This window comes from Salmo salar, chromosome 25 (assembly GCF_965601325.2).
Source record: "Salmo salar chromosome 25, fSalSal1, whole genome shotgun sequence".
In the NCBI taxonomy this organism is placed as follows: Eukaryota; Metazoa; Chordata; class Actinopteri; order Salmoniformes; family Salmonidae; genus Salmo; species Salmo salar.
This window is the reverse complement of record NC_138315.1, coordinates 53,555,598-53,699,776: the sequence shown is the minus strand read 5'-3', so window position 1 is coordinate 53,699,776 and position 144,179 is coordinate 53,555,598. Positions and strand designations below refer to the sequence as shown.

General features: G+C 47.5%; 2 protein-coding genes and 1 pseudogene across 2 annotated transcripts in view; 1 reads left to right on the top strand and 2 right to left on the bottom strand.

The window, feature by feature from the left end:
- The window catches only part of LOC106592342 (uncharacterized), a 126,717-nt gene extending 106,190 nt beyond the window's left edge, over nucleotides 1–20,527 (top strand). The window contains exons 11-13 of the mRNA XM_082969250.1: nucleotides 5,500–8,291; nucleotides 8,469–9,801; nucleotides 15,595–20,527. Coding sequence (XP_082825376.1) covers nucleotides 5,500–8,291; nucleotides 8,469–9,801; nucleotides 15,595–15,800 — 4,331 coding nt within the window. The 3' untranslated portion in view covers nucleotides 15,801–20,527. The remainder of the gene's footprint in view (nucleotides 1–5,499; nucleotides 8,292–8,468; nucleotides 9,802–15,594) is intronic.
- A 19,062-nt stretch (nucleotides 20,528–39,589) lies between these two features.
- On the bottom strand, nucleotides 39,590–88,252 carry kiaa2012 (KIAA2012 ortholog). Its single transcript, XM_082969220.1, has 13 exons — nucleotides 88,076–88,252; nucleotides 87,511–87,651; nucleotides 80,481–80,626; nucleotides 79,515–79,596; nucleotides 79,133–79,430; nucleotides 77,960–78,131; nucleotides 58,811–58,898; nucleotides 50,426–50,597; nucleotides 49,714–49,894; nucleotides 49,150–49,355; nucleotides 43,902–44,074; nucleotides 42,906–43,125; nucleotides 39,590–40,354 (listed from the first exon to the last, which is right to left on the bottom strand). Exons 1-13 carry the CDS (start codon nucleotides 88,212–88,214, stop codon nucleotides 40,171–40,173), a joined length of 2,202 nt encoding a protein of 733 aa, XP_082825346.1. The 5' UTR covers nucleotides 88,215–88,252; the 3' UTR covers nucleotides 39,590–40,170.
- An 18,244-nt stretch (nucleotides 88,253–106,496) lies between these two features.
- LOC123730507 (frizzled-7-A-like) lies at nucleotides 106,497–126,115 on the bottom strand (annotated as a pseudogene).
- Between the last annotated feature and the right edge of the window lie 18,064 nt (nucleotides 126,116–144,179).

Here is a 144,179-nt window from a genome sequence, read left to right as displayed (position 1 = left end):
CAAGACGGAATCCATTGCACAGTTGATTTTTTATAGGTATTTTATATTTACTCTACTTTTCACAGCATTTGTTGATAACGACAACTGAAGATACTCTGGATACAGATTCAGTAACATTTGAAGAATATTCATGACGAGGGATTTGAGTGAGAGGACTAACTGATGTCGCAGTTCCTTAGTTATTTCAATGCACTTTTATGACTCAAGGAGTCAAGTCATCTTCTACTACAAGTTGTCTTGTTGATCTCTCCTCGCTGGGCCGTTTTATGAACTAGAGCGAACACACCGGTAGTTGTTTACACGCGATCCAAAATACATCCCGTTATAAATCACAGTCCGGGTCAGGCGGGCATCATTTGAAAGTCTGTTATATCGCCAACGTGACTAGCTAGTTTTCTTCACAGTAGACAAACACAGGCTCATTCTGTTCAGAACAATCCAGGGTATGACTCCATGTCATTTGGTAACTGTACAAACACAGGCTCATTCTGTTCAGAACAACCCAGGGTATGACTCCATGACATCTGGTGAAGTTTTAGGATATGGAAATGTGAAGTGCACATTTATACACGCGGATGATTGGCTTGCTTGTATTTACCGTAATTTCCGGACTATTGAGCGCACCTGAATATAAGCCGCACCCGCTGAATTTAAAAAATATATATATTATTTTGAACATAAATAAGCCGCACATGTCTATAAGCCGCAGGTGCCTACCGGTACATTGAAACAAATTAACTTCACACAGGCTTTAACGAAACACGGCTTGTAACAAAAAATACAAAATTAGCAGTAAACAGTAGCCTACCAAGAAAGTCATTGGTATCTTCCTTCTCCTGTGCACTGAAACCATCTCCTTTGGTGTCGGAGTGGAATAGCCTCAGAATTGCTTCATCCGATATTGGATCGTTTTCATTGTCGCTCTCGTCACTTTCATTTCAAAATCCATATATTAGCCGCGTCATTGTTTAAGCCGCGAGGTTCAAAGCGTGGGAAAAAAGTTGCGGCTTATTGCGGTATTTATTATTATTTTTATTTTATTTTATTTCACCTTTATTTAACCAGGTAGGCCAGTTGAGAACAAGTTCTCATTTACAACTGCGACCTGGCCAAGATAAAGCAAAGCAGTTGGACAACATACAACAACACAGAGTTACACATGGAGTAAAACAAACATACAGTCAATAATACAGTAGAAAAATAAGTCTATATACAATGTGAGCAAATTAGTTGAGATAAGGGAGGTAAAGGCAAAAAAGGCCATGGTGGCAAAGTAAATACAATATAGCAAGTAAAACACTGGAATGGTAGATTTGTAGTAGAAGAAAGTGCAAAGTAGAAATAGAAATAATGGGGTGCAAAGGAGCAAAATAAATAAATAAATACAGTAGGGGAAGAGGTAGTTGTTTTGGCTAAATTATAGATGGGCTATGTACAGGTGCAGTGATCTGTGAGCTGCTCTGACAGCTGGTGCTTAAAGCTAGTGAGGGAGATAAGTGTTTCCAGTTTCAGAGATTTTTGTAGTTCGTTCCAGTCATTGGCAGCAGAGAACTGGAAGGAAAGACGACCAAAGGAGGTGTTGGCTTTGGGGGTGACCAGAGAGATATACCTGCTGGAGCGCGTGCTACAGGTGGGTGCTGCTATGGTGACCAGCGAGCTGAGATAAGGGGGGGCTTTACCTAGTAGATGACCTGGAGCCAATGGGTTTGGCGACGAATATGTAACGAGGGCCAGCCAACGAGAGCGTACAGGTCGCAGTGGTGGGTAGTATATGGGGCTTTGGTGACAAAACGGATGGCACTGTGATAGACTGCATCCAGCTTGTTGAGTAGAGTGTTGGAGGCTATTTTGTAGATGACATCGCCGAAGTCGAGGATCGGTAGTCAGTTTCACGAGGGTATGTTTGGCAGCATGAGTGAAGGATGCTTTGTTGCGAAATAGGAAGCCAATTCTAGATTTTATTTTGGATTGGAGATGCTTAATGTGAGTCTGGAAGGAGAGTTTACAGTCTAGCCAGACACCTAGGTATTTGTAGTTGTCCACATATTCTAAGTCAGAACCGTCCAGCGTAGTGATGCTGGACAGGCGGGCAGGTGCGGGAAGCGATTGGTTGAAGAGCATGCATTTAGTTTTACTAGCGTTTAAGAGCAGTTGGAGGCCACGGAAGGAGAGTTGTATTGCAATGAAGCTCGTCTGGAGCTTTATTCTAATCCAATACGTCTCTTCTTTCGAAATATGTTATATATACAAAAGTATGTGGACACCTCTTCAAAGTGGATCCGGCTATTTCAGCCACACCCTTTGCTGATAGGTGTATAAAATCGAGCACACAGCATTGCAATCTCCACAGACAAACATTGGCAGAAGAATGGCCCGTACTGAAGAGCTCAGTGACTTTCAACGTGGCACCGTCAGAGGATGTCACCTTTCCAACAAGTCAGTTCGTCAAATTTCTACCCTGCTAGATTTTCCCCGGTCAACTGTAAGTGCTGTTATTGTGAAGTGGAAACGTCTAGGAGCAACAACGGCTCAGCAGGTAAGTGGTAGGCCACACAAGCTCACAGAACAGGACCCGCCGAGTGCTGAATTGCATAGCGCATAAAAATCGTCTGTCCTCGGTTGCATCACTCACTACAGAGTTACAAACTGCCTCTGGAAGCAACGTCAGCACAAGAACTGTTAGTCTGGAGGTTCATGAAATGGGTTTCCATGGCCGAGCAGCCGCTCACAAGCCTAAGATCACCATGCGCAATGCCAAGCGTCGGCTGGAGTGGTGTAAAGCTCATTGGACTCTGGAGCAGTGGAAACGCGTTGAAGTGATGAATGATGTGATGAATCACACTTCACCATCTGGCAGTCTGACGGACAAATCTGGGTTTGGCGGATGCCAGGAGAACGTTACCTGCCCCAATGCATAGTGTCAACTGTAAAGTTTGGTGGAGGAGGAATAATGGCCTGGGGCTGTTTTTCATGGTTCAGGTCCCTTAGTTCCAGTGAAGGGAAATCTTAACGCTACAGCATACAATGACATTCTAGATGATTCTGTGATTCCAACAGTTTGGGGAAAGCCTTTCCATGATTTAGAATGAAATGTTGGACCAGCTTTTGGTGATGTAGTGTTTATGGAGTCCTGTTTATTTACTGCAGTCCCCTCAGTCCCCTCAGTCAGAACGAAACACATGTGCAGAAGTTGCCCCATTAGGGAGGGATGGGGGGGGGGAAATTCTTGTCACGCCTGGTGCTCAAATTCAAAACGGCAGTCCGTCAAAAACCCCATACAGAGCTGTGAAAAACAGAGCCAGACCTCTGGTAATGTTCAACCCGTATACAGGTAATGTTCATCCCGTATACAGGTAATGTTCAACCCGTATACAGGTAATGTTCAACCCGTATACAGGTAATGTTCAACCCGTATACAGGTAATGTTCAACCCGTATACAGGTAATGTTCAACCCGTATACAGGTAATGTTCAACCCGTATACAGGTAATGTTCAACCCGTATACAGGTAATGTTCAACCCGTATAGAGGTAATGTTCAACCCGTATACAGGTAATGTTCAACCCGTATACAGGTAATGTTCAACCCGTAGAGAGGTAATGTTCAACCCATATACAGGTAATGTTCAACCTACAGGTAATGTTCAACCCGTATACAGGTAATGTTCAACCCGTATACAGGTAATGTTCAACCCGTATACAGGTAATGTTCAACCTACAGGTAATGTTCAACCCGTATACAGGTAATGTTCAACCCGTATACAGGTAATGTTCAACCCGTAGAGAGGTAATGTTCAACCCATATACAGGTAATGTTCAACCTACAGGTAATGTTCAACCCGTATACAGGTAATGTTCAACCCGTATACAGGTAATGTTCAACCCGTATAGAGGTAATGTTCAACCCGTATACAGGTAATGTTCAACCCGTATACAGGTAATGTTCAACCCGTAGAGAGGTAATGTTCAACCCATATACAGGTAATGTTCAACCTACAGGTAATGTTCAACCCGTATACAGGTAATGTTCAACCCGTATACAGGTAATGTTCAACCCGTATACAGGTAATGTTCAACCTACAGGTAATGTTCAACCCGTATACAGGTAACGTTCAACCCGTATACAGGTAACGTTCATCCCGTATACAGGTAATGTTCAACCCGTATACAGGTAATGTTCAACCCGTATACAGGTAATGTTCAACCCGTATACAGGTAATGTTCAACCCGTATACAGGTAATGTTCAACCCGTATACAGGTAATGTTCCACCCGTATACAGGTAATGTTCAACCCGTATACAGGTAATGTTCAACCCGTATAGAGGTAATGTTCAACCTACAGGTAATGTTCAACCCGTATACAGGTAATGTTCAACCCGTATACAGGTAATGTTCAACCCGTATACAGGTAATGTTCAACCCATATACAGGTAATGTTCAACCCGTATACAGGTAATGTTCATCCCGTATACAGGTAATGTTCAACCCGTATACAGGTAATGTTCATCCCGTATACAGGTAATGTTCAACCCGTATACAGGTAATGTTCAACCTGTATAGAGGTAATGTTCAACCCGTATACAGGTAATGTTCAACCCGTATACAGGTAATGTTCAACCCGTATAGAGGTAATGTTCAACCCGTATACAGGTTATGTTCAACCTACAGGTAATGTTCAACCCGTATACAGGTAATGTTCAACCTACAGGTAATGTTCATCCCGTATACAGGTAATGTTCAACCCGTATACAGGTAATGTTCAACCCGTATACAGGTAATGTTCAACCTACAGGTAATGTTCCACCCGTATACAGGTAATGTTCAACCCGTATAGAGGTAATGTTCAACCCGTATACAGGTAATGTTCCACCCGTATACAGGTAATGTTCAACCCGTATACAGGTAATGTTCAACCCGTATAGAGGTAATGTTCAACCCGTATACAGGTAATGTTCCACCCGTATACAGGTAATGTTCAACCCGTATACAGGTAATGTTCAACCCGTATACAGGTAATGTTCAACCTACAGGTAATGTTCAACCCGTATACAGATAATGTTCAACCTGTATACAGGTAATGTTCAACCTACAGGTAATGTTCAACCCGTATACAGGTAATGTTCAACCCGTATACAGGTAATGTTCAACCTACAGGTAATGTTCCACCCGTATACAGGTAATGTTCAACCCGTATAGAGGTAATGTTCAACCCGTATACAGGTAATGTTCCACCCGTATACAGGTAATGTTCAACCCGTATACAGGTAATGTTCAACCCGTATAGAGGTAATGTTCAACCCGTATACAGGTAATGTTCCACCCGTATACAGGTAATGTTCAACCCATATACAGGTAATGTTCAACCCGTATACAGGTAATGTTCAACCCGTATACAGGTAATGTTCAACCCATAAACAGGTACTTGTAGGGCTACTAAAGTATTTATTTGTCTTATATTTTGAGTTAATACATTATTTATTTGTTATGTTGTTACAACTAGGTGGCGCTGTGTTGGTGCCGGTGTGTCTGCAGCTGACCCAGGAGGACTTAGAGAGCACCAAACTGGACCCAAAAGAAGTTGACAAGAACCTGAAGGAGTCTTCTGATGAGAACCTTATGGAGCACAGCCAGAAACAGTTCTCTGCTCCAGACCCCCTCAGCTGTAGGTCTTCCTCCCTGCTCTACCCTCTCATCAAGCTGGCTGAGGAGGTGACTGGGACCGGGCCTGGGGCCCAGGGAGGGTCTGGGAACGGGACCAGTGGGATGGGGGACCCTCCAGCTACTATGTTCCCCCTGCCCAAACAGCAGAACCTCCCCAAGCGGCCTAGCAGCCTACCACTCAGCACCAAGACCAAGCAGGGGTCTGGTTCCTCCTGGTTAAAGTCTGGGAAACATAAATCTAACCTGAAGCAGGTAGAAACGGGCGTGGCCAAAATGAACACGGTCTCCCCGGTAGCAGAGCCACACCTGGTTACCGTTACCAACAACGGAACAACCGGGATTGGCTATCTGAACGGAGGTGTGGCCTCTTCGTCTGGAGGCGGGGCTCCGTACGGGATGACCAATCTGGCGAGCTTCCAGAGTGAGGTGGGCGGAGTAGCACCCCTGTTGCAGACCCAGCTCAGCGGAGACGACAGTAGACTCAACATCAACTGTAGTCCTGATGAACATGAACCCTTGCTAAGTAGAGAGTTGCCCGCAGCATGTGACCAGAGATCAACCAATCATCTGGCGGGCTGCACCAACAACAACAACAACAATAACAGTCTGGTGATGGGCGTGGCTAGCAGAGGGATCACATGTCCACCTGTAGAGGCACGGCCTGAGCCCCTTGCTTTTGTCTCTGTCCCTACCCCTAAACCTGTCTCTGTCCCTACCCCCACCCCTAAACCTGTCTCTGTCCCTACCGCTAAACCTGTCTCTGTCCCTACCCCCACCCCTAAACCTGTCTCTGTCCCTACCCCCACCCCTAAACCTGTCTCTGTCCCTACCCCCACCCCTAAACCTGTCTCTGTCCCTCCCCCCACCCCTAAACCTGTCTCTGTCCCTACCCCCACCCCTAAACCTGTCTCTGTCCCTACCCCCACCCCTAAACCTGTCTCTGTCCCTACCCCTAATCCTGTCTCTGTCCCTACCCCCACCCCTAAACCTGTCTCTGTCCCTACCCCCACCCCTAAACCTGTCTCTGTCCCTACCCCCACCCCTAAACCTGTCTCTGTCCCTACCCCTAATCCTGTCTCTGTCCCTACCCCCACCCCTAAACCTGTCTCTGTCCCTACCCCCACCCCTAAACCTGTCTCTGTCCCTACCCCCACCCCTAATCCTGTCTCTGTCCCTACCCCCACCCCTAAACCTGTCTCTGTCCCTACCCCCACCCCTAAACCTGTCTCTGTCCCTACCCCCACCCCTAAACCTGTCTCTGTCCCTACCCTCACCCCTAAACCTGTCTCTGTCCCTACCCTCACCCCTAAACCTGTCTCTGTCCCTACCCCCACCCCTAAACCTGTCTCTGTCCCTACCCCTAAACCTGTCTCTGTCCCTACCCCCACCCCTAAACCTGTCTCTGTCCCTACCCCCACCCCTAAACCTGTCTCTGTCCCTACCCCCACCCCTAAACCTGTCTCTGTCCCTACCCCTAAACCTGTCTCTGTCCCTACCCCTAAACCTGTCTCTGTCCCTACCCCCACCCCTAAACCTGTCTCTGTCCCTACCCCCACCCCTAAACCTGTCTCTGTCCCTACCCTCACCCCTAATCCTGTCTCTGTCCCTACCCCCACCCCTAATCCTGTCTCTGTCCCTACCCTCACCCCTAAACCTGTCTCTGTCCCTACCCCCACCCCTAAACCTGTCTCTGTCCCTACCCCCACCCCTAAACCTGTCTCTGTCCCTACCCCCACCCCTAAACCTGTCTCTGTCCCTACCCCCACCCCTAAACCTGTCTCTGTCCCTACCCCCACCCCTAAACCTGTCTCTGTCCCTACCCCTAAACCTGTCTCTGTCCCTACCCCCACCCCTAAACCTGTCTCTGTCCCTACCCCTAAACCTGTCTCTGTCCCTACCCCCACCCCTAAACCTGTCTCTGTCCCTACCCCCACCCCTAAACCTGTCTCTGTCCCTACCCCCACCCCTAAACCTGTCTCTGTCCCTACCCCTAAACCTGTCTCTGTCCCTACCCTCACCCCTAATCCTGTCTCTGTCCCTACCCCCACCTCTAATCCTGTCTCTGTCCCTACCCCCACCCCTAAACCTGTCTCTGTCCCTACCCCCACCCCTAAACCTGTCTCTGTCCCTACCCCTAAACCTGTCTCTGTCCCTACCCCTACCCTCACCCCTAATCCTGTCTCTGTCCCTACCCCCACCCCTAAACCTGTCTCTGTCCCTACCCCCACCCCTAAACCTGTCTCTGTCCCTACCCCCACCCCTAAACCTGTCTCTGTCCCTACCCCCACCCCTAAACCTGTCTCTGTCCCTACCCCTAAACCTGTCTCTGTCCCTACCCCCACCCCTAAACCTGTCTCTGTCCCTACCCCTAAACCTGTCTCTGTCCCTACCCCCACCCCTAAACCTGTCTCTGTCCCTACCCCCACCCCTAAACCTGTCTCTGTCCCTACCCCTAAACCTGTCTCTGTCCCTACCCCCACCCCTAAACCTGTCTCTGTCCCTACCCCCACCCCTAAACCTGTCTCTGTCCCTACCCCTAAACCTGTCTCTGTCCCTACCCCTAAACCTGTCTCTGTCCCTACCCCCACCCCTAAACCTGTCTCTGTCCCTACCCCCACCCCTAAACCTGTCTCTGTCCCTACCCCCACCCCTAAACCTGTCTCTGTCCCTACCCCCACCCCTAAACCTGTCTCTGTCCCTACCCCCACCCCTAAACCTGTCTCTGTCCCTACCCCCACCCCTAAACCTGTCTCTGTCCCTACCCCCACCCCTAAACCTGTCTCTGTCCCTACCCCCACCCCTAAACCTGTCTCTGTCCCTACCCCCACCCCTAAACCTGTCTCTGTCCCTACCCCTAATCCTGTCTCTGTCCCTACCCCCACCCCTAAACCTGTCTCTGTCCCTACCCCCACCCCTAAACCTGTCTCTGTCCCTACCCTCACCCCTAAACCTGTCTCTGTCCCTACCCCCACCCCTAAACCTGTCTCTGTCCCTACCCCTAATCCTGTCTCTGTCCCTACCCCCACCCCTAAACCTGTCTCTGTCCCTACCCCCACCCCTAAACCTGTCTCTGTCCCTACCCCCACCCCTAATCCTGTCTCTGTCCCTACCCCCACCCCTAAACCTGTCTCTGTCCCTACCCCCACCCCTAAACCTGTCTCTGTCCCTACCCTCACCCCTAAACCTGTCTCTGTCCCTACCCCCACCCCTAAACCTGTCTCTGTCCCTACCCCCACCCCCACCCCTAAACCTCTCTCTGTCCCTACCCTCACCCCTAAACCTGTCTCTGTCCCCACCCCTAAACCTGTCTCTGTCCCTACCCTCACCCCTAAACCTGTCTCTGTCCCTACCCCCACCCCTAAACCTGTCTCTGTCCCTCCCCCTACCCCTAAACCTGTCTCTGTCCCTACCCTCACCCCTAAACCTGTCTCTGTCCCTACCCCCACCCCTAAACCTGTCTCTGTCCCTACCCCCACCCCTAAACCTGTCTCTGTCCCTACCCCTAAACCTGTCTCTGTCCCTACCCTCACCCCTAAACCTGTCTCTGTCCCTACCCTCACCCCTAAACCTGTCTCTGTCCCTACCCCTAAACCTGTCTCTGTCCCTACCCTCACCCCTAAACCTGTCTCTGTCCCTACCCTCACCCCTAAACCTGTCTCTGTCCCTACCCCTAAACCTGTCTCTGTCCCTACCCCCACCCCTAAACCTGTCTCTGTCCCTACCCTCACCCCTAAACCTGTCTCTGTCCCTACCCCCACCCCTAAACCTGTCTCCGTCCCTACCCCTAAACCTGTCTCTGTCTCTACCCCCACCCCTAAACCTGTCTCTGTCCCTACCCCCACCCCTAAACCTGTCTCTGTCCCTACCCCTAAACCTGTCTCTGTCCCCACCCCTAAACCTGTCTCTGTCACTCCCCCTGTCACTGCCTCTGTTACTCCTGTCCCTGCCCCTGTCACTCCCCCTATCTCTGTCAGTCTCGCTGTCTTTGCCCCTATATCAGCAACAACAGTCCCAGAGCCCCAGCAGGAGGCCCCTGTACACCAGGAGGCTGCCCAGCTCCGACAGCCCAAACCCAGACGACCTGAGAGACCCTGCTCCCTGGACCTCTCTGCCTCCTTCTCTTCACACAACAGCTGCTCAGGTGATAAGAGAACACATCTATCTATCTATCTATCTATCTATCTATCTATCTATCTATCTATCTATCTATCTATCTATCTATCTATCTATCTATCTATAGTATCTATCTATCTATCTATAGTATCTATCTATCTATCTATAGTATCTATAGTATCTATCTATCTATCTATCTATCTATCTATCTATCTATCTATCTATCTATCTATCTATCTATCTATCTATCTATCTATCTATCATCTATCTATCTATCTATCTATCTATCTATCTATCTATCTATCTATCTATCTATCTATCTATCTATCTATCTATCTATCTATCTATCTATCTATCTATCTATCTATCTATCTATCTATCTATAGTATCTATCTATCTATAGTATCTATCTATCTATCTATAGTATCTATCTATCTATCTATAGTATCTATCTATCTATCTATCTATCTATCTATCTATCTATCTATCTATCTATCTATCTATCTATCTATCTATCTATCTATCTATCTATCTATCTATCTATCTATCTATCTATCTATCTATAGTATCTATCTATCTATCTATCTATCTATCTATCTATCTATCTATAGTATCTATCTATCTATCTATCTATCTATCTATCTATCTATCTATCTATCTATCTATCTATCTATCTATCTATAGTATCTATCTATCTATCTATCTATCTATCTATCTATCTATCTATCTATCTATCTATCTATCTATCTATCTATCTATCTATCTATCTATCTATCTATCTATCTATCTATCTATCTATCTATCTATCTATCTATCTATCTATCTATCTATCTATCTATCTATCTATCTATCTATCTATAAAACCACTGTGATTATTATTTGACCCTGCTGGTCATCTATGAACGTTTGTACATCTTGAAGAGCGATCTGTTATAATTTACACCCGCCACAGCCAGAAAAGGCCTGGTTCCTCTCCACCCGCCACAGCCAGAAAAGGCCTGGTTCCTCTCCACCCGCCACAGCCAGAAAAGGCCTGGTTCCTCTCCACCCGCCACAGCCAGAAAAGGCCTGGTTCCTCTCCACCCGCCACAGCCAGAAAAGGCCTGGTTCCTCTCCACCCGCCACAGCCAGAAAAGGCCTGGTTCCTCTCCACCCGCCACAGCCAGAAAAGGCCTGGTTCCTCTCCACCCGCCACAGCCAGAAAAGGCCTGGTTCCTCTCCACCCGCCACAGCCAGAAAAGGCCTGGTTCCTCTCCACCCGCCACAGCCAGAAAAGGCCTGGTTCCTCTCCACCCGCCACAGCCAGAAAAGGCCTGGTTCCTCTCCACCCGCCACAGCCAGAAAAGGCCTGGTTCCTCTCCACCCGCCACAGCCAGAAAAGGCCTGGTTCCTCTCCACCCGCCACAGCCAGAAAAGGCCTGGTTCCTCTCTAGGTTTCTTCTCCCGTTGATGTAAAAAGAGGTTTATAAATAAATGTGATTGATTGTTTGCACTACATAGGGAATAGGGTGCCATAGGGCCCTGGTCTAAAGTAGTGCACTATATAGGGAATAAGGTGCCATAGGGCCCTGGTCTAAAGTAATGCACTGTATAGGGAATAGGGTGCCATAGGGCCCTGGTCTAAAGTAGTGCACTATATAGGGAATAGGGTGCCATAGGGCCCTGGTCTAAAGTAGTGCACTGTATAGGGAATAGGATGCCATTTACGACTCAACCGAAGTGTTTGGATTGGATGTGGGAAGGGAAGGGAAGGAAATTCCATAGAGTTGATAAAGATACAGTAGAATATAGAGATGAGCTGTGAGGAGATCTCAGCCAGGTGACTCTATAGCTGTGAGGAGATCTCAGCCAGGTGACTCTATAGCTGTGAGGAGATCTCAGCCAGGTGACTCTATAGCTGTGAGGAGATCTCAGCCAGGTGACTCTATAACTGTGAGGAGATCTCAGCCAGGTGACTCTATAACTGTGAGGAGATCTCAGCCAGGTGACTCTATAGCTGTGAGGAGATCTCAGCCAGGTGACTCTATAGCTGTGAGGAGATCTCAGCCAGGTGACTCTATAGCTGTGAGGAGATCTCAGCCAGGTGACTCTATAGCTGTGAGGAGATCTCAGCCAGGTGACTCTATAGCTGTGAGGAGATCTCAGCCAGGTGACTCTATAGCTGTGAGGAGATCTCAGCCAGGTGACTCTATAGCTGTGAGGAGATCTCAGCCAGGTGACTCTATAACTGTGAGGAGATCTCAGCCAGGTGACTCTATAGCTGTGAGGAGATCTCAGCCAGGTGACTCTATAGCTGTGAGGAGATCTCAGCCAGGTGACTCTATAGCTGTGAGGAGATCTCAGCCAGGTGACTCTATAGCTGTGAGGAGATCTCAGCCAGGTGACTCTATAGCTGTGAGGAGATCTCAGCCAGGTGACTCTATAGCTGTGAGGAGATCTCAGCCAGGTGACTCTATAGCTGTGAGGAGATCTCAGCCAGGTGACTCTATAGCTGTGAGGAGATCTCAGCCAGGTGACTCTATAACTGTGAGGAGATCTCAGCCAGGTGACTCTATAGCTGTGAGGAGATCTCAGCCAGGTGACTCTATAGCTGTGAGGAGATCTCAGCCAGGTGACTCTATAGCTGTGAGGAGATCTCAGCCAGGTGACTCTATAGCTGTGAGGAGATCTCAGCCAGGTGACTCTATAGCTGTGAGGAGATCTCAGCCAGGTGACTCTATAGCTGTGAGGAGATCTCAGCCAGGTGACTCTATAGCTGTGAGGAGATCTCAGCCAGGTGACTCTATAACTGTGAGGAGATCTCAGCCAGGTGACTCTATAACTGTGAGGAGATCTCAGCCAGGTGACTCTATAACTGTGAGGAGATCTCAGCCAGGTGACTCTATAGCTGTGAGGAGATCTCAGCCAGGTGACTCTATAGCTGTGAGGAGATCTCAGCCAGGTGACTCTATAGCTGTGAGGAGATCTCAGCCAGGTGACTCTATAGCTGTGAGGAGATCTCAGCCAGGTGACTCTATAGCTGTGAGGAGATCTCAGCCAGGTGACTCTATAACTGTGAGGAGATCTCAGCCAGGTGACTCTATAGCTGTGAGGAGATCTCAGCCAGGTGACTCTATAGCTGTGAGGAGATCTCAGCCAGGTGACTCTATAGCTGTGAGGAGATCTCAGCCAGGTGACTCTATAGCTGTGAGGAGATCTCAGCCAGGTGACTCTATAGCTGTGAGGAGATCTCAGCCAGGTGACTCTATAGCTGTGAGGAGATCTCAGCCAGGTGACTCTATAGCTGTGAGGAGATCTCAGCCAGGTGACTCTATAGCTGTGAGGAGATCTCAGCCAGGTGACTCTATAGCTGTGAGGAGATCTCAGCCAGGTGACTCTATAGCTGTGAGGAGATCTCAGCCAGGTGAGTCTATAACTGTGAGATCTCAGCCAGGTGACTCTATAGCTGTGAGGAGATCTCAGCCAGGTGACTCTATAGCTGTGAGGAGATCTCAGCCAGGTGACTCTGGGGAGCCAGGCCCACCCACTGGGGAGCCAGGTCCAGCCACTGGGGAGCCAGGTCCAGCCACTGGGGAGCCAGGTCCAGCCACTGGGGAGCCAGGCCCAGCCACCGGGGAGCCAGGTCCAGCCACTGAGGAGCCAGGTCCAGCCTGTCAGAATGAGTTTTTCCCCACATAAGGGCTTTAATACTCAGCACTCCCCTCCTCAGACAATCCCCCAGTCGAAGAAGCTGGATGTGAAGATCCTGGGCTGGCATGGTAACTCGTAGTCTGCAGTTTCAAGGGTAGTTGGATGTACTGCCAAATTCTTGAAATCGACTTTGGTGGCGGCTTATGGTAGAGAAATTAACATTAAATTCTCTGGCAACAGCTCAGTTGGGCAGTCAGCATTCCAACTACACGCCCCCTCAATTTGAGACATCTGTGGCATTGTGTTGTATGACAAAGCTGCACATTTTAGAGTGGCCTTCTATTGTCCCCAGCACAAGGTGCACCTGTGTAATGATCCTGCTGTTTAATCATCTTCTTGATATGCCACACCTGTCAGGTGGATGGATTATCTTGGCAAAGGAGAAATGCTCACTAACTGGGATGTAAACTAATTTGTGCACAAAATTTGAGACTATTAAGCTTTTTTTGCGTATGGAATTTTTCTGGGATCTGTTGTTTCAGCTCATGAAATATCGGACCAACACTTTACATTTTTTTTTCAGTACAGGATGTTACTTATGACCAGGGTCCACAGATCTGAGACCAGGCTACGTCTGACCTAGTACAGATCTGAGACCAGGCTACGTCTGACCTAGTACAGATCTGAGACCAGGCTAAGTCTGACCTAGTACAGATCTGAGACCAGGCTACGTCTGACCTAGTACAGATCTGAGACCAGGCTACGTCTGACCGAGTACAGATCTGAGACCAGGCTACGTCTGACCTAGTACAGATCTGAGACCAGGCTACGTCTGACCTAGTACAGATCTGAGACCAGGCTACGTCTGACCTAGTACAGATCTGAGACCAGGCTACGTCTGACCTAGTACAGATCTGAGACCAGGCTACGTCTGACCTAGTACAGTAACACAGGTCAATCACAACAAGACTAGTAGCCAGATGGTCCCGTGTGGCTCAGTTGGTAGAGCATGGTGTTTGCAACACCAGGGTTGTGGGTTCGATTCCCATGGGGGACCAGTATGTAAAAAAATGTATGAAATGTATGCATTCACTACTGTAAGTCGCTCTGGATAAGAGCGTCTGCTAAATGACTAAAATGTAAATGTAATGACTATTTGGTGTTTCCACGTTCTAGAGGTGTGTTGCTGAGAGTGGGATATCTGACCTAGTACAGATCTGAGACCAGGCTATGTTCTAGAGGTGTGTTGCTGAGAGTGGGATATCTGACCTAGTACAGATCTGAGACCAGGCTATGTTCTAGAGGTGTGTTGCTGAGAGTGGGATATCTGACCTAGTACAGATCTGAGACCAGGCTATGTTCTAGAGGTGTGTTGCTGAGAGTGGGATATCTGACCTAGTACAGATCTGAGACCAGGCTATGTTCTAGAGGTGTGTTGCTGAGAGCGGGATATCTGACCTAGTACAGATCTGAGACCAGGCTATGTTCTAGAGGTGTGTTGCTGAGAGTGGGATATCTGACCTAGTACAGATCTGAGACCAGGCTATGTTCTAGAGGTGTGTTGCTGAGAGCGGGACAATAAGACATTGTGTTGTTATTCAAACAGCCAGCAGTGTTTTAGTTTAATGCTTGTTTGGTCTGGAAAGGGCACACTGCAATGTGTTTCCTGTGATTACTGGTCTTTTGTCGCCAAGGAGTGTGTGGGTGTGTGTGCGCGTGCATGCATGTGTGTGTGTGGTGTGTGTGCGTAAGCGGGAGTGTGTGCGTGTGTGACAAATACTTTCAGCAGTGGTACATTTAACACTATCACTAGAGAGCAGCATTCTGGGACTGGATGAATGGACGTGTCATTCTCCACTCTGCTGCTTTGCATAGACGTGTCATTCTCCACTCTGCTGCTTTGTATGGACGTGTCATTCTCCACTCTGCTGCTTTGTATGGACGTGTCATTCTCCACTCTGCTGCTTTGAATGGATGTGTCATTCTCCACTCTGCTGCTTTGTATGGACGTGTCATTCTCCACTCTGCTGCTTTGCATAGACGTGTCATTCTCCACTCTGCTGCTTTGTATGGACGTGTCATTCTCCACTCTGCTGCTTTGTATTGATGCCATTTGAGACTCGTCGTAAAAGACCTCGGTGTACTAGATGCCTGTATCCCTAGTAACACCTGTCTGTCTGTCTCCTCCCAGGTGATGGCTCGTCACCGGGTGACCACGGAGGGTCAGGTGACAAGATCAAACGCCGCGTCAAGACACCTTACTCCCTGAAGAGGTGGCGTCCCACCACCTGGGTGGTCTCCACGGATACCCTGGTGGGCGAGGTGAACAACAAGAACAACAAGGATGCTGCTGCCATGACTTCTGACCCCTGTGACCCTGGCATGACCTGCCTGTGAACCCTGACCCCTGGGTGTGTGGGTAGAGGGACTGGCTAGATGAAAGGGAAGGGGTGTTCATAAGCACCAGCTCATAGCCAAATAGCTGACTACTAACTAACTCTTATGTGACCAGCTACTTCGGGGACTTGAACAAATTAGGGTGCATCAAATCAAAATCAAATCAAATGTATTTATATAGCCCTTCGTACATCAGCTGATATCTCAAAGTGCTGTACAGAAACCCAGCCTAAAACCCCCCAAACAGCAAGCAATGCAGGTGTAGAAGCACGGTGGCTAGGAAAAACTCCCTAGAAAGGCCAGAACCTAGGAAGAAACCTAGAGAGGAACCAGGCTATGAGGGGTGGCTAGGAAAAACTCCCTAGAAAGGCCAGAACCTAGGAAGAAACGTAGAGAGGAACCAGGCTATGAGGGGTGGCCAGTCCTCTTCTGGCTGTGCCGGGTGGAGATTATAACAGAACATGGCCAAGATGTTCAAATGTTCATAAATTACCAGCAGGGTCAAATAATAATAATCATAGTAGTTGTCGAGGGTGCAACAAGTCAGTAACACAAGAGTAAGTGTCAGTTGGCTTTTTCATAGCCGATCTTTGAGAGTATCTCTACCGCTCCTGCTGTCTCTAGAGAGTTGAAAACAGCAGGTCTGGGACAGGTAGCAGATGCCTTACACCCGCATATTAATTACGCTGGCTATTTCCGATTTTAAGAAACCCGCAGAGGATGTTGTGGCCAGAGAAGGACTGCGTCTACAGAAGGCTACACAGCTGTGTCTCAAATTGACCCTATTTCTCTATATATAATACACTACCTTTTCCCCAGAGCCCCAATGGCAGCATGCTTTAATTTCCTGGTTACCATTCAGGAGAAGAAGAAACTATATGAAAATGCAAGAAAGAAGCATTATTACGTTTACGTCATTTATCAGACGCTCTTATCCAGAGCGACTTACAGTAGTGAATGCATACATTTCATACATTTATTTATTTATTTTTGTTCTGGCCCCCCCCCGTGGGAATCGAACCCACAACCCTGGCGTTGCACACACCATGCTCTACCAACTGAGCCACACGGGAATGGCCATTATCTAAAAGTTATGATGTAGATGTTCTCTTCTCAACTTTTCTTTACTTTTGAAAGAACTTGCTTTAAACCAAACCTAGCTAGGCTAGAGCAATGCTGTTCCATTATATACAGGGCCTTGCACAAGTATTTCATCCCCCTTGGCGTTTTTCCCTATTTTGTTGCATTACAACCTGTAATTTAAATTGATTTTTTTATTAGGATTTCATGTAATGGACATAAACACAAACTAGTCGAAATTGGTGAAGTGAAATGATTTTTTTTATTTTTTACTTGTTTCAAAAAATACAAAATGGTGTGTTCATATGTATTCACCCCCTTTGCTATGAAGCCGCTAAGTAAGATCTGGTGCAACCAATTACCTTCAGAAGTCACATTATTAGTTACTTTGCACACAGGTGGACTTTAGGTGTCACATGATCTCAGTATATATATATATACACCTGTTCTGAAAGGTCCCAGAGTCTGCAACACCACTAAGCAAGGGGCAACATGAAGACCAAGGAGCTCTCCAAACAGGTCAGGGACAAAGTTGTGGAGAAGTACAGATCAGGGTTGGGTTATAAACAAATATCAGAAACTTTGAGCATCCCACAGAGCACGATTAAATCCATTATTAAAAAATGGAAATAATATTGCACCACAACAAACCTGCCAAGAGAGGGCCGCCCACCAAAACTCACGGACCAGGCAAGGAGGGCATTAATCAGAGAGGCAACGAAGAGACCAAAGATAACCCTGAAGCCATTGCTTAAAGAAAAAAAACAAGCAAACACATTTGGTTTTCGCCAAAAGGCATGTGGGAAACTCCCCAAACATATGGAAGAAGGTACTCTGGTCAGATGAGACAAAAATGTTGCTTTTTGGACATCAAGGAAAACACTATGTCTGGTGCAAACCCAACACCTCTCATCACCCCGAGAAAACCATCCCCACAGTGAAGGATGGTGTTGGAAGCATCATGCTGTGGGGATGTTTTTCCATCGGCAAGGACCGGGAAACTGGTCAGAATTGAAGGAATGACGGATGGCGCTAAATACAGGGAAATTATTGAGGGAAACCTGTTTCAGTCTTCCAGAGATTTGAGACTGGGACGGAGGTTCGCCTTCCAGCAGGACAATGACCCTAAGCATACTGCTAAAGCAACACACAAGTGGTTTAAGGGGAAACATTTAAATGTCTTGGAATGGCCTAGTCAAAGCCCAGACCTCAATCCAATTGAGAATCTGTGTTATGACTTAAAGATTGCTGTACACCAGCAGGAACCCATCCAACTTGAAGGAGCTGGAGCAGTTTTGCCTTGAAGAATGGGTGGCTAGATGTGCCAAGCTTATAGAGACATACCCCAAGAGACTTGCAGCTGTAGTTGCTGAAAAAGGTGGCTCTACAAAGTATTGACTTTGGGGGGGTGAATAGTTATGCACGCTCAAGTTTTCTGTCTTTTTGTCTTATTTTTTTGTGTGTTTCACAAGAAAAATTATTTTGCATCTTCATGTTGGTAGGCATGTTGTGTAAATCAAATGATACAAACCCCCCCAAAAAATAAAATGTAATTCCAGGTTGTAAGGCAACAAAATAGGAAAAATGCCAAGGGGGATGAATACTTTTGTAAGCCACTGTATGCTGTTCCGTTATAGAGCGCATTCGGAAAGTATTCAGACCCCTTCACTTCTTCCACATTTTGTTACGTTACAGCCTTATTCTAAAATGGAGTAAATAAAACATTTTCCTCATCAATATACACACAATAACCCATAATGATGAATCGAAAACAGGTTTTTAAAAGTTTTTGCAAATTTATTTAAAACATACTTACCTTATTTACGTAAGTATTCAGACCCTTTGCATTGAGACTTGAAATTGAGCTCAGGTGCATCCTGTTTCCATTGATCATCCTTGAGATGTTTCTACAACTTGATTGGAGTCCACCTGTGGTAAATTATATTGATTGGACATGATTTGGAAAAGGCACACACCTGTCTATATAAGGTCCCACAGTTGACAGTGCATGTCAGAGCAAAAACCAAGCCATGAGGTTGAAGGAATTGTCCGTAGAGCTCCGAGACAGGATTGTGTCGAGGCACAGATCTGGGGAAGGGTACTAAATAATTCTGCAGCATTGAATGTTTCCAAGAACACAGTGGCCTCCATCATTCTTAAATGGAAGAAGTTTGGAACCACCAAGACTCTTCCCAGAGCTGGACTTCCGGCCAAACTGAGCAATTTGGGGAGAAGGGCCTTGGTCAGGGATGTAATCAAGAACCCAATGGTCACTCTGACAGAGCTATAGAGTTCCTCTGTGGAGATGGGAGGAACTTTCCAGAAGGACAACCATCTCTGCAGCACTCCACCAATCAGGCCTTTATGGTAGAGAGGCCAGACGGAAGCCACTCCTCAGTAAAAGGCACATGACAGCCCGCTTGGAGTTTGCCAAAAGGCACCTAAAGGACTCTCAGACCTTAAGATAAAATATTCTCTGGTCTGATGAAACCAAGATTGAACTCTTTGGCCTGAATGCCAAGCGTCACGTCTGGAGGAAACCTGGCACCATCCTTACGGTGAAGCATGGTGGTGGCAGCATCATGCTGTGGGGATGTTTTTCAGCGGCAGGGACTGGGAGACTGGTCAGGATCGAGGGAAAGATGAACGGAGGAAATTACAGAGAGATCCTTGATGAAAACCTGCTCCAGAGCACTCAGGACCTCAGACTGGGGCGAAGGTTCACCTTCCAACAGGACAACGACCCTAAGCACACAGCCAAGACAACGCAGGAGTGGCTTCGGACAAGTCTCTGAATGTCCTTGAGTGGCCCAGCCAGAGCCCGGACTTGAACCTGATTGAACATCTCTGGAGAGACCTGAAAATAGCTGTGCAGCAACGCTCCCCATCCAACCTGACAGAGCTTGAGAGGATCTGCAGAGAAGAAAGGGAGAAACTCCCCAAATACAGGTGTGCCAAGCTTGTAGCGTCATATCCAAGAAGACTGGAGGCTGTAAAGGATCTGAGTACTTATGTAAATAAGATATTTCAGTTTTATAAATTTTTTGCAAACATTTCTAAGAACCATTTTTTTGCTTGGTCATTATGGGATATTGTGTGTAGATTGATGAGGGGGGGGCAAATTTTTTTAAAATTAATTTTAGCGTAAGACTGTAACGTAACAAAATGTAGAAAATGTCAAGTGGTCTGGATACTTTCTGAATTCTGTCCCATTATATTTGTTCAGGCACTTTTAGGTTATAAAATAATCTCCTAGTGAAGTCTATGTGTGACCTGTGATCAGGTTAAAGTTAAAGGTCTTAAAACATTAAGAGAAGAAGAGAATGGATTGATCTAACGATCGTTAATAACATGCATCCCAAATGGCACTCTATTCTCTATATAGCGCCATAGGGCTCTGGTCAAAAGTAGTGCACTATATAGGGAATCGGGTGCCATTGGGGATGCATATATATATATATATATAGACTTTTCCCGTGGACTTCTATGGATACTGTATAAAACAGCAGATTGACAATAGAGAATGTCTTTGAGACTGAGTTGGCTGCACGTTGTTTTTCAGTAGTACATTCATAATGTTTATGTATTTGTTTCAACTAATCTGTATATCCTACATTTTTGTATGAAATAAAAACATGTGCAATAGGCTTTAGCTTTGAGGTGCTTTTTCAACTTTCTTTTCATTGTGTTTGTTTAATTTTTTTTGTTACGATATTGTAAACAGTGCACTATTACTATCAGTAGTGGTCCTGCTTCCTGTCACATGTCCTTGAATGAGACGTTTCATTGAACGACAATCCTTTACTTTCTCACCAATCCCATCAAACCTGAGAAGGAAAAGCAAACAATCAAATCAAGAAGAAGGGGGTGGAAGGAAAGGACAGTGCTGTGTTTGTATATGTCCAATCAGAGTAAAGCAGGAAGTGTTTTAGCAGGAAGTGGTGCCAACTGGACGATATATATGTTATTAGTCACATGCTTCATAAACAACAGCTGTATTCAAACAGTGAAATGCTTACTTACAAGTCCTTTTCCAACAATGCAGAGTTAAAAATAAAAAATACAATTGAAATAGTGACACAAGTAATAAATACACAGTGAATAACGAATGAAAATAACATGGCTATATACATGGAGTACCAGTATCAAGATGATGTGCAGGGGTACGAGGTAATTCAGGTAGATATCTACATATTGGTAGGGGTAATGTAACTAAGGATAGATAATAGACAGTAACAGCAGTATACTGTAGGTAGGGGTAAAGGATAGATAATAGACAGTAACAGCAGTACACTGTAGGTAGGGGTAAAGGATAGATAATAGACAGTAACAGCAGTATACTGTAGGTAGGGGTAAAGGATAGATAATAGACGGTAACAGCAGTATACTGTAGGTAGGTGTAAAGGATAGATAATAGACAGTAACAGCAGTTTACTGTAGGTAGGGGTAAAGTGTCTAGACAACAGGATAGATAGACAGTAATGTGTGTGTGTGTGTGTGTGTGGGGGGGTGTGTGTGAGAATGTGGGTAGAGTCCAGTGTGTGTGTGTGTGTGTGTGTGTGTGTGTGTGTGTGTGTGAGGGTGTGTGTGAGAATGTGGGTAGAGTCCAGTGTGTGTGTGTGTGTGTGTGTGTGTGTGTGTGTGAGAGAATGTGGGTAGAGTCCTGTGTGTGTGTGTGTGTGTGTGTGTGTGTGTGTGTGTGTGTGAGGGTGTGTGTGAGAATGTGGGTAGAGTCCAGTGTGTGTGTGTGTGTGTGTGTGTGTGTGTGTGAGAGAATGTGGGTAGAGTCCAGTGTGTGTGTGTGTGTGTGTGTGTGTGTGTGTGTGTGTGTGTGTGTGTGTGTGTGTGTGTGTGAGGATTGTTGACTACTTTTAACTTCACTACATTCCTAAGGAAAATGATGTACTTTCCACTCCTTATATTTTGAATGCTTAACAGGACAGAAAATGGTCTAATTCACCAACTTGTCAAGAGAACATCCCTGGTCATCCCTACTGCCTCTGATCTGGAGGACTCACTAAACAGAGAACATCCCTGGTCATCCCTACCGCCTCTGATCTGGAGGACTCACTAAACAGAGAACATCCCTGGTCATCCCTACTGCCTCTGATCTGGAGGACTCACTAAACAGAGAACATCCCTGGTCGTCCCTACTGCCTCTGATCTGGAGGACTCACTAAACAGAGAACATCCCTGGTCATCCCTACTGCCTCTGATCTGGAGGACTCACTAAACAGAGACACATCCCTGGTCATCCCTACTGCCTCTGATCTGGAGGACTCACTAAACAGAGAACATCCCTGGTCATCCCTACTGCCTCTGATCTGGAGGACTCACTAAACAGAGAACATCCCTGGTCATCCCTACTGCCTCTGATCTGGAGGACTCACTAAACAGAGAACATCCCTGGTCATCCCTACTGCCTCTGATCTGGAGGACTCACTAAACAGAGAACATCCCTGGTCATCCCTACTGCCTCTGATCTGGAGGATTCACTAAACAGAGAACATCCCTGGTCCTCCCTACTGCCTCTGATCTGGAGGACTCACTAAACAGAGAACATCCCTGGTCCTCCCTACTGCCTCTGATCTGGAGGACTCACTAAACAGAGAACATCCCTGGTTCTCCCTACTGCCTCTGATCTGGAGGATCTGTAAAGATGTCTAAGTGTTGGAGTGTACCCCTGGCTATCCATAAATAAAATAAAAACAAGAAAATGGTGCTTTTCTGCTTAATAGAAGGAATTTGAAAAAAACATATATTTTTTTTAAACTTTTGATACTTAAGGATATTTTTTTAAATGTACTTTTGATACTTCAGTATATTTAAAACCAAAATACCTTTAGACTTTTACTCAAGTAGTATTTTACTAGGTGACTCACTTTTACTTGAGTCATTTTCTATTCAGGTATCTTTTGTATCTTTAGTACTTTTTCCACCATTGAGTTTGTTTTTATTATATTTGAGTACGCGAGTTAGTTTAAAAAAAAGGGTCTATGCAGGTAGTTTGGGTATTTAGCAGTCTTATGCCTTGGATGTCACATCCTGACCAGTAATAGGGGTTATTTGTTATTGTAGTTTGGTCAGGACGTGGCAGAGGGGTATTTGTTATTGTAGTTTGGTCAGGACGTGGCAGAGGGGTATTTGTTATTGTAGTTTGGTCAGGACGTGGCAGAGGGGTATTAGTTATTGTAGTTTGGTCAGGACGTGGCAGAGGGTATTTGTTATTGTAGTTTGGTCAGGACGTGGCAGAGGGTATTTGTTATTGTAGTTTGGTCAGGACGTGGCAGAGGGGTATTTGTTATTGTAGTTTGGTCAGGACGTGGCAGAGGGGTATTTGTTATTGTAGTTTGGTCAGGACGTGGCAGAGGGGTATTTGTTATTGTAGTTTGGTCAGGACGTGGCAGAGGGGGTTATTTGTTATTGTAGTTTGGTCAGGACGTGGCAGAGGGGTATTTGTTATTGTAGTTTGGTCAGGACGTGGCAGAGGGGTATTTGTTATTGTAGTTTGGTCAGGACGTGGCAGAGGGGTATTTGTTATTGTAGTTTGGTCAGGACGTGGCAGAGGGGGTATTTGTTATTGTAGTTTGGTCAGGACGTGGCAGAGGGGTATTTGTTATTGTAGTTTGGTCAGGACGTGGCAGAGGGGTATTTGTTATTGTAGTTTGGTCAGGACGTGGCAGAGGGGTATTTGTTATTGTAGTTTGGTCAGGATGTGGCAGAGGGGGTATTTGTTATTGTAGTTTGGTCAGGACGTGGCAGAGGGGTATTTGTTATTGTAGTTTGGTCAGGACGTGGCAGAGGGGTATTTGTTATTGTAGTTTGGTCAGGACGTGGCAGAGGGGTATTTGTTATTGTAGTTTGGTCAGGACGTGGCAGAGGGGTATTTGTTATTGTAGTTTGGTCAGGACGTGGCAGAGGGGTATTTGTTATTGTAGTTTGGTCAGGACGTGGCAGAGGGGTATTTGTTATTGTAGTTTGGTCAGGACGTGGCAGAGGGGTATTTGTTATTGTAGTTTGGTCAGGACGTGGCAGAGGGGTATTTGTTATTGTAGTTTGGTCAGGACGTGGCAGAGGGTATTTGTTATTGTAGTTTGGTCAGGACGTGGCAGAGGGGTATTTGTTATTGTAGTTTGGTCAGGACGTGGCAGAGGGGTATTTGTTTTATGTGGTTCAGGGTGGTTGGTTTGTTTAGAAGGGTGTTTGATATATTATTTCCGGGTTTTGGGTTATGTTCTATGTTTTTTTGTATTTCTATGTTCTCTCTAGTTTAGTATTTCTATGTCTAGGTAATTGGGTGTTGGACTCTCAATTGGAGGCAGGTGTTTTTAGTTGTCTCTGATTGAGAGTCCTATATATAGGTATGTGTTGGTATTAGTGTTTTGGTGGGAGATTGTTTCTGTGTGTAGCTCCAAGCCTTACAGGACTGTTATTCGTCGTTGTTTCTTTGTTGTTGTGTACGTGTTTATTTTTGGTTTCACCTTCTTCTTCGCCAACTAATTAAAAAAAGAAGATGAGTGCACATTTCCCCGCTGCGTCTTGGTCCGCTTTATCCGACGACAACCGTTACATTACATACGGTCCTGTTGGTTCCGGACTCGGTGTAATGGTTCCTCCTGCCGTTCAGTAGCAGAGAGAACAATCTATGACTTGGGGTGGCTGGAGTCTTTGACAATTTTTTTGGGGGGGGCTTCCTCTGACACCGCCTGGTATCGAGGTCCTGGATGGCAGGGAGTTCGGCCCCATGTGATGTCCTGGGCCGTACTCACCAACTGCCTTGCGGTGAAGCAGCCAGTGAAGATGCCCTCAATGCTGTATAACTTTTTGAGGATCTGAGGGCCAAGTCTTTTCGGCCTCCGCTTGTCGTGCCCTCTTCACAATTGTGTGGACCATTTGAATGACTTAGTGATGACACCGAGGAAAGCCCGTTCCACTACAGCCCCTTTGATGTGGATGAAGGTGTGCTCGCACCTCTGTTTCCTATAGTCCACGATCATCTCCTTTGTCTTGCTGACGTTGAGGGAGAGGTTGTTGTCCTGACACAACACTGCCAGGTCTCTGACCTCCTCCGTGTTCACTGCCGCTCTCTATAAGGACATGGGATTTTGTTCTGTTATAAATATAAATCCCAAACAGTTTAACTTCAGTTTACTCTGACAGTTGAACTTTCCTATTCTGAAGAGACTTAACATTCCCAAATCTTTCACTGTTGTTTCTTTAACCAGTCAGTCCTCTACCCTATATTCCCTAGGTTTATTACGGGTGCTAGCTACAAAACTCACCACTGTGTTTTATATCAAAAGGTGAGTTGGACCTCGCTGTCCGTGAGACGAGAACAACACGCTCTCGTGTTTGTCTATAAAGCACTTCTGAATAAACTACCTTCTTATTTATCATCACTCATCAATATTAGAATTATAATTCATGAAACCAGGTCTCAAGCATGGAAAAGGAGACAGCATGAATATCATATGAGCAGATTTACTGTATTACCTCAATTAGCCAGGAAATCCCTAGTTTGAAAGCAACTGTTTTTCTGTATGCTGTGCTGCTCCATTTTGAGTTCAACCAATGAGCTTCAGCCCCTCGACATATGAGTGATAGCTAGCAAGATGCACATGATGCACCCACAGCAGAGAGAGAGAGAGCAATGACGTGGTGCACATGCGTTGGGCCAGTAACCGAAAGGTTGCTGGACTGAATCCCCAAGCTGACAAGGTAAAAATGTATCGTTCTGCCCCTGAGCAAGGCAGTTAACCCACTGTTCCCCGGGCCCTGAGCAAGGCAGTTTAACCCACTGTTCCCCGGGCCCTGAGCAAGGCAGTTAACCCACTGTTCCCCGGGCCCTGAGCAAGGCAGTTAACCCACTGTTCCCCGGGCCCTGAGCAAGGCATTTCCCGGAGCATGGCACTGTTCCCCGGGCCCTGAGCAAGGCAGTTAACCCACTGTTCCCCGGGCCCTGAAGATGTGGATGTCGTTTAAGGCAGCCCCCCCCGCACGCAATTTTCAGGGACCGCTCATTTTTGGCTTGTGAGCTCTACTTTCAGAACTACTGGCTAAAAAAATTATACAAAAGTAACAGAGGATCCCTTTAACTGTTAATGTAACAATATTAGAAATCAATCACCAACTTGAACTGCTAATGTAATTATGATATTTGATAACTTCGGCTCTGAGTGATGTAAAAAAACATCTGCCTCAAATACAAGTAACGGAAAAACGCAACAGATATTTGTTGCACAAAGTTGATAACGAAAGTGTCTTTTTAGGAATTTGAAAATGAAGCCTCTGTCATGTCTTTGGCCATCGTTAAACCTGAAGACAGGTTTATCAAATAACTCTCTGTAATTATTATTACGCGATTAAACTGATTAATCATGTAACTGTAATTAACTAGGAAGTCGGGGCACCAAGGAAAATATTCAGATTACAAAGTTATAATTTTCCTAATATAACTTTCAGATATTTTAATATCTGATCAATTAGTCTTCTAATTAATTACTTATTAGTTACCTCGTTAGTCTCATTCCAAACGTCGTAAATTGTTGTTATCTGCACGAACCCAGTCTTCACTAAGTCATCCATACATCAATTGTCTTAAAATCATTTATTTACTAAACTAAGTAATTCACAGAAAGCATACAAAACAGTAGGTATCGTTACAAAGAAATGGTAGAGGAATGTGCCCTAGTGGGCTAAACCGGCATGGCGGCTTGTTAAACAAAGGGTGATAAAGGGCAGCTGTGGAGGCACTACAGAGTTGATAAATATTAACAAATGATATGCTAATCCTTTGCACATGAACGCTCACTCATTCGGGAACAATTGCAATCAATATATATATTTACGCTCAGTGTGTTGTCAGGATCTTTGTTGGAAAGGTCGTTCTGTTGGAGCGTTTTCCGCGCTCTCTCTCTCTCTCGTGGTTAGGATGGATAGTTCAGAGTGACATTCATTCATGTCATTATAGAATGGATGTTTCGTCGGTCTTCGTGTTCAATGATACCGAATTTCTAGCTGCAGACTAGTAATTAATATCAAAGACTTATTATTATTCGGTATCGATAGTCTAATGGTTTAACCACGTGGTATGGTTAAAGTTCAGTAGAGGGATGCAGGGTCAAACCTATTAGCCAACTCGTAATGGAGTGGAGGCCTGGTCATAAGAAAGAAACCCTGGGTGGGGGTTCATATACTGAACGTAGAAAAGATTGTCACATGACGCCTTGTCCTGTCTGTGTCCCTGGGGGCGTGCCAGTGACTTGGTAAAACTTTAAACAGAAAATACAATTTTCTCACATTAACCTCTATGGGCTAGGTGGGACGCTAGCGTGCCACCCGTGGTGCACTCCATCAACAGCAGGTGCATTTCAAGAGCGGCAAATTTGAATCCAAATAAATGTCAAAATTCAAATTTTTCAAACATACAACTATTTTACACCCTTTGAAAGATAAACATCTCCTTAATCTAACCACGTTTTACGATTTCAAAAAGGTTTTACGGCGAAAGCATAAATTTAGAGTATGTTAGGACAGTACATTTACAAGAGTTGTGTGTAATGTTTTGTCAATTCAAAGACAGGGTCACCAAAACCATAAAACCAGCTAAAATGATGCACTAACCTTTTACAATCTCCATCAGATGACACTCCTAGGACATTATGTTAGACAATGCATGCATTTTTAGTTCTATCAAGTTCATATTTATATCCAAAAACAGCGTTTTACTATGGCATTGATGTTGAGGAAATCGTTTCCCTCCAATAACCGGCAGTCAAGTCAGCGTCACAAATTAAATAATTAAAATTAGAAAACATTGGTAAAATATTATATTGTCATTTAAAGAATTATAGATTTACATCTCTTGAACGCAATCAACTTGCCAGATTTAAAAATAACCTTACTGGGAAATCACACTTTGCAATAATCTGAGCACTGCGCCCAGAAAAATACGCGTTGCGATACAGACTAGACGTCATGTTGGGGAGATCTAAAATCGGAAATACTATGTAAATAATCCATTACCTTTGATTCTCTTCATCAGATGTCACTTCCAGGTATCACAGGTCCATAACGAATGTAGTTTTGTTCAAAAAAGCTCATCATTTATGTCCAAAAATCTCCGTCTTGTTAGCACATGATCTAAGCCAGCCGGACTTCTCGTCATGAACGAGGGGAAAAAATATATTTACGTTCGTTCAAACATGTCAAACGTTGTATAGCATAAATCATTAGGGCCTTTTTTAACCAGAACATGAATAATATTCAAGGTGGACGAATGCATACTCTTTTATAACGTATTGGAACGAGGGTACCCAACATGAACTCGCGCGCCAGGTGTCTAATGGGCCATCATCGTTCCATGGCTCTTGTTCGGTCAGATCTCCCTCCAGAAGACTCAAAACACTTTGTAAAGGCTGGTGACATCTAGTGGAAGCAATCGGAAGTGCCAAAATATTCCTCAGCCCCTGTGTTTTTCAATGGGATAGGTTTAAAGGTAATACAACACATCAGGTATCCACTTCCTGTCAGAAAATGTCTCAGGGTTTTGCCTGCCAAATGAGTTCTGTTATACTCACAGACACCATTCAAACAGTTTTAGAAAATTTAGGGTGTTTTCTATCCATATGTAATAAGTATATGCATATTCTAGTTACTGGGTAGGAGTGGTAACCAGATTAAATTGGGTATGTTTTTTATCCAGCCGTGTCAATACTGCCCCCTAGCCCTAACAGGTTAACATCTTACATAGCATCTCAACATATTCCAAATAGTTTTATCCTTATTCATTCAGTTGATACAACCATTTAGATGTAAGTCCCATAGCTGAGGCTATTATATAAACATTATTATGGTAATATGGCCGTATTGTCTCTCATGAGTTTCACACAATTGTACCAAACGGACCAGTTCGTAGCTGGATTCTTCACCGATCTTTTATACCTTCTCCAGAACATAAATGTCGTTCGGTTCCCCAATTCTGCGAGGTGGAAGAATTTCCTTTGTCACCAACTGCCTTGCGGTGAAGCAGCCAGTGAAGATGCCCTCAATGCTGTATAACTTTTTGAGGATATATATGTATAATTTCCTTTGTCTCTCTGTGAAAACCACCCTGTCTCAAACCTGTGGCCTGTGAGGCAGGACATTCCCTTTTGGAATTTACGACCGCCTTCTGACCACAGCAGCCTGGGTGTAGGAGACAGAGGGAGATGGTGCAGAAGTAGTAGGGGGATGGTAGAGGGGGGAGGGGGTCAACTGTGCTCGCTGTACTCAAAGAGGGCAACGTCATGACACTTCTCTATTGGAATTATCTTTCTGGGCTCAGCTTCAGTTAACCTGTCCACCTCGCAGAATCGGGTACGTTTTTTTTTATCCGGCCGTGAAAATACTGCCCCCTATCCCAAACAGGTTAAACTGCAGTACTGCCAGTCTCCTCTGGTTACATGATAAGGCGTACTTCCCAACCGGAAACCTGGCCCCTTGGGTGGAAAGGGGGAACGATTTATAAGGGGTCTTCTGGGTGTGGGGGAGCGGCCAATGGGTTTGTTTCCCTGTGGGTCCCGCTCAGGTGGAACACTTTTAAACTTTCACCTTTTTTTCAATGTTGATTTGAGAAAACAGAAGGGTGTCAAATAATTTTTCTGCAAAAAATAAAAATTAAAAACGTTAAAAATGGAAAGGTAATCATCTAATCGGATTACAACACTGATGCTGGTAATTTAACAGATTACAATTATTTATTTTTTTGTAATCCGCTAATGCCAAACCCTGGTTATGCATATGATGTTCATATTTCTTCACTTAGAAAAATGTATATTTAGCCCTGTCCATATAGGCCAATTCCCAGGAGTTTAAAAGGGTTAAAAAAAAAAAAAACTTCTTCAGGATCGGTGTCCCTTCCACGGGACAGTTGAGCTAACGTCGGCTAATGCGATTAGCATGAGGTTGTAAGTAACAAGAACATTTCCCAGGACATAGACATATCTGATATTGGCAGAAAGCTTAAATTCTTGTTAATCTAACTACACTGTCCAATTTACAGTAGCTATTACAGTGAAAGAATACCATGCTATTGTTTGAGGCGAGTGCACAATTTTGAACATGAAATGTTATTAATAAAGAAATTAGGCACATTTGGGCAGTCTTGATACAACATTTTGAACAGAAATACAATGATTCATTAGATCAGTCTAAAACTTTGCACATACACTGCTGCCATCTAGTGGCCACAATCTAAATTGCACCTGGGCTGGAATAATACATTATGGCCTTTCTCTTGCATTTCAAAGATGATGGTACAAAATAAATACAAAAGAACGGTTGGTTTTGTCTTTGTATTATCTATTGTGTTATATTCTACTACATTCCTTACATTTCCTTAAACTTCAAAGTGTTTCCTTTCAAATGGTACCAAGAATATGCATATCCTTGCTTCAGGGCCTGAGCTACAGGCAGTTAGATTTGGGTATGTCATTTCAGGGCCTGAGCTACAGGCAGTTAGATTTGGGTATGTCATTTCAGGGCCTGAGCTACAGGCAGTTAGATTTGGGTATGTCATTTCAGGGCCTGAGCTACAGGCAGTTAGATTTGGGTATGTCATTTTAGGGCCTGAGCTACAGGCAGTTAGATTTGGGTATGTCATTTTAGGCGAAAATTGAAAAAAGGGGCAGATCCTTCAGTAGGTTGGTGATTGATTTCTGATATCATTACATTAACAGTTAAAGTGAATAAAATTCAATAACATTTCAGAATGAATGCAACTCATTTATTAGACTTGCAACCGGTGAATCTTCTGTGAATCAAAGCAACATTTGCCGTTGTACGCTCAGAGTTTTGGCTTTAATTAAGTGACTAACCTGTGCCAAAAGCTTTGCAGTTGTAAAAAATATAAATCTTCAAGCAGGCAGCACATAAATATACAGCTCTGTGGACAGGACTTTTTATTCTGACCAATCAAATAAAATTGTATTTGTCACATGCGCCGAATACAACAGTAGACCTCACAGTGAAATGCTGAATACAACAGGTGTAGTAGACCTCACAGTGAAATGCTGAATACAACAGGTGTAGTAGACCTTACAGTGAAATGCTGAATACAACAGGTGTAGTAGACCTCACAGTGAAATGCTGAATACAACAGGTGTAGTAGACCTCACAGTGAAATGCTGAATACAACAGGTGTAGTAGACCTCACAGTGAAATGCTGAATACAACAGGTGTAGTAGACCTCACAGTGAAATGCTGAATACAACAGGTGTAGTAGACCTCACAGTGAAATGCTGAATACAACAGGTGTAGACCTCACAGTGAAATGCTGAATACAACAGGTGTAGTAGACCTCACAGTGAAATGCTGAATACAACAGGTGTAGTAGACCTTACAGTGAAATGCTGAATACAACAGGTGTAGTAGACCTTACAGTGAAATGCTGAATACAACAGGTGTAGTAGACCTCACAGTGAAATGCTGAATACAACAGGTGTAGTAGACCTCACAGTGAAATGCTGAATACAACAGGTGTAGTAGACCTCACAGTGAAATGCTGAATACAACAGGTGTAGTAGACCTCACAGTGAAATGCTGAATACAACAGGTGTAGTAGACCTTACAGTGAAATGCTGACTACAACAGGTGTAGTAGACCTCACAGTGAAATGCTGAATACAACAGGTGTAGACCTCACAGTGAAATGCTGAATACAACAGGTGTAGTAGACCTCACAGTGAAATGCTGAATACAACAGGTGTAGTAGACCTTACAGTGAAATGCTGAATACAACAGGTGTAGTAGACCTCACAGTGAAATGCTGAATACAACAGGTGTAGTAGACCTCACAGTGAAATGCTGAATACAACAGGTGTAGTAGACCTCACAGTGAAATGCTGAATACAACAGGTGTAGTAGACCTTACAGTGAAATGCTGAATACAACAGGTGTAGTAGACCTCACAGTGAAATGCTGAATACAACAGGTGTAGTAGACCTCACAGTGAAATGCTGAATACAACAGGTGTAGTAGACCTCACAGTGAAATGGTTAATACAACAGGTGTAGTAGACCTTACAGTGAAATGCTGAATACAACAGGTGTAGTAGACCTCACAGTGAAATGCTGAATACAACAGGTGTAGTAGACCTCACAGTGAAATGCTGAATACAACAGGTGTAGTAGACCTCACAGTGAAATGCTGAATACAACAGGTGTAGTAGACCTCACAGTGAAATGCTGAATACAACAGGTGTAGTAGACCTCACAGTGAAATGCTGAATACAACAGGTGTAGTAGACCTCACAGTGAAATGCTGAATACAACAGGTGTAGTAGACCTCACAGTGAAATGCTGAATACAACAGGTGTAGTAGACCTCACAGTGAAATGCTGAATACAACAGGTGTAGTAGACCTTACAGTGAAATGCTGAATACAACAGGTGTAGTAGACCTCACAGTGAAATGCTGAATACAACAGGTGTAGTAGACCTCACAGTGAAATGCTGAATACAACAGGTGTAGTAGACCTCACAGTGAAATGCTGAATACAACAGGTGTAGTAGACCTCACAGTGAAATGCTGAATACAACAGGTGTAGTAGACCTCACAGTGAAATGCTGAATACAACAGGTGTAGGTAGACCTCACAGTGAAATGCTGAATACAACAGGTGTAGTAGACCTCACAGTGAAATGCTGAATACAACAGGTGTAGTAGACCTCACAGTGAAATGCTGAATACAACAGGTGTAGTAGACCTCACAGTGAAATGCTGAATACAACAGGTGTAGTAGACCTCACAGTGAAATGCTGAATACAACAGGTGTAGTAGACCTCACAGTGAAATGCTGAATACAACAGGTGTAGTAGACCTCACAGTGAAATGCTGAATACAACAGGTGTAGGTAGACCTCACAGTGAAATGCTGAATACAACAGGTGTAGTAGACCTCACAGTGAAATGCTGAATACAACAGGTGTAGTAGACCTCACAGTGAAATGCTGAATACAACAGGTGTAGTAGACCTCACAGTGAAATGCTGAATACAACAGGTGTAGTAGACCTCACAGTGAAATGCTGAATACAACAGGTGTAGTAGACCTCACAGTGAAATGCTGAATACAACAGGTGTAGTAGACCTCACAGTGAAATGCTGAATACAACAGGTGTAGTAGACCTCACAGTGAAATGCTGAATACAACAGGTGTAGTAGACCTCACAGTGAAATGCTGAATACAACAGGTGTAGGTAGACCTCACAGTGAAATGCTGAATACAACAGGTGTAGTAGACCTCACAGTGAAATGCTGAATACAACAGGTGTAGTAGACCTCACAGTGAAATGCTGAATACAACAGGTGTAGTAGACCTCACAGTGAAATGCTGAATACAACAGGTGTAGTAGACCTCACAGTGAAATGCTGAATACAACAGGTGTAGTAGACCTCACAGTGAAATGCTGAATACAACAGGTGTAGTAGACCTCACAGTGAAATGCTGAATACAACAGGTGTAGTAGACCTCACAGTGAAATGCATACTTTACAAGCCCCTTAACCAACAACGATTTAAGAAGTTTTAAACATGGTAATCATAAACACTACCTACATGTATAGTTGGACCATATGGACATGTGAAAAGGCACGTTTGGATTAACAAGCGCTTGGCTTTGCTTGTATGATGACATCAGAGAGGGATTTATTATCGTCCTCAATGTCTCGTCTTTGAGAACACCATTGAGTCCTCATTTATTTACAGTATTACCCAGTATTACCCTCACGCTGAACACAACACATGTGCAGAAGTTGCCCCATTAGGGAAGGATGGGGGGGGAAAATTCTTGCGTGGTGATCAAATTCAGAACGGCTGTCCGTCAAAAAAACCCATACAGAGCTGTGAAGAACAGAACCAGACCTCTCATACTGGACAGCCTGACCTGATGTATAGCGTGTTAGTGGACAGCCTGACCTGATGTATAGTGTGTTAGTGGACAGCCTGACCTGATGTATAGCGTGTTAGTGGACAGCCTGACCTGATGTATAGCGTGTTACTGGGACAGCCTGACCTGATGTATAGCGTGTTAGTGGACAGCCTGATGTATAGCGTGTTAGTGGACAGCCTGACCTGATGTATAGCGTGTTACTGGACAGCCTGACCTGATGTATAGCGTGTTAGTGGACAGCCTGACCTGATGTATAGCGTGTTAGAGGACATTCTGACCTGATGTATAGCGTGTTAGAGGACAGCCTGACCTGATGTATAGCGTGTTAGTGGACAGCCTGACCTGATGTATAGCGTGTTAGTGGACAGCCTGACCTGATGTATAGCGTGTTAGTGGACAGCCTGACCTGATGTATAGCGTGTTAGAGGACAGCCTGACCTGATGTATAGCGTGTTAGTGGACAGCCTGACCTGATGTATAGCGTGTTAGTGGACAGCCTGACCTGATGTATAGCGTGTTACTGGACAGCCTGACCTGATGTATAGCGTGTTAGTGGACAGCCTGATGTATAGCGTGTTAGTGGACAGCCTGACCTGATGTATAGCGTGTTAGTGGACAGCCTGACCTGATGTATAGCGTGTTACTGGACAGTCTGACCTGATGTATAGCGTGTTAGTGGACAGCCTGACCTGATGTATAGCGTGTTAGAGGACAGCCTGACCTGATGTATAGCGTGTTAGTGGACAGCCTGACCTGATGTATAGCGTGTTAGTGGACAGCCTGACCTGATGTATAGCGTGTTAGTGGACAGCCTGACCTGATGTATAGCGTGTTAGTGGACAGCCTGACCTGATGTATAGCGTGTTAGTGGACAGCCTGACCTGATGTATAGCGTGTTAGTGGACAGCCTGACCTGATGTATAGCGTGTTACTGTACAGCCTGACCTGATGTATAGCGTGTTAGAGGACAGCCTGACCTGATGTATAGCGTGTTAGTGGACAGCCTGACCTGATGTATAGCTTGTTAGTGGACATCCTGATGTATAGCGTGTTAATGGGACAGCCTGACCTGATGTATAGCGTGTTAGTGGACAGCCTGATGTATAGCGTGTTACTGGACAGCCTGACCTGATGTATAGCGTGTTACTGGGACAGCCTGACCTGATGTATAGCGTGTTACTGGACAGCCTGACCTGATGTATAGCGTGTTACTGGACAGCCTGACCTGATGTATAGCGTGTTACTGGGACAGCCTGACCTGATGTATAGCGTGTTAGTGGACAGCCTGATGTATAGCGTGTTACTGGACAGCCTGACCTGATGTATAGCGTGTTACTGGGACAGCCTGACCTGATGTATAGCGTGTTAGTGGACATTCTGACCTGATGTATAGCGTGTTAGTGGACAGCCTGACCTGATGTATAGCGTGTTAGTGGACAGCCTGACCTGATGTATAGCGTGTTACTGGGACAGCCTGACCTGATGTATAGCGTGTTAGTGGACAGCCTGACCTGATGTATAGCGTGTTAGTGGACAGCCTGACCTGATGTATAGCGTGTTAGAGGACAGCCTGACCTGATGTATAGCTTGTTACTGGACAGCCTGACCTGATGTATAGCGTGTTAGTGGACAGCCTGACCTGATGTATAGCGTGTTACTGGACAGCCTGACCTGATGTATAGCGTGTTAGTGGACAGCCTGATGTATAGCGTGTTAGTGGACAGCCTGACCTGATGTATAGCGTGTTAGTGGACAGCCTGACCTGATGTATAGCGTGTTACTGGACAGCCTGACCTGATGTATAGCGTGTTAGTGGACAGCCTGACCTTATGTATAGCGTGTTAGAGGACAGCCTGACCTTATGTATAGCGTGTTAGTGGACAGCCTGACCTGATGTATAGCGTGTTAGTGGACAGCCTGACCTGATGTATAGCGTGTTAGTGGACAGCCTGACCTGATGTATAGCGTGTTAGTGGACAGCCTGACCTGATGTATAGCGTGTTAGTGGACAGCCTGACCTGATGTATAGCGTGTTAGTGGACAGCCTGACCTGATGTATAGCGTGTTAGTGGACAGCCTGACCTGATGTATAGCGTGTTAGTGGACAGCCTGACCTGATGTATAGCGTGTTACTGGACAGCCTGACCTGATGTATAGCGTGTTAGTGGACAGCCTGATGTATAGCGTGTTACTGGACAGCCTGACCTGATGTATAACGTGTTAGTGGACAGCCTGACCTGATGTATAGCGTGTTAGTGGACAGCCTGATGTATAGCGAGTTACTGGACAGCCTGACCTGATGTATAGCGTGTTACTGGACAGCCTGACCTGATGTATAGCGTGTTAGTGGACAGCCTGACCTGATGTATAGCGTGTTACTGGACAGACTGACCTGATGTATAGCGTGTTAGTGGACAGCCTGACCTGATGTACAGCGTGTTACTGGACAGCCTGACCTGATGTATAGCGTGTTAGTGGACAGCCTGACCTGATGTATAGCGTGTTAGTGGACAGCCTGACCTGATGTATAGCGTGTTAGTGGACAGCCTGACCTGATGTATAGCGTGTTAGTGGACAGCCTGACCTGATGTATAGCGTGTTAGTGGACTGCCTGACCTGATGTATAGCGTGTTACTGGACAGCCTGACCTGATGTATAGCGTGTTAGTGGACAGCCTGACCTGATGTATAGCGTGTTAGAGGACAGCCTGACCTGATGTATAGCGTGTTAGTGGACAGCCTGACCTGATGTATAGCGTGTTAGTGGACAGCCTGACCTGATGTATAGCGTGTTAGAGGACAGCCTGACCCGATGTATAGCGTGTTAGTGGACAGCCTGATGTATAGCGTGTTACTGGGACAGCCTGACCTGATGTATAGCGTGTTAGTGCACAGCCTGATGTATAGCGTGTTACTGGACAGCCTGACCTGATGTATAGCGTGTTAGTGGACAGCCTGACCTGATGTATAGCGTGTTAGTGGACAGCCTGACCTGATGTATAGCGTGTTACTGGACAGCCTGACCTGATGTATAGCGTGTTAGTGGACAGCCTGACCTGATGTATAGCGTGTTACTGGACAGCCTGACCTGATGTCTAGCGTGTTACTGGACAGCCTGACCTGATGTATAGCGTGTTACTGGACAGCCTGACCTGATGTATAGCGTGTTAGAGGACAGCCTGACCTGATATATAGCGTGTTACTGGACAGCCTGACCTGATGTATAGCGTGTTAGAGGACAGCCTGACCTGATGTATAGCGTGTTAGTGGACAGCCTGACCTGATGTATAGCATGTTACTGGGACAGCCTGACCTGATGTATAGCGTGTTAGTGGACAGCCTGACCTGATGTATAGCATGTTACTGGGACAGCCTGACCTGATGTATAGCGTGTTAGTGGACAGCCTGACCTGATGTATAGCATGTTACTGGGACAGCCTGACCTGATGTATAGCGTGTTACTGGGACAGCCTGACCTGATGTATAGCGTGTTACTGGGACAGCCTGACCTGATGTATAGCGTGTTAGTGGACAGCCTGACCTGATGTATAGCGTGTTACTGTACAGCCACGACGTTCAAATTTTCAAAAACATTGTTGTAAACATTTATTTTATACAGATAAGTCCCTTTACGTGCTTATTACTGTAAAGAGTTATTACTGTCCAAATCTGCCATTTGTGTGAATGTAAAGAGTTGTTACTGTCCAAATCTGCCATTTGTGTGAATGTAAAGAGTTATTACTGTCCAAATCTGCCATTTGTGTGAATGTAAAGAGTTATTACTGTCCAAATCTGCCATTTGTGTGAATGTAAAGAGTTATTACTGTCCAAATCTGCCATTTGTAACCTGTGTATGAGTGTAAAGAGTTATTACTGTGATATTATAACATGTATTAATAGAACATAGAGGAATAGTGCTGTTCAGAAGGACGTGACTGAAAGGACGTGACTGAAGGGACGTGACTGAAGGGACGTGACTGACGGACGTGACTGAAGGGACGTGACTGAAGGGACGTGACTGAAGGGACGTGACTGAAGGGACGTGACTGAAGGACGTGACTGAAGGACGTGACTGAAGGGACGTGACTGAAGGACGTGACTGAAGGACGTGACTGAAGGGACGTGACTGAAGGGACGTGACTGAAGGGACGTGACTGAAGGACGTGACTGAAGGGACGTGACTGAAGGACGTGACTGAAGGACGTGACTGAAGGACGTGACTGAAGGGACGTGACTGAAGGACGTGACTGAAGGACGTGACTGAAGGACGTGACTGAAGGGACGTGACTGAAGGGACGTGACTGAAGGACGTGACTGAAGGACGTGACTGAAGGGACGTGACTGAAGGACGTGACTGAAGGACGTGACTGAAGGGACGTGACTGAAGGACGTGACTGAAGGACGTGACTGAAGGGACGTGACTGAAGGACGTGACTGAAGGGACGTGACTGAAGGACGTGACTGAAGGACGTGACTGAAAGGACGTGACTGAAGGACGTGACTGAAGGGACGTGACTGAAGGACGTGACTGAAGGGACGTGACTGAAGGGACGTGACTGAAGGGACGTGACTGAAGGGACGTGACTGAAGGACGTGACTGAAGGACGTGACTGAGGGACCTGACTAAGGGACGTGACTGAAGGACGTGACTAAAGGGACGTCACTGAAGGACGTGACTGAAGGACGTGACTGAAGGACGTGACTGAAGGGACGTGACTGAAGGACGTGACTGAAGGACGTGACTGAAGGGACGTGACTGAAGGACGTGACTGAAGGACGTGACTGAAGGACGTGACTGAAGGGACGTGACTGAAGGACGTGACTGAAGGGACGTGACTGAAGGACGTGACTGAAGGGACGTGACTGAAGGGACGTGACTGAAGGACGTGACTGAAGGACGTGACTGAAGGGACGTGACTGAAGGGACGTGACTGAAGGACGTGACTGAAGGGACGTCACTGAAGGACGTGACTGAAGGACGTGACTGAAGGGACGTGACTGAAGGGACGTGACTGAAGGACATGACTGAAGGGACGTGACTGAAGGGACGTGACTGAAGGGACGTGACTGAAGGGACGTGACTGAAGGGACATGACTGAAGGGACGTGACTGAAGGACGTGACTAAAGGGACGTGACTGAAGGACGTGACTGAAGGGACGTGACTGAAGGGACGTGACTGAAGGGACGTGACTGAAGGGACGTGACTGAAGGACGTGACTGAAGGACGTGACTGAAGGACGTGACTGAAGGGACGTGACTGAAGGACGTGACTGAAGGGACGTGACTGAAGGGACGTGACTGAAGGACGTGACTGAAGGACGTGACTGAAGGGACGTGACTGAAGGGACGTGACTGAAGGACGTGACTGAAGGGACGTCACTGAAGGACGTGACTGAAGGGACGTGACTGAAGGGACGTGACTGAAGGGACGTGACTGAAGGACGTGACTGAAGGACGTGACTGAAGGACGTGACTGAAGGGACGTGACTGAAGGACGTGACTGAAGGGACGTGACTGAAGGGACGTGACTGAAGGACGTGACTGAAGGACGTGACTGAAGGGACGTGACTGAAGGGACGTGACTGAAGGACGTGACTGAAGGGACGTCACTGAAGGACGTGACTGAAGGACGTGACTGAAGGGACGTGACTGAAGGGACGTGACTGAAGGGACGTGACTGAAGGGACGTGACTGAAGGACATGACTGAAGGGACGTGACTGAAGGGACGTGACTGAAGGGACGTGACTGAAGGGACGTGACTGAAGGGACGTGACTGAAGGACGTGACTAAAGGGACGTGACTGAAGGACGTGACTGAAGGGACGTGACTGAAGGGACGTGACTGAAGGGACGTGACTGAAGGGACGTGACTGAAGGACGTGACTGAAGGACGTGACTGAAGGGACGTGACTGAAGGACGTGACTGAAGGACGTGACTGAAGGACGTGACTGAAGGGACGTGACTGAAGGGACGTGACTGAAGGGACGTGACTGAAGGACATGACTGAAGGGACGTGACTGAAGGACGTGACTAAAGGGACGTGACTGAAGGACGTGACTGAAGGGACGTGACTGAAGGGACGTGACTGAAGGGACGTGACTGAAAGGACGTGACTGAAGGACGTGACTGAAGGGACGTGACTGAAGGAACGTGACTGAAGGACGTGACTGAAGGGACGTGACTGAAGGACATGACTGAAGGGACGTGACTGAAGGACCTGACTGAAGGGACCTGACCGACTAGCATCCCATTGTCAGCCCGACCTAAACTTACCCTTACCTTAATCATAACCTAATTTGACCCAACTTGGAAATTCAACGTTGGTTTGCTGTTCAGCCACATCCTTTTAGTTTTCCCCTTAAATTCTAGGACATGTCTTCGGGTGAGTCTTCCTGTGCTGTGGGGACCTCAGTCAGCCCCAGTAGTTGTATGAGCTGGAAGTAAGAGTAGACCCAAGCTCGAGAGATGTCCTGAGTCTGTCCCAGAGCCCCGGCCTCCGTCAGCAAGCCTCGACGAAACTGTAGCTGCTGCTCCAGCATAGCCCTCTGCCTGTGGACGGGAGAGAGGGAGGAAGAGATGGGACAAAAAAAAAATATATATATATACTTTTCTAGGGGACGATCTCCATTGCCTTGATTCATCGCATTCCTCTCGCCTCCTTCTCAAAACCCATTTTTGGATGAGAAGGTCAGAGGGGCGGGACCTTTGCAACAGAATCGGCGTAATGAATACACCTTCCTGTCCACTTCCTCTTACTGACACATCTTCATGTTATGGATCTCTTAGCCAGGCCTACCACCCTAGACCCTGTTAGCCTAGCCAGGCCTACCACCCTAGACCCTGTTAGCCTAGCCAGGCCTAGCACCCTGGACCCTGTTAGCCTAGCCAGGCCTAGCACCCTAGACCCTGTTAGCCTAGCCAGGCCTAGCACCCTGGACCCTGTTAGCCTAGCCAGGCCTGGCACCCTAGACCCTGTTAGCCAGGCCTACCACCCTAGACCCTGTTAGCCTAGCCAGGCCTGGCACCCTAGACCCTGTTAGCCAGGCCTACCACCCTAGACCCTGTTAGCCTAGCCAGGCCTAGCACCCTAGACCCTGTTAGCCTAGCCAGGCCTACCACCCTAGACCCTGTTAGCCTAGCCAGGCCTACCACCCTAGACCCTGTTAGCCTAGCCAGGCCTGGCATCCTAGACCCTGTTAGCCAGGCCTACCACCCTAGACCCTGTTAGCCTAGCCAGGCCTAGCACCCTAGACCCTGTTAGCCTAGCCAGGCCTACCACCCTAGACCCTGTTAGCCAGGCCTACCACCCTAGACCCTGTTAGCCAGTCCTACCACCCTGGTCCCTGTTAGCCAGGCCTACCACCCTAGACCCTGTTAGCCAGGCCTACCACCCTGGACCCTGTTAGCCAGGCCTACCACCCTAGACCCTGTTAGCCTAGCCAGGCCTACCACCCTAGACCCTGTTAGCCAGGCCTACCACCCTGGTCCCTGTTAGCCAGGCCTACCACCCTAGACCCTGTTAGCCTAGCCAGGCCTGGCATCCTAGACCCTGTTAGCCAGGCCTACCACCCTAGACCCTGTTAGCCTAGCCAGGCCTACCACCCTAGACCCTGTTAGCCTAGCCAGGCCTAGCACCCTAGACCCTGTTAGCCAGGCCTACCACCCTAGACCCTGTTAGCCAGTCCTACCACCCTGGTCCCTGTTAGCCAGGCCTACCACCCTAGACCCTGTTAGCCAGGCCTACCACCCTAGACCCTGTTAGCCAGGCCTGGCACCCTAGACCCTGTTAGCCAGGCCTACCACCCTAGACCCTGTTAGCCTAGCCAGGCCTACCACCCTAGACCCTGTTAGCCTAGCCAGGCCTAGCACCCTGGACCCTGTTAGCCAGGCCTACCACCCTAGACCCTGTTAGCCAGTCCTACCACCCTGGTCCCTGTTAGCCAGGCCTACCACCCTAGACCCTGTTAGCCAGGCCTACCACCCTGGACCCTGTTAGCCAGGCCTACCACCCTAGACCCTGTTAGCCTAGCCAGTTCTACCACCCTAGACCCTGTTAGCCAGGCCTACCACCCTGGTCCCTGTTAGCCAGGCCTACCACCCTAGACCCTGTTAGCCTAGCCTAGCCAGGCCTACCACCCTAGACCCTGTTAGCCAGGCCTACCACCCTGGACCCTGTTAGCCAGGCCTACCACCCTAGACCCTGTTAGCCTAGCCAGGCCTACCACCCTAGACCCTGTTAGCCAGGCCTACCACCCTAGACCCTGTTAGCCAGGCCTACCACCCTAGACCCTGTTAGCCTAGCCAGGCCTACCACCCTAGACCCTGTTAGCCAGGCCTACCACCCTGGTCCCTGTTAGCCAGGCCTACCACCCTAGACCCTGTTAGCCAGGCCTACCACCCTGGTCCCTGTTAGCCAGGCCTACCACCCTAGACCCTGTTAGCCAGGCCTACCACCCTGGTCCCTGTTAGCCAGGCCTACCACCCTGGTCCCTGTTAGCCTAGCCAGGCCTACCACCCTAGACCCTGTTAGCCAGGCCTACCACCCTGGTCCTGATGTAAATCCACTTCATCTACTGTAGTTCAAAAACCCAAATAAAAAAATTAAAACCCAAAAGGTATCATGTCATAGATGAAACCCACTTCTTTCTGAAGACATCTTTGAATCTTAGTTCGAATTAAACATTGAGGGAGATGTTATTGTAATTATTTTACCAAAGTTTGCATCTGCACAGTTCTTTCAGTAAATGCGTTTTTGTGAAATTTTCTGTGTAAATTGTTCAAAGTAGTCCTTATGTATGGAGTTTGTTTCTTAAACTTTTAAGTTTTGTTTGGCATACATTTTAAAGTGAAAATCTGAGTCAAAGAATAATTCTGTTACAGTGGAACTGCCCGTTTTGAAGATAGAAAATGAGTGAAAATGTATCTAGACCTTCATTTCCCCAAAAAATATCAGCTTTCATTTGACACCCAATTTGACATGTTCCTATGCACTTCACATGTTGATGCTCATTGGTCCTTTTTCAGGAAACTACCGGTATGCAAACGTCCCTTCTGCTGTAAAGGATTGGACATGGCAGCAACAATGAAGAGATTGAGATACCTGGCGAACAGTTCAGCTTGTAGTCGTGCCTCTTCTTTAGCCCACTGCGCTGCCTCTTCCTCTCTGATTTTTCTCTCCTCCACTACTTTCTTCCTCTCCTCTTCCTCCTCCTTCTGTTTCTGCAGGTACTCTCTCTTCTCATGGTCCTCCATCGCTGCCAGCCTCTTCCTATCCTCTTCTTTACTCATCGCCTCCTCGAGTCGCTGCAGCTCCAACTCAGCTGTAGGTAGAGTGGAGGGGACACACTTGTTATATTCAGGTCTGTGTGTGTGTGTGTGGTGTGTGTGTGTGGTGTGTGTGTGTGGTGTGTGTGGTGTGTGTGTGTGGTGGTGGTGGTGGTGGTGGTGGTGGTGGTGTGTGTGTGTGTGTGTGTGTGTGTGTGTGTGTGTGTGTGTGTGTGTGTGTGTGTGTGTGTGTGTGTGTGTGTGTGTGTGTGTGTGTGTGTGTCTCTGTGTGTGTGTGTGTGTGTGTGTGTGTGTCTCGTGTGTGTGTGTGTGTGTGTGTGTGTGTGTGTGTTTGCAGGGCTGGCCCTAGCCTTTTGGGGACCCTAAGCGAGATTTGGTTGGGGGGGGGGGGCCCCCTACCCCCCCCCCCCCCCTTGATGGCGGAGAGAACAATTATAGTTTTTATGTTAATTTCCTGCAATTCTACACATTTTACCAAGACTTATGTTGTGTTAATATGATATCTGAGTTAATGACTAAGAAAATCAATGGGGGGCCCCCTGGTGGTAAGAGCCCCTGGGCAGGTGCCTGGTCGGTATTCCACCATGATTATTACAAGTTTAGATAGCTGGTTAGACTAACTACCAATCTAAAAATTGTTAGCTGACATACCTAAATTGAGTGAATGTCAGTGACGGACATAACAAGAAAAGAACATTGCAGATGCAAAAACCAAATTTTGTAATTGCACCTGTTGTATTCTACTGCTCTCAACCGCTCGTTTACCTGGGACAGGTACCTGGGACAGGTGTGTGTGTGTGGAGTCGTTCACCTGCCCTGCGTTCCTCCTCCTCCTGTCTGATCTTCTGAATCATCTCAAACTGTCGTCTCTTCTTCTCCTTCTTCCTCCACTCCCTCTCTTTCTCCGCCTGCTCCTTTCTTCTCCTCTCAGTCTCCTTCTCCTCTAAAAGTTGTCTCTCTTCCTCCTCAGCCAGTCTCCTCAGCCTGCAGGAAGAGATCTTTACTATATATAAAAAAACAAAAACATTTACATTTATATTTTAATAATTTAGCAGACGCTCTTATCCAGAGCGACTTACAGAAGCAATTAGAGTTAAGTGCCTTGCTCAAAGGCACATTGATAAATTTGTCAACAAGTCGGCACGGGGATTCAAATCAGCAAACTTTCGGTAAGTGATCCAGTGCTCTTAAACAGCTAGACTACCTGCCCAGGCCCGGCGCCACGAGGGTGCAAAAGGGGGCATTGCCCCTTAGTTGGAATATTGTCCTCCATCAGTTTTGTATCCCTATTCTGTCCGACAATCTACCTACTCCGTCGTGCCCAGGCGATTTTTTTTTTGTGTATGCTTCATTCATGCAACTCCCTTGCATGTATCATATTGTGTCACGACTTCCCGCCGAAGTCGACCCCTCTCCTTGTTCGGGCGGCGGTCGACGTCACCGGCTTACTAGTCGCCACCGATCGATGTTTCACTGTTCGTTTGGTTTTGTCTTTATTGTGTTTTTGATTTCCCCTAATTATGTTCATTATTTAAACCTCTGCATTTCCTGTTTGTCTTGTCGGTTTCCTGTTTTGTGTGGTCGGAGGTGTTTCTCCGCAAAATGTATTTTCCTAGGAGAAGATTTATTGTTTTTTTCAAGGAAACACGTTTGTTTACATTGATCCCTGTGTCCTGCCCCTGACTCCTCTACTTCTCCTAAAGATAATCATTACAATATGTACGTCATACGCAATTTACCAGTTAAAAAAAAAAAAAAATGTGGGTTAATTTTCAAATTCGCCGTGCAGCTGGATGGAATTTAGCTAATGTTAACAGGTAGGTAGGTAGCATAATGGATATTAGAAAGTGGCTTCGCCAGGGCACAATGGCATCATCGGATCAAAGTGGCGTGGCGAGAAGTCTGCCACAGAGGCCAAGGCCACTAAGCCATTTACATTTTTAGTCATTTTAGCAGACGCTCTTATCCAGAGCAACTTACAGTAGTGAATGCATACATTTCATTTCATTTCATACATTTTTTTATTATTTTCTTTTCTTTTGTACTGGCCCCCCGTGGGAATCGAACCCACAACCCTGGCGTTGGACACACCGTGCTCTACCAACTGAGCCACAGGGAAGCTGGTGATTAGCCGATCCTAATCACCTAGTCCAAGGCCGTCGAGCCCAGCAGCAAAGGCACCTGCACAACCGTCTTGCAGCCTGGTGACATAGAAGGTAACCAACCAGAGGAGGGGCCTGCAGCCACCAAGATACCCGCCTGTCCTGTACTGTGGGAGAAAACCGCCATTTTGTAGCGCGTGGTTTAAAGGCAGAAAAAGTGGCTGGAATATTCCTGCAAGGAAATACAAGCACACGGACACCCCTGCTCCAAGCAAACGGCAAAGAGTAGTGAGTAGTAATCTGTAGTAATCTGTAGTAATCTGAAGGAATCTGTAGTAATCTGAAGGAATATGTAGTAATATGTGGTAATCTGTAGTAATCTGTAGTAATCTGAAGGAATATGTAGTAATCTGTAGTAATCTGTAGCAATCTGAAGGAATATGTAGTAATCTGTAGTAATCTGTAGTAATCTGAAGGAATATGTGGTAATCTGTAGTAATCTGTAGTAATCTGAAGGAATATGTGGTAATCTGTAGAAATCTGTAGTAATCTGAAGGAATATGTGGTAATCTGTAGTAATCTGTAGTAATCTGAAGGAATATGTGGTAATCTGTAGTAATCTGTAGTAATCTGAAGGAATATGTGGTAATCTGAAGGAATATGTGGTGAAACAACAATGGGCCAGGAAGAAGAGGATCATGAGAGGGAGTGCAAAATACTGTTTTTCAGCACTCTGGATGCCGTACTGGGAGCAACGTTTAACCAACCAAACAGCCAACAGCTTGTCGAAGCCCACGCCAGTTTCAGTTACAGACTGAAATCGCCCGATCTGGAGAAATGAAAAATGGACCATACGTTACGCAGAGCATTTTTGGATAAATACCCCGGGCCTCTAACAGCTACGCCTACTGTGATGATGATGGCGTTGAAGTTGGGATTAACATTTTGAAGCATCCACGGCAACTTATAAGCACAGACGGAGCATGTTGCACAGGAGGAAATCACAGCTGATTCAACTGGTATTTGAGAGGGATTTTATAAGCAAATTCCGTGTGGAGTGGAAGGACAGAGGAGGGTCAACACAGCATCAAGGAGGCTGGCAACTCTTTTGAATCTGGGTAAGAACAGGCAGCCTGGCTGGCCTTGTGTTATTTTGCTAGCTGCCATCTTTTTTTTATCTGGTAGATATGTTTGGTTTATAATATAATCTGATTGGTTTTAAATGTTGTTTTATCTGGTAGAAGAGGTGCTTTGCATTGCATCGATGAAGGGTGGTCGCAGACCTTGACCAATGGTTGAGTAAACGACGTAGCTATAGTGTTGCCGTTAACAACTCGTTGCTATGGAATACACATTTCCCGGGTTATCATACGAAGTTTAGTGCAGCGCTCTTGTGGGAAGCTGCGTCCAAGCTGCATTGTACGTGATTGTTTGCGTTCCGCGATTGTAAATGCATTGTATTGGCACGGAGAAGTGTTATTACGATAATTAGCATCTGTTTTGCATCGCATTGATGGGTATTGTGCATGTAGCTGTGTGGCATTGTCAATCATTTGAAGAAAATCTGTGGAGGGGAGCTGAAGGTTCGAGTTGCCAAACGTCAGCCTCGAATCCTCAATGATTTGGAGAAGATCTGCAAAGAGGAGTGGGACAAAATCCCTCCTGAGATGTGTGCAAACCTGGTGGCCAACTACAAGAAACGTCTGACCTCTGTGATTGGCAACAAGGGTTTTGCCACCAAGGACTAAGTCATGTTTTGCAGAGGGGGTCAAATACTTATTTCCCTCATTAAAATGCAAATCAATTTATAACATTTTTGACATGCGTTTTTCTGGATTTTTTTTTCTTCTGGAAAACCAGCCCCGTCACGGACACCGATGTCTTGCTCCCAGACAAACTAAACAACTTCTTTGTTCGCTTGGAGGACAACACAGTGCCACTGACACGGCCCGCTACCAAAACCTGCGGGCTCCCTTCACTGCAGCCAACGTGAGTAAAACATTTAAACGTGTTAACCCTCGCAAGGCTGCCGGGCCAGACGGCATCCCCGGCCGCGTCCTCAGAGCATGCGCAGACCAGCTGGCTGGTGTGTTTACGGACATATTCAATCAATCCTTATCCCAGTCTGCTGTTCCCACATGCTTCAAGAGGGCCACCATTGTTCCTGTACCCAAGAAAGCTAAGGTAACTGAGCTAAATGACTATCGCCCCGTAGCACTCACTTCTGTCATCATGAAGTGCTTTGAGAGTCTAGTCAAGGATCATATCACCTCCACCCTACCTGACACCCTAGAGCCACTCCAATTTACTTACCGCCCCAATAGGTCCACAGACGACGCAATCGCAACCACACTGCACACTGCCCTAACCATCTGGACAAGAGGAATACCAATGTAAGAATGCTGTTAATCGACTACAGCTCAGCATTTAACACCATAGTACCCTCAACTCGTCATTAAGCTCGAGACCCTGGGTCTCGACCCCGCCCTGTGCAACTGGGTCCTGGACTTCCTGACGGGCCGCCCCCAGGTGGTGAGGGTAGGAAACAACATCTCCACCCCGCTGATCCTCAACACAGGGGCCCCACAAGGGTGCGTTCTCAGCCCTCATCCTGTACTCCCTGTTCACCCATGACTGCGTGGCCATGCACGCCTCCAACTCAATCATCAAGTTTGCAGACGACACTACAGTAGTAGGCCTGATTACCAACAGACGACGAGACGGCCTACAGGGAGGAGGTGAGGGCCCTCGGAGTGTGGTGTCAGGAAAATAACCTCACACTCAATGTCAACAAAACAAAGGAGATGATCGTGGACTTCAGGAAACAGCAGATGGAGCATCCCCCCTATCCACATCGACGGGACAGTAGTGGAGAAGGTGGAAAGTTTAAAGTTCCTCGGCGTACACATCACGGACAAACTGAAATGGTCCACCCACACAGACAGCGTAGTGAAGAAGGTACAGCAGCGCCTCTTCAACCTCAGGAGGCTGAAGAAATTCGGCTTGTCACCAAAAACACTTTTACAGATGCACAATCGAGAGCATCCTGTTGGGCTGTATCACCGCCTGGTACGGCAACTGCACCGCCCACAACCGTAAGTCTCTCCAGAGGGTAGTGAGGTCTGCACAACACATCACCGGGGGCAAACTACCTGCCCTCCAGGACACCTACACCACCCGATGTCACAGGAAGGCCAAAAAGATCATCAAGGACAACAACCACCCGAGCCACTGCCTGTTCACCCCGCTATCATCCAGAAGGCGAGGTCAGTACAGGTGCATCAAAGCTGGGACCGAGAGACTGAAAAACAGCTTCTATCTCAAGGCCATCAGACTGTTAAAACAGCCATCACTAGCACAGAGAGGCTGCTGCCTACATACTGACTCAACTCCACCCACTTTAATAATGGGAAAATTGATGTAATAAATGTATCACTAGCCACTTTATATAATGTTTACATACCCTACATTACTCATCTCATATGTATATACTGTACTCTATACCATCTACTGCATCTCGCCATCCTGATGTAATGTATCACTAGCCACCTTAAACAATGCTGCTTTATATGTTTTCATACCCTACATTACTCATCTCATATGTATATACTGTACTCTATACCATCTACTGCATCTTGCCTATGCCGTTCGGCCATCACTCATTCATATATTTATATGTTCATATTCTTATTCATTCCTTTACACTTGTGTGTATAAGGTAGATGTTGTGAAATTGTTAGGTTAGATTACTTGTTAGATATTACTGCACGGTCGGAACTAGAAGCACAAGCATTTCGCTACACTCGCATTAACATCTGCTAACCATGTGTTATGTGACAAATAAAATTTGATTTGATTTGAATACAGTTGTTCCACATTTGAGGTAATTCATATAATATCCACTAGAGGGCGGTGCCCCATCCCAGCCCATAACAGGAAGTTAGTTAGACACCCAACCTGAGTTCCTCAGCTCTCTGATTCTGCTCCTCTTCCAGCTCCAGCCTCATGCGCTCCTCTCTCTCCTCCCGCTCCTGCTGCCTCCTCCTCTCCTCCTCTCTCTCCTTCCTCTTCCTCTCCACCTCTAGTCGGCGACGCTCTGCCTTCTCAACCAACACATTCTTCTGTTGCTCCGTACGGGCTGCTGCTTCTCCTCTGTTCTTGTCCTTTATTACCCCAAATAAAACAGATCATGGATAATGTAGTGAATTCAAGGGTAGCGCCAACCAGGACTCAAACCCGGGTCCCTGCAACCATCAGTCCAACAACTTAACCAGTTACGCCCAGAGGTCGTGAACTTCTGTACGAAGTCGCTAGGTGTTGGCACTGAGGTCACTAGTATTTCAAAATAACATTGGGTAAAAGCAATCCTGAGAAGGTTTGTCCGAAGTGACGTCAGGTTCCCTACATAGTGCACTACTTCTGACTAGAGCCCTTTGACCCTAGGGGCCCTAGTCAATAGTAGTGCACTATATAGTGAATGAGGGGTCATTTCCCCATGCATACTATGTCCTCCATACTCACAGTACTGATGCTGGTGTCAGATATGACCAGATTTAACGGTTGGGTTTCCGCTGCCACGACAACCGAGGAGGATGACAGTTGGTCACGAGAGGACCGTCGTTGTCCGGACGGTAAAACCTCGTCCTCACAGGAGGTCGATCTGTGTGATCTCTGACCTGACTGCCCATTGGATGAGGAGCTCCTGAAGACAAAAGGGAATTCAGAAACTCTTGGAAGACAGTGGAAGTGTTTACAGAGCTGTGATTGGATAAAACCAACCCATCTGTTTACAGAGCTGTGATTGGATAAAAACCAACCCATCTGTTTACAGAGCTGTGATTGGATAAAACCAACCCATCTGTTTACAGAGCTGTGATTGGATAAAACCAACCCACCTGTTTACAGAGCTCTGATTGGATAAAAACCAACCCACCTGTTTACAGAGCTGTGATTGGATAAAAACCAACCCACCTGTTTACAGAGCTGTGATTGGATAAAAACCAACCCACCTGTTTACAGAGCTGTGATTGGATAAAAACCAACCCACCTGTTTACAGAGCTGTGATTGGATAAAAACCAACCCATCTGTTTACAGAGCTGTGATTGGATAAAAACCAACCCACCTGTTTACAGAGCTGTGATTGGATAAAACCAACCCATGTTTACAGAGCTGTGATTGGATAAAACCAACCCACCTGTTTACAGAGCTGTGATTGGATAAAAACCAACCCACCTGTTTACAGAGCTGTGATTGGATCTAGGGGATTGGACAAGGTGTTTTTCTTCATGTGTGTTTAGCGCAGCGCTACGCTCCTCAGTGTCCTTCTTCACGTCTCCACCAGGACCCAACGCAGATGGAGACGTCTCAGACTCGTTGGTCTTGTTCGTCTTCTCTTTAGGTTTTCCTATAAGACAGGGAGGGAATCAGAGGAGATGGGTCTCAGACACCATGCATGCATCCCAAATGGCACCCTATTCCCTATATAGTGCACTACTATAGACCAGGGCCCTATGGCACCCTATTCCCTATATAGTGCACTACTTTAGACCAGAGCCCTATGGCACCCTATATAGTGCACTACTTTAGACCAGGGCCCTATTCCCTATATAGTGCACTACTATAGACCAGAGCCCTATTCCCTATATAGTACACTACTATAGACCAGAGCCCTATTCCCTATATAGTGCACTACTATAGACCAGGGCCCTATTCCCTATATAGTGCACTACTATAGACCAGAGCCCTATTCCCTATATAGTGCACTACTTTAGACCAGAGCCCTATTCCCTATATAGTGCACTACTATAGACCAGGGCCCTATTCCCTATATAGTGCACTACTATAGACCAGAGCCCTATTCCCTATGTAGTGCACTACTATAGACCAGAGCCCTATTCCCTATGTAGTGCACTACTATAGACCAGGGCCCTATTCCCTATGTAGTGCACTACTTTAGACCAGAGCCCTATTCCCTATGTAGTGCACTACTATAGACCAGAGCCCTATTCCCTATATAGTGCACTACTATAGACCAGAGCCCTATTCCCTATATAGTGCACTACTATAGACCAGAGCCCTATTCCCTATGTAGTGCACTACTATAGACCAGAGCCCTATTCCCTATGTAGTGCACTACTATAGACCAGAGCCCTATTCCCTATATAGTGCACTACTATAGACCAGAGCCCTATTCCCTATATAGTGCACTACTATAGACCAGAGCCCTATTCCCTATATAGTGCACTACTTTAGACCAGAGCCCTATTCCCTATGTAGTGCACTACTATAGACCAGGGCCCTATTCCCTATATAGTGCACTACTATAGACCAGAGCCCTATTCCCTATATAGTGCACTACTATAGACCAGAGCCCTATCCCCTATATAGTGCACTACTATAGACCAGAGCCCTATCATCTATATAGTGCACTACTATAGACCAGAGCCCTATCCCCTATATAGTGCACTACTATAGACCAGAGCCCTATCCCCTATATAGTGCACTACTATAGACCAGAGCCCTATTCCCTATATAGTGCACTACTATAGACCAGAGCCCTATTCCCTATATAGTGCACTACTATAGACCAGAGCCCTATTCCCTATATAGTGCACTACTATAGACCAGGGCCCTATTCCCTATATAGTGCACTACTATAGACCAGAGCCCTATTCCCTATATAGTGCACTACTTTAGACCAGAGCCCTATTCCCTATATAGTGCACTACTATAGACCAGGGCACTATTCCCTATATAGTGCACTACTATAGACCAGAGCCCTATTCCCTATGTAGTGCACTAATATAGACCAGAGCCCTATTCCCTATATAGTGCACTACTATAGACCAGAGCCCTATTCCCTATATAGTGCACTACTATAGACCAGAGCCCTATTCCCTATATAGTGCACTACTATAGACCAGGGCCCTATTCCCTATATAGTGCACTACTATAGACCAGAGCCCTATTCCCTATATAGTGCACTACTATAGACCAGAGCCCTATTCCCTATATAGTGCACTACTATAGACCAGAGCCCTATTCCCTATGTAGTGCACTACTATAGACCAGAGCCCTATTCCCTATATAGTGGTACTACTATAGACCAGAGCCCTATTCCCTATGTAGTGCACTACTATAGACCAGAGCCCTATTCCCTATATAGTGCACTACTATAGACCAGAGCCCTATTCCCTATGTAGTGCACTACTATAGACCAGAGCCCTATTCCCTATATAGTGCACTACTATAGACCAGAGCCCTATTCCCTATATAGTGCACTACTATAGACCAGAGCCCTATTCCCTATGTAGTGCACTACTATAGACCAGAGCCCTATTCCCTATGTAGTGCACTACTATAGACCAGGGCCCTATTCCCTATGTAGTGCACTACTATAGACCAGAGCCCTATTCCCTATATAGTGCACTACTATAGACCAGAGCCCTATTCCCTATGTAGTGCACTACTTTAGACCAGAGCCCTATTCCCTATATAGTGCACTACTATAGACCAGGGCCCTATTCCCTATATAGTGCACTACTATAGACCAGGGCCCTATCCCCTATATAGTGCACTACTATAGACCAGAGCCCTATCCCCTATATAGTGCACTACTATAGACCAGAGCCCTATCATCTATATAGTGCACTACTATAGACCAGAGCCCTATCCCCTATATAGTGCACTACTATAGACCAGAGCCCTATCCCCTATATAGTGCACTACTATAGACCAGAGCCCTATCCCCTATATAGTGCACTACTATAGACCAGAGCCCTATCCCCTATGTAGTGCACTACTATAGACCAGAGCCCTATTCCCTATATAGTGCACTACTATAGACCAGAGCCCTATTCCCTATATAGTGCACTACTATAGACCAGAACCCTATTCCCTATATAGTGCACTACTATAGACCAGAGCCCTATTCCCTATATAGTGCACTACTATAGACCAGAGCCCTATTCCCTATGTAGTGCACTACTATAGACCAGAGCCCTATTCCCTATATAGTGCACTACTATAGACCAGGGCCCTATTCCCTATATAGTGCACTACTATAGACCAGAGCCCTATTCCCTATATAGTGCACTACTATAGACCAGAGCCCTATTCCCTATATAGTGCACTACTATAGACCAGAGCCCTATTCCCTATGTAGTGCACTACTATAGACCAGAGCCCTATTCCCTATATAGTGGTACTACTATAGACCAGAGCCCTATTCCCTATGTAGTGCACTACTATAGACCAGAGCCCTATTCCCTATATAGTGCACTACTATAGACCAGAGCCCTATTCCCTATGTAGTGCACTACTATAGACCAGAGCCCTATTCCCTATGTAGTGCACTACTATAGACCAGAGCCCTATTCCCTATATAGTGCACTACTATAGACCAGAGCCCTATTCCCTATATAGTGCACTACTATAGACCAGAGCCCTATTCCCTATGTAGTGCACTACTATAGACCAGAGCCCTATTCCCTATGTAGTGCACTACTATAGACCAGGGCCCTATTCCCTATGTAGTGCACTACTATAGACCAGAGCCCTATTCCCTATATAGTGCACTACTATAGACCAGAGCCCTATTCCCTATGTAGTGCACTACTTTAGACCAGAGCCCTATTCCCTATATAGTGCACTACTATAGACCAGGGCCCTATTCCCTATATAGTGCACTACTATAGACCAGGGCCCTATCCCCTATATAGTGCACTACTATAGACCAGAGCCCTATCCCCTATATAGTGCACTACTATAGACCAGAGCCCTATCATCTATATAGTGCACTACTATAGACCAGAGCCCTATCCCCTATATAGTGCACTACTATAGACCAGAGCCCTATCCCCTATATAGTGCACTACTATAGACCAGAGCCCTATTCCCTATATAGTGCACTACGATAGACCAGAGCCCTATTCCCTATATAGTACACTACTATAGACCAGAGCCCTATTCCCTATATAGTGCACTACTATAGACCAGGGCCCTATTCCCTATATAGTGCACTACTATAGACGAGAGCCCTATTCCCTATATAGTGCACTACTTTAGACCAGAGCCCTATTCCCTATATAGTGCACTACTATAGACCAGGGCCCTATTCCCTATATAGTGCACTACTATAGACCAGAGCCCTATCCCCTATATAGTGCACTACTATAGACCAGAGCCCTATCCCCTATATAGTGCACTACTATAGACCAGAGCCCTATTCCCTATATAGTGCACTACGATAGACCAGAGCCCTATTCCCTATATAGTACACTACTATAGACCAGAGCCCTATTCCCTATATAGTGCACTACTATAGACCAGGGCCCTATTCCCTATATAGTGCACTACTATAGACCAGAGCCCTATTCCCTATATAGTGCACTACTATAGACCAGAGCCCTATTCCCTATATAGTGGTACTACTATAGACCAGAGCCCTATTCCCTATATAGTGCACTACTATAGACCAGAGCCCTATTCCCTATATAGTGCACTACTATAGACCAGAGCCCTATTCCCTATATAGTGCACTACTATAGACCAGAGCCCTATTCCCTATATAGTGCACTACTATAGACCAGAGCCCTATTCCCTATATAGTGCACTACTATAGACCAGAGCCCTATTCCCTATATAGTGCACTACTATAGACCAGAGCCCTATTCCCTATATAGTGCACTACTATAGACCAGGGCCCTATTCCCTATATAGTGCACTACTATAGACCAGAGCCCTATTCCCTATATAGTGCACTACTATAGACCAGGGCCCTATTCCCTATATAGTGCACTACTATAGACCAGAGCCATATTCCCTATATAGTGCACTACTATAGACCAGAGCCCTATTCCCTATATAGTGCACTACTATAGACCAGAGCCCTATTCCCTATATAGTGCACTACTATAGACCAGAGCCCTATTCCCTATGTAGTGCACTACTATAGACCAGAGCCCTATTCCCTATATAGTGCACTACTATAGACCAGAGCCCTATTCCCTATATAGTGCACTACTATAGACCAGAGCCCTATTCCCTATATAGTGCACTACTATAGACCAGAGCCCTATTCCCTATATAGTGCACTACTATAGACCAGGGCCCTATTCCCTATATAGTGCACTACTATAGACCAGAGCCCTATTCCCTATATAGTGCACTACTATAGACCAGAGCCCTATTCCCTATATAGTGCACTACTATAGACCAGAGCCCTATTCCCTATGTAGTGCACTACTATAGACCAGAGCCCTATTCCCTATATAGTGGTACTACTATAGACCAGAGCCCTATTCCCTATGTAGTGCACTACTATAGACCAGAGCCCTATTCCCTATATAGTGCACTACTATAGACCAGAGCCCTATTCCCTATGTAGTGCACTACTATAGACCAGAGCCCTATTCCCTATGTAGTGCACTACTATAGACCAGAGCCCTATTCCCTATATAGTGCACTACTATAGACCAGAGCCCTATTCCCTATATAGTGCACTACTATAGACCAGAGCCCTATTCCCTATGTAGTGCACTACTATAGACCATAGCCCTATTCCCTATGTAGTGCACTACTATAGACCAGGGCCCTATTCCCTATGTAGTGCACTACTATAGACCAGAGCCCTATTCCCTATATAGTGCACTACTATAGACCAGAGCCCTATTCCCTATGTAGTGCACTACTTTAGACCAGAGCCCTATTCCCTATATAGTGCACTACTATAGACCAGGGCCCTATTCCCTATATAGTGCACTACTATAGACCAGGGCCCTATCCCCTATATAGTGCACTACTATAGACCAGAGCCCTATCCCCTATATAGTGCACTACTATAGACCAGAGCCCTATCATCTATATAGTGCACTACTATAGACCAGAGCCCTATCCCCTATATAGTGCACTACTATAGACCAGAGCCCTATCCCCTATATAGTGCACTACTATAGACCAGAGCCCTATCCCCTATATAGTGCACTACTATAGACCAGAGCCCTATCCCCTATGTAGTGCACTACTATAGACCAGAGCCCTATTCCCTATATAGTGCACTACTATAGACCAGAGCCCTATTCCCTATATAGTGCACTACTATAGACCAGAACCCTATTCCCTATATAGTGCACTACTATAGACCAGAGCCCTATTCCCTATATAGTGCACTACTATAGACCAGAGCCCTATTCCCTATGTAGTGCACTACTATAGACCAGAGCCCTATTCCCTATATAGTGCACTACTATAGACCAGAGCCCTATTCCCTATATAGTGCACTACTATAGACCAGAGCCCTATTCCCTATGTAGTGCACTACTATAGACCAGGGCCCTATTCCCTATGTAGTGCACTACTATAGACCAGAGCCCTATTCCCTATATAGTGCACTACTATAGACCAGAGCCCTATTCCCTATGTAGTGCACTACTTTAGACCAGAGCCCTATTCCCTATATAGTGCACTACTATAGACCAGAGCCCTATTCCCTATATAGTGCACTACTATAGACCAGAGCCCTATCATCTATATAGTGCACTACTATAGACCAGAGCCCTATCCCCTATATAGTGCACTACTATAGACCAGAGCCCTATCCCCTATATAGTGCACTACTATAGACCAGAGCCCTATCCCCTATATAGTGCACTACTATAGACCAGAGCCCTATCCCCTATGTAGTGCACTACTATAGACCAGAGCCCTATTCCCTATATAGTGCACTACTATAGACCAGAGCCCTATTCCCTATATAGTGCACTACTATAGACCAGAGCCCTATTCCCTATATAGTGCACTACTATAGACCAGAGCCCTATTCCCTATATAGTGCACTACTATAGACCAGAGCCCTATTCCCTATGTAGTGCACTACTATAGACCAGAGCCCTATTCCCTATATAGTGCACTACTATAGACCAGAGCCCTATTCCCTATATAGTGCACTACTATAGACCAGAGCCCTATTCCCTATGTAGTGCACTACTATAGACCAGAGCCCTATTCCCTATGTAGTGCACTACTATAGACCAGAGCCCTATTCCCTATGTAGTGCACTACTATAGACCAGGGCCCTATTCCCTATATATAGTGGTACTACTATAGACCAGAGCCCTATTCCCTATATAGTGCACTACTATAGACCAGGGCCCTATTCCCTATGTAGTGCACTACTATAGACCAGAGCCCTATCCCCTATATAGTGCACTACTTTAGACCAGAGCCCTATTCCCTATATAGTGCACTACTTTAGACCAGAGCCCTATTCCCTATGTAGTGCACTACTATAGACCAGAGCCCTATTCCCTATATAGTGCACTACTATAGACCAGAGCCCTATTCCCTATATAGTGCACTACTATAGACCAGAGCCCTATTCCCTATATAGTGCACTACTATAGACCAGAGCCCTATTCCCTATATAGTGCACTACTATAGACCAGGGCCCTATCCCCTATGTAGTGCACTACTATAGACCAGAGCCCTATTCCCTATATAGTGCACTACTATAGACCAGAGCCCTATTCCCTATATAGTGCACTACTATAGACCAGAGCCCTATTCCCTATATAGTGCACTACTATAGACCAGAGCCCTATTCCCTATGTAGTGCACTACTATAGACCAGAGCCCTATTCCCTATGTAGTGCACTACTATAGACCAGAGCCCTATTCCCTATATAGTGCACTACTATAGACCAGAGCCCTATTCCCTATATAGTGCACTACTATAGACCAGAGCCCTATTCCCTATGTAGTGCACTACTATAGACCAGAGCCCTATTCCCTATATAGTGCACTACTATAGACCAGAGCCCTATTCCCTATGTAGTGCACTACTATAGACCAGAGCCCTATTCCCTATATAGTGCACTACTATAGACCAGAGCCCTATTCCCTATATAGTGCACTACTATAGACCAGAGCCCTATTCCCTATGTAGTGCACTACTATAGACCAGAGCCCTATTCCCTATATAGTGCACTACTTTAGACCAGAGCCCTATTCCCTATATAGTGCACTACTATAGACCAGAGCCCTATTCCCTATATAGTACACTACTATAGACCAGAGCCCTATTCCCTATATAGTGCACTACTATAGACCAGAGCCCTATTCCCTATGTAGTGCACTACTATAGACCAGAGCGCTATTCCCTATATAGTGCACTACTATAGACCAGAGCCCTATTCCCTATGTAGTGCACTACTATAGACCAGAGCCCTATTCCCTATGTAGTGCACTACTATAGACCAGAGCCCTATTCCCTATGTAGTGCACTACTATAGACCAGAGCGCTATTCCCTATATAGTGCACTACTATAGACCAGAGCCCTATTCCCTATATAGTGCACTACTATAGACCAGAGCCCTATTCCCTATATAGTGCACTACTATAGACCAGAGCCCTATTCCCTATGTAGTGCACTACTATAGACCAGGGCCCTATTCCCTATATAGTGCACTACTATAGACCAGAGCCCTATTCCCTATGTAGTGCACTACTATAGACCAGAGCCCTATTCCCTATGTAGTGCACTACTATAGACCAGAGCCCTATTCCCTATGTAGTGCACTACTATAGACCAGAGCCCTATCCCCTATGTAGTGCACTACCTTTGACCCGGGCCTTCTTCTTCTTCCCCGCCTCCTTGGAGAAGACTTCCTGGTTCTGCTCTTGTCCTTCAATCACTTTTCTCTTTGTCTGGAAAACAGGAAATGACATCGTTGAAGCTCCACCTCGGTTTCTATTAAACTACAGTATTATGTGATGGATACAGACCAGGGGGGGTTATTAAACTACAGTATTATGTGTTGGATACAGACCAGGGGGGGTTTATTAAACTACAGTATTATGTGTTGGATACAGACCAGGGGGGGTTATTAAACTACAGTATTATGTGTTGGATACAGACCAGGGGGGGTTATTAAACTACAGTATTATGTGTTGGATACAGACCAGGGGGGGTTATTAAACTACAGTATTATGTGTTGGATACAGACCAGGGGGGGTTATTAAACTACAGTATTATGTGATGGATACAGACCAGGGGGGGTTATTAAACTACAGTATTATGTGTTGGATACAGACCAGGGGGGGTTATTAAACTACAGTATTATGTGTTGGATACAGACCAGGGGGGGTTATTAAACTACAGCATTATGTGTTGGATACAGACCAGTGGGGGTTATTAAACTACAGTATTATGTGTTGGATACAGACCAGGGGGGGTTATTAAACTACAGTATTATGTGTTGGATACAGACCAGGGGGGGTTATTAAACTACAGTATTATGTGTTGGATACAGACCAGGGGGGGTTATTAAACTACAGTATTATGTGATGGATACAGACCAGGGGGGGTTATTCAACTACAGTATTATGTGTTGGATACAGACCAGGGGGGTTTATTAAACTACAGTATTATGTGTTGGATACAGACCAGGGGGGGTTATTAAACTACAGTATTATGTGTTGGATACAGACCAGGGGGGGTTTATTAAACTACAGTATTATGTGTTGGATACAGACCAGGGGGGGTTATTAAACTACAGTATTATGTGTTGGATACAGACCAGGGGGGGTTATTAAACTACAGTATTATGTGTTGGATACAGACCAGGGGGGGTTTATTAAACTACAGTATTATGTGTTGGATACAGACCAGGGGGGGTTTATTAAACTACAGTATTATGTGATGGATACAGACCAGGGGGGGTTATTAAACTACAGTATTATGTGTTGGATACAGACCAGGGGGGTTTATTAAACTACAGTATTATGTGATGGATACAGACCAGGGGGGGTATTAAACTACAGTATTATGTGTTGGATACAGACCAGGGGGGGTATTAAACTACAGTATTATGTGATGGATACAGACCAGGGGGGGTTATTAAACTACAGTATTATGTGTTGGATACAGACCAGGGGGGGTTATTAAACTACAGTATTATGTGTTGGATACAGACCAGGGGGGGTTATTAAACTACAGTATTATGTGTTGGATACAGACCAGGGGGGGTTATTAAACTACAGTATTATGTGTTGGATACAGACCAGGGGGGGTTATTAAACTACAGTATTATGTGTTGGATACAGACCAGGGGGGGTTATTAAACTACAGTATTATGTGTTGGATACAGACCAGGGGGGGTTATTAAACTACAGTATTATGTGTTGGATACAGACCAGGGGGGGTTTATTAAACTACAGTATTATGTGTTGGATACAGACCAGGGGGGGTTATTAAACTACAGTATTATGTGTTGGATACAGACCAGGGGGGGTTATTAAACTACAGTATTATGTGTTGGATACAGACCAGGGGGGGTATTAAACTACAGTATTATGTGTTGGATACAGACCAGGGGGGGTATTAAACTACAGTATTATGTGTTGGATACAGACCAGGGGGGGTATTAAACTACAGTATTATGTGTTGGATACAGACCAGGGGGGGTATTAAACTACAGTATTATGTGTTGGATACAGACCAGGGGGGGTATTAAACTACAGTATTATGTGTTGGATACAGACCAGGGGGGGTTATTAAACTACAGTATTATGTGTTGGATACAGACCAGGGGGGGTTATTAAACTACAGTATTATGTGTTGGATACAGACCAGGGGGGGTTATTAAACTACAGTATTATGTGATGGATACAGACCAGGGGGGGTTATTAAACTACAGTATTATGTGATGGATACAGACCAGGGGGGGTTATTAAACTACAGTATTATGTGTTGGATACAGACCAGGGGGGGTTATTAAACTACAGTATTATGTGTTGGATACAGACCAGGGGGGGTTTATTAAACTACAGTATTATGTGTTGGATACAGACCAGGGGGGGTATTAAACTACAGTATTATGTGTTGGATACAGACCAGGGGGGGTTATTAAACTACAGTATTATGTGTTGGATACAGACCAGGGGGGGTATTAAACTACAGTATTATGTGTTGGATACAGACCAGGGGGGGTTATTAAACTACAGTATTATGTGTTGGATACAGACCAGGGGGGTTTATTAAACTACAGTATTATGTGTTGGATACAGACCAGGGGGGGTTTATTAAACTACAGTATTATGTGTTGGATACAGACCAGGGGGGGTTATTAAACTACAGTATTATGTGATGGATACAGACCAGGGGGGGTTATTAAACTACAGTATTATGTGTTGGATACAGACCAGGGGGGGTATTAAACTAAAGTATTATGTGTTGGATACAGACCAGGGGGGGTTATTAAACTACAGTATTATGTGTTGGATACAGACCAGGGGGGGTATTAAGCTACAGTATTATGTGGTGGATACAGACCAGGGGGGTTTATTAAACTACAGTATTATGTGGTGGATACAGACCAGGGGGGGTTATTAAACTACAGTATTATGTGTTGGATACAGACCAGGGGGGGTTATTAAACTACAGTATTATGTGTTGGATACAGACCAGGGGGGGTTTATTAAACTACAGTATTATGTGTTGGATACAGACCAGGGGGGGTTATTAAACTACAGTATTATGTGTTGGATACAGACCAGGGGGGGTTATTAAACTACAGTATTATGTGTTGGATACAGACCAGGGGGGGTTATTAAACTACAGTATTATGTGTTGGATACAGACCAGGGGGGGTTTATTAAACTACAGTATTATGTGATGGATACAGACCAGGGGGGGTTATTAAACTACAGTATTATGTGTTGGATACAGACCAGGGGGGGTTTATTAAACTACAGTATTATGTGATGGATACAGACCAGGGGGGGTTATTAAACTACAGTATTATGTGATGGATACAGACCAGGGGGGGTTTATTAAACTACAGTATTATGTGTTGGATACAGACCAGGGGGGGTTTATTAAACTACAGTATTATGTGTTGGATACAGACCAGGGGGGGTTATTAAACTACAGTATTATGTGTTGGATACAGACCAGGGGGGGTTATTAAACTACAGTATTATGTGTTGGATACAGACCAGGGGGGGTTTATTAAACTACAGTATTATGTGTTGGATACAGACCAGGGGGGGTTATTAAACTACAGTATTATGTGTTGGATACAGACCAGGGGGGGTTTATTAAACTACAGTATTATGTGTTGGATACAGACCAGGGGGGGTTATTAAACTACAGTATTATGTGTTGGATACAGACCAGGGGGGGTTATTAAACTACAGTATTATGTGATGGATACAGACCAGGGGGGGTTTATTAAACTACAGTATTATGTGTTGGATACAGACCAGGGGGGGTTATTAAACTACAGTATTATGTGTTGGATACAGACCAGGGGGGGTTTATTAAACTACAGTATTATGTGTTGGATACAGACCAGGGGGGGTTATTAAACTACAGTATTATGTGTTGGATACAGACCAGGGGGGGTTATTAAACTACAGTATTATGTGTTGGATACAGACCAGGGGGGGTTATTAAACTACAGTATTATGTGTTGGATACAGACCAGGGGGGGTTATTAAACTACAGTATTATGTGTTGGATACAGACCAGGGGGGGTTTATTAAACTACAGTATTATGTGTTGGATACAGACCAGGGGGGGTTATTAAACTACAGTATTATGTGTTGGATACAGACCAGGGGGGGTTATTAAACTACAGTATTATGTGTTGGATACAGACCAGGGGGGTTTATTAAACTACAGTATTATGTGTTGGATACAGACCAGGGGGGGTTTATTAAACTACAGTATTATGTGTTGGATACAGACCAGGGGGGGTTATTAAACTACAGTATTATGTGTTGGATACAGACCAGGGGGGGTTATTAAACTACAGTATTATGTGTTGGATACAGACCAGGGGGGGTTATTAAACTACAGTATTATGTGTTGGATACAGACCAGGGGGGGTTTATTAAACTACAGTATTATGTGTTGGATACAGACCAGGGGGGGTTATTAAACTACAGTATTATGTGTTGGATACAGACCAGGGGGGGTTTATTAAACTACAGTATTATGTGATGGATACAGACCAGGGGGGGTTATTAAACTACAGTATTATGTGTTGGATACAGATTAAACTACAGTGGGGGGTTATTAAACTACAGTATTATGTGTTGGATACAGACCAGGGGGGGTTATTAAACTACAGTATTATGTGTTGGATACAGACCAGGGGGGGTTATTAAACTACAGTATTATGTGTTGGATACAGACCAGGGGGGGTTTATTAAACTACAGTATTATGTGTTGGATACAGACCAGGGGGGGTTATTAAACTACAGTATTATGTGTTGGATACAGACCAGGGGGGGTTTATTAAACTACAGTATTATGTGTTGGATACAGACCAGGGGGGGTTATTAAACTACAGTATTATGTGTTGGATACAGACCAGGGGGGGTTTATTAAACTACAGTATTATGTGTTGGATACAGACCAGGGGGGTTATTAAACTACAGTATTATGTGTTGGATACAGACCAGGGGGGGTTATTAAACTACAGTATTATGTGTTGGATACAGACCAGGGGGGGTTATTAAACTACAGTATTATGTGTTGGATACAGACCAGGGGGGGTTATTAAACTACAGTATTATGTGTTGGATACAGACCAGGGGGGTTTATTAAACTACAGTATTATGTGATGGATACAGACCAGGGGGGTTTATTAAACTACAGTATTATGTGTTGGATACAGACCAGGGGGGGTTATTAAACTACAGTATTATGTGTTGGATACAGACCAGGGGGGGTTATTAAACTACAGTATTATGTGTTGGATACAGACCAGGGGGGGTTATTAAACTACAGTATTATGTGATGGATACAGACCAGGGGGGTTTATTAAACTACAGTATTATGTGTTGGATACAGACCAGGGGGGTTTATTAAACTACAGTATTATGTGTTGGATACAGACCAGGGGGGTTATTAAACTACAGTATTATGTGTTGGATACAGACCAGGGGGGGTTATTAAACTACAGTATTATGTGTTGGATACAGACCAGGGGGGGTTATTAAACTACAGTATTATGTGTTGGATACAGACCAGGGGGGGTTTATTAAACTACAGTATTATGTGTTGGATACAGACCAGGGGGGGTTATTAAACTACAGTATTATGTGTTGGATACAGACCAGGGGGGGTTATTAAACTACAGTATTATGTGTTGGATACAGACCAGGGGGGGTTATTAAACTACAGTATTATGTGTTGGATACAGACCAGGGGGGGTTTATTAAACTACAGTATTATGTGTTGGATACAGACCAGGGGGGGTTATTAAACTACAGTATTATGTGTTGGATACAGACCAGGGGGGGTTATTAAACTACAGTATTATGTGTTGGATACAGACCAGGGGGGGTTATTAAACTACAGTATTATGTGTTGGATACAGACCAGGGGGGGTTATTAAACTACAGTATTATGTGTTGGATACAGACCAGGGGGGGTTATTAAACTACAGTATTATGTGTTGGATACAGACCAGGGGGGGTTATTAAACTACAGTATTATGTGTTGGATACAGACCAGGGGGGGTTATTAAACTACAGTATTATGTGTTGGATACAGACCAGGGGGGGGTTATTAAACTACAGTATTATGTGTTGGATACAGACCAGGGGGGGTTATTAAACTACAGTATTATGTGTTGGATACAGACCAGGGGGGGTTATTAAACTACAGTATTATGTGTTGGATACAGACCAGGGGGGGTTATTAAACTACAGTATTATGTGTTGGATACAGACCAGGGGGGGTTATTAAACTACAGTATTATGTGTTGGATACAGACCAGGGGGGGTTATTAAACTACAGTATTATGTGTTGGATACAGACCAGGGGGGGTTTATTAAACTACAGTATTATGTGTTGGATACAGACCAGGGGGGGTTATTAAACTACAGTATTATGTGTTGGATACAGACCAGGGGGGGTTATTAAACTACAGTATTATGTGTTGGATACAGACCAGGGGGGGTTATTAAACTACAGTATTATGTGTTGGATACAGACCAGGGGGGGTTATTAAACTACAGTATTATGTGTTGGATACAGACCAGGGGGGGTTATTAAACTACAGTATTATGTGTTGGATACAGACCAGGGGGGGTTTATTAAACTACAGTATTATGTGTTGGATACAGACCAGGGGGGGTTATTAAACTACAGTATTATGTGTTGGATACAGACCAGGGGGGGTTATTAAACTACAGTATTATGTGTTGGATACAGACCAGGGGGGGTTATTAAACTACAGTATTATGTGTTGGATACAGACCAGGGGGGGTTATTAAACTACAGTATTATGTGTTGGATACAGACCAGGGGGGGTTATTAAACTACAGTATTATGTGTTGGATACAGACCAGGGGGGGTTATTAAACTACAGTATTATGTGTTGGATACAGACCAGGGGGGGTTTATTAAACTACAGTATTATGTGTTGGATACAGACCAGGGGGGGTTATTAAACTACAGTATTATGTGTTGGATACAGACCAGGGGGGGTTATTAAACTACAGTATTATGTGTTGGATACAGACCAGGGGGGGTTATTAAACTACAGTATTATGTGTTGGATACAGACCAGGGGGGGTTATTAAACTACAGTATTATGTGTTGGATACAGACCAGGGGGGGTTATTAAACTACAGTATTATGTGTTGGATACAGACCAGGGGGGGTTATTAAACTACAGTATTATGTGTTGGATACAGACCAGGGGGGGTTATTAAACTACAGTATTATGTGTTGGATACAGACCAGGGGGGGTTATTAAACTACAGTATTATGTGTTGGATACAGACCAGGGGGGGTTATTAAACTACAGTATTATGTGTTGGATACAGACCAGGGGGGGTTATTAAACTACAGTATTATGTGTTGGATACAGACCAGGGGGGGTTATTAAACTACAGTATTATGTGTTGGATACAGACCAGGGGGGGTTATTAAACTACAGTATTATGTGTTGGATACAGACCAGGGGGGGTTATTAAACTACAGTATTATGTGTTGGATACAGACCAGGGGGGGTTTATTAAACTACAGTATTATGTGTTGGATACAGACCAGGGGGGGTTATTAAACTACAGTATTATGTGTTGGATACAGACCAGGGGGGGTTATTAAACTACAGTATTATGTGTTGGATACAGACCAGGGGGGGTTATTAAACTACAGTATTATGTGTTGGATACAGACCAGGGGGGGTTATTAAACTACAGTATTATGTGTTGGATACAGACCAGGGGGGGTTTATTAAACTACAGTATTATGTGTTGGATACAGACCAGGGGGGGTTTATTAAACTACAGTATTATGTGTTGGATACAGACCAGGGGGGGTTTATTAAACTACAGTATTATGTGTTGGATACAGACCAGGGGGGGTTATTAAACTACAGTATTATGTGTTGGATACAGACCAGGGGGGGTTATTAAACTACAGTATTATGTGTTGGATACAGACCAGGGGGGGTTATTAAACTACAGTATTATGTGTTGGATACAGACCAGGGGGGGTTATTAAACTACAGTATTATGTGTTGGATACAGACCAGGGGGGGTTATTAAACTACAGTATTATGTGTTGGATACAGACCAGGGGGGGTTATTAAACTACAGTATTATGTGATGGATACAGACCAGGGGGGGTTATTAAACTACAGTATTATGTGTTGGATACAGACCAGGGGGGGTTATTAAACTACAGTATTATGTGTTGGATACAGACCAGGGGGGTTATTAAACTACAGTATTATGTGTTGGATACAGACCAGGGGGGGTTATTAAACTACAGTATTATGTGTTGGATACAGACCAGGGGGGGTTATTAAACTACAGTATTATGTGTTGGATACAGACCAGGGGGGGTTATTAAACTACAGTATTATGTGTTGGATACAGACCAGGGGGGGTTATTAAACTACAGTATTATGTGTTGGATACAGACCAGGGGGGGTTATTAAACTACAGTATTATGTGTTGGATACAGACCAGGGGGGGTTTATTAAACTACAGTATTATGTGTTGGATACAGACCAGGGGGGGTTATTAAACTACAGTATTATGTGTTGGATACAGACCAGGGGGGGTTATTAAACTACAGTATTATGTGTTGGATACAGACCAGGGGGGGTTATTAAACTACAGTATTATGTGTTGGATACAGACCAGGGGGGGTTATTAAACTACAGTATTATGTGTTGGATACAGACCAGGGGGGGTTATTAAACTACAGTATTATGTGTTGGATACAGACCAGGGGGGTTTATTAAACTACAGTATTATGTGTTGGATACAGACCAGGGGGGGTTATTAAACTACAGTATTATGTGTTGGATACAGACCAGGGGGGGTTTATTAAACTACAGTATTATGTGTTGGATACAGACCAGGGGGGGTTATTAAACTACAGTATTATGTGTTGGATACAGACCAGGGGGGGTTATTAAACTACAGTATTATGTGTTGGATACAGACCAGGGGGGGTTATTAAACTACAGTATTATGTGTTGGATACAGACCAGGGGGGGTTATTAAACTACAGTATTATGTGTTGGATACAGACCAGGGGGGGTTATTAAACTACAGTATTATGTGTTGGATACAGACCAGGGGGGGTTATTAAACTACAGTATTATGTGTTGGATACAGACCAGGGGGGGTTTATTAAACTACAGTATTATGTGTTGGATACAGACCAGGGGGGGTTATTAAACTACAGTATTATGTGTTGGATACAGACCAGGGGGGGTTATTAAACTACAGTATTATGTGTTGGATACAGACCAGGGGGGGTTATTAAACTACAGTATTATGTGTTGGATACAGACCAGGGGGGGTTATTAAACTACAGTATTATGTGTTGGATACAGACCAGGGGGGGTTATTAAACTACAGTATTATGTGTTGGATACAGACCAGGGGGGGTTTATTAAACTACAGTATTATGTGTTGGATACAGACCAGGGGGGGTTATTAAACTACAGTATTATGTGTTGGATACAGACCAGGGGGGGTTTATTAAACTACAGTATTATGTGTTGGATACAGACCAGGGGGGGTTATTAAACTACAGTATTATGTGTTGGATACAGACCAGGGGGGGTTATTAAACTACAGTATTATGTGTTGGATACAGACCAGGGGGGGTTATTAAACTACAGTATTATGTGTTGGATACAGACCAGGGGGGGTTATTAAACTACAGTATTATGTGTTGGATACAGACCAGGGGGGGTTATTAAACTACAGTATTATGTGTTGGATACAGACCAGGGGGGGTTATTAAACTACAGTATTATGTGTTGGATACAGACCAGGGGGGGTTATTAAACTACAGTATTATGTGTTGGATACAGACCAGGGGGGGTTATTAAACTACAGTATTATGTGTTGGATACAGACCAGGGGGGGTTATTAAACTACAGTATTATGTGTTGGATACAGACCAGGGGGGGTTATTAAACTACAGTATTATGTGTTGGATACAGACCAGGGGGGGTTATTAAACTACAGTATTATGTGTTGGATACAGACCAGGGGGGGTTATTAAACTACAGTATTATGTGTTGGATACAGACCAGGGGGGGTTATTAAACTACAGTATTATGTGTTGGATACAGACCAGGGGGGGTTATTAAACTACAGTATTATGTGTTGGATACAGACCAGGGGGGGTTTATTAAACTACAGTATTATGTGTTGGATACAGACCAGGGGGGGTTATTAAACTACAGTATTATGTGTTGGATACAGACCAGGGGGGGTTATTAAACTACAGTATTATGTGTTGGATACAGACCAGGGGGGGTTATTAAACTACAGTATTATGTGTTGGATACAGACCAGGGGGGGTTATTAAACTACAGTATTATGTGTTGGATACAGACCAGGGGGGGTTATTAAACTACAGTATTATGTGTTGGATACAGACCAGGGGGGGTTTATTAAACTACAGTATTATGTGTTGGATACAGACCAGGGGGGGTTATTAAACTACAGTATTATGTGTTGGATACAGACCAGGGGGGGTTATTAAACTACAGTATTATGTGTTGGATACAGACCAGGGGGGGTTTATTAAACTACAGTATTATGTGTTGGATACAGACCAGGGGGGGTTATTAAACTACAGTATTATGTGTTGGATACAGACCAGGGGGGGTTATTAAACTACAGTATTATGTGTTGGATACAGACCAGGGGGGGTTATTAAACTACAGTATTATGTGTTGGATACAGACCAGGGGGGGTTATTAAACTACAGTATTATGTGTTGGATACAGACCAGGGGGGGTTATTAAACTACAGTATTATGTGTTGGATACAGACCAGGGGGGGTTATTAAACTACAGTATTATGTGTTGGATACAGACCAGGGGGGGTTATTAAACTACAGTATTATGTGTTGGATACAGACCAGGGGGGGTTATTAAACTACAGTATTATGTGTTGGATACAGACCAGGGGGGGTTTATTAAACTACAGTATTATGTGTTGGATACAGACCAGGGGGGGTTATTAAACTACAGTATTATGTGTTGGATACAGACCAGGGGGGGTTATTAAACTACAGTATTATGTGTTGGATACAGACCAGGGGGGGTTATTAAACTACAGTATTATGTGTTGGATACAGACCAGGGGGGGTTATTAAACTACAGTATTATGTGTTGGATACAGACCAGGGGGGGTTATTAAACTACAGTATTATGTGTTGGATACAGACCAGGGGGGGTTATTAAACTACAGTATTATGTGTTGGATACAGACCAGGGGGGGTTATTAAACTACAGTATTATGTGTTGGATACAGACCAGGGGGGGTTTATTAAACTACAGTATTATGTGTTGGATACAGACCAGGGGGGGTTATTAAACTACAGTATTATGTGTTGGATACAGACCAGGGGGGGTTATTAAACTACAGTATTATGTGTTGGATACAGACCAGGGGGGGTTATTAAACTACAGTATTATGTGTTGGATACAGACCAGGGGGGGTTATTAAACTACAGTATTATGTGTTGGATACAGACCAGGGGGGGTTATTAAACTACAGTATTATGTGTTGGATACAGACCAGGGGGGGTTATTAAACTACAGTATTATGTGTTGGATACAGACCAGGGGGGTTATTAAACTACAGTATTATGTGTTGGATACAGACCAGGGGGGTTATTAAACTACAGTATTATGTGTTGGATACAGACCAGGGGGGGTTATTAAACTACAGTATTATGTGTTGGATACAGACCAGGGGGGGTTATTAAACTACAGTATTATGTGTTGGATACAGACCAGGGGGGGTTATTAAACTACAGTATTATGTGTTGGATACAGACCAGGGGGGGTTATTAAACTACAGTATTATGTGTTGGATACAGACCAGGGGGGGTTATTAAACTACAGTATTATGTGTTGGATACAGACCAGGGGGGGTTATTAAACTACAGTATTATGTGTTGGATACAGACCAGGGGGGGTTATTAAACTACAGTATTATGTGTTGGATACAGACCAGGGGGGGTTATTAAACTACAGTATTATGTGTTGGATACAGACCAGGGGGGGTTATTAAACTACAGTATTATGTGTTGGATACAGACCAGGGGGGGTTATTAAACTACAGTATTATGTGTTGGATACAGACCAGGGGGGGTTATTAAACTACAGTATTATGTGTTGGATACAGACCAGGGGGGGTTATTAAACTACAGTATTATGTGTTGGATACAGACCAGGGGGGGTTTATTAAACTACAGTATTATGTGTTGGATACAGACCAGGGGGGGTTTATTAAACTACAGTATTATGTGTTGGATACAGACCAGGGGGGGTTATTAAACTACAGTATTATGTGTTGGATACAGACCAGGGGGGGTTATTAAACTACAGTATTATGTGTTGGATACAGACCAGGGGGGGTTATTAAACTACAGTATTATGTGTTGGATACAGACCAGGGGGGGTTATTAAACTACAGTATTATGTGTTGGATACAGACCAGGGGGGGTTATTAAACTACAGTATTATGTGTTGGATACAGACCAGGGGGGGTTATTAAACTACAGTATTATGTGTTGGATACAGACCAGGGGGGGTTATTAAACTACAGTATTATGTGTTGGATACAGACCAGGGGGGGTTATTAAACTACAGTATTATGTGTTGGATACAGACCAGGGGGGGTTTATTAAACTACAGTATTATGTGTTGGATACAGACCAGGGGGGGTTATTAAACTACAGTATTATGTGTTGGATACAGACCAGGGGGGGTTATTAAACTACAGTATTATGTGTTGGATACAGACCAGGGGGGGTTATTAAACTACAGTATTATGTGTTGGATACAGACCAGGGGGGGTTATTAAACTACAGTATTATGTGTTGGATACAGACCAGGGGGGGTTTATTAAACTACAGTATTATGTGTTGGATACAGACCAGGGGGGGTTATTAAACTACAGTATTATGTGTTGGATACAGACCAGGGGGGGTTATTAAACTACAGTATTATGTGTTGGATACAGACCAGGGGGGGTTATTAAACTACAGTATTATGTGTTGGATACAGACCAGGGGGGGTTATTAAACTACAGTATTATGTGTTGGATACAGACCAGGGGGGGTTATTAAACTACAGTATTATGTGTTGGATACAGACCAGGGGGGGTTATTAAACTACAGTATTATGTGTTGGATACAGACCAGGGGGGGTTTATTAAACTACAGTATTATGTGTTGGATACAGACCAGGGGGGGTTTATTAAACTACAGTATTATGTGTTGGATACAGACCAGGGGGGGTTATTAAACTACAGTATTATGTGTTGGATACAGACCAGGGGGGGTTATTAAACTACAGTATTATGTGTTGGATACAGACCAGGGGGGGTTATTAAACTACAGTATTATGTGTTGGATACAGACCAGGGGGGGTTATTAAACTACAGTATTATGTGTTGGATACAGACCAGGGGGGGTTATTAAACTACAGTATTATGTGTTGGATACAGACCAGGGGGGGTTATTAAACTACAGTATTATGTGTTGGATACAGACCAGGGGGGGTTATTAAACTACAGTATTATGTGATGGATACAGACCAGGGGGGGTTATTAAACTACAGTATTATGTGTTGGATACAGACCAGGGGGGGTTTATTAAACTACAGTATTATGTGTTGGATACAGACCAGGGGGGGTTATTAAACTACAGTATTATGTGTTGGATACAGACCAGGGGGGGTTATTAAACTACAGTATTATGTGTTGGATACAGACCAGGGGGGGTTATTAAACTACAGTATTATGTGTTGGATACAGACCAGGGGGGGTTATTAAACTACAGTATTATGTGTTGGATACAGACCAGGGGGGGTTATTAAACTACAGTATTATGTGTTGGATACAGACCAGGGGGGGTTATTAAACTACAGTATTATGTGTTGGATACAGACCAGGGGGGGTTATTAAACTACAGTATTATGTGTTGGATACAGACCAGGGGGGTTTATTAAACTACAGTATTATGTGTTGGATACAGACCAGGGGGGGTTATTAAACTACAGTATTATGTGTTGGATACAGACCAGGGGGGGTTATTAAACTACAGTATTATGTGTTGGATACAGACCAGGGGGGGTTATTAAACTACAGTATTATGTGTTGGATACAGACCAGGGGGGGTTTATTAAACTACAGTATTATGTGTTGGATACAGACCAGGGGGGGTTATTAAACTACAGTATTATGTGTTGGATACAGACCAGGGGGGGTTATTAAACTACAGTATTATGTGTTGGATACAGACCAGGGGGGGTTATTAAACTACAGTATTATGTGTTGGATACAGACCAGGGGGGTATTAAACTACAGTATTATGTGTGGATACAGACCAGGGGGGGTTATTAAACTACAGTATTATGTGTTGGATACAGACCAGGGGGGGTTATTAAACTACAGTATTATGTGTTGGATACAGACCAGGGGGGGTTATTAAACTACAGTATTATGTGATGGATACAGACCAGGGGGGGTTTATTAAACTACAGTATTATGTGTTGGATACAGACCAGGGGGGGTTATTAAACTACAGTATTATGTGTTGGATACAGACCAGGGGGGGTTATTAAACTACAGTATTATGTGTTGGATACAGACCAGGGGGGGTTATTAAACTACAGTATTATGTGTTGGATACAGACCAGGGGGGGTTATTAAACTACAGTATTATGTGTTGGATACAGACCAGGGGGGGTTATTAAACTACAGTATTATGTGATGGATACAGACCAGGGGGGGTTATTAAACTACAGTATTATGTGTTGGATACAGACCAGGGGGGGTTTATTAAACTACAGTATTATGTGTTGGATACAGACCAGGGGGGGTTATTAAACTACAGTATTATGTGTTGGATACAGACCAGGGGGGGTTATTAAACTACAGTATTATGTGTTGGATACAGACCAGGGGGGGTTATTAAACTACAGTATTATGTGTTGGATACAGACCAGGGGGGGTTTATTAAACTACAGTATTATGTGTTGGATACAGACCAGGGGGGGTTATTAAACTACAGTATTATGTGTTGGATACAGACCAGGGGGGTTTATTAAACTACAGTATTATGTGTTGGATACAGACCAGGGGGGTTATTAAACTACAGTATTATGTGTTGGATACAGACCAGGGGGGGTTATTAAACTACAGTATTATGTGTTGGATACAGACCAGGGGGGGTTTATTAAACTACAGTATTATGTGTTGGATACAGACCAGGGGGGGTATTAAACTACAGTATTATGTGTTGGATACAGACCAGGGGGGTTTATTAAACTACAGTATTATGTGTTGGATACAGACCAGGGGGGGTTATTAAACTACAGTATTATGTGTTGGATACAGACCAGGGGGGGTTATTAAACTACAGTATTATGTGTTGGATACAGACCAGGGGGGGTTATTAAACTACAGTATTATGTGTTGGATACAGACCAGGGGGGGTTTATTAAACTACAGTATTATGTGTTGGATACAGACCAGGGGGGGTTATTAAACTACAGTATTATGTGTTGGATACAGACCAGGGGGGGTTATTAAACTACAGTATTATGTGATGGATACAGACCAGGGGGGGTTATTAAACTACAGTATTATGTGTTGGATACAGACCAGGGGGGGTTATTAAACTACAGTATTATGTGTTGGATACAGACCAGGGGGGGTTATTAAACTACAGTATTATGTGTTGGATACAGACCAGGGGGGGTTATTAAACTACAGTATTATGTGTTGGATACAGACCAGGGGGGGTTATTAAACTACAGTATTATGTGTTGGATACAGACCAGGGGGGGTTATTAAACTACAGTATTATGTGTTGGATACAGACCAGGGGGGGTTATTAAACTACAGTATTATGTGTTGGATACAGACCAGGGGGGGTTATTAAACTACAGTATTATGTGTTGGATACAGACCAGGGGGGGTTATTAAACTACAGTATTATGTGTTGGATACAGACCAGGGGGGGTTATTAAACTACAGTATTATGTGTTGGATACAGACCAGGGGGGGTTTATTAAACTACAGTATTATGTGTTGGATACAGACCAGGGGGGGTTATTAAACTACAGTATTATGTGATGGATACAGACCAGGGGGGGTTATTAAACTACAGTATTATGTGTTGGATACAGACCAGGGGGGGTTATTAAACTACAGTATTATGTGATGGATACAGACCAGGGGGGGTTATTAAACTACAGTATTATGTGTTGGATACAGACCAGGGGGGGTTATTAAACTACAGTATTATGTGTTGGATACAGACCAGGGGGGGTTATTAAACTACAGTATTATGTGTTGGATACAGACCAGGGGGGGTTATTAAACTACAGTATTATGTGTTGGATACAGACCAGGGGGGGTTATTAAACTACAGTATTATGTGTTGGATACAGACCAGGGGGGGTTATTAAACTACAGTATTATGTGTTGGATACAGACCAGGGGGGGTTATTAAACTACAGTATTATGTGTTGGATACAGACCAGGGGGGGTATTAAACTACAGTATTATGTGTTGGATACAGACCAGGGGGGGTTATTAAACTACAGTATTATGTGTTGGATACAGACCAGGGGGGGTATTAAACTACAGTATTATGTGTTGGATACAGACCAGGGGGGGTTATTAAACTACAGTATTATGTGTTGGATACAGACCAGGGGGGGTTATTAAACTACAGTATTATGTGATGGATACAGACCAGGGGGGTTTATTAAACTACAGTATTATGTGTTGGATACAGACCAGGGGGGGTTATTAAACTACAGTATTATGTGTTGGATACAGACCAGGGGGGGTTATTAAACTACAGTATTATGTGTTGGATACAGACCAGGGGGGGTTATTAAACTACAGTATTATGTGTTGGATACAGACCAGGGGGGGTATTAAACTACAGTATTATGTGTTGGATACAGACCAGGGGGGGTATTAAACTACAGTATTATGTGTTGGATACAGACCAGGGGGGGTTATTAAACTACAGTATTATGTGTTGGATACAGACCAGGGGGTTTATTCAACTACAGTATTATGTGATGGATACAGACCAGGGGGTTTATTCAACTACAGTATTATGTGTTGGATACATTAAGGACAGAGTCCCAAGTGGTACCCTATTGCCTATATAGTGCACTAGGGCCCATAGGGCTCTGGTCAATAGGAGTGCACTATGTAGGGAATAGGGTGTCACTTGGGACAACACTGGGTTCCCACAAGGGTGCGTTCTCAGCCCTCTCCTGTACTCCCTGTTCACCCATGACTGCGTGGCCATGCACGCCTCCAACTCAGTCATCAAGTTTGCAGACGACACTACAGTGGTAGGCTTGATTACCAACAGGGACCAGACGGCCTACAGGGAGGAGGTGAGGGGCCCTGGTGGAGAGACGGCCTACAGGGAGGAGGTGAGGGGCCCGGAGTGTGGTGTCAGGAAAATAACCTCTCACTCAACGTCAACAAAACAAAGGAGATGATCGTGGACTTCAGGAAACAGCAGAGGGAGCACCCCCCTATCCACATCGACGGGACAGCAGTGGAGAAGGTGGAAAGCTTTAAGTTCCTCGGCGTACATGTCACTGACAAACTGAAATGGACCACCCACACAGACAGCGTGGTGAAGAAGGCGCAGCAGCACCTCTACAACCTCAGGAGGCTGAAGAAATTCGACTTGTCACCAAAAACACTCACAAACTTCTACAGATGCACAATCGAGAGCATCCTGTCAGGCTGTATCACCGCCTGGTACGGCAGCTGCTCCACCCACAACCGCAGTGCTCTCCAGAGGGTAGTGAGGTCTACACAACGCATCACCGGGGGCAAACTACCTGCCCCCCAGGACACCTACACCACCCGATGTCACAGGAAGGCCAAAAAGATCATCAAGGACAACAACCACCCGAGCCGCTGCCTGTTCACCCCGCTATCATCCAGAAGGTGAGGTCAGTACAGGTGCATCAAAGCTGGGACAGAGAAACTGAAAAACAGCTTCTATCTCCAGGCCATCAGACTGTTAAAACAGCCATCACTAGCACAGAGAGGCTGCTGCCAACATACAGACTCGGAATCATTGGCCACTTTAATAAATGGATCACTAGTCACTTTAATAATGTTTACATATCTTGTATTACTCATCTCATATATATATACTGTATTCTAGTCTACTGTATCTTAGTCTATGTATTACTCATCTCATATGTATATACTGTATTCTATTCTACTGTATTACTCATCTCATATGTATATACTGTACTCTATTCTACTGTATTACTCATCTCATATGTATATACTGTACTCTATTCTACTGTATTACTCATCTCATATGTATCTACTGTATTCTATTCTACTGTATTACTCATCTCATATGTATATACTGTATTCTATTCTACTGTATTACTCATCTCATATGTATCTACTGTATTCTATTCTACTGTATTACTCATCTCATATGTATATACTGTACTCTATTCTACTGTATTACTCATCTCATATGTATATGCTGTATTTTATACCATCTACTGCATCTTAGCCTATGCCGCTTTGCTCATCCATATATTTATATGTAAATATTCTTATTTCATTTCTTTACTTAGATCTGTGTGTATTAGGTATTTGTTGTGAAATTGTTAGATATTACTGCATGGTCGGAGCTAGAAACACAAGCATTTCGCTACACTCTCATTAACATCTGCTAACCATGTGTATTTATTTATTTATTTATTATACCTTTATTTAACTAGGCAAGTCAGTTAAGAACAAATTCTTATTTACGTGTATGTGACCGATAAAATCAAATCAAATGTATTTATATAGCCCTTCGTACATCAGCTGATATTCTCAAAGTGCTGTACAGAAACCCAGCCTAAAACCCCCCAAACAGCAAGCAATGCAGGTGTAGAAGCACGGTGGCTAGGAAAAACTCCCTAGGAAAAACTCCCTAGAAAGGCCAAAACCTAGAGAGGAACCAGGCTATGAGGGGTGGCTAGGAAAAACTCCCTAGAAAGGCCAAAACCTAGAGAGGAACCAGGCTATGAGGGGTGGCTAGGAAAAACTCCCTAGAAAGGCAAGAACCTAGGAAGAAACCTAGAGAGGAACCAGGCTAATGAGGGGTGGCCAGTCCTCTTCTGGCTGTGCCGGGTGGAGATTATAACAGAACATGGTCAAAATTAGATTTGAACACCATAACGTACCATTTTCTGTAGAGTGGGAGAGTCCTGTGATTCCACCTCTTTATTCAATGTGTCCTTCTTCTTCTTCTCTCTGATGGTTTGTTCACCTGTTTCCTGTGTCTGTCCCTCCACCTGCTGTGGATTCTGTTCATCTACTGTCACGTTTGTTTTCTTAGAATGGCCTCTTTTCCTGCTAAAAAGAGAGAAGAGGCAGGATTTAAAGGTAACGATCGATAAAGACGGAGATATTAGAGGCAGGAACTGAAGAGACGGGAGGATGAGGGAGATGACAGAGGGAGGGAGAGAGATGGGGTGGACAGGGGAGGGAGGCTGAGGGAGGGAGAGAGAAGGAGAGACAGGGAGGGAGGCTGAGGGAGGGAGAGAGCAGGAGAGACAGGGAGGGAGGCTGAGGGAGGGAGAGAGAAGGAGAGACAGGGAGGGAGGCTGAGGGAGGGAGAGATGGAGAGACTGAGGGAGGGAGAGAGATGGGGTGAACAGGGGAGGGAGGCTGAGGGAGGGAGAGAGAAGGAGAGATGGGGTGGACAGGGGAGGGAGGCTGAGGGAGGGAGAGAGAAGGAGAGACTGAGGGAGGGAGAGAGATGGGGTGGACAGGGGAGGGAGGCTGAGGGAGGGAGAGAAGGAGAGACTGAGGGAGGGAGAGAGATGGGGTGGACAGGGGAGGGAGGCTGAGGGAGGGAGAGAGAGGGAGAGATGGGGTGGCGGGGAGGGGCGAGGGGGGAGGGAGGAGGCTGAGGGAGGGAGAGAGCGGGGGACGGGGAGGGAGCGAGGGAGGGAGGGGGGGCTGAGGGAGGGAGAGAGCGGGTGGACAGGGGGGGAGCGGGGGGGAGAGAGGGGGCTGGGGAGGGAGGAGCGGGGGACGGGGGGGGGGGTGGGAGGGGGGGGTGAGGGAGGGAGACTGATGAAAAGCTGAGATATAACAGGGAAGGAATGCAAAAAAGCAATTAGACAGGATATGAATGAGGACTAGAAGAACCCTGTACACTGTGACCTTTGACCTATACCTGCTACTCAGGACCCTTTCAACCTGCAGCCCAGATAGTAGATCTGAGATAGTAGGGACAGGACTCGATTAAGGTCTGTCTGAGTCCCAAATGGGTCCTATGAGTCCTGGTCACTAGCAGTACACTATGTAGGGTGTAGGAAGCCATGTGGGATACAGTCTTTTTCACTCACCCACTGGGTGTAAGTGGTCCCTCTGAGCGATTGGGATTTTTCTTCTGAGAGAGGGCCCGTTCTGTAGAGAGACCTGTGGGGATTGGCTGTGAAGGTTTGTGGGGGTTGATGTTTTGGGTCTCTTCTTCTTCTTCTTCTGTGGTAGGTAAGGAGGATACCCCACTCGTCTGTGGACCTGTCTGATCCAGATCCTGCCTCCTCTTCCTTGTCGTAGACTTCTCCTCAGCTTCCTCCCTCCTCACCTCCTTTCCTTCCCGTGTCGCCTTCCCTTCCTCCTGTCTTGGAATCTCCACTGGTGCTACAAGCAGAGGGTGTATAGTTCAGGTCCTTGCAGATCCGGATACTGGCCCAACAGCCGCCCCGGTTTTTGTTTTGTTTTTACCTGTCCTGCTGCGGAGGTTGTAGCTCAGAGCAGCCATCATGTCTTTATGTCGTCCTCCGGGTCTCTGAGCGTCTGGGTGCAGCTGGCCAGGGGAGAGACACACTACAGCGTTAGACGAGACTACAACAGGCGGTAGATCAGACTGGATCAGACTAGATCAGACTAGATCAGACTAGGTCAGACTAGATCAGACTAGATCAGACTGGATCAGACTAGATCAGACTAAATCAGACTAAGTGCATTAGACCAGACTAAGTGCAGTTAGACCAGACTAAGTGCAGACTAGAGTGCAGACTAGACCAGACTAAGTGCGTTAGATCAGACTAGACCAGACTAAGTGCATTAGATCAGACTAGATGCAGCTAGATCAGACTAAGTGCAGTAGTCAGACTCAGCAGTAGATCAGACTAAATGCAGTAGATCAGACTAAGTGCAGTAGATCAGACTAAATGCAGTAGATCAGACTAAATGCAGTAGATCAGACTAAGTGCAGTAGATCAGACTAAATGCAGTAGATCAGACTAAATGCAGTAGATCAGACTAAATGCAGTAGATCAGACTAGACCAGACTAAGTGCAGTAGATCAGACTAGACCAGACTAAGTGCAGTAGATCAGACTAGACCAGACTAAGTGCATTAGATCAGACTAAATGCAGTAGATCAGACTAAGTGCAGTAGATCAGACTAAATGCAGTAGATCAGACTAAGTGCAGTAGATCAGACTAAATGCAGTAGATCAGACTAAATGCAGTAGATCAGACTAAATGCAGTAGATCAGACTAAGTGCATTAGATCAGACTAGACCAGACTAGACCAGACTAAGTGCATTAGATCAGACTAAATGCATTAGATCAGACTAAGTGTAGTTGATCCGACTAAGTGTAGTAGATCAGACTAAGTGTAGTAGATCAGACTAAGTGTAGTAGATCAGACTAAGTGTAGTATAGTAAATGTAATGCTGCTCACCTGTTTCCGTGTAGTTCTGTTCCTGGGAGATTCAGGTTCCTGTCTCTGTTCACCAGACACGACCGTTTGTCCATCAGATCCCACCTCTTGGACTAATTCACATTCGTCCATGTTGGTTTGGGGTCTTTCAGGATTACTGGCTTCCCCTGGAACAAGAATGAAAAAAGGCGATCAGATATATAACTGATCCACTTTTATATAAGCTGCGGGTACGTAATGAAACCGAATCAAAACAGCCACTACATACCCAGCCATCACCTGCGTTTTGAGACATGACGATGGCTGGGTATTCCCGATTCAAAACTGTGACCAGCATTTCCATGTAGATAGAGAATACTGTAAACTCCGTTTTTAAATCTGGTCCATAAAGAACTTCCAATCACATGGCTCTCTGAGACATTTCCATGTCGTGTTTCCTCTCGAGTATGTCTCAACAGGTTCTAGGTAGACTCATAGGTTCTATGTAGACTCATAGGTTCTAGGTAGACTCCTAGGTTCTAGGTATACTCCTAGGTTCTGGGTAGACTTCTAGGTAGACTCCTAGGTTCTAGGTAGACTCCTAGGTTCTAGGTAGACTCCTAGGTTCTAGGTAGACTCCTAGGTAGACTCCTAGGTAGACTCCTAGGTTCTAGGTAGACTCCTAGGTTCTGGGTAGACTACTAGGTTCTAGGTAGACTCCTAGGTTCTAGGTAGACTCCTAGGTAGACTCCTAGGTTATAGGTAGACTCCTAGGTTCTAGGTAGACTCCTAGGTTCTAGGTAGACTCCTAGGTAGACTCCTAGGTTCTAGGTAGACTCCTAGGTTCTAGGTAGACTCCTAGGTTCTAGGTAGACTCCTAGGTAGACTCATAGGTTCTAGGTAGACTCCTAGGTTCTAGGTAGACTCCTAGGTTCTAGGTAGACTCATAGGTTCTAGGTAGACTCATAGGTTCTAGGTATACTCCTAGGTTCTGGGTAGACTTCTAGGTAGACTCCTAGGTTCTAGGTAGACTCCTAGGTTCTAGGTAGACTCCTAGGTTCTAGGTAGACTCCTAGGTTCTAGGTATACTCCTAGGTCCTGGGTAGACTCCTAGGTAGACTCCTAGGTTCTAGGTATACTCCTAGGTTCTGGGTAGACTTCTAGGTTCTAGGTAGACTCCTAGGTTCTAGGTAGACTCCTAGGTTCTAGGTAGACTCCTAGGTAGACTCCTAGGTTCTAGGTATACTCCTAGGTTCTAGGTAGACTCCTAGGTTCTGGGTAGACTCATAGGTTCTAGGTAGACTCCTAGGTTCTAGGTAGACTCCTAGGTTCTAGGTAGACTCCTAGGTAGACTCCTAGGTTCTAGGTAGACTCCTAGGTTCTAGGTAGACTCCTAGGTTCTAGGTAGACTCCTAGGTAGACTCCTAGGTTATAGGTAGATTCCTAGGTTCTAGGTAGACTCCTAGGTTCTAGGTAGACTCCTAGGTAGACTCCTAGGTTCTAGGTAGACTCCTAGGTTCTAGGTAGACTCCTAGGTAGACTCCTAGGTTCTAGGTAGACTCCTAGGTAGACTCATAGGTTCTAGGTAGACTCCTAGGTTCTAGGTAGACTCCTAGGTTCTAGGTAGACTCCTAGGTAGACTCCTAGGTTCTAGGTAGACTCCTAGGTTCTAGGTAGACTCCTAGGTTCTAGGTAGACTCCTAGGTAGACTCCTAGGTTATAGGTAGATTCCTAGGTTCTAGGTAGACTCCTAGGTTCTAGGTAGACTCCTAGGTAGACTCCTAGGTTCTAGGTAGACTCCTAGGTTCTAGGTAGACTCCTAGGTAGACTCCTAGGTTCTAGGTAGACTCCTAGGTTCTAGGTAGACTCCTAGGTTCTAGGTAGACTCATAGGTTCTATGTAGACTACTAGGTTCTGGGTAGACTCCTAGGTTCTAGGTAGACTCCTAGGTTCTAGGTAGACTCCTAGGTTCTAGGTAGATTCCTAGGTTCTAGGTAGACTCCTAGGTTCTGGGTAGACTCCTAGGTTCTGGGTAGACTCCTAGGTTCTAGGTAGACTCCTAGGTTCTGGGTAGACTCCTAGTTTCTAGGTAGACTCCTAGGTTCTAGGTAGATTCCTAGGTTCTAGGTAGACTCCTAGGTTCTGGGTAGACTCCTAGTTTCTAGGTAGACTCCTAGGTAGACTCCTAGGTTCTAGGTAGACTCCTAGGTAGACTCCTAGGTTCTAGGTAGATTCCTAGGTTCTAGGTAGACTCCTAGGTTCTGGGTAGACTCCTAGGTTCTAGGTAGACTCCTCCTAGGTTCTAGGTAGACTCATAGGTTCTAGGTAGACTCCTAGGTTCTAGGTATACTCCTAGGTTCTGGGTAGACTTCTAGGTAGACTCCTAGGTTCTAGGTAGACTCCTAGGTTCTAGGTAGACTCCTAGGTTCTAGGTAGATTCCTAGGTTCTAGGTAGACTCCTAGGTTCTAGGTAGACTCCTAGGTTCTAGGTAGACTCCTAGGTAGACTCCTAGGTTCTAGGTAGACTCCTAGGTTCTAGGTAGACTCCTAGGTTCTAGGTAGACTCCTAGGTAGACTCCTAGGTAGACTCCTAGGTTCTAGGTAGACTCCTAGGTTCTGGGTAGACTACTAGGTTCTAGGTAGACTCCTAGGTTCTAGGTAGACTCCTAGGTGCTCCTAGGTTAAGGTAGACTCCTAGGTTCTAGGTAGACTCCTAGGTAGACTCCTAGGTTCTAGGTAGACTCCTAGGTTCTAGGTAGACTCCTAGGTTCTAGGTAGACTCCTAGGTAGACTCATAGGTTCTAGGTAGACTCCTAGGTTCTAGGTATACTCCTAGGTTCTGGGTAGACTTCTAGGTAGACTCCTAGGTTCTAGGTAGACTCCTAGGTTCTAGGTAGACTCCTAGGTTCTAGGTAGACTCCTAGGTTCTAGGTATACTCCTAGGTCCTGGGTAGACTCCTAGGTAGACTCCTAGGTTCTAGGTATACTCCTAGGTTCTGGGTAGACTTCTAGGTAGACTCCTAGGTTCTAGGTAGACTCCTAGGTAGACTCCTAGGTTCTAGGTATACTCCTAGGTTCTAGGTAGACTCCTAGGTTCTGGGTAGACTCATAGGTTCTAGGTAGACTCCTAGGTTCTAGGTAGACTCCTAGGTTCTAGGTAGACTCCTAGGTAGACTCCTAGGTTCTAGGTAGACTCCTAGGTTCTAGGTAGACTCCTAGGTTCTAGGTAGACTCCTAGGTAGACTCCTAGGTTATAGGTAGATTCCTAGGTTCTAGGTAGACTCCTAGGTTCTAGGTAGACTCCTAGGTAGACTCCTAGGTTCTAGGTAGACTCCTAGGTTCTAGGTAGACTCCTAGGTTCTAGGTAGACTCCTAGGTAGACTCCTAGGTTCTAGGTAGACTCCTAGTTTCTAGGTAGACTCCTAGGTAGACTCCTAGGTAGACTCCTAGGTTCTAGGTAGACTCCTAGTTTCTAGGTAGACTCCTAGGTTCTGGGTAGACTCCTAGGTTCTAGGTAGATTCCTAGGTTCTAGGTAGACTCCTAGGTTCTAGGTAGATTCCTAGGTTCTAGGTAGACTCCTAGGTTCTAGGTAGATTCCTAGGTTCTAGGTAGCGTACCAGGCACCGAAGGGGTTTAGTCCTGTCAGCACCGGCCACAAACTCTAAAACCATCAGCTTCTCCTAAACCGTATCGTGATTGGGGGAGAGAGAGATCCATGACACTTTGGCTCACTCACCTCCTTGACCTCCCTGTGAGCCTGACCGATTCCTAACCCTTGACCCTTGACCCACAGAGCAGACCCAACAACACACCACAACAACACCTAGACAGTCAAACCATCAACCCACTACACTAAGGGCAGAGTCATTTAACCCACTACACTAAGGGCAGGTAACCCACTACACTAAGGGCAGAGTCCTTCAACCCACTACACTAAGGGCAGGTAACCCACTACACTAAGGGCAGGTAACCCACTACACTAAGGGCAGGTAACCCACTACACTAAGGACAGGTAACCCACTACAATAAGGGCAGGTAACCCACTACACTAAGGGCTGGTAACCCACTACACTAAGGGCAGGTAACCCACTACACTAAGGGCAGGTAACCCACTACACTAAGGACAGGTAACCCACTACACTAAGGGCAGGTAACCCACTACACTAAGGACAGAGTCATTCAACCCACTATACTAAGGGCAGGTAACCCACTACACTAAGGGCAGGTAACCCACTACACTAAGGACAGGTAACCCACTACACTAAGGGCAGGTAACCCACTACACTAAGGGCAGAGCCATTTAACCCACTACACTAAGGGCAGGTAACCCACTACAATAAGGGCAGGTAACCCACTACACTAAGGACAGAGCCATTCAACCCACTACACTAAGGGCAGGTAACCCACTACACTAAGGGCAGGTAACCCACTACACTAAGGGCAGGTAACCCACTACACTAAGGGCAGGTAACCCACTACACTAAGGGCAGGTAACCCACTACACTAAGGGCAGGTAACCCACTACAATAAGGGCAGGTAACCCACTACACTAAGGACAGAGCCATTCAACCCACTACACTAAGGGCAGGTAACCCACTACACTAAGGGCAGGTAACCCACTACACTAAGGACAGGTAACCCACTACACTAAGGGCAGGTAACCCACTACACTAAGGACAGGTAACCCACTACACTAAGGGAAGGTAACCCACTACACTAAGGGCAGGTAACCCACTACACTAAGGGCAGGTAACCCACTACACTAACGGCAGGTAACCCACTACACTAAGGGCAGAGTCATTTAACCCACTACACTAAGGGCAGGTAACCCACTACACTAAGAGCACGTAACCCACTACACTAAGGGCAGGTAACCCACTACACTAAGGGCAGGTAACCCACTACACTAAGGGCAGGTAACCCACTACACTAAGGACAGGTAACCCACTACACTAAGGACAGGTAACCCACTACACTAAGGACAGGTAACCCACTACACTAAGGGCAGGTAACCCACTACACTAAGGACAGGTAACCCACTACACTAAGGGCAGAGTCATTCAACCCACTATACTAAGGGCAGGTAACCCACTACACTAAGGGCAGGTAACCCACTACACTAAGGGCAGGTAACCCACTACACTAAGGACAGGTAACCCACTACACTAAGGGCAGGTAACCCACTACACTAAGGGCAGGTAACCCACTACACTAAGGGCAGGTAACCCACTACACTAAGGGAAGGTAACCCACTACACTAAGGGCAGAGCCATTCTAGGTCAGTTTAACTTGGAAGACAACGCTTAGACAGGAGGAATCAAACTGTCCAATCGGGATAGAGAACCACTGGCAGCGAGAAATCCCACCAATGGGAGAACCCGTCTGTATTGTGATCTGTCGCTCAATAGGAAGGTTAACAGGTATCACAAGGTGTGTATCCAGTGGAGGCTGGTGAGGGGAGGACGGCTCATAGTAATGGCTGGAATGGAGTCAATGGAACGGCATCAAACACGTCAACGACTTGGTTTTCCATGTGTCCCATTATTATGAGCCGTCCTCCCCTCACCAGCCTCCACTGGATGTATCCCAAACCACCAACTTGCTCGAAGGGACCCTCCGTTGTCAAGTGTTGCTGATAAAACTCAGAGGGTGACTTCCAGAGAGTGGTAAAAGGTCTTCACTAACCATATCATGTTCGGGACAGACTAGAATGATGCAATTCATGTTACGCTTTTAAATAATAAAATGAGAAATTCAGATTCAAAAAAATCCACCATGTAGTTTTACAAGATATATACAGTGGCTTGCGAAAGTATTCACCCCCCCCCCCCACCTTCACATTTTTCCTATTTTGTAGCCTTACAACCCGGAATTAAAATGTATTTTTTTGTGGGTTTGTATCATTTGATATAAACTGAAAACGTGAGCGTGCATAATTATTCACCCCCTCCAAAGCCAATACTTTGTAGAGCCACCTTTTGCAGAAATTACAGCTGCACGTCTCTTGGGGTATGTCTCTATAAACTTGGCACATCTAGCCACTGGGATTTTTGCCCATTCTTCAAGGCAAAACTGCTCCAGCTCCTTCAAGTTGGATGGGTTCCTGCTGGTGTACAGCAATCTTTAAGTCATACCACAGATTCTCAATTGGATTGAGGTCTGGGCTTCGACTAGGCCATTCCAAGACATTTAAATGTTTCCCCTTAAACCACTCGAGTGTTGCTTTAGCAGTATGCTTAGTGTCATTGTCCTGCTGGAAGGCGAACCTCCGTCCCAGTCTCAAATCTCTGGAAGACTGAAACAGGTTTCCCTCAATAATTTCCCTGTATTTAGCACCATCCATCATTCCTTGAATTCTGACTAGTCTCCCAGTCCCTGCCGGTGGGAAAAACATCCCCACAGCATGATGCTGCCACCACCATGCTTCACTGCGGGGATGGTGTTCTCGGGGTGATGAGAGGTGTTGGGTTTGCGCCAGACATAGCGTTTTCCTTGATGGCCAAAAAGCTACATTTTTGTCTCATCTGACCAGAGTACGTTCTTCCATATCTTTGGGGAGTTTCCCACATGCCTTTTGGCGAACACCAAACGTGTTTGCTTATTTTTTTTCTTTAAGATTTTTTTTTCTGGCCACTCTTCCATAAAGCCCAGCTCTGTGGAGTGTACAGCTTAGTGGTGCTATGGACAGATACTCCAATCTCCGCTGTGGAGCTTTGCAGCTCCTTCAGGGATATTTTTTTCAGGGATAGGGGTTAGGGTTAAGGTTAGGGTTAGGGGTTAGGGTTAGGGGTTAGGGTTAAGGTTAGGGTTAGGGTTAGGGGTTAGGGTTAAGGTTAGGGTTAAGGTTAGGGTTAGGGTTAGGGGTTAGGGTTAGGGGTTAGGGGTTAGGGGTTAGGGTTAGGGGTTAGGGTTAGGGTTAGGTACTGACCTGTGGCTGTAGGCTCTGTTTGAATCAGTAGGACCCAGGGTTAGGGTTAGGAGTTAGGGTTAGGGGTTAGGGTTAGGGTTCTCTCTGTCATTGACCTGATGACCCCAGTGTCCATGAAATAGTTAATAAACCCACATACATACCATGGTCTCTTGTGACCTGGTCTTCAGGCTGGTCCTCAGTGGCAGACATATTATTAGGGTCCCAAGGGGACATCTGTATAACCTCACCATCAGGACCCAAGATCAAGGTGCCCAGGGATCTGCCTGTCTGCTGCTGCAACTCTGAAAAACACACAGAGGCTGCGTCTGAAATGGCACCCTATTCACTATATTGTGCAGTAATTTGGACCAGAATAGGGTGCCAATGGGCCCTGGTCAAAAGTACTGCACTATACAGGGAATAGGGTGCCATAGGGCCCTGGTCAAAAGTAGTGTACTATGAATGGAATAGGGTGCCAATGGGCCCTGGTCAAAAAGTACTGCACTATCAGGGAATAGGGTGCCAATGGGCCCTGGTCAAAAGTAGTGGACTATATAGGGAATAGGGTGCCATAGGGCCCTGGTTTAAAGTAGTGCACTATATAGGGAATAGTCTGCCATTTGGAACACATTAAAACGTTGGTTTACCTATCTGAGCATCTAGAACGGTCTTATCAACATACCAGACATCTACTGAACACAGAGTCCTATGATGTGGGCCGCTTACCTCTGAGCTCCAGGGGCAGGCTGCCTCTGACCATGGCTCTCCCAGGATCAGAGGGGTCCCCGGGGATATGGACATCAGATCTGTCTTTGTAGATGGCCATGGAGCTCTGTTTGCCTGGGCCTCTCAGCCGACCAGCCATGGGGGCAGCCAGGGGGGCAAAAACAGCCAGGGGGACAGCAGCCTCTGGAGGAGGAATGGAAAATATTAGAATACTGAAAGAAAGATGAATACTTGGTATCGAGCAACAGAGCAGAGCCCTATACTACGTAGCTGGTACCACAGAGCCCTATACTACGTAGCTGGTACCACAGAGCCCTATACTACGTAGCTGGTACCACAGAACAGAGCCCTATACTACGTAGCTGGTACCACAGAGCCCTATAGTACGTAGCTGGTACCAGAAAGCTCTATACTACATAGCTGGTACCACAGAACAGAGCCCTATAGTACGTAGCTGGTACCACAGAACAGAGCCCTATACTACGTAGCTGGTACCACAGAACAGAGCCCTATACTACGTAGCTGGTACCACAGAGCCCTATAGTACGTAGCTGGTACCAGAAAGCTCTATACTACATAGCTGGTACCACAGAGCCCTATAGTACGTAGCTGGTACCACAGAGCCCTATACTACGTAGCTGGTACCACAGAACAGAGCCCTATACTACGTAGCTGGTACCACAGAGCCCTATACTACGTAGCTGGTACCACAGAGCCCTATACTACGTAGCTGGTAGCACAGAACAGAGCCCTATACTACGTAGCTGGTACCACAGAACAGAGCCCTATACTACGTAGCTGGTACCACAGAGCCCTATATTACGTAGCTGGTACCACAGAACAGAGCCCTATACTACGTAGCTGGTACCACAGAAGGAGGCAGGTAGCCTAGTGGTTAGAGAGGCAGGTAGCCTAGTGGTTAGAGGAGGCAGGTAGCCTAGTGGTTAGAGGGGCAGGTAGCCTAGTGGTTAGAGGGGCAGGTAGTCTAGTGGTTAGAGAGGCAGGTAGCCTACTGGTTAGAGGGGCAGGTAGCCTAGTGGTTAGAGAGGCAGGTAGCCTAGTGGTTAGAGAGGCGGGTAGCCTAGTGGTTAGAGAGGCAGGTAGCCTAGTGTTTAGAGAGGCAGGTAGCCTAGTGGTTAGAGGGGCGGGTAGCCTAGTGGTTAGAGAGGCGGGTAGCCTAGTGGTTAGAGAGGCGGGTAGCCTAGTGGTTAGAGAGGCAGGTAGCCTAGTGGTTAGAGAGGCAGGTAGCCTAGTGGTTAGAGGGGCAGGTAGCCTAGTGGTTAGAGGGACAGGTAGCCTAGTGGTTAGAGGGGCAGGTAGCCTAGTGGTTAGAGGAGGCAGGTAGCCTAGTGGTTAGAGAGGCAGGTAGCCTAGTGGTTAGAGAGGCAGGTAGCCTAGTGGTTAGAGGGGCAGGTAGCCTAGTGGTTAGAGGAGGCAGGTAGCCTAGTTGTTAGAGGGGCATGTAGCCTAGTGGTTAGAGAGGCAGGTAGCCTAGTGGTTAGAGGGGCAGGTAGCCTAGTGGTTAGAGAGGCAGGTAGCCTAGTGGTTAGAGAGGCAGGTAGCCTAGTGGTTAGAGAGGCAGGTAGCCTAGTGGTTAAAGAGGCAGGTAGCCTAGTGGTTAGAGAGGCAGGTCGCCTAGTGGTTAGAGGAGGCAGGTAGCCTAGTGGTTAGAGGAGGCAGGTAGCCTAGTGGTTAGAGGAGGCAGGTAGCCTAGTGGTTAGAGGAGGCAGGTAGCCTAGTGGTTAGAGGAGGCAGGTAGCCTAGTGGTTAGAGGAGGCAGGTAGCCTAGTGGTTAGAGGAGGCAGGTAGCCTAGTGGTTAGAGGGACAGGTAGCCTAGTGGTTAGAGGAGGCAGGTAGCCTAGTGGTTAGAGGAGGCAGGTAGCCTAGTGGTTAGAGGAGGCAGGTAGCCTAGTGGTTAGAGGAGGCAGGTAGCCTAGTGGTTAGAGGAGGCATGTAGCCAAATGGTTAGAGAGGCAGGTAGCCTAGTGGTTAGAGGAGGCAGGTAGCCTTGTGGTTAGAGGGGCAGGTAGCCTAGTGGTTAGAGGGGCAGGTAGCCTAGTGGTCAGAGAGGCAGGTAGCCTAGTAGTTAGAGGAGGCAGGTAGCCTAGTGGTTAGAGAGGCAGGTAGCCTAGTGGTTAGAGGAGGCAGGTAGCCTAGTGGTTAGAGGAGGCAGGTAGCCTAGTGGTTAGAGGAGGCAGGTAGCCTAGTGGTAAGAGGAGGCAGGTAGCCTAGTGGTTAGAGGAGGCAGGTAGCCTAGTGGTTAGAGGGGCAGGTAGCCTAGTGGTTAGAGGGGCAGGTAGCCTAGTGGTTAGAGGAGGCAGGTAGCCTAGTGGTTAGAGGAGGCAGGTAGCCTAGTGGTTAGAGGAGGCAGGTAGCCTAGTGGTTAGAGGGGCAGGTAGCCTAGTGGTTAGAGGGGCAGGTAGCCTAGTGGTTAGAGGAGGCAGGTAGCCTAGTGGTTAGAGGAGGTAGGTAGCCTAGTGGTTAGAGGAGGCAGGTAGCCTAGTGGTTAGAGGGGGCAGGTAGCCTAGTGGTTAGAGGGGCAGAGAGTCTAGTGGTTAGAGGGGCAGGTAGCCTAGTGGTTAGAGGAGGCAGGTAGCCTAGTGGTTAGAGGAGGCAGGTAGCCTAGTGGTAAGAGGAGGCAGGTAGCCTAGTGGTTAGAGGAGGCAGGTAGCCTAGTGGTTAGAGGGGCAGGTAGCCTAGTGGTTAGAGGGGCAGGTAGCCTAGTGGTTAGAGGAGGCAGGTAGCCTAGTGGTTAGAGGAGGCAGGTAGCCTAGTGGTTAGAGGAGGCAGGTAGCCTAGTGGTTAGAGGGGCAGGTAGCCTAGTGGTTAGAGGGGCAGGTAGCCTAGTGGTTAGAGGAGGCAGGTAGCCTAGTGGTTAGAGGAGGTAGGTAGCCTAGTGGTTAGAGGAGGCAGGTAGCCTAGTGGTTAGAGGGGGCAGGTAGCCTAGTGGTTAGAGGGGCAGAGAGTCTAGTGGTTAGAGGGGCAGGTAGCCTAGTGGTTAGAGGAGGCAGGTAGCCTAGTGGTTAGAGGAGGCAGGTAGCCTAGTGGTTAGAGAGGAGGCAGGTAGCCTAGTGGTTAGAGAGGAGGCAGGTAGCCTAGTGGTTAGAGGAGGCAGGTAGCCTAGTGGTTAGAGGGGCAGGTAGCCTAGTGGTTAGAGGGGAGGCAGGTAGCCTAGTGGTTAGAGGGGCAGGTAGCCTAGTGGTTAGAGGGGCAGGTAGCCTAGTGGTTAGAGGGGCAGGTAGCCTAGTGGTTAGAGGGGCAGAAACATCCATTCTATTACGACATGAACGATTGTCGCTTTGAAAGATCCATTCTAACCAAGAGAGAGAGAGAGAGAGAGAGAGAGAGAGAGAGAGAGAGAGAGAGAGAGAGAGAGAGAGAGAGAGAGAGAGAGTAGTGTCTTCTCAGCTGACCCCCACTCCCCTTTTGTGTAACAAGCCGCCATGCCGGTTTAGCCCACTAGGGCGCATTCTTATATCATTTCCTTGTAACCATATCTGTTTGATTATGGATTTCTGTTGAATTATTTAGTTTAGTAAATAAATGATTTTAAGACAATTGATGTATGGATGACTCATAGTGAAGACTGGGTTCGTGCAGATAACCAACAATTTACGACGTTTGGAATGAGACTAACGTGAGGTAAATAACACATCATTAATGAGGAGACAAATCGATCAGATATTATAATATCTGAAAGATATATTAGGGAAATTATAACTTTGTAATCTGAATATTTTCCTTGGTGCCCCGATCTCCTAGTTAATTACAGTTAAACGATTAATCAGTTTAATCGCGTAATAATAATTACAGGGAGTTATTTTGATAAACATGTCTTCAAGTTAATGATGGCCAAAGACACGACATTAGTGATCAGAATACCTTCCCCAGGCTGTAATAGGGAGAGACCGTTCTGCTCAGGCCCGGTCTGCTTAGAGCCTTTCTCAGGGAGACCTCGTCCTCCTCCTCGTCCTCCTCCTCCTCCTCGTCCTCCTCCTCCTCCTCCTCCTCCTCCTCGTCCTCCTCCTCCTCCTCCTCCTCGTCCTTCTCCTCCTCCTCCTCCTCCTCCTCCTCCTCCTCGTCCTCCTCCTCCTCCTCCTCCTCCTCCTCCTCCTCCTCCTCCTCCTCCTCGTCCTTCTCCTTCCCATCTTCTAGTGCTCTCTCTTTTGTGTCCCATCTCTCCACAGTTAGGCTCCCATCTCTCCTCCACTGATGGCTTGTAGTGGACACCAACTGAGAGACACAGAAGAGACCCGACAAGACAACAGGATGAAGATCGTTAGTGGAAAAGAAAATGTGTGTTTTAATGACTTACCTGGTTAAATAATACAAATCAATAAGAATATCCAAGGAGGTATTAGTCAGCATGTCAAATATTAAAATACACAGAGAAAATAAAGGGCTCATGGGGCGGCAGGGTAGCCTAGAGGTTAGAGCGTTGGACTTGTAACCCGAAAGGTTGCAAGATCAAATCCCCGAGCTGACAAGGTAAAAATCTGTCGTTCTGCCCCCTGAACAAGGCAGTTTAACCCACTGTTCCCCCGGTAGGCCGTCATTGAAAAATAAGGATTTGTTCTTAACTGACTTGCCTCGTTAAATAAAAGGTTAAACATTTCTTATTTAAATACCACGTGGAGTCTGCTCCTCCTCCCCTTCTGGATGTCCAAGGGGTAGTAGCACTGAGAGCAGCAGCTTCCTGGGCCCTGGCTTCTCCAGGTGGGCCCTCTCTGGATGGGTCTGGGCCGGATCCTCGGCGCTGACATACGCCTCATGTCTGAGTGGCAGGAACGTCCCACCTGGACTCCTTGGTTTCTGCCATACGACGATTTAGAGTTATTATGTTGTAATTCTATGAAGCTTAAAGCTGGTGTCATTAGATTGCCTTACTTACCCTCACACTACTGTCCTGGTCCCTGTCCTGGTCCAGACTGACCACTGAGCCAGAAAAAAGGGGAGGGAGATGAAATCTGGAAAGGCTGGGGTCCGAGGATGTGTTGTCCTTTTTCGTGTCTGCATTGCCTTGTTTCACTGACCGAAGAAACCCAAAAAAAAGTAGATATTTGACTCTGTGAAACACATGCAAACTCACAATCCTTCTTCATTCTTCACAACTGAACTGAAGAATGTGAAGGAAAGTGAATATGTGAAGGAAGGTGAATATGTGAAGGAAGGTGAATATGTGAAGGAAGGTGAATATGTGAAGGAAGGTGAATATGTGAAGGAAGGTGAATATGTGAAGGAAGGTGAATATGTGAAGGAAGGTGAATATGTGAAGGAAGGTTAATATGTGAAGGAAGGTGAAGGAAGGTGAATATGTGAAGGAAGGTGAATATGTGAAGGAAGGTGAAGGAAGGTGAATATGTGAAGGAAGGTGAATATGTGAAGGAAGGTGAATATGTGAAGGAAGGTGAATATGTGAAGGAAGGTGAATATGTGAAGGAAGGTGAATATGTGAAGGAAGGTGTAGATGTGAAGGAAGGTGAATATGTGAAGGAAGGTGAATATGTGAAGGAAGGTGAATATGTGAAGGAAAGTGAATATGTGAAGGAAGGTGAATATGTGAAGGAAGGTGAATATGTGAAGGAAGGTGAATATGTGAAGGAAGGTGAATATGTGAAGGAAGGTGAATATGTGAAGGAAGGTGAATATGTGAAGGAAGGTGAATATGTGAAGGAAGGTTAATATGTGAAGGAAGGTGAAGGAAGGTGAATATGTGAAGGAAGGTGAATATGTGAAGGAAGGTGAAGGAAGGTGAATATGTGAAGGAAGGTGTATATGTGAAGGAAGGTGAATATGTGAAGGAAGATGAATATGTGAAGGAAGGTGAATATGTGAAGGAAGGTGAATATGTGAAGGAAGGTGAATATGTGAAGGAAGGTGAATATGTGAAGGAAGGTGAATATGTGAAGGAAGGTGAATATGTGAAGGAAGGTGAAGGAAGGTGAATATGTGAAGGAAGGTGAATATGTGAAGGAAGGTGAATATGTGAAGGAAGGTGAATATGTGAAGGAAGGTGAATATGTGAAGGAAGGTGAATATGTGAAGGAAGGTGAATATGTGAAGGAAGGTGAATATGTGAAGGAAGGTGAATATGTGAAGGAAGGTGAAGGAAGGGGTGAATATGAAGGAAGGTGAAGGAAGGTGAATATGTGAAGGAAGGTGAATATGTGAAGGAGGTGAATATGTGAAGGAAGGTGAATATGTGAAGGAAGGTGAATATGTGAAGGAAGGTGAATGATGTGAAGGAAGGTGAATATGTGAAGGAAGGTGAATATGTGAAGGAAGGTGAATATGTGAAGGAGGTGAATATGTGAAGGAAGGTGAATATGTGAAGGAGGGTGAATATGTGAAGGAAGGTGAATATGTGAAGGGAAGGTGAATATGTGAAGGAAGGTGAATATGTGAAGGAAGGTGAATATGTGAAGGAAGGTGAATATGTGAAGGAAGGTGAATATGTGAAGGAAGGTGAAGGAAGGTGAATATGTGAAGGAAGGTGTATATGTGAAGGAAGGTGAATATGTGAAGGAAGGTGAATATGTGAAGGAAGGTGAATATGTGAAGGAAGGTGAATATGTGAAGGAAGGTGAATATGTGAAGGAAGGTGAAGGAAGGTGAATATGTGAAGGAAGGTGTATATGTGAAGGAAGGTGAATATGTGAAGGAAGGTGTATATGTGAAGGAAGGTGAAGGAAGGTGAATATGTGAAGGAAGGTGAATATGTGAAGGAAGGTGAATATGTGAAGGAAGGTGAATATGTGAAGGAAGGTGAAGGAAGGTGAATATGTGAAGGAAGGTGTATATGTGAAGGAAGGTGAATATGTGAAGGAAGGTGAATATGTGAAGGAAGGTGAAGGAAGGTGAATATGTGAAGGAAGGTGTATATGTGAAGGAATGTGAATATGTGAAGGAAGGTGAATATGTGAAGGAAGGTGAATATGTGAAGGAAGGTGAATATGTGAAGGAAGGTGAGGAAGGTGAATATGTGAAGGAAGGTGAATATGTGAAGGAAGGTGAATATGTGAAGGAAGGTGAATATGTGAAGGAAGGTGATTATGTGAAGGAAGGTGAATATGTGAAGGAAGGTGAATATGTGAAGGAAGGTGAATATGTGAAGGAAGGTGAATATGTGAAGGAAGGTGATTATGTGAAGGAAGGTGAATATGTGAAGGAAGGTGAATATGTGAAGGAAGGTGAATATGTGAAGGAAGGTGAATATGTGAAGGAAGGTGAAGGAAGGTGAATATGTGAAGGAAGGTGAATATGTGAAGGAAGGTGAATATGTGAAGGAAGGTGAATATGTGAAGGAAGGTGAATATGTGAAGGAAGGTGAATATGTGAAGGAAGGTGAATATGTGAAGGAAGGTGAATATGTGAAGGAAGGTGAACTCACGTCTCCGTCCCTGCTGGGCCCCACCCAGGTAACCACCATAGTAGTTAACGTGTGATCGCTGGCTGCTTCTCCAGGAGGAATCTACTGAGGCCGTCTTCAGAGGGCAGGGTCTCTCTCCTCCCTGTAGAGGCCAGGGTCTCGCTCCTCCCTGTAGAGGCCGGGGACTCTCTCCTGCCTGTAGAGGCCAGGGTCTCTCTCTTCCCTGTAGAGGCCAGGGCCCATCTCCTCCCTGTAGAGGCCAGGGCCTCTCTCCTCCCTGTAGAGGCCAGGGTCTCTCTCTTCCCTGTAGAGGCCAGGGTCTCTCTCTTCCCTGTAGAGGCCAGGGTCTCTCTCCTCCCTGTAGAGGCCAGGGCATCTCTCTTCCCTGTAGAGGCCAGGGCATCTCTCTTCCCTGTAGAGGCCAGGGTCTCTCTCCTCCCTGTAGAGGCCAGGGTCTCTCTCCTCCCTGTAGAGGCCAGGGTCTCTCTCCTCCAACATCCTCACAGTCTTTCACACTAAATCATTATAATTTATTAAACTTCTATAGCGCTTTTCATAACATAAAGAAATCTCAAAGCAATATGTCATACAAACATGCAAAATATCATGAGTAGCCAAGCTATAGCTAACTACGCTGAACAAAAATATAAAACGCAACATGTAAAGTGTTGATCCCATGTTTCATGAGCTGAAATAAAAGATCCCAGAAATGTTCCATACACACAAAAAGCTTATTTCTCTCAAAGTTTGTGCACAAATTTGTTTACATCCCTGTTAGTGAGCATTACTCCGTGGCCAAGATAATCAATACATCTAACAGGTGTGTGGCATATCAAGAAGCTGATTAAACAGCATGACCTTTACACAGGTGCACCTTGTGCTGGGGACAGTAAAAGACCATGTCCAACAGAGCTGTTGACAGAGAATTTAATGTTCATTTCTCTACCGCTCCGGTACCGCTTGTCGTGCGGTAGCAGAGAGAACAGTCTATGACTTGGGTGATTGAAGTCCTTGACAGTTTTTAGGGCCTTCCTCTGACACCGCCTGGTATAGAGGTCCTGGATGGCAGGAAGCTTGGCCCCAGTGATGTACTGGGCCGTACGTACTACCCTCTGTAGCACCTTACGGTTAGATGCCGAGCAGTTGCCATACCAGGCGGTGATGCAACCGGTCAGGAAACTCTCGATGGTCCAGCTGTAGAACTTTTTGAGGATCTCAGGACCCATGCCAAAATTTTTTCAGTCTCCTGAGAAAGAAAAGGTTTTGTCGTGCCCTCTTCACGACTGTCTTGGTGTACTTGGACCATGTTAGTTTGTTGGTAATGTGGACACCAAGGAACTTGAAGCTCTCAACCTGCTCCACTACAGCCCCTTCGATGAGAATGGGGGCGTGCTCGGTCCTCCTTTTCCTGTAGTCCACAATCATCTCCTTTGTCTTGCTGCCATTGAGGGAGAGGTAGTTGTCCTGGCACCACACTGCCAGGTCTCTGACCTCCTCCCTATAGGTTGTCTCATCGTTGTCGGTGATCAGGCCTACCACTGTTGTGTCGTCAGCACCTTAATGATGGTGTTGGAGTCGTGCCTGGTCATGCAGTCGTGGGTGAACAGGGAGTACAGGAGGGGGCTGAGCACCCACCCATGAGGGGCCCCCGTGTTGAGGATCAGTGTGGCGGATGTGTTGTTACCTACCCTCACCACCTGGGGGCGGTCCGTCAGGAAGTCCAGGATCCAGTTGCAGAGGGAGGTGTTTAGTCCCAGGGTCCTTAGCTTATTGATGAGCTTTGAGGGCACTATGGTGTTGAACGCTGAGATGTAGTCAATGAATAGCATTCTCACGTAGGTGTTCCTTTTGTCCAGGTGTGAAAGGGCAGTGTGGAGTGGCAATAGAGATTGCATCGTCTGTGGATCTGTTGAGGTGGTATGCGAATTGGAGTGGGTCTAGGGTTTCTGGGATGATGTTGTTGATGTGAGCCATGACCAGCCTTTCAAAGCACTTCATGGCTACGGACGTGAGTGTAGTCATTTAGGCAGGTTACCTTTGCTTTTCTGGCCACAGGGACTATGGTGGTCTATTAGAAACATGCAGGTATTACAGACGAGGTCACGGCGAGGTTGAAAATGTCAGTGAAGACACTGGCCCCGTGGCTTTGCGAATGTAGACCTGTTTAAAGGTCTTGCTCACATCGGTTACCAAGAGCGTGATCACACAGTCATCCGGAACAGCTGGGGCTCTCATGCATGCTTCAGTGTTTCTTGCCTCGAAGCCAGCATTAAAGGCATTTAGCTCGTCTGGTAGGCTCGCGTCACTGGGCAGCTCGCGGCTGGGTTTCCCTTTGTAGGCTGTAATAGTTTGCAAGCCCTGCCACATCTGACGAGCGTCACAGCTAGTGTAGTAGGATTCAATCTTAGTCCTGTATTGACTATTTGCCTTTTTGATCGTTTGTCTGAGGGCATTGTGGGATTTTTTATAAAGGTCTAGATTAGTGTCCCGCTCCATGATAGCGGCAGCTCTAGCCTTTAGCTCAGTGCAGATGTTGCCTGTGATCCATGGCTTCTGGTTAGGATATGTACGTACGGTCATTGTGGGGACGACGTCGTCGATGCACTTGTTGATGAAGCCAGTGACCGAGGTGGTACACTCCTTATCATCAGGTATTCTACCTCAAGAGAGCAATACCTCAAGACTTCCTTAATATTAGACATCGCGCACCAGCAGTCATTGACAAATAGACACACACCACCGCCCCTCGTCTTTCCAGACGTAGCTGCTCTGTCCTGAACGGTAAACCCAGCCAGCTCTATATTATCCATGGCTTCTATATTGTGATCACCACATCCGATGGATTTGGATACTGCTTTAAAATGTTTGGGAGCATCTTATTGGATGTCCTTTACTCGTGCTCCTGGATAGCACAACGTTTTTGCTCCAGGGACTGAGACATTTCTCACCGTTGAACTGAACAATACAATGGCCGGAGAATTGATAAATCCCGGCCATTTCTACCCCTCACACAATTCGTTGAACCTTTCACGGGCCCACGAGAAGCAGGAAAGAATGCGCCCGCTGCATCTGGCGATACGTCCAGACCTCCCAGAGCAGGCAGCGCCCCGTCAGATCCAGAGAGAGGGAAAGGAGCCAAACTCCATGACGAAGCCACTGCTGGAGTCAGCATAGTTGGAGTCAGCACCACCATCGCAGACAGAGGCAGTCCCAGTAATGAAGGTACAGGTAGATCAGGCACCAGTGCAGCTAAATTCTTCCTTATGTTAATCTGCTACGAACCTCTCGTAGTCACTCCCGTCCGCTTAGCAGCAGGACCAGCGGCGATTGGAACATTCTTCTTGCTGTTCTTCACAGATGAACGGATGACAAGGCAGGGAAACATCCATCAGGCCCGAGCGGCGTCCAGCCATAGGAGTTAAGAACGAGAAGATTCCAATTTGTGTTTTCGCCCCTTAAGTTTGAACAGAATTGAGATTTGCTTGCTAAGCATAGCCACCTCATTCCTGTGAATCTCCACTAGCAAACAATTGCCGCGTTGGAACTCCAGATTGTAAATATTGTTCCAGCGTCTACAGCACTGGAAAGGTTTGTTAGCTATTCTAGGGGAAGCGAGCTCCATTGCAACCTAGCTAGCTAGCTAGCTACAGCTTGCTAGTTGGTAGCAGGTGTTGACACAAACACTTATGAACAAAATAAATAAAACAAAGTAGAACAAAGTAAATCTTCGGGAAAAACAAAATGACACGGACAGGAAATGTGAGAACTCTATGATTAGCTGAGCCTGGCTCCCCAGTGGGTGGGCCTGGCTCCCCAGTGGGTGGGCCCGGCTCCCCAGTGGCTGGACCTGGCTCCCCAGTGGCTGGGCCTGGCTCCCCAGTGGGTGGACCTGGCTCCTCAGTGGCTGGACCTGGCTCCCCAGTGGCTGGGCCTGGCTCCCCAGTGGCTGGGCCTGGCTCCCCAGTGGGTGGGCCTGGCTCCTCAGTGGCTGGGCCTGGCTCCCCAGTGGCTGGACCTGGCTCCCCAGTGGCTGGGCCTGGCTCCCCAGTGGCTGGGCCTGGCTCCCCAGTGGCTGGGCCTGGCTCCCCAGTGGGTGGACCCGGCTCCCCAGTGGGTGCACCTTTGCCCAGTCATTTGAAATCCATAGATTAGGGAATAATGAATTTATTTCAATAGACTGATTTAAATCTATGAACTGTAACTCAGTAAAATCTTTGAAATTGTTGCATGTTGCGTTTTGTTCAGTATAAGTCAACCAATAGAGGCCAAGTGTTTGAGTGCATGCATCATTCAAAGGTCTAGAGCACGTGTCCAACTCATCCCGAGTGTCTGCGGGTTTTCCCTCCTCCCTTGGACTTGATGGATGAAATAAGGTCACCAATCAGTAAGGACCTCCCCTCACCTGGTTGTCCAGGTCTCAGTAAGGAACTCCCCTCACCTGGTTGTCTAGGTCTCAGTAAGGAACTCCCCTCACCTGGTTGTCCAGGTCTCAGTAAGGAACTCCCCTCACCTGGTTGTCTAGGTCTCAGTAAGGAACTCCCCTCACCTGGTTGTCCAGGTCTCCCCTCACCTGGTTGTCTAGGTCTCCCCTCACCTGGTTGTCTAGGTCTCAGTAAGGACCTCTCCTCACCTGGTTGTCTAGGTCTCAGTAAGGAACTCCCCTCACCTGGTTGTCTAGGTCTCAGTAAGGAACTCTCCTCACCTGGTTGTCTAGGTCTCAGTAAGGAACTCTCCTCACCTGGTTGTCTAGGTCTCAGTAAGGACCTCCCCTCACCTGGTTGTCTAGGTCTCAGTAAGGAACTCTCCTCACCTGGTTGTCTAGGTCTCAGTAAGGAACTCCCCTCACCTGGTTGTCTAGGTCTCAGTAAGGAACTCCCCTCACCTGGTTGTCAAGGTCTCAGTAAGGAACTCCCCTCACCTGGTTGTCCAGGTCTCAGTAAGGAACTCCCCTCACCTGGTTGTCTAGGTCTCAGTAAGGAACTCCCCTCACCTGTCACCTGGTTGTCCAGGTCTCAGTAAGGACCTCCCCTCACCTGGTTGTCTAGGTCTCAGTAAGGAACTCCCCTCACCTGCTCTAGAAGGTCGGAGAGATACTGTACCTGTCATCAGGGTGTATAAACACAGGCCTCCCAACTTCCTGATGTGCAGCCTGGAATATACAATAAAGATTATCAGTTATGTTGCAATTGTTGAGACTAGTCCGCACGGCGGGTGCTACTAGCCCTAGGGCAGTCAGGCTGCCTCACGCTACAGAAACAGGAGATGGACTCCTGCCCTATGGGCCGTTCTGGCTGCCTCTCGCTACAGAAACAGGAGATGGACTCCTGCCCTATGGGCCGGGCCGTTCTGGCTGCCTCACGCTACAGAAACAGGAGATAGACTCCTGCCCTATGGGCTGTTCTGGCTGCCTCTCGCTACAGAAACAGGAGATGGACTCCTGCCCTATGGGCCGGGCCGTTCTGGCTGCCTCACGCTACAGAAACAGGAGATGGACTCCTGCCCTATGGGCCGTTCTGGCTGCCTCACGCTACAGAAACAGGAGATAGACTCCTGCCCTATGGGCCGGGCCGTTCTGGCTGCCTCACGCTACAGAAACAGGAGATAGACTCCTGCCCTATGGGCCGTTCTGGCTGCCTCACGCTACAGAAACAGGAGATAGACTCCTGCCCTATGGGCCGGGCCGTTCTGGCTGCCTCACGCTACAGAAACAGGAGGTAGACTCCTGCCCTATGGGCCGTTCTGGCTGCCTCACGCTACAGAAACAGGAGGTGGACTCCTGCCCTATGGGCCGTTCTGGCTGCCTCTCGCTACAGAAACAGGAGATGGACTCCTGCCCTATGGGCCGTTCTGGCTGCCTCACGCTAAAGAAACAGGAGAAAGACTCCTGCCCAATGGGCCGTTCTGGCTGCCTCACGCTACAGAAACAGGAGATGGACTCCTGCCCTATGGGCCGTTGGGGCTGCCTCACGCTACAGAAACAGGAGATGGACTCCTGCCCTATGGGCCGGGCCGTTCTGGCTGCCTCACGCTACAGAAACAGGAGGTAGACTCCTGCCCTATGGGCCGTTCTGGCTGCCTCACGCTACAGAAACAGGAGATAGACTCCTGCCCTATGGGCCGGGCCGTTCTGGCTGCCTCACGCTACAGAAACAGGAGATGGACTCCTGCCCTATGGGCCGGGCCGCTCTGGCTGCCTCACGCTACAGAAACAGGAGATGGACTCCTGCCCTATGGGCCGTTCTGGCTGCCTCACGCTACAGAAACAGGAGATGGACTCCTGCCCTATGGGCCGGGCCGCTCTGGCTGCCTCACGCTACAGAAACAGGAGATGGACTCCTGCCCTATGGGCCGTTCTGGCTGCCTCACGCTACAGAAACAGGAGATGGACTCCTGCCCTATGGGCCAGTCTGGCTGCCTCACGCTACAGAAACAGGAGGTAGACTCCTGCCCTATGGGCCGGGCCGTTCTGGCTGCCTCTCGCTACAGAAACAGGAGATGGACTCCTGCCCTATGGGCCGTTCTGGCTGCCTCACGCTACAGAAACAGGAGATGGACTCCTGCCCTATGGGCCGTTCTGGCTGCCTCACGCTACAGAAACAGGAGATGGACTCCTGCCCTATGGGCCGTTCTGGCTGCCTCACGCTACAGAAACAGGAGATGGACTCCTGCCCTATGGGCCGGGCCGTTCTGGCTGCCTCACGCTACAGAAACAGGAGATGGACTCCTGCCCTATGGGCCGGGCCGTTCTGGCTGCCTCACGCTACAGAAACAGGAGATGGACTCCTGCCCTATGGGCCGTTCTGGCTGCCTCACGCTACAGAAACAGGAGGTGGACTCCTGCCCTATGGGCCGTTCTGGCTGCCTCACGCTACAGAAACAGGAGATGGACTCCTGCCCTATGGGCCGGGCCGTTCTGGCTGCCTCACGCTACAGAAACAGGAGATAGACTCCTGCCCTATGGGCCGGGCCGTTCTGGCTGCCTCACGCTACAGAAACAGGAGGTAGACTCCTGCCCAATGGGCCGTTCTGGCTGCCTCACGCTACAGAAACAGGAGGTAGACTCCTGCCCAATGGGCCGTTCTGGCTGCCTCACGCTACAGAAACAGGAGATGGACTCCTGCCCTATGGGCCGGGCCGCTCTGGCTGCCTCACGCTACATAAACAGGAGGTAGACTCCTGCCCTATGGGCCGGGCCGTTCTGGCTGCCTCTCGCTACAGAAACAGGAGATGGACTCCTGCCCTATGGGCCGTTCTGGCTGCCTCACGCTACAGAAACAGGAGATGGACTCCTGCCCTATGGGCCGGGCCGTTCTGGCTGCCTCACGCTACAGAAACAGGAGATAGACTCCTGCCCTATGGGCCGTTCTGGCTGCCTCTCGCTACAGAAACAGGAGATAGACTCCTGCCCTATGGGCCGTTCTGGCCGCTACAGAAACAGGAGATGGACTCCTGCCCTATGGGCCGTTCTGGCTGCCTCACGATACAGAAACAGGAGATAGACTCCTGCCCTATGGGCCGGGCCGTTCTGGCTGCCTCACGCTACAGAAACAGGAGATAGACTCCTGCCCTATGGGCCGTTCTGGCTGACTCACGCTACAGAAACAGGAGATAGACTCCTGCCCTATGGGCCGTTCTGGCTGCCTCACGCTACAGAAACAGGAGGTAGACTCCTGCCCTATGGGCCCTTCTGGCTGCCTCACGCTACAGAAACACGAGATGGACTCCTGCCCTATGGGCCGGGCCGTTCTGGCTGCCTCACGCTACAGAAACAGGATATGGACTCCTGCCCTATGGGCCGTTCTGGCTGCCTCTCGCTACAGAAACAGGAGATGGACTCCTGCCCTATGGGCCGGGCCGTTCTGGCTGCCTCACGCTACAGAAACAGGAGATGGACTCCTGCCCTATGGGCCGGGCCGTTCTGGCTGCCTCACGCTACAGAAACAGGAGATGGACTCCTGCCCTATGGGCCGTTCTGGCTGCCTCACGCTACAGAAACAGGAGGTGGACTCCTGCCCTATGGGCCGGGCCGTTCTGGCTGCCTCACGCTACAGAAACAGGAGGTGGACTCCTGCCCTATGGGCCGTTCTGGCTGCCTCACGCTACAGAAACAGGAGATGGACTCCTGCCCTATGGGCCGTTCTGGCTGCCTCTCGCTACAGAAACAGGAGATGGACTCCTGCCCTATGGGCCGTTCTGGCTGCCTCACGCTACAGAAACAGGGGGTGGACTCCTGCCCTATGGGCCGTTCTGGCTGCCTCACGCTACAGAAACAGGAGATGGACTCCTGCCCTATGGGCCGTTCTGGCTGCCTCACGCTACAGAAACAGGAGATGGACTCCTGCCCTATGGGCCGGGCCGTTCTGGCTGCCTCACGCTACAGAAACAGGAGATGGACTCCTGCCCTATGGGCCGGGCCGATCTGGCTGCCTCACGCTACAGAAACAGGAGATGGACTCCTGCCCTATGGGCCGGGCCGTTCTGGCTGCCTCACGCTACAGAAACAGGAGGTAGACTCCTGCCCTATGGGCCGTTCTGGCTGCCTCTCGCTACAGAAACAGGAGATAGACTCCTGCCCTATGGGCCGTTCTGGCTGCCTCACGCTACAGAAACAGGAGGTAGACTCCTGCCCTATGGGCCGTTCTGGCTGCCTCACGCTACAGAAACAGGAGGTAGACTCCTGCCCTATGGGCCGTTCTGGCTGCCTCACTCTACAAAAACAGGAGATAGACTCCTGCCCTATGGGCCGTTCTGGCTGCCTCACGCTACAAAAACAGGAGTTGGACTCCTGCCCTATGGGCCGTTCTGGCTGCCTCTCGCTACAGAAACAGGAGATAGACTCCTGCCCTATGGGCCGTTCTGGCTGCCTCTCACTACAGAAACAGGAGATGGACTCCTGCCCTATGGGCCGTTCTGGCTGCCTCACGCTACAGAAACAGGAGATGGACTCCTGCCCTATGGGCCGTTCTGGCTGCCTCTCGCTACAGAAACAGGAGATAGACTCCTGCCCTATGGGCCGGGCCGTTCTGGCTGCCTCACGCTACAGAAACAGGAGATGGACTCCTGCCCTATGGGCCGTTCTGGCTGCCTCACGCTACAAAAACAGGAGATGAACTCCTGCCCTATGGGCCGGGCCGTTCTGGCTGCCTCACGCTACAGAAACAGGAGATGGACTCCTGCCCTATGGGCCGTCCTGGCTAGGACAAGGCTTACTTGTAGTGAAACCAAACACTTTTGACAAAATGGTATTTTGACAGAAAAGGCTATTCGTTTCTGTCATCACCTGTCCGTGAGGTGGATCTCCAGGGAGGTGTCTTGTACTCTCTACCCGCCAAAGAGGCTCTGTCTCTGGGATGGGACTCATCTGAACCCTGGGTGTCTCATCCGTGACCTCAAACTTCACTCCCCTCAGTAGCCTAGCCTCCTGCTCCTCCAAACCTTTTAGAAACAAACAAACAAACAAACAAACAAACAAACAAACAAACAAACTAGATCATTTAAATGTCGACCTGTTGTTCTTGATTGATGACATATTGCATGACAATAATGAATGTATGAACCTGTGGGTTTAAACAACAACGGCTCCAGAAGAAGGTCAGGAGCATGGAGCACGACCAGGGTTGTGGGTTCGATTCCCGCAGTCACCCATATGTAAAACGTATTCACAAATAACTCTAAATCTCTTTGGATAAAAGCGTCCGGTTAAATGGTGTATATTATTATAATAAGAAACTGTTTGGAGTTACATAAAGGTTGCCTAGTTACGTAAAGGTTGCCTAGTTACGTAAAGGTTGCCTAGTTACGTAAAGGTTGCCTAGTTACATAAAGGTTGCCTAGTTACGTAAAGGTTACATAAAGGTTGCCTAGTTACATAAAGGTTACATAAAGGTTGCCTAGTTACATATAAAGGCTCCATAATGTTACAGATTGGAAGAGGAGGAAGGGGGTAACTTGATTTTCATGCTTCCTGAAGAACACGTTTGCACTACAGGTGCGGTAAATAACATTTGTTCAGAGGTAGAAAGTCGTTTTATAAAGGAGGTGGATTTGATGAATCCTCTCACGTTACAATGGGTTATACTGGTTTCTTCCCAAATCTCACCCTGTTCATTACACAGTGTACAAGCTTTACATGGTCATACCATGGCATCACGCCGTCTCTACCTCACACTAATACATCACAGGAAGTGTCTTCTAAAACCTAGCAGCACTTCCTGTCTCTAAAATACCTCCCGTTAACTCACAGGTGCGTCCCAATAATATCTCGTTCCTCTTTCTCTGAAGTGTGTCTTACCAAAGCTCCCACTGTTGTCCCTGTCCTTCAGTACTAACCTTCCTACTGTTGTCCCTGTCCTTCAGTACTAACCTTCCTACTGTTGTCCCTGTCCTTCAGTACTAACCTTCCCACTGTTGTCCCTGTCCTTCAGTACTAACCTTAACCTTCCCACTGTTGTCCCTGTCCTTCAGTACTAACCTTCCCACTGTGGTCCCTGTCCTTCAGTACTAACCTTCCTACTGTTGTCCCTGTCCTTCAGTACTAACCTTCCCATTGTTGTCCCTGTCCTTCAGTACTAACCTTAACCTTCCCACTGTTGTCCCTGTCCTTCAGTACTAACCTTAACCTTCCCACTGTGGTCCCTGTCCTTCAGTACTAACCTTAACCTTCCCACTGTGGTCCCTGTCCTTCATTACTAACCTTAACCTTCCCACTGTGGTCCCTGTCCTTCATTACTAACCTTCCCACTGTGGTCCCTGTCCTTCAGTACTAACCTTAACCTTCCCACTGTGGTCCCTGTCCTTCATTACTAACCTTAACCCTAACCTAGTGGGAGTTCCCACCATAAAGCATTGAATTAGTGGAGGCACGGGCTAGTGGAAGTTTCCACCATGCTTGTTCCCTTCATTCACCTCAATCCCTTTCAAATCAGTGAAGGGAAGTGACCAAGTACACACTTTTGGACGAAGGAGAGATAATTGGGACAGTGTGTTGGTCAGCATGCAGAGTTTACCTGATGCTGGATGAGGTACATCTCTTGTGTAGCAGTTCACCTCTTCTATAGGTGGTAAAGGAACTTGAGGTTGCCTGTAGGGATTGTGGGAGACTGCCTGGCCAGACCTGGGGATGCAAAAGCCACCTGTAGCTGGAGTGGGGCGTGGGCTCTCGACATGGCCCCTACACAGCTCCGGATCATCTGGTTAAACAGAGGCAAACGAAGGACAGGAAAAGTCTCTATTTTTTCAGGGAAATAATCATAGACATGCAAAGCCCGTCTATTTTCAGACTTTCTCCCCAACTGCCACGTTTCATGTTTCCCCCTTGTTACGCCTGTTACCTTTGACCTTTGGCTTGTCCTGCGTGTTACCTGTAAGCTGCTCCTGGTGGGTGGGGGCTACCTGGCGGTTCCAGGTAGACCTGAAGGGAGTCCAACCCTTGGTGGGGTGTCTGGGGTAGAAGGGCTTGATGGGAGGATAGTAAGTCTCATGACTGGAGGGGATAGGGAGGACATTGCCTTCTCCTTCCTCACGGAGCTGAAGGAAGAGAGACCAACACCATTATTAATGAGAATTATAATAGATGCATCATAACAAATACTACAACACCTTAGATATTTCCCAGTGTAGGAAAATAGCTTTAGCAATATGTTTAGCCTGTCTAGAGGTAAAAATGAACTATAGACAGAAAGCTGTTATATATGGGAGTGTCCTACCATAGTTAAAATATAGCTTGTTCCTGAATGGGCGTGTCCTACCATAGTTAAACTATAGCTTGTTCCTGAATGGGCGTGTCCTGCCATAGTTAAAATATAGCTTGTTCCTGAATGGGCGTGTCCTACCATAGTTAAAATATAGCTTGTTCCTGAATGGGCGTGTCCTACCATAGTTAAAATATAGCTTGTTCCTGAATGGGCGTGTCCTGCCATAGTTAAACTATAGCTTGTTCCTGAATGGGCGTGTCCTGCCATAGTTAAAATATAGCTTGTTCCTGAATGGGCGTGTCCTACCATAGTTAAAATATAGCTTGTTCCTGAATGGGCGTGTCCTGCCATAGTTAAAATATAGCTTGTCCCTGAATGGGCGTGTCCTGCAATAGTTAAAATATAGTTTGTTCCTGAATGGGCGTGTCCAGCCATAGTTAAAATATAGCTTGTTTCTGAATGGGCGTGTCCTGCCATAGTTAAAATTTAGCTTGTTCCTGAATGGGCGTGTCCTGCCACAGTTAAACTATAGCTTGTTCCTGAATGGGCGTGTCCTACCATAGTTAAAATATAGGTTGTTCCTGAATGGGCGTGTCCTACCATAGTTAAACTATAGCTTGTTCCTGAATGGGCGTGTCCTGCCACAGTTAAAATATAGCTTGTTCCTGAATGGGCGTGTCCTGCCATAGTTAAAATATAGCTTGTTCCTGAATGGGCGTGTCCTACCATAGTTAAAATATAGCTTGTTCCTGAATGGGCGTGTCCTGCCATAGTTAAAATTTAGCTTGTTCCTGAATGGGCGTGTCCTGCCATAGTTAAAATACAGCTTGTTCCTGAACGGGCGTGTTCTGCAATAGTTAAAATATAGCTTGTTCCTGAATGGGCGTGTCCTGCCATAGTTAAAATATAGCTTGTTCCTGAATGGGCGTGTCCTGCCATAGTTAAAATATAGCTTGTTCCTGAATGGGCGTGTCCTGCCATAGTTAAAATACAGCTTGTTCCTGAACGGGCGTGTCCTGCAATAGTTAAAATATAGCTTGTTCCTGAATGGGCGTGTCCTGCCATAGTTAAAATATAGCTTGTTCCTGAATGGGCGTGTCCTGCCATAGTTAAACTATAGCTTGTTCCTGAATGGGCGTGTCCTGCCATAGTTAAAATTTAGCTTGTTCCTGAATGGGCGTGTCCTACCATAGTTAAACTATAGCTTGTTCCTGAATGGGCGTGTCCTACCATAGTTAAACTATAGCTTGTTCCTGAATGGGCGTGTCCTACCATAGTAAAACTATAGCTTGTTTATATGGTTCATCCCAACGTACCATCCTTTCACTGATGACACAAAACAAATTGATGTTTTGAATGATAACTATCTTGTTTATATCATATGAGTTTATTTTTTGTGTTTTTTTAATCTACCCAGAGTTAGGAGATAAAGCCATTCACTGACAGGAGTCTACACACAGGTACACACAGGAGTCCCTCCACAGGTACACACAGGTGTCCCTCCACAGGTACACACAGGTGTCACTCCACAGGTACACACAGGAGTCCCTCCACAGGTACACACAGGTGTCCTTCCACAGGTACACACAGGTGTCCCTCCACAGGTACACACAGGAGTCCCTCCACAGGTACACACAGGTGTCCCTCCACAGGTATGAACAGGAGTCACTCCACAGGTACACACAGGAGTCCTTCCACAGGTACACACAGGACTCCCTCCACAGGTACACACAGGAGTCTACACACAGGTACACACAGGAGTCCCTTCACAGGTGCTATAACAGCCTCCACTCTTCTGGGAAGTCATTAATATGGAGTTGGTCCCCCCCTTTGCTGTTATAACAGCCTCCTCTCTTCTGGGAAGGCTTTCCACTAGATGTTGCAACATTGCTGCTATAACAGCCTCCTCTCTTCTGGGAAGTCATTAATATGGAGTTGGTCCCCCCCTTTGCTGCTATAACAGCCTCCTCTCTTCTGGGAAGGCTTTCCACTAGATGTTGGAACATTGCTGCTATAACAGCCTCCACTCTTCTGGGAAGGCTTTCCACTAGATGTTGGAACATTGCTGCTATAACAGCCTCCTCTCTTCTGGGAAGGCTTTCCACTAGATGTTGGAACATTGCTGCTATAACAGCCTCCACTCTTCTGGGAAGACTTTCCACTAGATGTTGGAACATTGCTGCTATAACAGCCTCCACTCTTCTGGGAAGGCTTTCCACTAGATGTTGGAACATTGCTGCTATAACAGCCTCCACTCTTCTGGGAAGACTTTCCACTAGATGTTGGATCATTGCTGCTATAACAGCCTCCTCTCTTCTGGGAAGGCTTTCCACTAGATGTTGGAACATTGCTGCTATAACAGCCTCCACTCTTCTGGGAAGACTTTCCACTAGATGTTGGAACATTGCTGCTATAACAGCCTCCACTCTTCTGGGAAGGCTTTCCACTAGATGTTGGAACATTGCTGCGGGGACTTGCTTCCATTCAGCCACAAGAGCATTAGTGAGGTCGGGCACTGATGTTGGGCGGTTAGGCCCTGGATCACAGTCGGCGTTCCAATTCATCCCAAAGGTGTTTGATGGGGTTGAGGTCAGGGCTCTGTGCAGGCCAGTCAAGTTCTTCCACACTGATCTCAACAAACAATTTCTGTATGGACCTCGCTTTGTGCACGGGGGCATTGTCATGCTGAAACAGGAAAGGTCCTTCCCCCAACCTGTTGCCACAAAGTTGGAAGCACAGAATCGTCTAGAATGTCATTGTATGCTGTAGCGTTAAGATTTTCCTTCACTGGAACTAAGGGGCCCGAACCATGAAAAACAACCCCAGACCAGTATTCCTCCTCCACCAAACTTTACAGTTGACACTATGCATTGGGGCAGGTAGCGTTCTCCTGGCATCCGCCAAACCCAGATTCGTTCCGTCGCACTGCCAGATGGTGAAGCGTGATTCATCACTCCAGAGAACGCGTTTCCACTGCTCCAGAGTCCAATTGCAGCGAGTTTTACACCACTCCAGCTGACGCTTGGCATTGCGCATGGTGATCTTAGGCTTGTGTGATGCTGCTCGGCCATGGAAACCCATTTCATGAAGCTCATGATGAACAGTTCTTGTGCTGACGTTGCTTCCAGAAGCAGTTTGGAACTCGGTAGTGAGTGATGCAACCGAGGACAGACGATATTAACGTGCTATGTGCTTCACTCTTACGAAAAACGATTGCAGTTACAGTGCAGCATAACTGCATTACGCTGCAGTTATTCTGCAATTACTGCGTCCAAAATACCAGTCGACTGTAGTTACTACGCTTTTACTGCAGTTTCAAAACGGCAATTTTTTTTTTGGAAGGGCAGCTCTCGGCAGTCCCGTTCTGTAAGCTTGTGTAGCCTACCACTTGCGGCTGAACCGTTGTCGCTCGGAAACATTTTCACTTCACATTAACAGCCCTTACAGTTGAAAGGGGGGCAGCTCTAGTAGGGCAGAAATGTAAGGAACTGACTTGTTGGAAAGATGGCATCCTATGATGGTGACATGTTGAAAGTCACTGAGCTCTTTGATCAGTAAGGCCCATTCTACTGCCAATGTTTGTCTATGGAGATTGCATGGCTGTGTGCTCAATTTTATACACCTGTCAGGAAACGGTTATGGCTAAAATAGATCCACTAATCCACTAATTTGAAGGGGTGTCCACATACATTTGTATATATAATGTAGTGTAGTTTCTAAGTGCCACTGAATTGTTATTTAACTTGTCAGTAAAGGAATTCCGCTTAACAAGAAGCAGGGCTAAAAATCCATCACTAGGCAACTAGAACTGTCAATCAAATTAAATTCTAGCTGCAGGCTGCGGCGCAAACAAATCCCTCCTAAGAAAAGTACTTTGAAGTTCATTAAATACAATGACTTTACGAATACATTTAGTAGAAAGAAAACACATCTATCTACCCTACAATAAAAAATAAAAATAAATAAAGACTAAAAAAAACAACAACACATCAACGAGCAACGTTTATTGTTGTCAGGGAAACAATACCGAACATTCTATGCCGGAGCAAAATTCGACTGAAAAGATACAGACGCTTCTTGATGCGGTACTTAAAAAAAAAAAATATCCTATGTATGAAAATTGGTAGTTTTTTTCTCCCCCCTGGGTCTCCTGGTTTCTCTCCTTCAGACCATTCATCACCTTTCGGATCCGAATCCAGTCAGGGATATGCGACCTCGACATTCCCGGAAGCCGTCGTATTCGGGTTGACACTTCCAGAAGGACTGATTTGCGGTCTGTCGTTCCCGTCTAGCGCCTTCATGCGCCAAGATATAACTAGACCAGTATAGCCAACCTGTAATCATAGGCTGTTGTTACTTTGTGTCTGTCACGCCCTGACCCGAGAGAGCCTTTTCTATGTCTCTATTTAGGTTGGGTCAGGGTGTGATTTGGGTGGGCATTCTATGTCCTTTTTTCTATGTTTTTGTATTTCTTTGTTTTGGCCTGGTGTGGCTCTCAATCAGGGACATCTGTAAATCGTTGTCGCTGATTGGGAGTCATACTTAGGCAGCATGTTTTTCCTTTGGGTTTTGTGGGTAGTTAATTTCTGTTTTGTGAGGATACCTGACAGGACTGTTTGGCTGTCGTTTGGTTTTTTCTTTGTGAAGTGCCTTTTTTCATCCAAAATAAAAGATGAACAAACTCCACGCTGCACCTTGGTCCTCTTCTTCCAAACACAGCCGTTAGGTGTCTTTAAAAAAATCACAATGTTCATTATTGTTAAAAATGTAAATGTCCTTTCTTTTATAAGATTCAATTTGTTCTGCTATAAAACCTATATAATATTCTTGCCCATATGAACACATTTATGCGTTAGGCCATATAAAGAACAGCTTTGCATGACACAACAAGTGTCTCACAATATATAATAAAATATTCTTAAACAGAAAAAGGCAATAAGCTTCACAGTTTCCCCGGCGAAATAGGCCTACAAAAGAAAATCTACATATCTCTATGACGTTGAGCGCGGGGAGGGGTCTGTGTGCGGACTAGTACCTTCCACCAAAAGATTAGCTCTACAAAAACACACCTAATTGTCTGATTTAACCCTCATGGTGCAGATATAAACCTAAAGATTTGAGTACCATCCTCAGCATGTATAATCTCATCAGTTCTTTCAGGTGGGTCTCTTCTCCTTTCAGGTCTGTCAGTCTCGAGCTAGCCATTCCACATCAGCTATACTGTACACACAGATATCTCTAACCCACTACAACCATCAGCTATGTACACACAGATATCTCTAACCCACTACAACCATCAGCTATATACACACAGATATCTCTAACCCTGTCCCACTACGACCATCAGCTATATACACACAGATATCTCTAACCCACTACAACCATCAGCTATAAACACACAGATATCTTTAACCCTGTCCCACTACGACCATCAGCTATATACACACAGATATCTCTAACCCACTACAACCATCAGCTATATACACACAGATATCTCTAACCCACTACAACCATCGGCTATAAACACACAGATATCTCTAACCCACTACAACCATCAGCTATATACACACAGATATCTCTAACCCTGTCCCACTCCGACCATCAGCTATATACACACAGATATCTCTAACCCTGTCCGACTATCAGCTATAAACACACAGATATCTCTAACCCTGTCCGACCATCAGCTATATACACACAGATATCTCTAACCCACTACAACCATCAGCTATATACACACAGATATCTCTAACCCACTACAAGCATCAGCTATATACACACAGATATCTCTAACCCACTACAAGCATCAGCTATATACACACAGATATCTCTAACCCTGTCCCACTCCGACCATCAGCTATATACACACAGATATCTCTAACCCTGTCCCACTCCGACCATCAGCTATATACACACAGATATCTCTAACCCTGTCCCACTCCGACCATCAGCTATATACACACAGATATCTCTAACCCTGTCCGACCATCAGCTATATACACACAGATATCTCTAACCCTGTCCCACTACGACTATCAGCTATAAACACACAGATATCTCTAACCCTGTCCGACCATCAGCTATATACACACAGATATCTCTAACCCTGTCCCACTACGACCATCAGCTATATACACACAGATATCTCTAACCCTGTCCGACCATCAGCTATATACACACAGATATCTCTAACCCTGTCCCACTACGACTATCAGCTATAAACACACAGATATCTCTAACCCTGTCCGACCATCAGCTATATACACACAGATATCTCTAACCCTGTCCGACCATCAGCTATATACACACAGATATCTCTAACCCTGTCCCACTCCGACCATCAGCTATATACACACAGATATCTCTAACCCTGTCCAACCATCAGCTATATACACACAGATATCTCTAACCCTGTCCCACTACGACCATCAGCTATATACACACAGATATCTCTAACCCTGTCCGACCATCAGCTATATACACACAGATATCTCTAACCCTGTCCGACCATCAGCTATATACACACAGATATCTCTAACCCTGTCCAACCATCAGCTATATACACACAGATATCTCTAACCCTGTCCCACTACGACCATCAGCTATATACACACAGATATCTCTAACCCTGTCCGACCGTCAGCTATATACACACAGATATCTCTAACCCTGTCCCACTACGACCATCAGCTATATACACACAGATATCTCTAACCCTGTCCGACCGTCAGCTATATACACACAGATATCTCTAACCCTGTCCCACTACGACCATCAGCTATATACACACAGATATCTCTAACCCTGTCCCACTACGACTATCAGCTATAAACACACAGATATCTCTAACCCTGTCCCACTACGACCATCAGCTATATACACACAGATATCTCTAACCCTGTCCGACCATCAGCTATATACACACAGATATCTCTAACCCTGTCCCACTACGACCATCAGCTATAAACACACAGATATCTCTAACCCTGTCCGACCATCAGCTATATACACACAGATATCTCTAACCCTGTCCCACTACGACCATCAGCTATATACACACAGATATCTCTAACCCTGTCCGACCGTCAGCTATATACACACAGATATCTCTAACCCTGTCTGACTACGACCATCAGCTATAAACACACAGATATCTCTAACCCTGTCCCACTACGACCATCAGCTATAAACACACAGATATCTCTAACCCTGTCCGACCATCAGCTATAAACACACAGATATCTCTAACCCTGTCCCACTACGACCATCAGCTATAAACACACAGATATCTCTAACCCTGTCCGACCATCAGCTATATACACACAGATATCTCTAACCCTGTCCCACTACGACCATCAGCTATATACACACAGATATCTCTAACCCTGTCCGACCGTCAGCTATATACACACAGATATCTCTAACCCTGTCTGACTACGACCATCAGCTATAAACACACAGATATCTCTAACCCTGTCCCACTACGACTATCAGCTATAAACACACAGATATCTCTAACCCTGTCCCACTACGACCATCAGCTATATACACACAGATATCTCTAACCCTGTCCGACCATCAGCTATATACACACAGATATCTCTAACCCTGTCCCACTACGACTATCAGCTATAAACACACAGATATCTCTAACCCTGTCCGACCATCAGCTATAAACACACAGATATCTCTAACCCTGTCCCACTACGACCATCAGCTATAAACACACAGATATCTCTAACCCTGTCCGACCATCAGCTATAAACACACAGATATCTCTAACCCTGTCCCACTACGACCATCAGCTATAAACACACAGATATCTCTAACCCTGTCCGACCATCAGCTATATACACACAGATATCTCTAACCCTGTCCGACCATCAGCTATATACACACAGATATCTCTAACCCTGTCCCACTACGACCATCAGCTATAAACACACAGATATCTCTAACCCTGTCCGGCCATCAGCTATATACACACAGATATCTCTAACCCTGTCTGACTACGACCATCAGCTATAAACACACAGATATCTCTAACCCTGTCCCACTACGACCAGCAGCTATATACACACAGATATCTCTAACCCTGTCCGACCATCTGCTATAAACACACAGATATCTCTAACCCTGTCCCACTACGACCATCAGCTATAAACACACAGATATCTCTAACCCTGTCCCACTACGACCATCAGCTATAAACACACAGATATCTCTAACCCTGTCCCACTACGACCATCAGCTATATACACACAGATATCTCTAACCCTGTCCGACCATCAGCTATAAACACACAGATATCTCTAACCCTGTCCCACTACGACCATCAGCTATATACACACAGATATCTCTAACCCTGTCCGACCATCAGCTACATACACACAGATATCTCTAACCCTGTCCCACCATCTAATAACAGGGAGGATTATGGACTCCTACCACTAATAACAGGGAGGATTATGGACTCCTACCACTAATAACAGGGAGGATTATGGACTCCTACCACTGGACAACTTCATTAAGCTATGCAGCTCACACTCAGAGGTCTGACTGTGTTTTAGGGTTCAGTTTGATTGACATGGAATGCTGGGAAATTGGAAACACCTTGAGTTGAGCTCTGTGTGGAAGGCATATAATATATCCCAAGAAGGACCCTGTAATCCCTTCATAGTGCACTACCTTTGACCAGAGCTCTCTGCACTATGTAGGGAATAAGGGTGCCATTTGGACACAGACATAATTCATCTCCTCACAGACCAGATCACAGAGTGAGCTCTCTCCTTTTCCCAGCAATGCAGGCAGCACCTGGGCTCGGTAGATAAGGCATCCGTCTATAGACATCCCTAATGGCACTCTATTCCTTATGTAAGACACTACAGGGAGGGAGGGAGGGAGGGAGGGAGGGAGACAGAGAGACACAGAGAGAGAGAGAGAGAGAGAGAGAGAGACAGAGAGAGAGAGAGAGACAGAGAGAGAGAGAGAGGCAGAGAGAGAGACAGAGAGAGAGAGAGAGAGAGAGAGAGAGAGAGAGAGAGAGAGAGAGAGGGAGAGAGAGAGAGAGAGAGAGAGAGAGCGAGAGAGAGAGAGAGGCAGACAGACTATGGTAGAACTCTGTCTAGTTCCTTATGAGAAGAGCTCAGTGGAAATGAGTAGAGAGATGAGAACCTCTTTATGTGTGAGTTTCCAAAACAAAAATGATTCAGTTTGAATTGATGAAGAACAATGTGAAACGAAATGATCCAAGCCAGCACAGAACGTTTCTGGTTGGCCCCACACGTCTCCTATTGGCTGATCTCTACCTGCTTGTTGCCCCAAACTCTTCCTATTGGCTGAGCTCTACCTGTTTTTTCCCATAAGCCAGTATGGCTCCCGTCAGGTCCCGCAGAGTGTTCAGTTGGAGCTCCACTTCCTGTCTGGAATGTTGGGAGGCCAGCCTCTTCCTGATGTCCTCTGACCCTGAGGGGCATGATGACAGAAACGATGACGTCATGGCCATTTCCTGGTAGTATAGGAAGAGGGGTCCCTGTCTTGTGCTGTAGGTTTTAGGAAGCGCTGGTTCCACGCCGCACAGCAGACGGCCACTCTTAGATAAGCGGAGCAGGGCGGGCTGAGACTTCCAACGATAGTAGTCCTATGTGGAAATAAAACATTTGTATTGTCAATATTTTATCATAACTACCCACATTTCCTCATTTCATTGTTATTTGAGTCTTCAGTAAATTCATCAAAACACTTTAAAGGGTAACACTTTAATTAAAGCATGCAGATATAACGCTTTATAACGTGCTATAACTTGCTTTCTGACTGAATCAAGTGTAAAAGGACCTGAAATTTTACCTTAGGTTCGAAGTAGACTTCCAGGCGTCCATCTTTACTGCCCAGCTGTGACTGGACAACATGACCACAGCCTCGACTCAGTAGCGAGAGAGCAATATCCTTCATGACTAAAATCCTGCTGCTTCTTAAAACACAAAGGAATAACAGTTAGATACTGTTTTCTCAGACAAATGCTGCTCCAGATACTGTCCTCTCAGACAAGTCCTGCTCCAGTTATGGTCCTCTCAGACAAATCCTGCTCCAGATACTGTCCTCTAAGACAAATCCTGCTCCAGATACAGTCCTCTCAGACAAGTCCTGCTCCAGATACTGTCCTCTCAGACAAGTCCTGCTCCAAATACGGTCCTCTCAGACAAATCCTGCTCCAGATACAGTCCTCTCAGACAAGTCCTGCTCCAGATATGGTCCTCTCAGACAAGTCCTGCTCCAAATACGGTCCTCTCTGACAAATCCTGCTCCAGATACTGTCCTCTCAGACAAGTCCTGCTCCAGATACTGTCCTCTCAGACAAATCCTGCTCCAGATACTGTCCTCTCAGACAAGTCCTGCTCCAGATACTGTCCTCTAAGACAAATCCTGCTCCAGATACAGTCCTCTCAGACAAGTCCTGCTCCAGATACTGTCCTCTCAGACAAGTCCTGCTCCAGATAGGGTCCTCTCAGACAAGTCCTGCTCCAGATACTGTCCTCTAAGACAAGTCCTGCTCCAGATACAGTCCTCTCAGAAACAAAATCCTGCTCTTTCGTAGAAGAAAGATCCTCAGGAGTTCCATTCCCTGTCTCTATAAAACAAACAAAAAAAAGTATGTAATTTTACTAAAAAAAAATAACACTTAATTACACATTTCTCAAAGCATAAAAACTTAAAGGAAAAGTCTCTTTTACAGGAGCTTTTTGTACATTAAAAAAAAGAACTGAGTGAATTTGTTAACTGGTGAGTGTGAATCGTTAAAAAGCGAATAGCCTCTCTGTGTCTGTCTGTCCTTAGCTTAATGCTTGTGTTTGCCCGAGCTGCTGTTGCTAAGTGTTGCTATGTTCTCTAGAGTTTCTCTCCGTACAGGCAGAGCTCAGCCACTGCGTTTCTGTTGCCGTGGTTGCAACTCAGATATTACCCCCTTCACTTCCTGTCTGTCCAACAGCCCTAAACCCACCTTCACCCATCCTCAAACAAGGAACACGACAAAGGACAGACCCAGACAAAGTGTTGGGGGTTGCATCTGAAATGGCACCCTATTCCCTAGATAGTTCACTACTTGGTAGAGTCAGTATGAGTGTTAGAGGGTGCACCCTATTCCCTAGATAGTTCACTACTTGGTAGAGTCAGTATGAGTGTTAGGGGTGCACCCTATTCCCTAGATAGTTCACTACTTGGTAGAGTTAGTATGAGTGTTAGAGGGTGCACCCTATTCCCTAGATAGTTCACTACTTGGTAGAGTCAGTATGAGTGTGTGTGTAGAGTCAGAATGAGTGTGTGTGTAGAGTCAGAATGAGTGTGTGTGTGTAGAGTCAGAATGAGTGTGTGTGTAGAGTCAGTATGAGTGTGTGTGTAGAGTCAGAATGAGTGTTGGAGGTGCATCTGAAATGGCACCCTATTCCCTAGATAGTTCACTACTTGGAGCTCTAGTCATAAGAAGTGCTCTATGGAGAAAAGGAGGCCATTTTGTTGGATCTAGTTTCACGACAGGCAGATATCGCTGACCCTCAACACGGGGGCCCCACAGTGATGTGTATTTAGTCCCTGTTAACCCGCGACTACGGCCCGAGCATGACTCCAACACCATGATCCGAGTTTGCTGACAACACGACGGCGGGTCGAGAGCTTCGAGTTCCTCGGTGTTCAGATCACTAAGGATTATAAAATGGTCCACACACACGTTCACAGTCATGAAGAAAGCACGATAGCGCCTCTTCTCCCTCAGGAGGATGAAAGATTTTGGCACGGGACTTCAAATCCTAAAAACAGTTCTACAGCTGCACCATTGAGAGCATCTTGACTGGCTGCTTCACCGCCTGGTATGGCAACTGCACTGCCCTCTTTAAAAAAAAATGTATTTCACCTTTATTTAACCAGGTAGGCTAGTTGAGAACAAGTTCTCATTTTCAACTGCGACCTGGCCAAGATAAAGCAAAGCAGTTCGACAACATATAACAACACAGAGTTACACATGGAATAAAACAAACATACAGTCAATAATACAGTAGAAATATAAGTCTATATACAATGTGAGCAAATGAGGTGAGATAAGGGAGGTAAAGGCAAAAAAGTCCATGGTGGCAAAGTAAATACAATATAGCAAGTAAAACACTGGAATGGTAGATATGTAGTGGAAGAAAGTGCAAAGTAGAAATAGAAATAATGGGGTGCAAAGGAGCAAAATAAATAAATAACTACAGTAGGGGAAGAGGTAGTTGTTTGGGCTAAATTACAGATGGGCTATGTACAGGTGCAGTGATCTGGGAGCTGCTCTGACAGCTGGTGCTTAAAGCTAGTGAGGGCTCTATCGCATGGCGCTACAGAGGATGGTGTGGAAGTTCTGATGATGAAATAATACATTGCTACAATAATAACAAATCTTATAAGCAATAGAGGTAAGTCTGACCAGACTGGATTATATCAGTAGAATGGCAAGTCTGACCAGACTGGACCAGACTGGATTATATCAGTAGAATGGTAAGTCTGACCAGACTGGATAATATCAGTAGAATGGCAAGTCTGACCAGACTGGATTATATCAGTAGAATGGCAAGTCTGACCAGACTGGACCAGACTGGATTATATCAGTAGAATGGTAAGTCTGGCCAGACTGGATAATGTCAGTAGAATGGTACGTCTGACCAGACTGGATTATATCAATAGAATGGTAAATCTGACCAGACTGGATTATATCAGTAGAATGGTAAATCTGACCAGACTGGATTATATCAATATAATGGTAAGTCTGACCAGACTGGATTATATCAATAGAATGGTAAATCTGACCAGATTGGATTATATCAATATAATGGTAAGTCTGACCAGACTGGATAATATCAATAGAGGTAAGTCTGACCAGACTGGATTATATCAGTAGAATGGTAAGTCTGACTAGACTGGATTATATCAGTAGAATGGCAAGTCTGACCAGACTGGATTATATCAGTAGAATGGTAAATCTGACCAGACTGGATTATATCAGTAGAATGGTAAATCTGACCAGACTGGATTATATCAGTAGAATGGTAAGTCTGACCAGACTGGATAATATCAATAGAATGGTAAGTCTGACCAGACTGGATTATATCAATAGAATGGTAAGTCTGACCAGACTGGATTATATCAATAAAGGTAAGTCTGACTAGACTGGATTATATCAGTAGAATGGTAAGTCTGACCAGACTGGACCAGACTGGATTATATCAATAGAATGGTAAGTCTGACCAGACTGGACCAGACTGGATTATATCAATAGAATGGTAAGTCTGACCAGACTGGATTATATCAATAGAGGTAAATCTGTCTAGACTGGATTATATCAGTAGAATGGCAAGTCTGACCAGACTGGATTATATCAGTAGAATGGTAAGTCTGACCAGACTGGATTATATCAGTAGAATGGTAAATCTGACCAGACTGGATTATATCAGTAGAATGGTAAGTCTGACCAGACTGGATTATATCAATAGACTGGTAAGTCTGACCAGACTGGATAATATCAATAGAATGGTAAGTCTGACCAGACTGGATTATATCAATAGAATGGTAAGTCTGACCAGACTGGATTATATCAATAAAGGTAAGTCTGACTAGACTGGATTATATCAGTAGAATGGTAAGTCTGACCAGACTGGACCAGACTGGATTATATCAATAGAATGGTAAGTCTGACCAGACTGGATTATATCAATAGAGGTAAATCTGTCTAGACTGGATTATATCAGTAGAATGGTAAGTCTGACCAGACTGGATTATATCAATAGAGGTAAGTCTGACCAGACTGGATTATATCAATAGATGTAAGTCTGACCAGACTGGACCAGTCTGGATTATATCAATAGAACATTTCTAGGCTGATGTCACTGTGGACTAACAATAGGAACAGGGTTTAGTAAAGCACATGCCCATCCCTTTAAGGCTTGCTTCCCAAACTACATCCTATTCTCTATATTGTGCATGTCTTTTGACCAAGGGGCCATAGGGAATAGGGTGCCATTTGGGAGGCACCCAAAGAGTCTGTTAACCCTTAGAAGTGTAGGAACAGGAGGGAGCATGTGATGCCCATCTATTGGTTTGGAAACTAATCTATCCTACGCACTTCTTTCCCCACACTGGAGTAAAAACGGTTTCATACTTCAACTTTTTACTTTAAGGTTTGTTGAACTATAAGCAAATGTGTTACCAAGCAACCTGCCAGATTACGTAGGGGGGGGGGGGGGGGGGGGGGGGGGAACATACAAAATATGGAGTCTTTGGGTTAAAGGTCAAAAGACTCATCTATAGAGCCCCACAGTGGAGGTCATAATACCCATAAAACCTAGCAGTCAAACAGGGAAATGGTTCCAATTGTTTTTCCACCAGACATTTTAGAAACACTTTAAAATGAGGGCTGAGTTTCGTGTAGGCTTACCGTGACGTGACGTCTTGCTAACCATCTAAATCCCTCTGGACAAGGTGACTTTAATCAATATATTTATCTCTATTTACTCTGATTTCAAAATGCATTTAAAAAAAAAAAAAATCAAAGTAGACATCATGCAAAACTACAAATCCCAGCATGCTCCTGCACGTCCTCTCTAGCTGACACCTTTGCTAACAGGTATTGTGTCAATTTTAAAACTTGCACAAAACAGTTCACATAATTGTCAATTTAAAGAAATGTAGTCAATTTATTCATTAGAAAATGTAGCTAACATTAGATAGTTGATCCAGAGATTCTTACCTTTGCCTCGATTCGTCAGTCTAGTCCAGAGCATTATGGTATTTGTAGTTCTTAGCAGCTAATTATTAGCATTTCATTTTTTTTGGGGGGGGGGGGGGGGGGGGGGGTGGGGGGGTGAATACAGGTGAATATATTGATAAATGTCACCTTGTCCAAGAGAGATTTACACGGTTATCAAAATGTCACGCCACGGTAAGCCTACACGAAACTCAGCCCTTATTTTAAAGTGTTTCTGGAGTGCAAATCACATGAATTTTTTTTGGTCTCAGTAGCTGACAAAAGGGGACTGGAGAATAACATAATTGTGACCATAACAAACCTTTTATTTTATACGTGACCTGTCAGGTTAAATCTGTTTTTATAATTACTTTCTTGGCTATTAGCTATTGGCCCATTTATTACCAAGGTCAGATCTCACAGCCATGCGCCAAACTACCGATAGGTGGCGCCAGATCTCACGGCCATGCGCCAAACTACCGATAGGTGGCGCCAGATCTCACGGCCATGCGCCAAACTACCGATAGGTGGCGCCAGATCTCACGGCCATGCGCCAAACTACCGATAGGTGGCGCCAAAGTTTCAGAAGACAGATATTGATCGAGGTGAGAAGTATCAGAAGACAGATATTGATCGAGGTGAGAAATCAATGTTGATTAAAACCAAATGGAGCAGTCAGAGAAAATAAGACGACATTGGAAAGGTCAAACACACCCCAGATGAAAGGTCAAACACACCCCAGATGAAAGGTCAAGCACACCCCGGATGAAAGGTCAAACACACCCCAGATGAAAGGTCAAGCACACCCCAGATGAAAGGTCAAACACACCCCAGATGAAAGGTCAAGCACACCCCAGATGAAAGGTCAAGCACACCCCAGATGAAAGGTCAAGCACACACCGGATGAAAGGTCAAACACACCCCAGATGAAAGGTCAAACACACCCCAAATGAAAGGTCAAACACACCCCAGATGAAAGGTCAAGCACACCCCAGATGAAAGGTCAAACACACCCCAGATGAAAGGTCAAACACACCCCAGATGAAAGATCAAGCACACCCCGGATGAAAGGTCAAGTATACCCCGGGTGAAAGGTCAAGCACACCCCAGATGTATCTACATAAATGTACGTTTCCTATGCCCATGTGGGCAGTAAGGTTTGCTTCTAACCAGTGGTGGAAAAACGACCCAATCGTCATACTTGAGTAAAAGTAAAGATCCCTTAATAGAAAATGACTCAAGTTGAAAGTCACCCAGTAAAATACAACCTGAGAAAAAGACTAAAAGTATTTGGTTTAAACTTATATACTTAAATATCAAAAGTAAAAGTATTAATCGTTTCAAATTGCTTACAGCGCCTTCGGAAAGTATTCAGAACCCTTGACTTTTACGTTACAGCCTTTTTCTAAAATGGATTTACATAAATCCAAATCCTCAGCAATATACACACACAATACCCCATAATGACATCACAATACCCCATAATGACATCACAATACCCCATAATGACATCACAATACCCCATAATGACAAAGCAAAAACTGGTTTCTAGACATTTTTACAAACGTATAATAATACAAATAAAAAATAAGCTTATTTACAGTGAGGGGGAAAAAGTATTTGATCCCCTGCTGATTTTGTACGTTTGCCCACTGATAAAGAAATGATCAGTCTATAATTTTAATGGTAGGTTTATTTGAACAGTGAGATACAGAATAACAACAACAAAAAAATCCAGAAAAACGCATGTCAAAAATGTTATAAAATGATTTGCATTTTAATGTGGGAAATAAGTATTTGACCCCCTCGCAATCAGAAAGATTTCTGTCTCCCAGGTGTCTTTTATACAGGTAACGAGCTGAGATTAGGAGCACACTCTTAAAGGGAGTGCTCCTAATCTCAGCTTGTTACCTGTATAAAAGAAACCTGTCCACAGAAGCAATCAATCAATCAGATTCCAAACTCTCCACCATGGCCAAGACCAAAGAGCTGTCCAAGGATGTCAGGGACAAGATTGTAGATCTACACAAGGCTAGAATGGGCTACAAAACCATCGCCAAGCAGCTTGGTGAGAAGGTGACAACAGTTGGTGCGATTATTCTCAAATGGAAGAAACACAAAAAAAAACTGTCAATCTCCGCGAACCGCTTACACGTCTGCATGTGCCAAGTTTTCTCCCACTGCTCACGGGAACGCCTGCTCGTAGAGGTAACAGGCTATGGCGATAGCAGCAGGAACGGTGTAGAGAACACTCCGATCCGAACTATAAGCTTCTCCAGCTTCTCAGTCTTGGTTCCGTCGTGTTTCATGATAGTTCCGATCCGGAAAAGAGACACAAATCCCTACGAGAAGGAACGACGTCCCTATGAACAGGTAGACAAAAAGAGGTGCCAGAACAAAACCATGCAAGGAATCCACACTGTTGATGCCGACATAGCACACCCCTGTGAGTAGGTCTCCTTCCACCTGTCCCATGACCAGGATGGTAATAGTTTTAACAGCAGGTACAGCCCAGGCAGCGATCTGGAAATACGGAGAGTTGGCCTCTATGGCTTTATGCCCCCACTTCATACCGGCAGAGAGGAACCATGTGAAGGACAGAATCACCCACCATACAGAACGTCTTCCCTGTGGCTCAGTTGGTAGAGCATGGTGTTTGCAACGCCAGGGTTGTGGGTTCGATTCCCACGGATGGCCAGTACAAAAAAAAAAAAAATGCATGAAATGAAATGTATGCATTCACTACTGTAAGTCGCTCTGGATAAGAGCGTCTGCTAAATGACAAAAATGTAAAACTGGCCATGCTGAAGAAATACACAATCATAAAGAGTTTGTACAGCCCTCCTTCTTAGTTCCCTGAGCTTACATTTACGTCATTTAGCAGACGCTCTTATCCAGAGCAACTTACAGTAGTGAGTGCATACATTTCATGCAGTACTGGTCCCCCGTGGGAATTGAACCCACAACCCTGGCGTTGCAAACACCATGCTCTACCAACTGAGCCACACGGGACCTGACCTACAGTCTTATAACCAGCATCCTTGAATTGATCGATACACACCACTTTATCCTCTAAGGTGAACCCAGCGGTGTAGGCAGTGGCCACCATGAAGTAACAGCCAGAGAGGAAGACGATTGGCCTCTCTGGGTATCAGGACCGTCTCATGTCCACTAGATAGGTCAGCACCGTGAACAGGGTGCTCACACAGCACAGAATGGACCAGAGCCCGACCCAGAGCCCGGCCAAAACTTCACCTCCTCTTCCCGAAAATACATCAACCCGTCGGGCTTGGTGAGCTCGCAAGGCGCGCCGCAGTCCTTTACCCCCATAAAGTAGTAGTTCAGATAGTTGGGCACCTGCAGTTGTAGCGGGCAGGAGAACTCCTGGTGCTGGTTCGGTCGGCCCATATTGGTGGGTAGAGTCGTGAACTCAGGGGGCATAAGGTATTGGGGATGTAGTGTGTTGGTTACCAGTGTCCAAGGTGTTTTGACCCACACATATCTCTCCCCTGCTCCGCGGACGGGGAAGTTCTCACAGTGGAGCCTCTCCGGGCAACTGGAAGCCAAACTTATTCATCAGGGCCATACAGCCGTGTCTTGCCCGCTCACACAGGGACCTGCACGGCAGGAAGTCCTGTTCGAGGACCGTACAGACCGGCTCGTAGGGAAGGCCTGTTCGAGAGGCCGTACAGATCGGCTCGTAGGGAAGGCCTGTTCGAGAGGCCGTACAGATCGGCTCGTACATGGAACACAGGAAGAACTTTAGGTCCATGGAACACTGGGCCTTGACGAGCGGGTAGAACTGGTGCACACCCAGCCCCGGCATCCTCCTGATTGGTGTGGACCGAGGAGGTTCGGCATGATGGTCTGGTTATAGGCGATGTCCGTACAGAGAGGTATGGAGATGGGCTGGCAGAAGCCGTGTTCGGGTATGGAGATACCTTTCTCCCCGTGGTACTGGCTAGAAGGTGACGGGAAAAGAAGAAGATCACCAGCGCGCTCAACACCTCGTAATCCCCCATTGCATTTGTTTTGATTCCGATATAGTTTGAAAATAAAAACTTTGATCAAAACTCCAATACAAAAAAAAAATAGTCCTTTCAAAAACTCACATTTCGTCAAATTTTTTAAAATTTTGCATAGAAAGGTTGTTCCTCTTTTTTTTTTATCCCGAGCTTAAACAAGTCCACAAAAACGTGCGCATTCACCGTACTCTCATGACTTGTCAAAGGTCGCAGCTCGTGGTAAATAGCTTGAAAGCCAATAGAAAGAGAAAGGAAGTCTTGTGCATTTCCCTTTTCGGGTAAAACGTTATTCACCATCTCCTCGGTTGAAACGCTCCTCCTCGCTTGTGTTGTAATCAGTGTTGCCAGCTCCTCAGTAAGGAAAGTGGCTATTGGCTGTCGTAAAAGTCGCTAAATGAAGTCATCACCCAATTTGCATAATTGGCCAATTGCTTGTAATTGTGATGGATGCTGTAGGAGAGAGGAATAACGTCGTGGGGGAGAGGAAAAAGTGAGTAAAAAAAACACCCTAAATATGTTTAGAACTACAAATGAACTTTCTTCTGGCGATTATTGTTTTTTTTTAATGTCACAATTCCAACCGTCCTCCTTTATCCGGGCTTGGGACCCAAAAGAGACACTGGCCGAGTTACTTAGTATTTTATTTTATTTTTATTAATCGTTTTTTTGTTTAGTTTTCTTAATTTGGTTAGGTTTTTAACCTTATGGTCCACTTAGGAGCCTACAACAAGTCACAGTAAAACGTTTTTAACCATAACATTTAAAAAATAAAAAATTGTATACGGTCTACATTTACAATCTAAATGGTCTAAAAACAGACAATAGAAAAAAAAACTGTCAATGGAAAAGTGAGAAAATTATGATAACTAGTCTGGCCCTAATTCAGGTTAGCCAGGGCGGGATCAGCCAGCGGCGGATTCCCGCTTGCGCGATTCATTTGCAGTCTGGACGCGGAGATGTGAACATCTCCTGCTCTGACTGGACCCGGGAGGGACTGGGCCTCCTGTAAGTGTTTTTGGGACGGGGGTGGGACCCACGGCAGCACCCGCTGCTCGTTGAGAAGAGTAAGAACGATACGTGCTTTCACGTCAGAGTCTCCAAAAGTCTCCAATAACACCAGAAATAGTCGCTAGATTTGTCGCTAGTCGCTTTTTTTGAAAATTTGTCGCTAGAGGGTTTTGAGTTGGTGCTGAGGAATGTTAGGGTTGAACTAGCTATTTGTTTGCATAACTTATATAATATTCCCGGGGAAGCTATGCTACAATATTAAGTATATAAACTACGGGTAAATTAACTGTTGAAGACAAGAAGAACTACAACCGGCAACAGGAAGTGCGTCACGACGCTGGGATCAGCCTGCACGCCGACGACAGGAGGAGCAAGTTTAAACCACGCTCCTCCTCCCTCTGACAGGCCCGGCATTGAGCGGGAAATATCTCTGTCAGAGAATAAAAGAGAGAACAAAGGAGGTGTCGTTCTCTTCTTCTGTTTTGCCCTGCAAGGTAAAACAGCGAGACCGTATATATATACGAACCACACATATACCACGCACGTGTTTGCATTAATTAAAGTACAGCTAAATCAGAAGTTACTATGTGCTGACTATTTTGTTCTGATACCAGAAACGAACTGTCGCAACATTAACAGGAACTAAGTTGGTGCTGAGGAACTAAGTCGCTAAGTTGGCAACACTGAAATCGTTACGCGTGCAGATAATGAATGATAATGAATGAAATATTGTTGCAGCTTTCTTCCCGGGCTCACTGTAAGTGTGCCTGGCTCACTGGCCCGGCTAGAGAGTTGGTGCTGAGGAACACACACAGAAGAACACACGTCGGTTTCAAGTTACCCCTCATTCAGAAACCACCCTGGGTAAAGGCGGGCGGCTTGAAACCATGTGGTCTAATCACAGGGTTTGTTTTCCTTTGCGTCTCGTTCCTGATTGGATTGTGGAAGAGGCAAAGGGGGTGTTGATTTCAATAAACCTCCTAAAAAAAAAAACAATTCCTGAATTCTCAATCTCCAGGTCTTCTACGCTCTCGTTGGCTGGCCCTCGTTACATATTCGTCGCCAAACCCATTGGCTCCAGGTCATCTACTAGGTAAAGCCCCCCCTTATCTCAGCTCGCTGGTCACCATAGCAGCACCCACCCGTAGCACGCGCTCCAGCAGGTATATCTCTCTGGTCACCCCTGAAGCCAACTCCTCCTTTGGCTCGCCTTTCCTTCCAGTTCTCTGCTGCCAATGACTGGAACGAACTGAAAAAATCTCTGAAGCTGGAGACTCATATCTCCCTCACTAGCTTTAAGCATCAGCTGTCAGAGCAGCTCACAGATCACTGCACCTGTACATAGCCCATCTATAATTTAGCCCAAACTACTACCTCTTCCCCTACTGTATTTATTTATTTATTTTGCTCCTTTGCACCCCATTATTTATATTTCTACTTTGCACTTTCTTCCACTACAAATCTACCATTCCAGTGTTTTACTTGCTATATTGTATTTATTTGCCACCATGGCCTTTATTGCCTTTACCTTCCTTATCTCACCTCATTTGCTCACATTGTATATAGACTTATATTTCTACTGTATTATTGACTGTATGTTTGTTTTACTCCATGTGTAACTCTGTGTTGTTGTATGTTGTCCAACTGCTTTGCTTTATCTTGGCCAGGTCGCAATTGTAAATGAGAACTTGTTCTCAACTGGCCTACCTGGTTAAATAAAGGACTTGTTCTCAACTAGCCTACCTGGTTAAATAAAGGACTTGTTCTCAACTGGCCTACCTGGTTAAATAAAGGACTTGTTCTCAACTGGCCTACCTGGTTTAAATAAAGGACTTGTTCTCAACTAGCCTACCTGGTTAAATAAAGGACTTGTTCTCAACTAGCCTACCTGGTTAAATAAAGGACTGGTTCTCAACTAGCCTACCTGGTTAAATAAAGGACTTGTTCTCAACTAGCCTACCTGGTTAAATAAAGGACTTGTTCTTGTTGTTTTGGATATCCACTATGTCCTTATTTACCCTGTTGCTCTCTGAGATTGAGAGTGGTTGTGCTTGAAGAAATCAGATAACATTGTCACGTCCTGACCAGCAAAGAGGATGTTTGTTATTGTAGTTTGGTCAGGGCGTGGCAGGGGGGTGTTTGTTTAGAGTGTTTCGGGGTTGTTTTGGGTCATGTTCTATGTTAGTGTATTTCTATGTTATTTCCTAGTTGGTCTATTTCTATGTGGTGTTTATAGGATTGACCTTCGATTGGAGGCAGCTGCTTCTCGTTGCCTCTGATTGAAGGTCCTATTTATAGGGGTGTTTGTTCGATGGGGGTTTGTGGGTAGTTATTTCCTGGTTTAGTGTTTGTTCCACCTGACGGGATGTCACGTTTGGAGTCGTTTGTTTTTGTGTTTATTTTTGTTTTTCCTTCTTCAAATAAAAAAAAAAGATTATGAGTATACATTTTCCCCTCTGCGTTTTGGTCCACTCCTTACGACAACCGGGAAAAACATATCCTGATTATTGATAATGGTGTTAATACCTAACCTATGTTATGATAATTCACAGCTGTGGGTTTGATAGTGGTGTAGATGGTGAACTGTTGAGGTGATGTCTTCCGCACATTCAGGGGAAGGGCAGCTTGTAATACCAAAGGTACTTTGAGCCCCGCTAGTGAGATTTCATCAAGCTTTTCATAAACGGCACAGAGAACACAAACAGAACTCACTACTGTTTGTTTGACCTCTTCTGCATAGCCCCTATAATAATCCTGAATGGTCAGCGCACAATTGGCCCAGCGTCGTCCGGGTTAGGGTTTGGTTTGGGGTAGACCGTCATTGTAAATAATCCTTTTTGTTTCTTAACTGACTTGCCTGGTTGAATAAAGGTTAAATTAAAAAATAAAAAGTCAGCTATCCGCTACCATTCACATTCAGGAATTGTCTTGTTGAATTGTCCCCAGCTAGCCTCTTATGGCTAGGGGGCAGTATTTTCACGGCTGGATAAAAAACGTACCGATTTAATCTGGTTACTAATCCTACCCAGTAACTAGAATATGCATATACTTATTATATATGGATAGAAAACACCCTAAAGTTTCAAAAACTGTTTGAATGGTGTCTGTGAGTATAACAGAACTCAAATGGCAGGTCAAAACCTGAGAGATTCCTTTACAGGAAGTGGCCTATCTGACCATTTCTGGAACTTCTTTGCCATCTCTATCTTTTACTAAGGATCTCTGCTCTAACGTGACACTTCCTACGTCGTCCATAGGCCCTCAGAGCCCGGGAAAAAACAGAATATCGTCATCCTCAGGCTGAAACACATTATCGCCTTTCTCAAGTAGCCGATCAAGGGACTGTGGGCTTAGGCGCGCGCCCTGGCCGCCCCCGTCTTTGTGATTTTTTCCTCTGTTTGCCGAAAAGGAGATTCCCGGTCGGAATATTATCGATTTTCTACGAGAAAAATGGCATAAAAATTGATTTTAAACAGCGGTTGACATGCTTCGAAGTACGGTAATGGAATATTTAGAATTTTTTTGTCACGAATTGCGCCATGTGCACGACCCTTCTTTACCATTCGGATAGTGTCTGGGACGCACGAACAAAACGTCGCTATTCGGATATAACGATGGATTATTTAGGACCAACCCAACATTTGTTATTGAAGTGGCAGTCCTGGGAGTGCATTCTGACGAAGACAACAAAAGGTAATCAAACTTTTATAATAGTAAATCTGATATTGGTGAAGGCTAAATTTGCCGGGTGTCTAAATAGCTAGCCCGTGATGGCTGGGCTATGTACTTAGAATATTGCAAAATGTGCTTTCACCAAAAAGCTATTTTAAAATCGGACATATCGAGTGCATAGAGGAGTTCTGTATCTATAATTCTTAAAATAATTGTTATGCTTTTTGTGAACGTTTATCGTGAGTAATTTAGTAAAATGTTAGCAAATTCCTCCGGAAGTTTGCGGGGGGTATGCTAGTTCTGAACGTCACATGCTAATGTAAAAAGCTGTTTTTTGATATAAATATGAACTTGATTGAACAAAACATGCATGTATTGTATAACATAATGTCCTAGGAGTGTCATCTGATGAAGATCATCAAAGGTTAGTGCTGCATTTAGCTGTGGTTTGGGTTTATGTGACATATATGCTAGCTTGAAAAATGTGTGTCTGATTATTTCTGGCTGGGTACTCTGCTGACATAATCTAATGTTTTGCTTTCGCTGTAAAGCCTTTTTCAAATCGGACAGTGTGGTTAGATAAAGGAGAGTCTTGTCTTTAAAATGCTGTGAAATAGTCATATGTTTGAAAAATTGAAGTTTTTGTATTTTTGAGGAATTTGTAATTCGCGCCACGCCTATCATTGGATATTGGAGCAGGTGTTCCGCTAGCGGAACGTCTAGATGTAAGAGGCTAGACAGGCCTCCCCAGCTAGACAGGCCTCCCCAGCTAGACAGGCCTCCCCATCTAGACAGGCCTCCCCAGCTAGACAGGCCTCCCCAGCTAGACAGGCCTCCCCAGCTAGACAGGCCTCCCCAACCAGACAGGCCTCCCCAGCTAGACAGGCCTCCCCAGCTAGACAGGCCTCCCCAACCAGACAGGCCTCCCCAACTAGACAGGCCTCCCCAGCTAGACAGGCCTCCCCAGCTAGACAGGCCTCCCCAGCTACACAGGCCTCCCCAGCTACACAGGCCTCCACAGCTACACAGGCCTCCCCAGCTAGACAGGTTTCCCAAGCTAGACAGGCCTCTCCAGCTAGACAGGCCTCCCCAGCTAGACAGGCCTCTCCAGCTAGACAGGCCTCCCCAGCTAGACAGGCCTCCCCAGCTAGACAGGCCTCCCCAGCTAGGCAGGCCTCCCCAACCAGACAGGCCTCCCCAGCTAGACAGGCCTCCCCATCTAGACAGGCCTCCCCAGCTAGACAGGTCTCCCTAGCTAGACAGGCCTCCCCAGCCAGACAGGCCTCCCCAGCTAGACAGGCCTCCCCAAGAAGACAGGCCTCCCTAGCCAGACAGGCCTCCCCAGCTAGACAGGCCTCCCCAAGAAGACAGGCCTCCCCAACCAGACAGGCCTCCCCATCTAGACAGGCCTCCCCAAGAAGACAGGCCTCCCCAGCTAGACAGGCCTCTCCAGCTAGACAGGCCTCCCCAGCTAGACAGGCCTCCCCAGCTAGACAGGCCTCCCCAGCTAGACAGGCCTCCCCAGCCAGACAGGCCTCCCCAGCCAGCCAGGCCTCCCCAACCAGCCAGGCCTCCCCAACCAGACAGGCCTCCCCAGCTAGACAGGCCTCCCCAACCAGACAGGCCTCCCCAACCAGACAGGCCTCCCCAGCTAGACAGGCCTCCCCAGCTAGACATGCCTCCCCAGCTAGACAGGCCTCCCCAACCAGACAGGCCTCCCCAGCTAGACAGGCCTCCCCAGCTACACAGGCCTCCCCAGCTACATAGGCCTCCCCAGTTAGACAGGCCTCCCCAACCAGACAGGCCTCCCCAGCTAGACAGGCCTCCCCAGCTAGACAGGCCTCCCCAGCCAGCCAGGCCTCCCCAGCTAGACAGGCCTCCCCAGCTAGACAGGCCTCCCCAGCTACATAGGCCTCCCCAGCTACATAGGCCTCCCCAGCTAGACTGGCCTCCCCAGCTAGACAGGCCTCCCCAGCTAGACAGGCCTCCCCAGCTAGACTGGCCTCGCCAGCTAGACTGGCCTCGCCAGCTAGACTGGCCTCGCCAGCTAGACAGGCCTCCCCATCTAGACAGGACTCCCCATCTAGACAGGCCTCCCCAGCTACATAGGCCTCCCCAGCTACATAGACCTCCCCAGCTAGACAGGCCTCCCCAGCTAGACAGGCCTCTCCAGCTAGACAGGCCTCCCCAACCAGACAGGCCTCCCCAGCTAGACAGGCCTCCCCAGCTAGACAGGCCTCCCCAGCTAGACAGGCCTCCCCATCTAGACAGGCCTCCCCAGCTACATAGGCCTCCCCAGCTACATAGACCTCCCCAGCTAGACAGGCCTCCCCAACCAGACAGGCCTCCCCAACCAGACAGGCTTCCCCATCTAGACAGGCCTCCCCAGCTACATAGGCCTCCCCAGCTACATAGACCTCCCCAACTAGACAGGCCTCCCCAGCTAGACAGGCCTCCCCAGCCAGCCAGGCCTCCCCAGCTAGACAGGCCTCCCCAGCTAGACAGGCCTCCCCAACCAGACAGGCCTCCCCAGCTAGACAGGCCTCCCCAGCTAGACAGGCCTCCCCAGCCAGCCAGGCCTCCCCAGCTAGACAGGCCTCCCCGGCTAGACAGGCCTCCCCAACCAGACAGGCCTCCCCAGCTAGACAGGCCTCCCCAGCTAGACAGGCCTCCCCAACCAGACAGGCCTCCCCAGCTAGACAGGCCTCCCCAGCTAGACAGGCCTCCCCAGTTAGACAGGCCTCCCCAACCAGACAGGCCTCCCCAGCTACATAGGCCTCCCCAGCTACATAGGCCTCCCCAGCTAGACTGGCCTCCCCAGCTAGACAGGCCTCCCCAGCTAGACAGGCCTCCCCAGCTAGACTGGCCTCGCCAGCTAGACACGCCTCCCCATCTAGACAGGCCTCCCCATCTAGACAGGCCTCCCCAGCTACATAGGCCTCCCCAGCTACATAGACCTCCCCAGCTAGACAGGCCTCCCCAGCTAGACAGGCCTCCCCAACCAGACAGGCCTCCCCAACCAGACAGGCCTCCCCAGCTAGACAGGCCTCCCCAGCTAGACAGGCCTCCCCAGCCAGCCAGGCCTCCCCAGCTAGACTGGCCTCCCCAACCAGACAGGCCTCCCCAGCTAGACAGGCCTCCCCAACCAGAGAGGCCTCCCCAGCTAGACAGGCCTCCCCAGCTAGACAGGCCTCCCCAGCCAGACAGGCCTCCCCAGCTAGAGAGGCCTCCCCAAGAAGACAGGCCTCCCCAAGAAGACAGGCCTCCCCAACCAGACAGGCCTACCCATCTAGACAGGCCTCCCCATCTAGACAGGCCTCCCCAAGAAGACAGGCCTCCCCAGCTAGACAGGCCTCCCCAGCTAGACAGGCCTCCACATCCCGACAGGCCTCCCCAACAAGACAGGCCTCCCCAGCTAGACAGGCCTCCCCAGCTAGACAGGCCTCCCCAACCAGACAGGCCTCCCCAACCAGACAGGCCTCCCCAGCTAGACAGGCCTCCCCAGCTAGACAGGCCTCTCCAGCTAGACAGGCCTCCCCAGCTAGACAGGCCTCTCCAGTTAGACAGGCCTCCCCATCCAGACAGGCCTCCCCATCTAGACAGGCCTCCCCATCTAGACAGGCCTCCGCAAGAATACAGGCCTCCCCAGCTAGACAGGCCTCCCCAGCTAGACAGGCCTCCACAACCCGACAGGCCTCCCCAACAAGACAGGCCTCCCCAGCTATACAGGCCTCCCCAGCTATACAGGCCTCCCCAGCTAGACAGGCCTCCCCAACCAGACAGGCCTCCCCATCCAGACAGGCCTCCCCAGCTAGACAGGCCTCCCCAGCTAGACAGGCCTCCCCAGCTAGACAGGCCTCTCCAGCTAGACAGGCCTCCCCAGCTAGACAGGCCTCTCCAGCTAGACAGGCCTCCCCAACCAGACAGGCCTCCCCAGCTAGACAGGCCTCCCCAGCTAGACAGGCCTCCCCAGCTAGACAGGCCTCCCCAACCAGACAGGCCTCCCCAGCTAGACAGGCCTCCCCAGCTAGACAGGCCTCCCCAGCCAGCCAGGCCTCCCCAGCTAGACAGGCCTCCCCAACCAGACAGGCCTCCCCAGCTAGACAGGTCCTCCCCAGCTAGACAGGCCTCCCCAGCCAGCCAGGCCTCCCCAGCTAGACAGGCCTCCCCAGCTAGACAGGCCTCCCCAGCTACATAGGCCTCCCCAGCTACATAGGCCTCCCCAGCTAGACTGGCCTCCTCAGCTAGACAGGCCTCCCCAGCTAGACAGGCCTCCCCAGCTAGACTGGCCTCGCCAGCTAGACTGGCCTCGCCAGCTAGACAGGCCTCCCCAGCTAGACAGGCCTCCCCATCTAGACAGGCCTCCCCATCTAGACAGGCCTCCCCAGCTAGACAGGCCTCCCCAGCTACATAGGCCTCCCCAGCTAGACTGGCCTCCCCAGCTAGACTGGCCTCGCCAGCTAGACTGGCCTCGCCAGCTAGACAGGCCTCCCCAGCTAGACAGGCCTCCCCATCTAGACAGGCCTCCCCATCTAGACAGGCCTCCCCAGCTAGACAGGCCTCCCCAGCTAGACAGGCCTCCCCAACCAGACAGGCCTCCCCAGCTAGACAGGCCTCTCCAGCTAGACAGGCCTCCCCAGCTAGACAGGCCTCCCCAGCTAGACAGGCCTCTCCAGCTAGACAGGCCTCCCCAACCAGACAGGCCTCCCCAACCAGACAGGCTTCCCCAGCTAGACAGGCCTCCCCAGCTAGACAGGCCTCCCCAGCCAGCCAGGCCTCCCCAGCTAGACAGGCCTCCCCAACCAGACAGGCCTCCCCAGCTAGACAGGCCTCCCCAGCTAGACAGGCCTCCCCAGCCAGCCAGGCCTCCCCAGCCAGCCAGGCCTCCCCAGCTAGACAGGCCTCCCCAGCTACACAGGCCTCCCCAGCTAGACAGGCCTCCCCAGCTAGACAGGCCTCCCCAGCTAGACAGGCCTCCCCAACCAGACAGGCCTCCCCAGCTAGACAGGCCTCTCCAGCTAGACAGGCCTCCCCAGCTAGACAGGCCTCCCCAGCTAGACAGGCTTCCCCAGCTAGACAGGCCTCCCCAGCTAGACAGGCCTCCCCAGCCAGCCAGGCCTCCCCAGCTAGACAGGCCTCCCCAACCAGACAGGCCTCCCCAGCTAGACAGGCCTCCCCAGCTAGACAGGCCTCCCCAACCAGACAGGCCTCCCCAACCAGACAGGCCTCCCCAGCTAGACAGGCCTCCCCAGCTACACAGGCCTCCCCAACCAGACAGGCCTCCCCAACCAGACAGGCCTCCCCAGCTAGACTGGCCTCCCCAGCTAGACTGGTCTCGCCAGCTAGACTGGCCTCGCCAGCTAGACAGGCCTCCCCATCTAGACAGGCCTCCCCATCTAGACAGGCCTCCCCAGCTACATAGGCCTCCCCAGCTACATAGACCTCCCCAGCTAGACAGGCCTCCCCAGCTAGACAGGCCTCCCCAACCAGACAGGCCTCCCCAGCTAGACAGGCCTCCCCAGCTAGACAGGCCTCCCCAAGCAGACAGGCCTCCCCATCTAGACAGGCCTCCCCAGCTAGACAGGCCTCCCCAGCTAGACAGGCCTCCCCAGCTAGACAGGCCTCCCCAGCTACATAGGCCTCCCCAGCTACATAGGCCTCCCCAGCTAGACTGGCCTCCCCAGCTAGACAGGCCTCCCCAGCTAGACAGGCCTCCCCAGCTAGACAGGCCTCCCCAACCAGACAGGCCTCCCCAGCTAGACAGGCCTCCCCAGCTAGACAGGCCTCCCCAGCTAGACGGGCCTCGCCAGCTAGACTGGCCTCGCCAGCTAGACAGGCCTCCCCAGCTAGACAGGCCTCCCCATCTAGACAGGCCTCCCCATCTAGACAGGCCTCCCCAGCTACATAGGCCGCCCCAGCTACATAGACCTCCCCAGCTAGACAGGCCTCCCCAGCTAGACAGGCCTCCCCAACCAGACAGGCCTCCCCAACCAGACAGGCCTCCCCAGCTAGACAGGCCTCCCCAGCTAGACAGGCCTCCCCAACCAGACAGGCCTCCCCAGCTAGACAGGCCTCCCCAGCTAGACAGGCCTCCCCAGCTAGACTGGCCTCCCCAACCAGACAGGCCTCCCCAACCAGACAGGCCTCCCCAACCAGACAGGCCTCCCCAGCTAGACAGGCCTCCCCAGCTAGACAGGCCTCCCCAGCTAGACAGGCCTCCCCAGCTACATAGGCCTCCCCAGCTACATAGACCTCCCCAGCTAGACAGGCCTCCCCAGCTAGACAGGCCTCCCCAACCAGACAGGCCTCCCCAGCTACATAGACCTCCCCAGCTAGACAGGCCTCCCCAGCTAGACAGGCCTCCCCAACCAGACAGGCCTCCCCAACCAGACAGGCCTCCCCAGCTAGACAGGCCTCCCCAGCTAGACTGGCCTCCCCAACCAGACAGGCCTCCCCAACCAGACAGGCCTCCCCAACCAGACAGGCCTCCCCAGCCAGACAGGCCTCCCCAGCTAGACAGGCCTCCCCAACCAGACAGGCCTCCCCAACCAGACAGGCCTCCCCAGCTAGACAGGCCTCCCCAGCTAGACTGGCCTCCCCAACCAGACAGGCCTCCCCAACCAGACAGGCCTCCCCAACCAGACAGGCCTCCCCAGCCAGACAGGCCTCCCCAGCTAGACAGGCCTCCCCAGCTAGACAGGCCTCCCCAGCTAGATAGGCCTCCCCAGCTACATAGACCTCCCCAGCTAGACAGGCCTCCCCAGCTAGACAGGCCTCCCCAACCAGACAGGCCTCCCCAGCTACATAGACCTCCCCAGCTAGACAGGCCTCCCCAGCTAGACAGGCCTCCCCAACCAGACAGGCCTCCCCAACCAGACAGGCCTCCCCAGCTAGACAGGCCTCCCCAGCTAGACAGGCCTCCCCAACCAGACAGGCCTCCCCAACCAGACAGGCCTCCCCAACCAGACAGGCCTCCCCAACCAGACAGGCCTCCCCAGCCAGACAGGCCTCCCCAGCTAGACAGGCCTCGCCAGCTAGACAGGCCTCCCCAGCTAGACAGGCCTCCCCATCTAGACAGGCCTCCCCATCTAGACAGGCATCCCCAGCTACATAGGCCTCCCCAGCTACATAGACCTCCCCAGCTAGACAGGCCTCCCCAGCTAGACAGGCCTCCCCAACCAGACAGGCCTCCCCAGCTAGACAGGCCTCCCCAGCTAGACAGGCCTCCCCAAGCAGACAGGCCTCCCCATCTAGACAGGCCTCCCCAGCTAGACAGGCCTCCCCAGCTAGACAGGCCTCCCCAGCTAGACTGGCCTCCCCAACCAGACAGGCCTCCCCAACCAGACAGGCCTCCCCAGCTAGACAGGCCTCCCCAGCTAGACAGGCCTCCCCAGCCAGCCAGGCCTCCCCAGCTAGACAGGCCTCCCCAGCTAGACAGGCCTCCCCAGCTAGACGGGCCTCGCCAGCTAGACTGGCCTCGCCAGCTAGACAGGCCTCCCCAGCTAGACAGGCCTCCCCATCTAGACAGGCCTCCCCATCTAGACAGGCCTCCCCAGCTACATAGGCCTCCCCAGCTACATAGACCTCCCCAGCTAGACAGGCCTCCCCAGCTAGACAGGCCTCCCCAACCAGACAGGCCTCCCCAACCAGACAGGCCTCGCCAGCTAGACAGGCCTCCCCAGCTAGACAGGCCTCCCCAACCAGACAGGCCTCCCCAGCTAGACAGGCCTCCCCAGCTAGACAGGCCTCCCCAGCTATACAGGCCTCCCTAGCTAGACAGGCCTCCCCAACCAGACAGGCCTCCCCAACCAGACAGGCCTCCCCAGCTAGACAGGCCTCCCCAGCTCCCCAACCAGACAGGCCTCCCCATCTAGACAGGCCTCCCCAGCTAGACAGGCCTCCCCAGCTAGACAGGCCTCCCCAGCTAGACTGGCCTCCCCAACCAGACAGGCCTCCCCAACCAGACAGGCCTCCCCAACCAGACAGGCCTCCCCAGCTAGACAGGCCTCCCCAGCTAGACAGGCCTCCCCAACCAGAGAGGCCTCCCCATCTAGACAGGCCTCCCCATCTAGACAGGCCTCCCCAAGAAGACAGGCCTCCCCAGCTAGACAGGCCTCCCCAGCTAGACAGGCCTCCCCAACCAGACAGGCCTCCCCATCCAGACAGGCCTCCCCAGCTAGACAGGCCTCCCCAGCTAGACAGGCCTCTCAAGCTAGACAGGCCTCCCCAGCTAGACAGGCCTCCCCAACCAGACAGGCCTCCCCAGCTAGACAGGCCTCCCCAACCAGACAGGCCTCCCCAGCTAGACAGGCCTCTCCAGCTAGACAGGCCTCCCCAGCTAGACAGGCCTCTCCAGCTAGACAGGCCTCCCCAACCAGACAGGCCTCCCCAGCTAGACAGGCCTCCCCAGCTAGACAGGCCTCCCCAGCTAGACAGGCCTCCCCATCTAGACAGGCCTCCCCAGCTACATAGGCCTCCCCAGCTACATAGACCTCCCCAGCTAGACAGGCCTCCCCAGCTAGACTGGCCTCGCCAGCTAGACAGGCCTCCCCAGCTAGACACGCCTCCCCATCTAGACAGGCCTCCCCATCTAGACAGGCCTCCCCAGCTACATAGGCCTCCCCAGCTACATAGACCTCCCCAGCTAGACAGGCCTCCCCAGCTAGACAGGCCTCCCCAACCAGACAGGCCTCCCCAACCAGACAGGCCTCCCCAGCTAGACAGGCCTCCCCAGCTAGACAGGCCTCCCCAGCCAGCCAGGCCTCCCCAGCTAGACAGGCCTCCACAGCCCGACAGGCCTCCCCAACAAGACAGGCCTCCCCAGCTATACAGGCCTCCCTAGCTAGACAGGCCTCCCCAACCAGACAGGCCTCCCCAACCAGACAGGCCTCCCCAGCTAGACAGGCCTCCCCAGCTAGACAGGCCTCCCCAACCAGACAGGCCTCCCCATCTAGACAGGCCTCCCCAGCTAGACAGGCCTCCCCAGCTAGACAGGCCTCCCCAACCAGACAGGCCTCCCCAACCAGACAGGCCTCCCCAGCTAGACAGGCCTCCCCAGCTAGACAGGCCTCCCCAACCAGAGAGGCCTCCCCATCTAGACAGGCCTCCCCAGCTAGACAGGCCTCCCCAAGAAGACAGGCCTCCCCAGCTAGACAGGCCTCCCCAGCTAGACAGGCCTCCCCAACCAGACAGGCCTCCCCAGCTAGACAGGCCTCCCCAACCAGACAGGCCTCCCCATCTAGACAGGCCTCCCCATCTAGACAAGCCTCCCCAAGAAGACAGGCCTCCACAGCCCGACAGGCCTCCCCAACAAGACAGGCCTCCCCAGCTATACAGGCCTCCCTAGCTAGACAGGCCTCCCTAGCTAGACAGGCCTCCCCAACCAGACAGGCCTCCCCAGCTAGACAGGCCTCTCCAGCTAGACAGGCCTCTCCAGCTAGACAGGCCTCCCCATCCAGACAGGCCTCCCCAACCAGACAGGCCTCCCCAACCAGACAGGCCTCCCCAGCTAGACAGGCCTCCCCAGCTAGACAGGCCTCCCCAACCAGACAGGCCTCCCCAGCTAGACAGGCCTCCCCAGCTAGACAGGCCTCCCCAACCAGACAGGCCTCCCCAGCTAGACAGGCCTCCCCAGCTAGACAGGCCTCCCCAACCAGACAGGCCTCCCCAGCTAGACAGGCCTCCCCAGCTAGACAGGCCTCCCCAACCAGACAGGCCTCCCCAGCTAGACAGGCCTCCCCAGCTAGACAGGCCTCCCCAGCTAGACAGGCCTCCCCAGCTAGACAGGCCTCCCCAACCAGACAGGCCTCCCCAGCTAGACAGGCCTCCCCAGCTACATAGGCCTCCCCAGCTACATAGGCCTCCCCAGCTAGACTGGCCTCCCCAGCTAGACAGGCCTCCCCAGCTAGACAGGCCTCCCCAGCTTGACAGGCCTCCACAGCTAGACAGGCCTCCCCAACCAGACAGGCCTCCCCAGCTAGACAGGCCTCCCCAGCTAGACAGGCCTCCCCAGCTAGACAGGCCTCCCCAACCAGACAGGCCTCCCCAGCTAGACAGGCCTCCCCAACCAGACAGGCCTCCCCATCTAGACAGGCCTACCCATCTAGACAAGCCTCCCCAAGAAGACAGGCCTCCACAGCCCGACAGGCCTCCCCAACAAGACAGGCCTCCCCAGCTATACAGGCCTCCCTAGCTAGACAGGCCTCCCTAGCTAGACAGGCCTCCCCAACCAGACAGGCCTCCCCAGCTAGACAGGCCTCTCCAGCTAGACAGGCCTCTCCAGCTAGACAGGCCTCCCCATCCAGACAGGCCTCCCCAACCAGACAGGCCTCCCCAACCAGACAGGCCTCCCCAGCTAGACAGGCCTCCCCAGCTAGACAGGCCTCCCCAACCAGACAGGCCTCCCCAGCTAGACAGGCCTCCCCAGCTAGACAGGCCTCCCCAACCAGACAGGCCTCCCCAGCTAGACAGGCCTCCCCAGCTAGACAGGCCTCCCCAACCAGACAGGCCTCCCCAGCTAGACAGGCCTCCCCAGCTAGACAGGCCTCCCCAACCAGACAGGCCTCCCCAGCTAGACAGGCCTCCCCAGCTAGACAGGCCTCCCCAGCTAGACAGGCCTCCCCAGCTAGACAGGCCTCCCCAACCAGACAGGCCTCCCCAGCTAGACAGGCCTCCCCAGCTACATAGGCCTCCCCAGCTACATAGGCCTCCCCAGCTAGACTGGCCTCCCCAGCTAGACAGGCCTCCCCAGCTACACAGGCCTCTCCAGCTAGACAGGCCTCCCCAGCTAGACAGGCTTCCCAAGCTAGACAGGCCTCTCCAGCTAGACAGGCCTCCCCAGCTAGACAGGCCTCTCCAGCTAGACAGGCCTCCCCAGCTAGACAGGCCTCCCCAGCTAGACAGGCCTCCCCAGCTAGGCAGGCCTCCCCAAGAAGACAGGCCTCCCCAACCAGACAGGCCTCCCCATCTAGACAGGCCTCCCCAAGAAGACAGGCCTCCCCAGCTAGACAGGCCTCTCCAGCTAGACAGGCCTCCCCAGCTAGACAGGCCTCCCCAGCTAGACAGGCCTCCCCAACCAGACAGGCCTCCCCAGCTAGACAGGCCTCCCCAGCTAGACAGGCCTCCCCAGCTAGACAGGCCTCCCCAACCAGACAGGCCTCCCCAACCAGACAGGCCTCCCCAACTAGACAGGCCTCCCCAGCTAGACAGGCCTCCCCAGCTAGACAGGCCTCCCCAGCTACACAGGCCTCTCCAGCTAGACAGGCCTCCCCAGCTAGACAGGCCTCCCCAGCTACACAGGCCTCCCCAGCTACACAGGCCTCCCCAGCTACACAGGCCTCTCCAGCTAGACAGGCCTCCCCAGCTAGACAGGCTTCCCAAGCTAGACAGGCCTCTCCAGCTAGACAGGCCTCCCCAGCTAGACAGGCCTCTCCAGCTAGACAGGCCTCCCCAGCTAGACAGGCCTCCCCAGCTAGACAGGCCTCCCCAGCTAGGCAGGCCTCCCCAAGAAGACAGGCCTCCCCAACCAGACAGGCCTCCCCATCTAGACAGGCCTCCCCAAGAAGACAGGCCTCCCCAGCTAGACAGGCCTCTCCAGCTAGACAGGCCTCCCCAGCTAGACAGGCCTCCCCAGCTAGACAGGCCTCTCCAGCTAGACAGGCCTCCCCAGCTAGACAGGCCTCCCCAGCTAGACAGGCCTCCCCAGCTAGACAGTTCTCCCCAGCTAGACAGGCCTCCCCAGCCAGACAGGCCTCCCCAGCTAGACAGGCCTCCCCAGCTAGACAGGCCTCCCCAGCTAGACAGGCCTCCCCAGCTAGACAGGCCTCCCCAACCAGCCAGGCCTCCCCAGCTAGACAGGCCTCCCCAGCTAGACAGGCCTCCCCAACCAGACAGGCCTCCCCAACCAGACAGGCCTCCCCAGTTAGACAGGCCTCCCCAACCAGACAGGCCTCCCCAGCTACATAGGCCTCCCCAGCTAGACAGGCCTCCCCAACCAGACAGGCCTCCCCAGCTAGACAGGCCTCCCCAACCAGACAGGCCTCCCCAGCTAGACAGGCCTCCCCAGCTAGACAGGCCTCCCCAGCCAGCCAGGCCTCCCCAGCTAGACAGGCCTCCCCAGCTAGACAGGCCTCCCCAGCTACATAGGCCTCCCCAGCTACATAGGCCTCCCCAGCTAGACTGGCCTCCCCAGCTAGACTGGTCTCGCCAGCTAGACTGGCCTCGCCAGCTAGACAGGCCTCCCCAGCTAGACAGGCCTCCCCATCTAGACAGGCCTCCCCATCTAGACAGGCCTCCCCATCTAGACAGGCCTCCCCAGCTACATAGGCCTCCCCAGCTACATAGACCTCCCCAGCTAGACAGGCCTCCCCAGCTAGACAGGCCTCCCCAACCAGACAGGCCTCCCCAACCAGACAGGCCTCCCCAGCTAGACAGGCCTCCCCAGCTAGACAGGCCTCCCCAACCAGACAGGCCTCCCCATCTAGACAGGCCTCCCCAGCTAGACAGGCCTCCCCAGCTAGACAGGCCTCCCCAGCTAGACTGGCCTCCCCAACAAGACAGGCCTCCCCAACCAGACAGGCCTCCCCAGCTAGACAGGCCTCCCCAACCAGAGAGGCCTCCCCAGCTAGACAGGTCTCCCCAGCTAGACAGGCCTCCCCAGCCAGACAGGCCTCCCCAGCTAGACAGGCCTCCCCAAGAAGACAGGCCTCCCCAACCAGACAGGCCTCCCCATCTAGACAGGCCTCCCCAGCAAGACAGGCCTCCCCAGCTAGACAGGCCTCCACATCCCGACAGGCCTCCCCAACAAGACAGGCCTCCCCAGCTATACAGGCCTCCCCAGCTAGCCAGGCCTCCCCAGCTAGACAGGCCTCCCCAGCTAGACTGGCCTCCCCAACAAGACAGGCCTCCCCAACCAGACAGGCCTCCCCAGCTAGCCAGGCCTCCCCAGCTAGACAGGTCTCCCCAGCTAGACAGGCCTCTCCAGCTAGACAGGCCTCCCCATCCAGACAGGCCTCCCCATCTAGACAGGCCTCCCCATCTAGACAGGCCTCCGCAAGAATACAGGCCTCCCCAGCTAGACAGGCCTCCCCAGCTAGACAGGCCTCCACAGCCCGACAGGCCTCCCCAACAAGACAGGCCTCCCCAGCTATACAGGCCTCCCCAGCTAGACAGGCCTCCCCAGCTAGACAGGCCTCCCCAACCAGACAGGCCTCCCGATCCAGACAGGCCTCCCCAGCTAGACAGGCCTCCCCAGCTAGACAGGCCTCTCCAGCTAGACAGGCCTCCCCAGCTAGACAGGCCTCCCCAACCAGACAGGCCTCCCCAGCTAGACAGGCCTCCCCAACCAGACAGGCCTCCCCAGCTAGACAGGCCTCTCCAGCTAGACAGGCCTCCCCAGCTAGACAGGCCTCTCCAGCTAGACAGGCCTCCCCAACCAGACAGGCCTCCCCAGCTAGACAGGCCTCCCCAGCTAGACAGGCCTCCCCAGCTAGACAGGCCTCCCCAGCTACATAGGCCTCCCCAGCTACATAGACCTCCCCAGCTAGACAGGCCTCCCCAACCAGACAGGCCTCCCCAACC

Excerpts from the sequence above, each read along its gene's own strand:
- kiaa2012 (XM_082969220.1), bottom strand. The coding sequence starts at position 88,214 with ATGGCTGGTCGGCTGAGAGGCCCAGGCAAACAGAGCTCCATGGCCATC. Across the intron at positions 79,597-80,480 it reads ACAGAACTACACGGAAACAG|CTGCACCCAGACGCTCAGAG; the intron begins GTGAGCAGCATT and ends TCCCCTGGCCAG. Across the intron at positions 44,075-49,149 it reads CAGAGAGCTGAGGAACTCAG|GCTGAGGAGACTGGCTGAGG; the intron begins GTTGGGTGTCTA and ends CTCTTCCTGCAG.